The sequence below is a fragment of the Somniosus microcephalus genome, chromosome 1, assembly GCF_052327205.1.
Source record: "Somniosus microcephalus isolate GS21.2 chromosome 1, FLI_Smic_1.0, whole genome shotgun sequence".
In the NCBI taxonomy this organism is placed as follows: domain Eukaryota; kingdom Metazoa; phylum Chordata; class Chondrichthyes; order Squaliformes; family Somniosidae; genus Somniosus; species Somniosus microcephalus.
Window position 1 is genome coordinate 155,389,626 of NC_140987.1, and position 144,179 is coordinate 155,533,804.

The following is a 144,179-nucleotide window of genomic DNA, read 5'->3' on the forward strand; positions in this document are numbered from 1 at the left end:
ACATTTAGTCAAATGTCAGAAGCTAATGGAAAAACCAAAGCATCTTACATCCCCATTAATACAAATTAAGTTTTGCTATTTTGTTTTCAAGCAGTGCTAAAAGTCACATAATATGTATTAGCAAATCTATTTGTAGTAACACTATTGTCCAATGATTTGATAAACAGTGCATGAAATATTAGAACAACCATTTAACTCCATTGAAAGGTAAGCCCATTTTAACAAATGAAGAGTGTCTCTTTCATGCTATATTACACATGCCTCCCTACATTAAGCTAATGTTTTGCTGATTATAATTGATTTGTTTGCTACGGAGAGAATGCTGTCGTTATAACATATGTCTGCTACGAATATACAGCCACTGATCGACTGATAACTCAGAGAATAACAAGAGCTTCTTCAGGGATATATTTGCCTACAGGTAAAATCAGATATCAAGAGGATGAAAAGTATAGTTCTGTTATTTAAAATGAACATTTTCAATTAGAAGAAGAATTTGATCCAGTGATGGCTTCATTTGAGTATATTACAGGAGAGATTAGCAATGGCAATTTTATTAATGACTCGGTGTACAAAACAGTATTATTATTCATATAAAAACATAAAATGCTGGAAACACTCAACAGGTCAGGTAGCAGCTGTGAAGAGAGCAACAGGTAACGTTTCAATATTAACTCTGTTTCTCTCTCCACAGATGTTGCCTGACCTGCTGAGTGTTTCCAGCATTTTATGTTTTTATTTCAGATTTCCATCATCTGCGGTATTTTGCTTTTGTTTTAGTATTAATTACTCTATTTGATGAATAGTCGCATGATACAATATTGTAAACCCAAATTTGTCTACTAATATAATACAATTACAGCACAAAAGACAGGTAATGAGGATATTGTACACGGGAAAATATAGGTTATGAAAGCAAGCAGGACAAGCTGTAGATGAGACAGAAGGTTGTGGATTCAAATCCCACTTGTATTACTAGTATCCCTGCAGACATGATGGCCGCAATTTTACTAATGGAGGTGGGTTGAGTGCGGGTCCGCTGCTCAGAGGCTTTCCGACCCGCTCCCGGCTGCCGCCTCCCATCACTTAATATTTTGGCTTGTTTGGCCTCGTTACAGCCGACGTGCGGGTTCCTCCAGGCAATTGCTTGGAGGCTGTCAGTTTCTCGCGTCGGATGACGCGTTGTTTGGATGAAAATTTAAAGGGGCCATGTTCCCTTTGGGAAAAATGTTAATGGGATGGATTGGTGCTGCATTATATAGAAAGGGGAGTTTACAGCGTCTGTTCTGAACAAAATTTAATGAATTCAATTGCTGTTCATATTATTCCAGAAAGATATTTATGATTTTTTTTATATATCAATTTATTACCTGACTATGAAGTGAAAAAGATGCCAGGTTTGTTCCAATCATTGGCTTAGTAATATTAATGCTTTTTTCTCTTAAAGCTGCTGGCCCCTGTAGGAACGGCAGCCCCAATAACTAAGGCTGCACCCAAGTTCAATGAAGGTTCTGTCCATGCTCTTATTGAAGGATTTAGATTACGCCAGGAGCTTCTCTTCCCTGGAAACGGAAGGAGGAGGCCTCTGTAGGGGGTGGCATGTGCGCAGTCAGCTTCGCCCCTGACTGGCTTTTGAGTGGTTCGAATCGCTCCCACACCCCTGGGTTCTAGACACCGGACTTAGGTACAGGCGGCGATACAGAATTGGAGTAGACAACTGGTTTGGTGCAAGAAAACTGTATTTTTATTAAAAGGCACAATAAAATTACAACACTGAAAATTACTGCAATAGTTACAGGCTTACAAGAGTACACTTAATTAGGAATGGGGAACACACGGCACATTGAGGGAAAAATCACAGTAGTAATCCCCCTACCCTTGTCCCACCCCCCCAATATCTAACTAAATTGTGCTGTGAGGGGCCAGGGATTATGCTCACCAATAAGGGTTTCTGGACAGGTCGAATCCTGTCGATCAAGCCGGTTGCGGTTTTGGGGTTCGCTCCTTTTGTCCTTTGGGGCCTGCTGTTGTCACATGGCCCCAGGGCACGGCAGTGGAGTCGTCTGAGTAAAGTACCCTCTTTTCCTCCGTTAGAGATAGGGAGTAAAGCCTTTGTTGGGTACTTTACCTTTTAGAGTGGAAAACGTCGGGTTTTGTTCTTCTGGTGGTGATCTGGTCGCCGAAGTTTTGTTGCGGTTGGGGTTCGGTTGGCGGTCTTCGGTGTTGGCTTGGTCGCGGTGGCCTAGATCACTACCTGTGCAGTGGTAATGATCCGAAGGTATGGTTTAGCCGGCTCTTTGTTACCGCGGTGCTTGTGGTCGGTCTGCTTCTTGGAGTTTCGAGTATCTCTGTACCTGAGCGTGTGCCACCCAACGCTTCGTTGTGTTTCGAGTTACTCTGGGCCTGAGCGTGTGCCTGCTCATCCCCCCCCAACGCTTCTCCACACTGCCCTTCTCTGCTTTTCGTCGGCCCGCCTTCGTCTGCTCCAGCCCGCTTGCCTTAGTCTTAGTCTGCATCTTCTTCTACTCTGGTAACCGGTGGGCCTACAATTATACTATTTCAGAGGTTCGTTATCTGCGTGCCAAACCAGGGTTAGTTCTTTGTCCGATTTTTGGCGGGCTCGTTAAAGTGGTTATAGTTGTTCACCTTAACTGCTTTTTGGGTGGTTGCCCCGTTGCTAAATGCTCTTTAATGTCCTGGTGTTTGTTATTTATAAAGTGAATCTTCCTGGATCGGTAGCCAGTTTAAACTGTAAGCGATTATTTATGCAAATGTTTGATAGGTTCAAGATTAAGTCTTTCCTGAGTTGATTAAGAATGCGTATTCTGCATTGTCCACTTGTCTGGCTCTCAGAAATAACAAGTCTTTCACAGGCCCAGGCATGTCAGGGTTTTCAAAAGCCCTTTTGAATTGACCTGCCGTTTTTGCAGGGCCCTGCTTTCCAATCTTGCAGGCTTCTGCCATGAGGTCCAGAAGCCATTTTGTTTAGGGTTCCCTTGTGACTTTGTCCTTCAGAGTCCTTTTATTACTAACTTTGGGGAATGTGGGAATTTTGAGAACCCTACACCTCATCAGAAAACCAAGGCAGCTTGGCTGCAAATTGCTGAGGAGGTGAGCTCGAGGCCTGTGTGCAGACGCACATGGGTTCAGTGTGGAAAAAGGTTTAATTATCTGCTGAGATCACCTAAAGTGTGGTCTCTGTGTTCTGGGAAATGGAAGTTCAAGAGTGAGGCCTCAAGCTGATTTCTGTAGTGTATGTGCCTTTAAGAGCCCCATGTGTACTGTAATGCCGGTAATGGCCACTCGGGCTATATAAGCCTGTATATTGTGTTGTATCAGTTAGTTCCCCTCCAGACTTTGTTCAGTAAACACCTGTGAAACCAACTCCTGTCTTCAGTGTCTCTATCAACACACGGACACAACAGTGGTGACAAATTGGAAACGGACTTACCTGCAATTCGGCAGCACCTCAAGGACATCGATTCCTCTGGCGTCCAAGGTTGAAAAGAAGAAGAGAGAGCTGTGGTTTCACCAGCTAGCCAAGCTGGTGGTAGGTACTGCAGTGGTCCTTCTTGGGCATCGGGCTGGGGCTCCAGCGGCTGGCTCTGCAGCTAGGCCAAGCGGCGAAAGCGGAGGCAAGCAGTAGCAGACGGGGAGGGAGCACTCGGGAGACGGCCGGCGCTGCAAGCAGGTCGGCGTTCAGACCTAGAGAGAGAGTCCGGCAGGAACGAGTCTCCAACTGTAAATAAATAAATTAAAAGAACGGAAACCGCGGGAAACAGCGTTGTCATCGGCAGCAGCGGCGGGGAAGCGCGGGAAGCGCCATTTTTTTTCTAGGATGCCTAAGTCTGGCAATATTGATGCTTTTGATAACAAGATAGAGGATTGGACCACATATGTGGAAAGAGTGGAGGTATATTGCACCGAAAATGGAATAGAAGATGAAAAAAAAGCTTCAGTACTTCTAAATCTAATGGGCGCAAAGACATATAAGCTGTTACGAAACTTAATCACTCCAGCCGAACCGATGGACAAGAATTTTAAGGAGATTGTTGAAACCCTACAACGCCAATTCGGGGCAGGACTGGCAGATTCTCTACGAGACAAATTCGTCTGCGGTCTCCTAAATGAAGGAACACAGAAAAGGCTACTTTCTGAGAAAGGCTTTGACACGGGGTTTCGAGAGATGTTATTGCTGCGGCAGATCCACCCATGACCAGAGGGACCGCTGGTTCAAGGCCAAAGCATGCAGGCAATGTGGAAAGATGGGACACATTACAAGTGTATGCCGATCTGGAAACAAAAAATCCACTAACAGAAAAAAAATCAATAAGGAAAAGCACAGAAAGGTACAAATGATGACGGACAGCAGCTCCGAAGGCCAGAAGAGTGATAGCGACTCCGGAAACAAGAGACTAAGCTCTCTCAAATTACATAATGTAATTGCCAAAGAAGATTACCAGACCATTTGGGTTACCCTCACAATAGCAGGGTCCCCAGTTAAAATGGAGCTAGATACAGGATCAGCTCTGACCATCATAAATCGACGGGATTACGACCGGCTATTTCCGCATATACCTTTAAAAGACACATCCATTATCTTGAAAACATATACGGGGCAGAAAGTATACCCCAAAGGAAAAATAAGGGTGCCTGTTGTATACAACGGCAAGGAAATACCAAAGTTGTATTTATACGTTCTACAAGATGGTGGTCCACCGCTGTTGGGACGTGAATGGATCAGGAAAATACGTTTAGACTGGCACTCCATTCAGGCACTGCCGGTGACCAGTAAGGAAAAAAATGAAGATGACGTCATACCTGAACGATTAAAAGACATCTTGGCCAACGCCAAGGAAGTGTTTCAAGAGAAACTAGGAACCTTGAAAGGCATCACCGCCTCAATAAAAGTGGAAGATGCGGCAATTCCCAAGTTTTTTAAGGCAAGGCCGGTGCCATACGCAATTCGTCCAGCAGTCGAGGCAGAGCTGGAGAATTTGGAAAAGGCAGGCGTATTATCCAAAATAGATTGGAGCGAGTGGGCAACACCCATCGTCCCAGTCATGAAGAAAATGTTGAATAATGATAAATCTGAAGAACAGAGAAAAATTTGCATCTGTGGAGACTTCAAGGTGACTGTAAACCCGGTCCTTCACATGGTACAGTATCCTCTTCCGAGGATAGAAGATATTTTAGCCTCACTATCTGGAGGGAAACGTTTCACTGATTACTCCAGCCAAACCGAAGGCGAAGAGTTTTAACGAAATTGTTGCTGTCCTACAGGAACACCTAAACCCTGCACCGCTGTTGATAGCAGAAAGATTTAAATTCCACAGGAGAACTCAGCATAAAGATGAGAGCAATGCTGAGTACCTTACGGAACTACGCAAGCTATCAAAGCGCTGCCAGTTCGGAGCAGGACTGGCAGATACCCTACGGGACAAATTTGTCTGTGGACTCCTGAGTGAAGGAACACAGAAGAAGTTACTCTCAGAGAAAGAGCTGACGCTAGATAAGGCTTTCAGCGTGGCAGTATCGTACGAAGCAGCAGCCAGGGGAGCTGCGGAGATTAAACAAAAGCCACAGGAATACGGCACCCACGAAATGACACGGGGATTTGCAAAATGTTATTGCTGCGGCAAAACTAACCATGACCAGAAGGACTGCTGGTCCAAAGATAAAATATGCAGGCAATGCGGAAAGATGGGACACATTGCACGAGTTTGCAGGTCTGGGAAGAAGACCAGCGACAACAAAAAGGCTACTAAGGAACCGTACAAGAAAGTACAAAAGATGACGGACAGTAGTTCCGAAGACCAGGTGAGTGATAGTGAATCCGGGATCAGGAGACTAAGCTGTCTCAAACTTCACAATGTAATTGCAAAAGAGGTCCTTCACACAGTACAATATCCTCTTCCAAGGATAGAAGACATCTTCGCCTCACTGTCTGGAGGGAAGCGTTTTACAAAAATTGACCTAGCACAAGCATATTTGCAGATGGAGGTTGAAGAATCCTCTAGGAAGTATCTCACGATAAACACTCACAAAGGTCTTTACCAGTATCATCGATTGGTATTCGGAGTAGCATCGGCTCCGGCGATATGATAAAGAGCGATGGAACAAGTCCTGCAAGGGATTCCGGGGACTCAGTATTACTTGGACGACATCCTTGTGACAGGTGAAGATGACAGTGAACACCTTAACAACCTAGAACAGGCGCTCACTAGACTACGGGAACATGGGCTACGAGCCAACCGCCCCAAGTGCGAGTTTTTTAAGAAGCAGATATCGTATTGTGGCCACGTGATTGATGAAGAGGGGTTACATAAGTCCCCTGACAAAATTGAAGCGGTTGTTAAGGCCCCAGCGCCTGAAAATGTGTCGCAACTGAGGTCATTCCTTGGATTGGTGAATTACTACCATAAGTTTTTGCCGAATTTGTCAACAATTCTGCACCCACTGAATGCCCTGCTACGAACGGGAGTAGCATGGAAATGGAGCAATGACTGTAAGCAGGCCTTTCAGAAGAGTAAGGACTTAATCACTTCAAGAGAAGTATTGGCTCACTACAACCCAGCACTGCCGATCAGACTGGCGTGTGATGCGTCTCCCTACGGCATTGGGGCGGTACTGTCACATAAATTCCTTGATGGTTTAGAGAGGCCGATAGCTTTTGCGTCACGCTCGTTAACTTCTGCCGAGCGTAACTACGCCCAGATTGACAGAGAGGCCCTCAGCCTAGTGTGGGGAGTGAAGAAGTTCAATCACTACCTGCACGGTCAAAAATTTACTCTACTAACCGATCATCAACCTCTTGTCTCCATTTTCAACCCTCAGAAGGGCGTAGCGATAATGACAGCACAACGGCTGCAGAGGTGGTCCCTTTTCCTAGGGGCACACCAATATGACATCGAGTACAAAGGAACTAAACAGCATGGGCATGCTGATGGATTGTCACGCCTACCGTTGCCGACGGTGGAAGAAGAAGACCTTGCAGTGGATCCAATGGAGTTATTCCACTCGACCATAGTCGAATGTCTCCCTGTGACGAATGCAAACATAGAAAAGGAAACACGGAATGACCCGACACTATCACGGGTCTATGATTTAACGGTGAAGGGATGGCCAGCACATGGCGAACCACTGCTACCAGCATTCTCGCCGAGAAGCGAACAGCTGTCAGTGTGCAAAGGAACCTTGATGTGTGGGTCCAGAGTAGTAATTCCACCTAAGTTGACGGATAGAGTGCTCAATGAGCTTCATGAGGGTCATCTGGGTGGGGTAAAAATGAAGAACTTAGCCAGAGCGTTTGTGTGGTGGCCGGGAATCGATAGAGAAATCGAAGAGATGACCAAGAGCTGTGCAGGATGCCAGAAGGTCCAAAACGCCCCACCACAAGCTCCTCTGCATCCATGGGAGTGGCCCTCATCTCCATGGCAAAGGGTGCACATTGATTTTGCTGGTCCCTTCATGGACTCGATGTTTTTAATTGCGGTGGATGCACATTAAAAGTGGCCAGAGGTAATAAAAATGTCCTCAACCACCACGGAAAAAACTATCACAGTTTTACGAACCATATTCGCCAGGAATGGGCTACCTGAACAGATTTGCTCTGACAATGGACCACAGTTTGTGTCTGAAGAGTTCCGGAGGTTCTTAAAGAACAATGGTGTTAAGCATTACACATCTGCCCCATATCATCCAGCCACTAATGGATTGGCCGAGAGGTTTGTTCAAACATTCAAGAAGGCTATCAAGGCAATGTGTAATGAAGATATACCCCTACTACACAAGGTGGACAACTTCTTGTTTGCCTACCGGAATGCGACACATGCGGTTACCAACCAAACTCCAGCCATGATGTTCTTCAATTGAAGACTACGATGCCGCTTGGATTTGGTTAAGCCAAACGTCCGAAGAGATGTGGAGAACAGGCAGTTTCAGAATATGAATGAAAGGCCGACCAGGAGTTTTAAGATACGTCAACCAGTTTTGGCCCGGGACTACCGCACTGAGAAATGACAGCCAGGAACGATTTGTACATGGCAAGGACCTCTCATGTATACCGTGGACGTTGGAGAGAGCATTGTAAGACGCCATGCTGACCAGATTCTAGAGTCACTGGAAAACGTCAACTCCACACCTGGCAATGAAATCGACGTACCAATTGCTGCTACCGCAGAATCGGTGATATTGGAAGCAGATGAACCAAACAACGACATTGATCCCGACTCAACCTTGCCAGAAGAACCTGATACCCCAAAGAGGCGTTATCCAGACAGAATCAGGAAGCCTCCTCAAAGACTGAACTTATAATTGCTTAAACTTAACCAATGTATCTAGCAACCGTAATTGTGATTGTAATTAGTTATCATTTAGTTGTTAAATGAATGTTATGTACTGTTTATCTAAAAGGGGAGGAATTGTTGTGTATGTACCTTTAAGAGAATAACTGGTCTCAGACTGCAATACCGGCAGTGACTACCCCTGTATAAAAGGCGCTAGTGAGCCTCTGTAGTTCAGTTTCCCGATTGACTTCAATCAGTAAAGACTTGTTTTGTTCAACTCCTGCTGTCCGTGTCTCAATCATTCACGGACATAATAGATATACCATTAGGCGCTCCATCCCTCCCAGGTACCAGCTTGGACATTGGCACTCCGTGTGGGTTAAATAGTGAGCTAGAGGCGTCTGTACTTAGTGAAACACCCTGCACCAGTGGGCAACAGCAGCACATGATGGCAGAGACAGCACAGGATTGACCATGCCGGTGGGCGAGCCCCTCTCCTAGCTTTGCTGAAGACGGCAGAGATGAGGACTTCCAGAGCCCTGTCATGAGAAGAAAACTGCTCACCTCACACAGACAGCTGTATGAGGTATTGCAAGGCATGCTAAGGAGTTTCACCACTATCGCTGAGATTGTGAAGGAGTCTGCCCCAGACTCTGTTGTGTCATCTTGTATGGCATTGCCACTTTACAGTCTACCATGGATTGTGCAGTCACTTCCAGGCATGCTGCAATGGAACCCTCACATCAGGGCTCCCACAGATTGCTGGAAGTGATGAGCGCAGCACCAAAGGAGTGGCGCGATGGGAACAGTACGTGTTGACCTCTCTCAGGATGTCAGTACATCTGCACATTTACCAGCTCCCAACCAATACCAGCCATGGTGCCAGCAAGTTAGCTCCAGCAGCAACTGAGTTGTAGCAGACTACGGCTGGGCTCTCAAAGGCTTGAGCACCCAGAAATCATTGTCCCTGAGTGTCTCAAGGGTCCCCACATGAGGAACAGCAGCCTCCACCAGCTTTGTTCAGGCCACTAGGGCAGCACCTCAGAAAAGTAGTAGAGATAGGAAGCCTTTCTTAAGGAGAAGTACCATGGGTTGATCACCTGGATGAGAAATTAATGGAAGGCAATTATTATGTTTGGCATTAAACCGAGTGTAATTATTGCATTCAGGCATTAGTCTGAAATGTGGTTCTGAGTCTGCACAGTCAGAATCTCATTGATATAGAATTTGTCTGAATAGTTTAAATGTTCTTCAATGCAAGGTGAAGGGGATGGTGAAGAATGTGACTCGGACTGATATGCAGAGGGGCTCTGTGTAATTTCTTAGGGCAGTATGTGAGAAGCTCAGCAGAATTGTTCAACTATGAGCTGATCGCTGAGATCTCTGGCTGCAAGATGCTGATGTGGCCCTCCTTTCTCTGCTGCTTCCTCTCCTTCCACTAGGTCTTCTTCCACTGATGATTGCTGCTGCTGTTCTTCCTCCTCCAGAAGCAGGCCTCTCTGCAATGGAATGTTTTGCAAGTTGCATGACATTCTGTCAGGGGCATATTGCAGCCAGCCCCCTCAGTGGTGCAGACACCTAAACCTATGCTTAAGCATTCCTATAGTGTGTTCTATAAGGATCCTGGTTGGCCCTTGGCATTGATCATGTCTGTGCTACTCCTGTGTGGTGGGGTTGTGCAGGGGTGTCACCAGCCAGGTCTGCAGGGCTGGTCATGCTCCTCCCAGGGTGGAATAGTAGGGTGGTGGGAGAGGGGGGTGGATAGTGGAGTGTCTGAGAATAAAAGCATTGTGGCAGCTCCCTGGGTACTTTGCGCAGACCTGCATGATGTTCCTGTGATCAGCCACTATTTGTGCAGAGTTGAAAGAAAGATTTGAAAGAAAGACTTGGAATTATATAATGTCTTTCACGAACACCAGATGTCTCAAAGCGCTTTACGGCCAATGAAGTACTTTTGGAGCATAGTCACTTTTGTAATGTAGGAAATGTGGCAGCCAATTTGCACACAGCAAGCTCCCACAAACAGCAATGTGGTAATGACCAGATAATCTGTTTTTGTTATGTTGATTGTTATGTTGATTGAAGGATAAATATTGGCCAGGACACTGGGGATAACTCCTCTGCTCTTCTTCGAAATAGTGCCATGGGATCATTTATGTCCACTTGAGAGAGCAGACGGGGCCTCGGTTTAATGTCTCATCCGAAAGATGGCACCACCGACAGTGCAGCAATGGTGTGTTACCCTTTTCTGTCGATGAATGTTGCTGCTCTGCAGCTGCAGAACAATCTCCTAGTTCTACTCTCGGCCATGTTTGTGTCTGCGTTGCCAATTTTAGACCCAAAGTACCAGGCTAAATGAGAGGCAAGTGGAAGAACTAGAAGAAACTTTAGCTGAAATCTTCCATCGGCTTATAGTTTGACAGAAGATGAATGTAACAAATGTAATCTGCTTTCCAGAAAGTACATATATGATTCTGGAAGCAAAGTTCAGCAAGCTTAATGTCAACAGTGGAAAAATTCTACTCCATTTATAAGTGATGAAATCAGAAACCGTTTGTTGAGCAATAGGGCAATACGTTAAAGTCAATATGGGTTCAGGAAAGGCAGGTCATAGCTGATGAACTTTGTAGATGATAGTAATGCTGTTCAAAATCATATAAACTGACTTTCAAAATTTTTTTATACGTCAGTAGCAGAAGTAACAGCTGAAAGGACCCGGGGCAAATATAAAATTGGATAGAAAATTGGTTTGAGAAGCGAACGAAAGGGCAAGGAGATCTTATCAAGTTGGAATCGGTTAACTGAGTCTAGCAAAGGTCAGTCCAGGACCCCTTGTTATTCATAAAGGTTCTGGCCCGGATTTTGTAGTGGTAAACATAGAAATATAGAAGATAGGAGCAGGAGTAGGCCTTTCGGCCCCTCGAGCCTGCTCCGCCATTCAATGAGATCATGGCTGATCATCCAAATTCAGTACCCCGTTCCTGCCTTCTCCCCATATCCCTTGATCCCTTTAGCCTTAAGAAATATATCTAACTCCTTCTTGAATATATTTAATGAATTGGCCTCCACTGCCTTCTGTGGTAGAGAATTCCCCAGGTTCACCACTCTCTGGGTGAAGAAATTCCTCCTCATCTCAGTCCTAAATGGCTTACCCCTTATCCTTAGACTATGACCACTAGTTCTGGACTCCCCGGCCATCGGGATCATCCTTCCTGCATCTCGTCTGTCCAGGTCTGACAGAATTTTATAGGTTTCGATGAGATCCCCTTTCAATCTTCTAAACTCCAGTGAGTACAAGCCCAATCGACCCAATCTCTCCTCGTACGTCATTCCTGCCATCCCAGGTATTAGCCTGGTGAATCTTCACTGCACTCCTTCCATGGCAAGAACATCCTTCCTCAGATAAGGTGACCAAAACTGCACACAATACTCAAGGTGCGGTCTCACCAAGGCCCTGTACAACTGCAGCAAGACATCCTTGTTCCTGTACTCGAACCCTCTTGCTACAAAGGCCAACATACCATGTGCCTTCTTAACCGCCTGCTGCACCTGCATGCTTACCTTCAGCGACTGGTGCACAATAACACCCAGGTCTCTTTGCACTTCCCCTTCTCCCAATCTATTGCCATTCAAATAATAATCTGCCTTCCTGTTTTTGCCACCAAAGTGGATAACCTCACATTTATCCACATTATAGTGCATTTGCCATGTTTCTGCCCAATCACCCAACCTGTCCAAATCGTACTGGAGTTTCACAACATCCTCCTCACAGCATACCCTCCCACCCAGCTTTGTGTCATCTGCAAATTTGGAGATAATGCATCCAATTCCCTCATCCAGATCATTAATATATATTGTAAACAGCTGGGGTCCTAGGACCGATCCTTGCGGTACCCCAGTAGTCACTGCCTGCCACTCGGAAAACGACCCGTGTATTCCAACTCTTTGCTTTCTATCTGCCAACCAGTTCTCTATCCAAGTCAATACCTTGCCCGCAATCCCATGTGCCTTAACTTTACACGCTAATCTCTTATGCGGGACCTTATCGAAAGCCTTCTGAAAGTCCAAATACACCACATCCACTGGTTCTCCCTTATCTATTTTACCAGTTACATCCTCAAAAAATTCCAGTAGATTAGTCAAGCATGATTTACCTTTTGTAAATCCATGTTGACTTTGTCCAATCCTATCACTGCTTTCCAAGTGCTCTGCTATTACATCTTTTATAATGGACTCTAGCATTTTCCCCACTACCGATGTCAGGCTTACCGGTCTATAATTTCCCGCATTTTCTCCACCACCTTTTTTGAATAGCGGGGTAACATTAGCTACCCTCCAATCCATGGGTACTGTTCCAGAGTCTATCGAGTTCTGGAAGATGACCAGCAATGCATCTACTATCTCCAGGGCCACTTCCTTAAGTACCCTAGGATGTAGATTATCAGGCCCTGGGGATTTATCGGCTTTCAATCCCGTCAAATTCCCCAACACCATTTCTCTACAAATACTGATTTCTTTCAGTTCCTCCCCCTCATTAGTCCCTATGTTCTTCTCTAGGAAGTTATTTGTGTCCTCCTTTGTGAAGACAGAACCAAAATATGTATTTAATTGGTCTGCCATTTCTTTGTTCCCCATTATAAATTCCCCTGATTCTGACTGCAAGGGACCTACGCTTGACTTCACCAATCTTTTTCTCTTCACATATCTATAAAAGCTTTTACAGTCAGTTTTTATGTTCCCTGCAAGCTTACTTTCATAATCTATTTTCCCCCTCTTAATTAATCCCTTTGTCCTCCTTTGCTGAATCCTAAACTGTTCCCAATCCTCAGGTTTGCTGCTTTTATTGGCTAATTTATATGCCCTCTCTTTGGATCTTAAGTTATCCCTAATTTCTTTTGTTAGCCATGGTTGAGTCACCTTTTTTGATTTATTTTTATGCCAAACTGGGATAAACAAATTCTGTAGTTCATCCATGTGATCTTTGAATGTTTGCCATTGCCTATCCACCTGTCAGCAAACTGTCAGCGTTCACCGCTATTACCCCTCTGCAACTGACTGTAACGTCAGGATTAAGTGCATGAGCATCTAGACGTGGAAATCCTGAAGGTGCGGTCCGTCATTCCCTGTTCCACCACAGGCTGCGCTGTGGAATTCCCCCTAGTTGAACTGACGAAAACTGAAGCTTTTCTGATCTAAATACGATGTTAAACACCCCATTAAACATTAAGGCCAGGAAATTGGACCTGTTTGCGACGTCCATTAAGGCTGGTTTGGAAGAACAAATTGCGACCACCTCGCTTCTGCCCCCTTCTGGTGAGTCCCGTGGCAGCCGCCATTTTGAGCAGGATGTCAGCGTTGGTGTTGCCTGAACTCACTGCAGAAATGGAAATGAGGCCGTTTTTGACGTCGCCACCCCATTTAACGCTCTCTCCGAATCACAACCAGCTGACCATCCGTTCAGCAGCAGGAAGGTTCCCCACTAGTGCTATTTAAGGGGATTATCAACAACTTGCAGCTGGCTTGCTTTTTCATTTCCACTGGCTCTGTGTAAATTTGTGCAACCGTTTGGAGCATTCTAGAGTTGTTTAAAGTTGGTGAGGTGACAGGGAGTGGTGCAGCAAGTGGAGAAGGCCTTGCTTCTCATTTAAAAGGTTCTGCTCACACGACTTGCTCCCAGTCATGGAGGCTCTACTTGCAGTCCCCCTCGCTCTCAAGTATGACAGGGAGATGGAGCCGAGGCAGCGAAGAAGATAAGATGCTCACAGAGGGAGGAGAAGAAGGGGCAGGAGGGCTCTCAGCAAGAGGCCTTACCCACCTAGGGTCTGCCAAGAGCTCTTCTCCTACCTGCACTTAAGACAGGAGCATTGTATTCAGAGGCTGTTTCACCAAGGAGGTGGTCACACAACTCTGCCACGTTCTGCAACCAGACCTGCAGCCTCAGAGCAGGGTGACAACGGCACTGCCAGTGGCCCACAAGGTCACTGTGGCCCTCAATTTTTTCGCCAACGGATCCTTCCAGTCTGGAGTAGGTGACATAGCTAACATTTCCCATTTTGCTGTCCATCGCTGCATCCAGGAGGTCACAGCAGCTCTGTACTCCAGGAGAAGGGATATCATTGTCTTCTCTCTGAACAGAGAGAAGCAAGAGGAGTGTGAATGTGGCTTTGCCAGGGTATTAGGCTTCCCCATGGTGCAGGGCACCATCGAATGCACACACGTGGCTTTGCGGGTTCCGCATACCAATCCTGAGATACTCCGTAACAGCAAAGGCCACCACTCACTTAATATGCATTTACTGTGTGGTGAATGCCCGCTATCCTGGCAGAGGTCATGATGCCCTCATCCTTCGCCAGTCTGGTGTGACGGCAATCTTCCAGCCACCACATCAAACCTGAGGGTGGCTGCTCGGAGACAAGGGCTGTCCGCTCTACGCCTGGCTGATGACTTCCCGCCACATCCCCACCACTCGCAGCCAGCACTCATATAATGAGAGCCACGAGGAAGCTCATCAAGTAGACCATCGGGTGCTCAAGCAACAGTTCCATTGCCTTGACCATTCAGGATAAGCCTTCTAGTACACGCCTGAGCGGGTGTCCCATTTTGTGGTGGTCTGCTGCATGTTCTACACTTGGCCATCATAAGGGCGCAGCCTTTGCCACCATGGATTCCTGGGCCACCTCAGAGGATGAAGAGGTGGAGGCAGAAGGGAAGAGGCAGACAGCAGATCCCCGTAATGGACACGTTGTCTATGAGCACCTCATCAGAATCCAGTTCCCCTGAATGAATCCCCAGATCCCTGTTGCTCACCTCTTCCCCATCTTACCATCCCTCTATCACGGAACATCAGAGCTTCCTCCTGGGCACAAGCTGAAGTGAGACCCACCACAAAACAAACATTTCAAACATAATTGATAAATTTATCAAATCCAAATCAAACAACGTCAACTAATCACCCTTGTGCATTTCCTTAGTGTCTGTCTTTTGTGTTCCTTTGCATACTCTCATGCTCCTACACAGTGCTACCCCAGAGACTGCAGCATGGCTAGTGGAAGGCTGCTTAATTTCAGTGGGGGAGACTGCCGATGGCCTTGCCAGGACGACCTCGAGCAGCTCTGGGCCTAGAAGGCCCAGCTGTAGACTGCACCACCTCGGCATGGGCGGCAGCATTCTGGGCTGGCTGGATGACAGGCAGCAGCAAGGGCACTGGTGGAGTGGCAGTGGTGGGAGTAAAACTGCTGTCACCTTGAGAGAGGACAGCAGGGTCTTGCTCCACGGTGCCACTGCCACTCCACCAGGGTGACGCCTCAGCAATTCTAGTGATCTTTTGGGGGCATTTAGGGAAGAGTGACCATAATATGATAGAATTTTATATTGAGTTTGAATGTGATTTAGTTAAATCCGAAACTAGGGTCTTAAATCTAAACAAAGCAAACTATGTAGGTATGAGGGGTGAGTTGACTAAGGTAGATTGGGAAACTACATTAAAAGGTATGATGGTAGGCAAGCAATAGCTAGCATTTAAAGAATTAATACATAAGTTACAACAAATATACATTTCTTCAAGGTACAAAAACCCCACAGGAAAAGTGGTTCAACCGTGTCTAACAAGAGAAATTAAAGATAATATTAGATCAAAGGAAGAGGCTTATAATGTTGCCAAAAAGTGTAGTAAGCCTGAGGATTGGGAGGGTTTTAGAATTCAGTAAAGGAGGACCAAGAAATTGATAAGGAAAGAGAAAAAAGAATATGAGAGTAAATTAGCAGGAGAGACAAAAACAGATTGTAAACCTTTCTATAGGTATGTAAATAGGAAGAAATTAGTGAAAATAAATGTAGGCCCATTAGAGGCAGAGACAGGAGAAATTATAATGGGCAATAATGAAATGGCAGAGACATTAAACAAATACTTTTGTACCTATCTTCACGGTAGAAGACACAAAACACATTCCAGAATTAATGGGGAACCAAGGGTCGAGAGAGAATGAGGAACTTAAAGAAATCAATATAAGTAAAGACATAGTACTGGAGTAATTAATGGAACTAAGTGGTAACAAATCCCCTGGACCTGACAACCTGCAACCTGGGGTTTTAAAAGAGGTAGCTGCAGAGATAATGGATGCACTGGTATTAATCTTCCAGAATTCCCTAGATTCTAAAACAGTCCCAAAGGATTGGAAGGTAGCAAACATAACCCTGCTATTTAAGAAAGGAGGAAGAGAAAAATGCCAGAAGCTATTATTCGGGACTTGGTAACAGGGCGCTTAGAAAATCATAATAAGATTAGGCAGAGTCAACATGTTTTTTTGAAAGGGAAATCTTATTTGACAAATCTTTTAGAGTTTTTTGAAGATGTAAGTACAGTAGTAGGATGGATAAGGGGGAACCAGTGGAGGTAATGTATTTGGATTTTCAAAAAGCATTCGATAAGGTGCCACACAAGAGGTTATTACACAAAATTATGACTCATGGGATTGAGGGTAATATATTAGCATGGATTGAGGATTGGTTAATGGACAGAAAACAGAGAGTAGGAATAACAGGACTTTTTCGGGTTGGTCGGCTGTAACTAGCGGGGTACCGCAAGGATCAGTGCGTGGGCCTTAGCTATTTACAATCTATATTAATGAATTAGATGAAGGGACTGAATGTAACATATCCAAGTTTGCTGATGATACAAAGTTAGGTGGGAAAGTAAGCTGTAAGGAGGATGCAAGGAGGCTGCAGAGAGATATAGACAGGTTGACTGAGTGGGCAAGAACATGGCAATGTGGGGAAGAGTGAAGTTATCCAATTTGGTAGGAAAAAGAAGAAAGAAGAATATTTTTTGAATGGTGAGAGACTGGGAAATGTTTGCATTCAGAGGGACCTGGGTGTTCTTGTACATGAATCACAGAAAGTTAACATGCAGATACAGCAAGCAATTAGGAAAGCAAATGGTATGTCAATTTTTGTTACAAAGGGATTAGAGTATAAGAGTAAAGAAGTCTTACTACAATTATACAGGGCATTGGTGAGATCACACCTGGAGTACTGTGTACAGTTCTGGTCTCCTTACCTAAGGAAAAACATACTTGCCTTAGAGGGAGTACAACAAAGGTTCACTAGACTGGTTCCTGGGATGAGGGGATTGCCGTATGAGGAGAGATTGAGTAGACTAGGCCTATATAGACCAGGAGTGTCTTACCTCCTGACTCCCCAAAGCTTTTCCACCATCTACAAAGCACAAGTCAGGAGTGCAATGGAATACTCTCCACTTGCCTGGATAAGTGCAGCTCCAACAACACTCAAGAAGCTCGACACCATCCAGGACAAAGCAGCCCACTTGATTGGCACCCCATCCACCACCTTAAATATTCACTCCCTCCACCACCAACGCAATGTGCCTGCAGTGTGTACCATCTACAAGATGCACTGCAGCAACTCGCCAATGCTTCTTCAGCAGCACCGCCCAAACCCGCGACCTCTATCACCTAGAAGGACAAGGGCAGCAGACGCATGGGAACACCATCACCTGCAAGTTCCCCTCCAAGTCACAAACCATCCTGCCTTGGAAATATTCCTTCATCATCATTAGATCAAAATCCTGGAACTCCCTCTCTAACAGCACTGTGGGAGTACCTTCACCTCAAGGACTGCAGCAGTTCAAGAAGGCGGTTCACCACCACCTTCTCAAGGGCAATTAGGGATGGGCAATAAATGGTGGCCTTGACTTTGGCTAGGGTAAATAAAATTAGAGAGTTAAATGCGTGGCTCAAAGACTGGTGTGGGAGAAATGGGTTTTGCTTCCTGGGACACTGGCATCAGTATTGGGACAGGCGAGAGCTGTTCCGTTGGGACGGACTTCACTTGGCCAGTGCTGGGGCTAGAATCCTGGCGAATCGAATAACTAGGGCTGTAGAGAGGGCTTTAAACTAATTAGTGGGGGGGAGGTTTTAAGAGAGCGAAAAATAAAAATGACAGCGGAGAAGGCAATAGAGCAAGGTAGCAGTGGGGGAATTAAAAACCAGAGCATGTCAGGAAGGGACAGAATGTATAATGATAAAGGTGAAGTAGTAAAAGGGGTAAAAGCAGGAATGAATTGTCAGAAAATATATTTGAAAGTTCTTTATCTGAATGCATGCAGCATTCGTAACAAAATTGACGAGTTGACAGTGCAAATAACTACACATGGGTATGATCTGGTGGCCATTACGGAAACATGGCTGCAAGATAATCATGAATGGGAACTAAACATACAAGGGTATTTGACAATTAGGAAGGACAGACAGGAAGGAAAGGGAGGTGGGGTTGCTATGTTAATCAAGGATGGAATCACTGCAATAGTCAGAAATGATATTGGGTCAAAGGATCAGGATAGTGAAACAGTTTGGGTGGAGATAAGCAATAATAAGGGGAAAAAGTCACTAGTGGGCATAGTCTATAGGCCTCCTAACAGTTGCAAATCTGTTGGTCGGAGTATAAATCAGGAAATAATTGGGGCTTGTAATAAGGAAACAGCTATAATCATGGGGGATTTTAACTTTCATATTGGCTGGACTAATCAAATTGGGCATGGCAGCATTGAGGAAGAGTTAATAGAGTGTATTAGGGATGGGTTCCTTGAGCAGTATGTAACTGAATCAACCAGGGGGCAGGCAATCTTAGATCTGGTCCTGTGTAATGAGACAGGATTAATAAAAAATGTCCTAGTAAAGGATCCCCTTGGAATGAGTGACCATAATATGGTTGAATTCCAAATTCAGTTTGAGGGTGAGAGAGTTGGATCTCAAACCAGCGTACTAAGCTTAAATAAAGGAGACTATGAAGGTATGAGAGTAGAATTGACTAAAGTGGACTGGGAAAACAGATTAAAGTATAAGATGGTACAAGAGCAGTGGTTTACATTCAAGGAGATATTTCACATCTTTCAAGATAAATATATTCCACTGAGGAAAAAGGGGAGTAAAAGAAAAGACAGCCATCCGTGGCTTAGTAAAGAAATAAAGGATAGTATTCGCCTGAAAACAAGGGCATATAAATTAGCCAAATCTAGTGGGAGGATAGAAGATTGGGAAGCATTTAAAAGCCAGCAAACAATAACTAAAAGATTAATTAAGAAAGGGAAGATAGATTATGAAAGTAAACTAGCAAAAAATATAAAAACAGGTAGCAAGAGTTTCTACAGCTATATAAAAAGAAAAAGGGTGGCTAAAGTGAACGTTGGTCCCTTAGAGGATGGGACCGGGAAACTAGTGGTAGGGAACATGGAGATGGCAAAGACGCTGAACAAATATTTTGTATCAGTCTTTACAGTAGAGGACACTAAAAATATCCCAACACTGGACAAACAGGGGGCAAATGGGGGGGGGGGAGGAGCTAAACACGATTAAAATCACTAAGGAGATGGTACTCAGTAAAATAATGGGACTTAAGGCGGATAAATCCCCCGGACCTGATGGCCTACATCCTAGGGTCTTGAGAGAAGTGGCGGTAGGGATTGTGGATGCATTGGTAATCATTTTCCAGAACTCCCTGGACTCAGGAAAGGTCCCGGCAGATTGGAAAACTGCTAATGTAACACCCTTATTTAAGAAGGGAAGTAGGCAAAAAGCTGGAAACTATAGACCAGTTAGCCTAACATCTGTGGTTGGCAAAATGTTGGAGTCCATTATTAAGGAAACAGTAACAGAGCATTTGGATAAACATAATTTAATAGGACAGAGTCAGCATGGTTTTACGAAGGGGAAGTCGTGTTTGACAAATTTGCTCGAATTCTTTGAGGATGTAACATACAGGGTGGATAAAGGGGAACCAGTGGATGTAGTGTATTTGGACTTCCAAAAGGCATTTGACAAGGTTCCACACAAAAGATTACTGATCAAGTTAAAAAATCACGGGATTGGGGGTAATATACTGGCATGGGTGGAAGATTGGCTATCTAACAGAAAACAAAGAGTTGGGATAAATGGTTCATTCTCAGGCTGGCACTCAGTAACTAGTGGTGTTCCGCAGGGGTCAGTGCTGGGACCCCAACTCTTTACAATCTATATTAACGATTTGGAGGAAGGGACCGAGTGCAACATATCCAAGTTTGCTGACGATACAAAGATGGGAGGGAAAGCAGTGAGTGAGTGAGGAGGACATAAAAAACCTGCAAAAGGACATAGACAGGCTACGTGAGTGGGCAGAGATTTGGCAGATGCAATATAATGTTGGAAAGTGTGAGGTTATGCACTTTGGCAGAAAAAATCAAAGAGCAAGTTATTATCTAAATGGAGAGAAACTGCAAAGTGCTGCAGTACAAAGGGATCTGGGGGTCCTGGTGCATGAAACACAAAAAGTTAGTATGCAGGTGCAGCAGGTGATCAGGAAGGCCAATGGAATCTTGGCTTTTATTGCAAGGGGATTGGAGTATAAAAACAGGGAAGTCTTGCTGCAGTTATACAGGGTATTGGTGAGGCCACACCTGGAATACGGCGTGCAGTTTTGGTTTCCATATTTAAGAAAAGATATACTTGCACTCGAGGCAGTTCAGAGAAGGTTCACTCCGTTGAATCCAGAGATGAGGGGGTTGACGTATGAGGAAAGGTTGAGAAGGTTGGGACTCTACTCATTGGAGTTCAGAAGAATGAGAGGCGATCTTATCGAAACATATAAGATTGTGAGGGGGCTTGATCGGGTGGATGCGGTGAGGATGTTTCCACTGATGGGTGAGATTAGAACTAGGGGGCATAATCTTAGAATAAGGGGCTGCACTTTCAAAACTGAGATGAGGAGAAACTTCTCCACTCAGAGGGTAGTAAATCTATGGAATTTGCTACCCCAGGGAGCTGTGGAAGCTGCAACATTAAATACATTTTAAATGGAGATAGACATTTTCCTAGCAGATAAGGGAAGTTGGGGTTACGGGGAGAGGGCAGGGAAGTGGACGTGAGTCTAGATTCAGTTCAGCCATGATCCTATTGAATGGCGGAGCAGGCCCGAGGGGCCGTATGGCCTACTCCTGCTCCTATTTCTTATGTTCTTATGTTCTTATGTTCTTGACAGCGATGCCCACATCTCAGGAACGAAAAAAAAAATATTCCCTCGAGTTTAGAAGAATGAGAGGTGATGTAATTGAAACATATAAAATTCTTAAGGGGCTTGACAGGGTTAATGCTGAGAAAATGTTTCCCCTAACTGGGAAATCTAGAACACAGGGTCACAGTCTCAGAATAAGAGGTCAGCCATTTAGGACTGAGATGAGGAGAAATTTCTTCACTCACAGGGCTGTACATCTTTGGAATTCTCTACCACAGAGGGCTGTGGATGCTCAGTCGGTGAGTATAATCAAGACAGAGTTCGATAAATTTTTGGGAACTAAGGGAATTAAGGGGTATGGGGATAATGCAGGAGGATGGATTTGAGGTAGAAGATCAGCCATGATCTTGTTGAATGGCGGAGCAGATTCGAAGAGCCAAATGGCCTACTCCAGCTCCTATTACTTATGTTCTTATGACAGATTGCTGGAGTGCTGGGAGACCCTGAAAGCCCCTCTCCACATTCATAAACCCAGCGGTGATGGCTGCAGTCTGAGTATCCACTGTAGCACTGAGACATTGGGTCACTTTTGCCTGTGCTGCAATGGATGCTGCGACATCGCCCATCACACGCAGCATCATGGTTGGGTCCACAAGGTCTCTCATGGAGTTGCCCATCACTTCCATCCTGGAAATCATGGGCGCAAAACTCCATGCAGTGTTGTAGCCAGACTCCTCAACGCTCCTTGACAATGACAAGAGGCTCTCTGGAAGGCTTGACATTGCACCTAGCATTTGTGTGTGCAAGCCCATCACCCTTCTTCTGAAGGCCACCCCATACTCATACAGCAGATCTCATTCATGAACTCATCCTCTGGGGAGCTGGTGCCAGGGATACCCTTTCCTCCTGGCCTGGCTGCAGCCCAAACATGCCCGGTGACTCACCACATGCAGATTCCGCCTCTGTACTACCCTCTAAAGTCTGCGCAGTGCCATTTTCTGAGCTGGTGCCTGGGAGTGTCAGATTGAGTGATGGTGTGTTTTCCTCTCCTCTTTCACTGTCCTCCCTCACTTTGGGGACTGGCTGGGACCAGTTTGGAGTTCTTGGGTGTTTGAAAAGAGAAAGGCACAAGGGTCAGATTGTGGTGAGGAGAGGCGGGGAAGTAAGATATCCATGCATACACTGTATCGACTTGTATTGTGGGTTCAATGACGAGACATTTATGAAAGAAAATGTCTTTTAATCTAAAGTCTGTTCAACTCATTTTAACAGCATTACAGGAGACACCATGCCAGTGATCCATCTAAAAGTGAAACTAAAACTAAACTACTTGTCTCTGTCACATGCCCTCTGCTGGTCAGGCATAAGTAATCAATCAGGCAAACATGCTGGTAAGGCATCATAATCAAACAGGCAAATACCATCACTATTTGCTGATATCATTACATCTCCCTTTCTTAAAACAAAAGTATTTTATTTTTAACTAACAACATGTTTTCTTTGTATTAATCTGCATTTTAACTGTAACACTTAATGAACTTACATTATCATTATCATTATCAAGGTCTTTTAACCTTGCTTTGTGTGTTCACATGAAATATGTAAATATACTAGAACTTGAAGAAAGAATAAGATAACATTACTTCCTTCTATAACAATAGTCCTTAAATTTGCTCAATGAGTCTCTCAGGAGGCTTCACGTGTCTTGAGGATTTTCTGATTGATTGTCCTTGAATCTGAGTTGTTGCCTCAGATGATGGTTTCTCAGCTGTGTGATCAGGTTGTTCAACAGTATCAGTCTTTTGACTTGCTGTGCCTGGTCCCATGAGAAGATCTCGACAATTTCATCTCAGCACAGCACCCTCATCCATCTGAATGGTGTATGATCTAGGTTGAACTTCACTCAGGACAGTTCCCTTCTGAGTCCATATGTTTGTTTTGTCTTTGAACCTTACTTGGTCACCAGTGTGGAGTTCAGGTAGGTTTTGTGTTCCTCTGTCATAGTAGTACTTTTGTTATTCTTTCTGTTGTTCTTTGAACCCTCACTTTCTCCCCCTCTTTTGTTTTCAGGAGGTTCTCCGGGATGGGTAGGTTTGACCTTAGCCGACGTCCCATAAGGAGTTGGGCTGGTGACTTACCACACTCGAGCGGCGTTGTGCGGTCTACAAGCATGCTCTGGTAGAAGTCAGTTCCACCGTCTCTTGCCTTGTACATCAGTCTTTTCACTGTCTGGACCGATTTTTCCACTAGTCCATTGGACTGTGGAAAGTGAGGACTTGACGTTGTGTGGACAAAGTCCCACTCTTTGGCAAAGTGTCGGAAACTTGCATTGTAAAACTGGGGTCCGTTGTCTGTGAAGACCTCGCTTGCCACGCCATGTCTGGAGAATATGGCTTTCATATATGTTATCACAGCATCTGCAGTGGTGGTGTACATTCTACAAACCTCTGGATACAGGGAGTAATAGTCTGTGACTACAAGATAGTCCTTCCCTTGACATACGAATAGGTCAGCGCCTACCTTCTGGTAAGGTCTGTCTGGTGCTGGGTGTGGCTTTAGTGGTTCTACCAGATTGCTTGCTCGATCTTTCAGGCATATTGTGCAGTTTGACACCTCATTTGTCACATCTTGGTTGATTCGTGGCCAGTACATCACCTCTCGTGCTCTTTTCTTACACTTTTCGATTCCCAGATGTCCTCCATGGATCCTTTTTAGCATCTCTTTTCTCAGACTCTTTGGGATAACTATTTTACTTCCTTTGTAGATGATGTCTTCGACCACTGATAGTTCCGCCCTGCAGTTCCAGTACTCTGCCATGTCAGGTGAGCAGTCTTGCTTCATGTTGGGCCATCCATCCAAGATGCTTTTCCTCAGTCGTCTCATTGTTTCATCTTTGTTTGTCTCAGTCTTTATGAGCTCCATTTTTGCATCTGCGATGGGCAGTGCACTTGTGATCATGTCCATGTAGGCGTTCACTTTTTCATCCATTGTGGTGTTTGCGGGCTCACTTGGGTCAACAGCTCTGGACAACGTGTCTGCTGTATACATCAGCTTACCCGGTGTGTACGCAACATTCAGTGTATAGCGTTGCAGCCTGATCATCATTCTTTGTATTCTAAGCGGACAGCTATTTAGTGGCTTTTGGAACAATGCAATCAAGGGCTTATGGTCAGTCTCTACACTGATTGCTTGTCCTGCCACAAACTGGTGAAATCTTTCACAGGCGTATGTGATGCTGAGCAGCTCCTTTTCTATTTGAGCATATCGCGTCTCCGCGTCTGTCATTGAGCGCGATGCATACGCAATAGGTTGCCAGTCGTCATATTTTTGCAGAAGAACGGCACCGAGCCCACTCTGTGATGCATCTGATGATATCTTGATGGGTCTCCCTGGGTCATAAAACCTCAGAACTGGTTCCTCTGTGAGCAGTTTCTTTAGATCGCGCCATGACTTCTCATGCTCATGATTCCATTCCCATTCTATGTTCTTTTCAGTTAGTCTTCTCAGTGGCGCCATCTTTCTGAGAGGTTGGATATGAATTTACCCATGTAGTTGATCATTCCATTAAACCTCTGCACGTAGTTTTTGCATTGTGGCTTTGGCATATTCTCAATGGCGGACACCTTTCTGGGATCTGGTCTGATGCCCTCACTGCTAAGGATACCTCCCACGAATGTCAGTTCTGTCACCCCGAGCTGGCATTTCTCTCTATTCAGCTTCAGGTTTGTTTTCCTTGTTGCTTCCAGCACTTTTTTCAGTCTCTCTTCATGCTCAGTTCTCGTGGTTCCCCATACTATGATGTCATCCATTGATGTATCAACTCCCTTCAGGTACTCATAGATCATATGAATAGTTTTGTGATACACTTCAGGAGCTGAGTCAATGCCAAATGGTAACCTTAGGAATCTGTATCTGCCAAATGGACTGTTGAACGTGCACAGTCTTGAACTTGCCTCGTCCAGCTTCATCTGCCAAAATTCTGATGATGCATCTAACTTGCTGAAATACTTTGCATTTGCAAACTGTGACATGATTTCCTCACGTGTAGGAAGCTTGAAGTGCTCTCTCTTTATTGCTCTGTTTAGATCTCTTGGATCCAGGCAAATTCTGAGCTTTCCATTCTTTTTGTCCACAACGACGAGGGAACTCACCCACTCAGTTGGCTCATCTATCTTCTGAATCACATTCAGGCTTTCCATCCTGTCCAACTCTGCCTTCAGTTGCTTTTGAAGAGCAAATGGAACTTTTCTGCATGGATGTATGACCGTTGGCATACTTTTATCTACTCTGATCGTGTGTTCTCCTGGAATGCAGCCTAGACCCTTAAATAGGTCGTTGTACTCTTTCATGAGTTCATCATAGACTGTCTCTCCTTTGCTTTCCACAACGAGGACTCTCTTTACCAGGTTCAGTCTCTCACAGGCTTTTAAACCTAGTATGGCTTGCACATCCTTTGGCACCACGATTAATGCTAGCGTGTGCTCTCTGTCCTTGTGTGTTACTTTGACAATGCATCTTCCTTTCACTGGTATATCAGTACCTGAGTATCCTGTCACTTTCACTTTTATTCCATGTATCTTTGGTCTGGGTCTAATTTTCTTAAAATCAGTCTCTGATATCACATTAACTTGTGCTCCAGTATCCAATTTAAATGGAATGTGTATGTCATTCACTTTTAGTGTCAACATCCAGTCTCTTTTTTCTTCTTTGTTTTCAGACACAACATCTACATAGAACTCCTCTATCTCGCTTTCATCTACTGCATGGACCTTGCTTTGTTGCGCTTGGTTCTTGCAGCAATGGGCATAATGGTTGTTTTTCTTGCAACTATTGCATGTTTTACCATATGCTGGACACTTTCTTGGTGGATGCTGTGTACCGCATCGACTACATGACTTTCGATTGCCCCTTTCATTTTTGTTCGCTGGCCACGCCTCTTTTTCCACATTGGCGCTCTTTTTGTTAAACGGTTTGTGTCTGTTCTTACTCACTGCATCCACGTTGCAGCTACTGTCACTGAACAGCTCCTTTGCCTGCGACTTCACAGTCTCTGTAGCCCTACACAGTGCTATGGCTTTTCCCAGGTCTAGATTTTGCTCTCTTAGCAGTCTTTCCCTTAGACCATTATCTGGAATACCACACACCAGTCTGTCTTTTATCAGCGAGTCTGTCAGTCCCCCAAATTCACATGTTTTGCTTCAGTTTCTCAGTTCAGTCACATACTGATCAATAGTCTCACCCGTTTTCTGTACACATGTGAAAAATCTGTGCCTCTCAGACGTCACGTTACGTTTAGGTATGCAGTAGGCCTCAAACTGTTCCATTATTTTATCTAGCTTCATTTTGTCTCCATCAGCAGCGAATGTGAAGTTATTATACACCTCCAGCGCTTCATCACCCACGACATGTAAGAACAATGACGCTTTCATTTTATCACTTTTCTCGTCAGCTCCGATTACTGATAAATACAACTCCAAACGTTGTTTGAACCTTCTCCAATTTTCAGCCACATTACCTGTCAACTGAAGCTTCGCCGGTGGGTGTAAACCTTCCATTTTTTCACTTCGTTAGCTATTCTCCAATGGTAAGTAATGATGTTCTCTTTTGGCTTGCTAATATGTGGAGAGCTGATTTAACTTCAGATTTTTCCTCTTCATCTCTTTCAATCACTTCTGACACCATGTATCGACTTGTATTGTGGGTTCAATGATGAGACATTTATGAAAGAGAATGTCTTTTAATCTAAAGTCTGTTCAACTCATTTTAACAGCATTACAGGAGACACCATGCTAGTGATCCATCTAAAAGTGAAACTAAAACTAAACTGCTTGTCTCTGTCACATGCCCTCTGCTGGTCAGGCATAAGTAATCAATCAGGCAAACATGCTGGTAAGGCATCGTAATCAAACAGGCAAATACCATCACTACTTGCTGATATCATTACATACACCATCAGTAGTTTGTAAGTGAGAAGAGATTGTGGGATGAAGGGGAAGTGGGAAGTAAGAAGAAGGATTAGGTATGAGCATATCATTATCATCAGCGATGCTTTCAACTTCCCTGCTCACCACAGATTCTGTGACGGCTCCTCCAATGATCTCCAGCATGGCTTCCTCCAGCTCTGTCAGGCTCTGCAAACGGGCATCCCCTCCACCCATCTGCTGCTGCTCTAGGCAGATATGAACGACCTTTGCCTGCAAGAGAAAGGGAAGTGTGTCAGTGAGTGTGGTGCAATGTGTTTGGGTGATGTGCCTGCAATGGTTGAATAGCTGGTAGTGTGTGCAAGGTGTGAGATATGGGTGTGAGGCTTGTAGCAGTAGTAAGTGTGTGAGGATGAAGTGAAGCTATGAATGTAAGGTATGAGTGGTGATTGTTAGAGATTGTTGGTAGTTGAGTAATGGGGGTGTGGTGCATTGAGCACTGTGTGAGGTTTGTGGTGCACATGATGGGATGTGGCATTTGAAGATATATTCACTCACCTTGTGTGAGATCATTAAAATTTTTGTGGCACTGGATTCAGATCCTTGGGGCAATACATAGAAATATAGAAACATAGAAGAGCAGGAGTAGGCCATTCGGCCCCTCGAGCCTGCTCCGCCATTCAATGCGATCATGACTGATCATCCAAATTCAGTACCCTGTCCCTGCTTTCTCCCCATATCCCTTGATCCCCTTAGCCTTAAGAAATATATCTAACTCCTTCTTGAATATATTTAATGAATTGGCCTCAACTGCCTTCTGTGGTCGGGAATTCCACAGGTTCACCAACCTCTGGGTGAAGAAATTTCTCCTCATCTCAGTGCTAAATGGCTTACCCCTTATCCTTAGACTGTGACCCCTGTTCTGGACTCCCCCGCCATCGGGAACAGCCTTCCTGTATCTAGTCTGTCTAGTCCTGTTAGAATTTTATAAGTTTCAATGAGATCCCCTCTCATTCTTCTAAACTCTAGCGAATATAAGCCTAATCGACCCAATCTCTCTTCATATGTCATTCCTACCATCCCAGGTATCAGTCTAGTGAATCTTTGCTGCACTCCCTCCATGGCAAGAACATCCTTCCTTAGATAAGGCGACCAAAACTGCACACAATACTCAAGGTGTGGTCTCACCAAGGCCCTGTACAACTGCAGCAAGACATCCTTGCTCTTGTACTTGAATCCTCTCGCTATGAAGGCCAGCAGACCATTTGCCTTCTTAACCGCCTGATGCACCTGCATACTTACCTTCAGCGACTGGTGCACAAGGACACCCAGGTCTCGTTGCACTTTCCCTTTTCCCAATCTATTGCCGTTCAGATAATACAGGAAACTCCCTTTTTACCAGCACCTAAATAACCGGAAATCTCTCTTAACCAGCAAAATTCAGGAGTAGGTTCAGGTAAGTTTTATTTCATATTAGTGGCCGTGTAACCGGGGTTCCTGGATCTGTGGCTGTGTAACCAGGGTTCCTGCACCTGTTGCCATACAACAGGGATGCCTGGATCAGTGGCCGTGTATGGGGCTCTCGTACATTAGTAAGTATACCTCTCTGTAATCCAGACTTTTTGATCAACTGGCACCACGCCGGTCCCATCGGTGCCAGATAAAAAAGAGTTTCCTCTAATTTGCCTTCCTGTTTTTGCCACCAAAGTGGATAACCTCGCATTTATCCACATTATACAGCATCTGCCATGCATCTGCCCAATCGCGCAACCTGTCCAAATAGTACTGGAGTTTCTCTGTATCCTCCTCACAGCACACACGCCCACCCAGCTTTGTGTCGTCTGCAAACTTGGAGATAATACATCTAGTTCCCTCATCTAGATCATTAATATATATTGTGAATAACTGGGGTCCTAGCACCAAATCCAGCGGTACCCCACTAGTCACTGCATTCCACTCGGAAAAAGACCCGTTTATTCCAACTCTTTGCTTCCTGTCTGCCAACCAGTTTTCTATCCAAGTCAGTACCTTACCCCCAATCCCATGTGCTTTAACTTTGCACGCTAGTCTCTTATGCGGGACCTTATCGAAAGCCTTCTGAAAGCCTAAATACGCCACATCCACTGGTTCTCCCTTATCGATTCTGCCAGTTACATCCTCAAGAAATTCCAGTAGATTAGTCAAGCATGATTTAACTTTTGTAAATCCATGCTGACTTTGTCCGATCCTGTCACTGTTTTCCAAGTGCTCTGCTATTACATCTTTTATAATGGACTCTAGCATTTTCCCCACTACTGATGGCAGGCTTACCGGTCTTTAATTCCCTGTTTTCTCTCTACCACCTTTTTTAAATAGTGGGGTTACATCAGCTACACTCCAATCCATGGGAACTGTTCCAGAGTCTATAGAATTTTGGAAGATGACCAGCAATGCATCTACTATTTCTAGGGCCACTTCCTTAAATACCCTATGATGTAGATTATCAGGCCCTGGGCATTTATCGGCCTTCATTCCCATCAATTTCCCTAACACCATTTCCCTACAAATACTGATTTAATTCAGTTCCTCCTTCTCATTAGACCCTATGTTCCCCGACATCTCTGGGAGTTTATTTGTGTCCTCCTTTGTGAAGACAGAACCAAAGTACGTATTTAATTGGTCTGCCATGTCTTTGTTCCTCATTATAAATTCCCCTGATTCTGACTGCAAGGGACATACGCTTGACTTTACCAATCTTTTTCTCTTCACATATCTATAGAAGCTTTTACAGTCAGCTTTTATGTTCCCTGCAAGCATACTCTCATATTCTATTTCCCCCCTCTTAATTAATCCCTTTGTCCTCCTTTGCTGAATCCTAAACTGCTCCTAATCCTCAGGTTTGCTGCTTTTTCTGGCCAATTTATATGTCCTCTCCTTGGATCTTATGCTATCCCTAATTTCCCTTGTTAGCCAAATTTGTGTCACATTTTTTGTGTTATTTTTATGCCAAACAGCGATGAATAAATTCTGTAGTTCATCCATGCGATCTTTAAATGTTTGCCATTGCCAATTCACCGTCAACCCTTTAAGTAACATTCCCCAATCCATCCCAGCCAACTTGCACCACATACCATCATAGTTTCCTTTATATAAATTCAGTAACCAAGTCTCTGAATCAACTACTTCACTCTCCATCTTAATGAAGAATTCTATCATGTTATGATCGCTCCTCCCCAAGGGGCCTTGCACAACAAGATTGCTAATTAATCCTTTCTCATTACATAATACCCAGTCTAAGATGGCCCGATCTCTAGTTGGTTCCTCGACATATTGGTCCAGGAAACCATCCCATATACACACTAGGTATTCCTCTTCCACAGTATTTTTATTAATTTGGTTAGACCAATGTATATGTATATTAAAGGCACCCATGATAACTGCTGTGCCCTTATTGTACGCATCTCTAATTTCCCGTTTAATGCCATCCCCAACCTCAGCATTACTGTTTGAGGGTCTGTATACAACTCCCACTAACATTTTCTGCCCCTTGGTATTTCTCAGCTCTACCCATACAGATTCTACATCATCAGAGCTAATATCCTTCCTTAGTATTGTGTTAATCTCCTCTTTAACCAGCAATGCTACCCCACCGCCTTTTCCTTTTTGCCTGTCCTTCCTGAATATTGAATACCCTGGATGTTGAATTCCCAGCCTTGGTCACCCTGGAGCCATGTCTCCATAATCCCAATTAAATCATTTCTGTTTACATCTATTTGCACAGCTAATTCATCCACCTTATTATGAATACTCCTCGCATTGAGACACAAAGCCTTCAGGCTTGTTTTTTAACACTCTTAGACCTTTTAGAATTTTTGTTTACTGTGGCCGTGTTTGATTTACTCCCTTGATTTCTCTGACTTCCACTTTTGCTTTTCTCCTTGTCTGTTGCTTCTATCCTTGCTTCCCTTTCCTCTGTCTCCCTGTACATTTTCCCAAACCAATGCCATTTTACTTTAAACCCTCTCCAACAGCACTAGCAAACACTCCCCCTAGGACATCAGTCCCAGTCCTGCCCACATGCAAACCGTCCAGTTTGTACTGGTCCCACCTCCCCCAGAACCGGTTCCAATATCCCAGGAATTTGAATCCCTCCTCCTTGCACCATTCTTCTAGCCACATATACATCTGAAAAATCCTTCTATTTCTACTCTGACTAGCATGTGGCACTGGTACCAATCCTGACATTACTACCTTTGAGGTTCTAGTTTTTAATTTACCTCCTATCTCCCTATATTCAGCTTTTAGGACCTCATCCCAGTTTTTACCTATATCGTTGGTACCTATATGCACCATGACAACTGGCTGTTCACCATCCCCCTCCAGAATGCCCTGCAGCCGCTCCGAGACATCCTTGACCCTTGCACCAGGGAGGCAACATACCATCCTGGAGTCTCATTTGCAGCCGCAGAAATGCCTATCTATTCCCCTTGCAATAGAATCCCCTATCACTATAGCTCTCCCGCTCTTTTTCCTCCCGTCCCGTGCAGCAGAACCACCCATGGTGCCAGGAAGTTGGTTGGTGCTGCCTTCCCCCAATAAGCCATCCTCCCCAACAATATCCAAAGCGGTATATCTGTTTGAGAGGGGGATGGCCAAAGGGGACCCCTGCACTACCTGCCTGCGCCTACTACTCTGCCTGGCAGTCATCCATTCCCTTCCTGCCTGTGCAGCCTTTACCTGTGGTGTGACCAACTGATTAAACGTGATATTCACGACGTCCTCAGCATCGCGATTCTCCAGTATGTATCCATCCACAGCTCCAGTCCCACACTGCGGTCTGCCAGTAGCTGCAGCTGGATACACTTCCCGCACACATCACACTGAAGGCTCCAGTGATCTCCTCCCACAACCTTCTGCTGTTCTGCCTTGAAGGCCTCCTGTCCCCCTTTGGTTAGAGGACTGGACAGTTTCTTTGATTCCCCCAGGACCAAGGCCTCCAGTGCCGCATCAGAAAATCTCCTCGCCCGTTCTCTTGGCTGTTGGGCAATAGCTTTCTCCACAATGACAATGAGGTGCTTCTACAGAAAAGCACCTCTCCTTTAAGTACTGCAGAGAGCCTGGGCCAAACTTTATTGGCCAGTAGACTGCTAAGCCAATTAGCAGCACATTCAATGCTGAGGTCAGCGCTGCAATCATATAATAAGCAGGCAGCACAGATTTTGCATGCTACCTGCACCACTTTGAATGGGTGTGAGCACATAGCGTTTCACACTGCCCGTTTAAGGGCTTTATCCAATTTCTAGGCCTTTGCCTTGTTGGACTAGGTATAACTCAGGATTTAACGGCACATTGACTGCTGAATAACTGTTCTGGCCCTGACAAACAAATTCTATATTTGTGGAATGTTAATTTTCACTATTATGAAAGAAAATTGCTACATTTTTAAAATAATAACAAAATACATATTTTATTAAAGTTTGTTTATGCTTTTCAGCTTTTACCTTAACTCCCTGTATATGTCCCAATCTGTATTTCATTGTCTGTAAAATTTTTGAAAAGTGAATCGAATCAGTGCCTTTTAATTCCTGGTTTGCTGTCTTTGAGAATTCTTGAATGTGACTGGCTGCTTAGATAGCTTGATGACGTTGCTGCTGCATTGTGCTGGGGATACCCTTTTGACAGTGTTACAATCAATTTAACATCAAGAAAGCTTAAGTTTTCGTTACCGAGATCGTGAGATCTTTGTGGGCAATTTTCTTTGTGGTCAATGGCAATCGTCATTGCTTCGCCGCTGACAACAAATTCAGGACCTCTATGTACAACTGATAATGGGTTTTATGTTTGTGGAAAATAAACCTTAATACTGATGGATAGCAAAAATATAGACCAAAATGGTTAAGCAAGAAGCTTAAAGATACCACAACAGTAAAAACAAACATATTTCAGAAGGCTGGAAATTAAATTAATATACCTGTGTACCTAGATATTATTAAAAGTCTTGCATATGATGTACACTTGCTGGTGCTGATTTTCACTTTTGGGCAGCCAACTACCAGAGTGCAGAGGCCTTCCTCCCCATCAAGAGGGCAAGGAGACCCGAGCCATTGTGAGTTTGGGCATCATTTAAATTTCACAAACGAGCTTCAGCCCTCCTCATGTGTGGTTTGCTCATAGCCCCATCCTGCTGCTCCTCCTGTTGCTTCTCTTCCTCCATCTCCATCAACGTAGCCCCAAAATAACGGCGGCAACAGAAGCAATGCCACAGGAAAATCAATGCTGGAGCACTCAAAGACCTGCTAAGAAAGCCCTATTCAGCCTGCGCCTCACAACGAACCTGACGACTCCCAGTGATGCAGGGGCCTCGATTTTCACTGAGCCATGGAGTCGGGCTTGGAGGCATGCAGGGGATTAAAATTGCAAAAACTGGCGGGCAGGACCCCCCCGCCGCCTGGTTCCCGACTCCGAGCAATTTTAACTTGGGCGTGTCTGATGGTCCTGACTCCGTCCCGCATCCAACAGGCGGGACTGGTCTTTAGGGCCCTTAATTACTACTAAATGGCCTCTATAATCCTATTTTAATAGGCCCTTGCAACTTTAACCCTTTTCCCATGTAAAACACGCCTGGTGGGAACCACAAATGTGAAACCTGGCGGGAGCACTATTGGATTGCTGACTATCAACTGCAGGTCAACCATTAAAGAGGCGATTTGATCAGCCATCATTTGCAGGTGGCAGGACTTAGTGGTCTCAGGTCTGGGGCAACTTTTATAAGGCTTAACCACACCTGTGAAAGGTTGGAACCTCACAACCATCTCCAGTGTGGCCCCCTGGGAAACCCCTCTCGCCACCTTCACTCAGCGCTTCCTCAACGGAGGCATATATCAGAAGCATGGGAGCCATTTATTTCCTTCCCATCTGGGCATTAGAGGAGCTCAAGCAACAGCCGCAGCACCAGCAGAACCAGGAACAACAGCAGCACCAGCAACAGCAGCAGCAGCAGCAGGAGCGCCAGGCTGCTGCTCACCCACCTGAGGCTGCACAGGCCAGAAGGGGCCAGAGCCTGGAAGCCCGTCGGCGCAGGAGATACCCCGCAAACAGGGTCTACAGATGCAGGGTCACCTATCTCAACATGTCTGAGCAGCAGTGCCAAAGGTGACTCCGACTTTCGCGAGAGGTGGTGACTGACATCTGCGCAATGTGACAGCAAGACCTGCTGCACAGAGGTGCAGGTGAAAAGCATTACCAGTGGCTGTCAAAGTAACCACCGCACTCAACTTTTTTGCCTCAGGCTCATTCCAGGGATCAGCAGTAGACATCAGCGGCATCTCCCAGGTGGCCGCACACACTTGCGTCATGCAGGTAACCAATACCCTCTTTGCCCTCGCGCACAATCACATCCACTTCACCAAGGATCGAGCAAGTGTCACGGCGCGAGCAGTTGGATTAGCTCATCTGGCAGGCTTTCCAAGGGTGCAGGGCGTCGTTGACTGCACACATGTGGCCCTTAGGTCACCCCATCGCAATCCAGGTATTTTTGTCAACCGCAAGGTCTTCCACTCCTTCAACGTTCAGCTGGTGTGTGACCACAAGAAGGAGATTTTGCATGTTTTTGCCATGTACACTGGCAGTTGCCATGACTCCTTCATCCTGCGCCAGTCTAGTGTGCCTCTGCTATTCAGTCCGCCAGACCAAATTAACGGATGGCTACTTGGAGACAAGGGCTATTCCCTGAGGATGTGGCTGATGACGCTGTTGAGGAGGCCAACCAACGAAGCTGAGGAGCTCTACAACTCCAGCCACATTTCCACCAGATCCATTATCGAACAAACCATCGGTTTGCTGAAGATGCGCTTCACATGCCTGGATAGATCAGGTGGAGCCCTGCAGTACTCAGCAGCCAGGGTCTCCAGAATCATCGTGGTTTGCTGTGCACTTCACAACCTGGCACAGCATTGTGGCTTGCAGATTCTTGAGGACCAACTGGCTCCTCACATAGCCTCCTCAGATGAGGAGGAGGAGGAGAGCGAAAACGAACATCTTGCAGAGGCCCATCAACCAGCGGCAGCATTATGCGAGAACATTGCTGCCCGGGATGCAAGGAACACACTCATCCTGGCCAGATTTGCTTAGCAAAGTCAAGCAAACACTTTTGCCTCGCAGCTTCTTACCTGAGCATCGACAATGGCGAAGACCCTACGGATTCCTAGCTATTTGACCAGCATACTGACAACTGCAAGTAATCCTAAGCCCTCAATGTGAAAGTCCCATTCGCGAAATGACACACGCCACAACTACAGCAGTAGCCATCAGGTTTTTTATCAACATTATTAATCTGATGGCTTTTTCTAACAATACATAAAATTTCACCCAATTGACTACCCTTGTGACTGCTTGTGCTTTATCTTCCACTTACGCATGCTCCTACGTAGTGGTTCCCCTGTGGCTTCAGCAGATGTGGAGGCCCCTTGCTCACTTTCCTGCTGCTCCTGTCTCGACACCTTTGGCGGGTGTCCTCTGGAGTGGCGAGCCTGTGAGGGCTCGTCAACAGTCTGCTGCTCCTGCGGCTGTGCAGGGGTTGAGACATCTATCTCACTTGGGTGTGAACTCCGCTGGGGCTCTGACCGAGGGCTCTGCAGTGGCATGGAAGTGTGAGTGCTTGGAGAGGAACCCCCACTTCCTTGAGGTCTGCCGCCAACCTCCCTCTCATGGGACAGCTCCCCTTCCGCGCCTGCAAGTGGCTGAAGTGCACTTTACTGCACATCAGGGGGGCCATGGGGACCCGTATCTGCAATGGCAGTCCTACTCAGAAGGACTTCCATGAAGGTCTGGTTTCTCTGTTCAATAGATGCCCATCGCTCCTCAAAAGATGTCATTCTATTCTGAACAATGACCATGTTTTCCATACCCTGGCGACTAAGCTCCTCCGTGGCCGTAGCCCTCCTCTCCTCTACCGTAGCCATCCTCTCCTGTACGGTAGCCAGCCTTACCATGGAGGTAGCAATCATTTCCACGGAGGTAGCCATCCTTTCCGTGTTGATGTGTTCATGCGCCATTGACTCCACAAAGGCTCTGCTCATGTTCGCTGTGGACTCCTCCATTCGCTCCACACTTGCAGCGACCCTAGAGACAAAACCTGCCAGAGACTCCTGCATCTGTCCTGGAGTTCCATCACCTTTGAACTTATGATGGACCCAGCGGCAGAGGATCGACATGCTGCTGAGCCGAGCTGGCAGACTCCTGCGCCCTCCGACTAGGACTCTCCACTGCTGTCCCTGTCTCCACAATCTGCTGATCCTCACTTGTGAGCTGTGATACACCAGGTGACAACACTACTCTATGTCCCGAAGGTCCCACCGAGGTGTGAGTGTCTGCGCTGGAGCTGGGTGCGCTGAATTCTGCTGATGCTGCACCCTCAGAGGTTGCAGCTTCCTCCGAGGAGTCTGGCTGCTCAGCCTTTACTTCCTGGCTAGGGGGGACAGATGCTTGTGATGGTCCTGTGGGGGAGTAAAGGAAAGAGTCAGAGATGTGATGCAAAGGCTACATGCACATAGCTCTTTGCAGATGCTCGTAAGTCCATCTGTTACAGCTTCACAATCATTATCAACGACTCATGCAATGTCAAAGAGAGAGAGGGGAAACTTTTCTGTCACCAGCTTGCTGTGTTGCACCCGTCTGTCCGTCCCCCATGCGCGAATCATCCTCAATGCCCATGATTTCCAGGACAGCCTCCTCCCAGCGGGTCAGGTGGGCTATTGAGGGTGGCCCTCCTCCTGTCCTGGCTCGCTCTCTCTTGTTGTGAGCTCTCTTTTCCTGCAATAAGGGAGACAAGTGGAAGTTGAGTGAGAATGAAGGAGTGAGTGTAGAGATTGCATAGCATAGATACTTAGAAGGAGACAAAGATGGAGTGAGGTTGCAAGACCAAGGGCCCTCCCTGTGTGTTGTCAGTTGTGTTCAAAGCATCAGAGTGATAGAGTGTGAGGGCAGCATAGTCGAATAGTTGTGTGAATGTGAGCATAGGGAGAGAAGGAATGGGTAAGGGTGCATGGATGTCAGTGTCAAGTGGGATGTGGAGGAAGAGATTGCTAAAGCTGAGTGCTGGTGAAGAAAGGCAGTGGGGATCAGATTGAGGGTGATGGGAAATTCATACTCACTTTTCCAGTGCGCTGAAGGTCATGAAATCTTTTCCTGCAATGTATCTAGGTTCTGCGGGTGACTCCCAAGGAGTTGACCTCCTCAGCCACCGGCATCCACACAGCCTTGGCCTGAGTGGGAGGCCTCTTCCTCCCTGATGAAGGGAAAAGGACCTCCCTGTTGGCCCTAGCCCCATCCACCAATGCCTGCAGTGCCGCCTTGTCAAAACGAGGAGCTGCTCTTGCCCTCCTGCTTGTCATCTTTCCTGCAGGTCCCCCTGACACCAAAGGGAGGAAGCTTGGAAGCCTGCAGAAGAAGTAACGCTTGCTGTGGACCTTAAATGCAGCAGTAATGATGACGTCATCAGAGGGGACTTTCAGTCATGAAAAACCCCTTTGCAAAGGCTTCCCACATATTGGAAATCAATGGTCAATTGAGTTAAAATTGCATCAATCTCCCACATCCATTTAGATTCGTGTGGGGAAGATGAAATTCGGATAACACGACAACAGCCCGCACCTGAGTTTAAATCGAGCCCACAGAGTGTCTACAGCACCTGGTCTGCACTAAAAGGGCTGGATTTTGATTGAGGACGCGTGTAGGAGGCGGGACTACAATTTTTGGGGTTGTAGTCCCGCCTCCATCGAGTTGTGGCCAACCCACACGATTTTCACTTGATTGACCTTGTTGAGCCCGCCCAGCGGGCTCAGCAGGCCAATTAAGGGCCACGCAGCAATAGGTGATGTCACAGCTTTTGACAGATGAAATATCAACGTTTCACAGCTATTTGAAGCTGTCAAACAATGACAATCTGTACTCCAAGTTAATTCCTTCCTCTCAGGCTGATTTAGAGATCTCTCCAGAACAGAAAGCTGAATGCTGCAACTTTTGACAGCTCGCGGCCATTCTGCTTTCTGTGCCGGTGAGATGAGGGACTCCCGAAACCTGAAGGAAGGAAGGCTGTAAAGGTAAGTAAATGTAAATAAAACTTCTTTAAACACTTTACACACACCAAACACACTCACCTCTGAACTCATGCACCCATCACTCACCAGAACACCAGACAACTCGAACCCTCCATGCCCTTCAGCCCGACGGTCCACCTCACTAACTTGGCATGGTTTGAAGCCGTCGGGAATCCGACACTTCAGCAATAAAAATAGGGATTAGGCTAAAAACTGCCTGTTAACTACCTATTAACAGGCAGTTAATTGGCACTAATCCCCTTCCCGCCTCGGGGAGGCGGGTCCCAGCACAGGTAGGGTATCCACCTCCTTTGAAACTGGCATGGAGGCGGGTTGGGGGCGGGGTGGGTTCGTGCCACCTGATTCCGAGGTTTTAACCCCCCACATGCCTCCAATCCCGCCTCCACGGCCCAATGAAAATTCTGCCCAAGGTCTCCATAATCAACACCTGTGAAGAGACGCTTGATCACTCGACCAGGAAACACCAAGACTGGTTCGACGAGAACGACCAGGAGATCCAGGAACTATTAAGCCGCAAGCGCAAGGCATTCCTGATCTGGAAACAGCAACAGAACTCGAGAGCAAGAAAGCAGCTCTACAGACACCTGAAGGCCGAGGCCCAACAAAAAACTCGCGACCGAAAGAACAGATGGTGGGTGCAGAAAGCACAGAAGATCCAGCAGCTAGCCAACAACCATGATGTGCGTGGATTCTTTAGCGCAGCCAAGACCACCTACGGCCCAAGCACCCATGGTTCTACCCCACTGCGGGCCAAGAACGGAGAGGTACTCATCAAGGACAGGGAGGTAGTCAGTGCCCGCTGGAAGGAGCACTTCAAAAATCTCCTTAACTGAGACTCTGTCTTTGACACGAGTGTCCTCAACTCCATCCCGCAGCATGCTACCCACAACCACCTCAGCATAACCCCAGCCCGGCATGAGGTTGAAAGGGCCATCCAACAACTGAAGAACAACAATGTCTCAGGAGCAGATGCAATCCCTGCCGAGGAGCTAAAACATGACGGGGAAGCACTATTGGTGTGAATACATGAACTCATTTCTCTTATTTGGAAGGAGGAGAGCATGCCAGGGGATCTCAGAGATGGCGTAATCATGACCATCTTCAAGAAAGGTGAGAAGTCCGATTGCAGTAATTACAGAGGAGTCTCCCTGCTGTTTGCCACAGGGAAAGTGATCGCAAGAATCCTCCTCAATCACCTTCTCCCAGTGGCTGAACAGCTCCGCCCAGAGTCGCAATGCAGATTCCGCCCACTAATAGGCACAATGGACATGATCTTCACCACACGTCAATGACACAAGAATTGCAGTGAACAGCACCAACTGCTGTACATGGCCTTCTTTGACCTCACAAAGGCCTTCGACACCGTCAACCATGAGGGATTATGGAGTGTCCTCCTCAAATTCGTCTGCCCTCAAACGTTTGTCACCATCCTCCTCCTGCTTCACGACGACATGCAAGCCGTGATCCTGACCAATGGATCCACCACAGACCCTATTCACGTACGGACCGGAGTCAAGCAAGGCTGTGCTATCGCACCAACACTCTTCTCGATCTTGAGCGCCACTGGCAGAGCCATCGTCACCCTGGTCTGAGGCTGCAAGTCTGGTTCCAAGAGGTGGCAGATTTCTGTGATCACCTTCTTGGTGAAGCGGAACCATTGAACACACTGCTCCTGGCTTAGGTGCAGAAGTGTTCCTTGAAGATCCTAGATGGGTAAGGCCTCCTGCTGAGAGTCCCCCTTCCCCTCCTCCTCCTCCCTCTGCGAGCAATTTGTCTTTTTTGCTGTCAATGTTCCATCTCTCTGTCATGTTGCAGTTTGAGGCGAACTGCAACCTCTAGAAAGGATGACAAGACACAGAAAGCCTACATTTCTATGTCAGACGGGTCCTTTAAAATGGCACATGAGAAACAGGTGGGCCTGGGAACAGGGAACAATCCCTGCTCCAGAACAGGTAGGCCCACAGGTCACCCAATATTGGTCCTCGGGCCCCATTTCCATTAGACCAGCATACTGCAGACACCTGCTGGGCATCCCCAGGTGGCTCATCGGCAAAGAGGATCTCAATTTCAGGCCACTGCTCTGCCAGCAGCTGCCCTCAGGTAGCTTCTGTGAAACAGGAGGAAGCGATCGGGAGGGAAGGGGCAACTGGGTGAAGGAAGTGATCGGGAGTGGAGAGAAGCAATCAGGAGGGAGAGGGGCAATTGGAAGATGGAAGGGGGGCCAAGCGAGGTCTAGCAATGGTCTTCGGCACTGCAGTGGACCTGGGAGGAGCACTCCTGCTCCTCCCGACTCCACATTCAGGTAAGTATTTTTTTTTAAACTTACCTTTTTGTTGGCGACCTCCAGCGATCCATTTAAGGACCACTTGTTAGGCTGCATGCAGAAGATGATTTCCTAAATGAGGTGGCCAGGGGCAGACTGCGTTCAGGACAGCGAAACATTTTGCAAATTGGGCCATGAACAGGCATTAGGCTCCCTATTTGAAAATGGAATGGGGCTAATGCCTGTTTCAGGTGTGTGACCTGGATGCCTCTTTTACTGCCTTTACTAGTATGGCGGGCAGTGCTATTTCAGCATGTAATGAGCACTTGCACCCTGCCTACTATATTGTATGATATATTTTGTGCCTGAAAAATGGCACGGATGCCATTGAATTTCTAGGCCGTATTGTTTTGCAGTCACTCACCTGCAGCTGGCACTGACCCACTGATCTTGGCAATTTCCACAGCCATTTGCTTTCCTTGGAGCTCGATAGCCTGGTTTTCAAAGTCTGTTAGGGAGCCCCCCGCAAAACCCCATTCACCTTTGGCCTCCATCTCCAGGCAGTTTTTTCTGGAACAATGTTGAAAGCTACAGGTGAAAGTAAGGATCTGAAGGAAATTACCAATTAGTGGCTGATGTAAGCAGAAGGACAAGTGCCAGTAGGGCCCTGTAGTTTGAGATGTTGGAATTGCAAGGGGGCCCCATTCAAGAAGGGCCTGTGAGGGACATTCCAAACACTGGTTTCAGGTTTAGTCCTGTGTGCAGAGGAGTTGCACTCCTGCTCCACCAATGCATATTAAATAAGCTGACATCAAAGGTTTGGGCAGCATCAGCAGCACAAGTTACCAGCAGACATTCCAAGCAGCTGGCGTGATGGGCGCGCAAACTGCAACTAAAGTTTCGGACTGCCACCTGTCCAAGAAATTCAGATGGTATCCATACTGTAAATGTCTGTCACTGATAGATCATTCGCTTCTTCATATTCTATTTAATAAATTTGCCTCATGCTTCATACTTTAAGCGAGGCCATTGAAACAATTTACAAACATGATGACATTTTAGGTATGTCGGAGAAACCCTTTGCATATATGTAGGCACTTCTGTGTCTTGAGCCTTCGACACCGTCAACTGTGAGGGATTATGGAGTGTCCTCCTCAAATTCGGCTCCCCTCAAAAGTTTGTCACCATCCTCCGCCTACTTCACAACACCATGCAAGCTGTGATTCTGACCAACAGATCCACCACAGACCAAATTCACGTACGGACCGGGGTCAAGCAAGGCTGTGTCATCGCACCAACACTCTTCTCAATCTTCCTGGCTGCAATGCTCCATCTCACCATCAGTAAGCTCCCTGCTGGAGTGGAGCTAGCCTACAGAACAAACGAGAAACTGTTCAACCTCCGTCGCCTCCAGTCCAGGTCAAAGGCCGTCCCATCCTCTGTCATCGAATTACAGTATGCAGGCGACGCTTGCGTCTGCGCACACTCTGAGGTCGAACTCCAAACCATCATCAACATCTTCACCGAATCGTAGAGAGCATGGGCCTTACACTAAACATCTGTAAGACAAAGGTCCTCTACCAACCTGCCCCCGCCACACAGTACTGCTCCCCAATTATCAAAATCCATGACGAGGCCTTGGACAACGTGGACCACTTTCCATACCTCGGGAGCCTACTGTCAACAAGGGCAGACATCGATGGCGAAGTCCAGCACCGCATTCAGTGTGCCAGTGCAGCCTTCAGTCGCCTGAGGAATAGAGTATTTGAAGACCAGGACCTCAAACCCAGCATCAAGCTCATGGTCTACAGAGCAGTAGTGATACCCGCCCTCCTGTATGCTTCAGAGACATGGACCATGTACAGCAGGCATCCCAAAGCACTGGAGAGATACCACCAATGCTGTCTCCGCAAGATCCTGCAAATCCATTGGCAGGATAGGCGCACCAACATCAGTGTTCTCACTCAGGCCAACATCCCCAGCATTGAAACTTTGACGATGCTCGATCAGCTCCGATGGATGGGTCACATCGTCCGCATGCCTGATACGAGACTCTCAAAACAAGCGCTCTACTCGGAGCTTCAACATGGCAAGAGAGCCCCAGGTGGGGAGAGGAAATGCTTCAAGGGCACCCTCAAAGCCTCCTTGAAAAAATGCAACATTCCCACCGACACCTGGGAATCCCTGGCCCATGTAGGGGGTGGTGGGTGTGGCGCGTGTGTAAGAATTCGCAATAATTTACAGTTCTGAAGATCAATTTTTTTGATTAAAGAATCCCTGGGCGTTGTGCTTTTAAATTTCCAGGGATAAAAATGGCTGTCACCACATGGCCGAAGACAAAGGACAATGCTTTGTTTACAAAGCAATTGAATGCTATTAGCATTTGTTTGTATATCGAGTGGATACATCTAAACTGCAGAAGAGACTTTTGTACCTTGAATGGGAAATGTTTAAGAATTGAATGGGTTTTTTAATCACCCAGCACTGGACAATAGGGCTGTTGCATTCTCTTTTGTTTCAGCCCAGGGAGCTCCGGAAGACACATTAACCCAGTTTAACCACTTTGAGTTAGCCAATCACAGCTTTCTCTTGTGTATTGGACCCTTTGGGCGGGGAATTTTGCACACAGCCCTTGCAGGGCAGAATGGCAGGACCTGACCAGGTATAAAGATAGCTGCTGAGAAGCTATCGCACTCTTTACTTCCTGGGACCATAGGTGAGCCTCTCTCTCTCTCTCTCTCTCTCTCTCTCACGTCGCTGGACCACATGTGAGCAGAGTTTCTGACTCCTCAGCAAAGCAACCGAGTTAAGGAGTTTGGGGGATGGTAATTTAAGGGGATATTGCTAAGATTGTTTAACCAACATTGTAGTCACTTACCCCTCATTTTTGCCGTCTGCCTTACCCCATTTTAAGCAATTTTACTGTAATTACTGTGTTCGTGTGGGATAGTTTGATATTTTGATTATAGTTTCTTTTAGTTAATAAAACTTGATTTTTCTCTCATCCAAACTACGTGTCTGTTTTAATATTAATAATTATAAGCCCTGCAGTCAGAACTGGAAGGTGGGGTAGCGATTCGAAACCGCTGTTTTAAAATTGGTTTTATTGGAATTGGTCTGAGTGCAGGCAAAGGCTGCAAGACCAGGAAAATTACTTTAAACCAGTTTAAAGAAGCCCCAAACCCTTACACGTGCGCCCAGTCAGTTATGCCCCTGACTGTTGGTGAGCGGTTCGAATCGCTCCCACGCCCCTGGGTTCTAGACACCGGACTTAGGTACAGGCGGCGATACAGAAAGACTCGAGTAGACAGGTGGTTTGGATGTAAGAATACCAAGATTTTATTAAAACAGAAATTAACACAGTCTTATGAGAAAATTACTACAGGAGACTTTGGTTTATCTGGAGGTTGTATGTCCGGAAACCTCGATCTACCGGCCGAAATCAGGAGCTGTTTTGTTAGGTTTTTTTTCTTCTCGTGGCTTTTTTTTCAACCGTCAGGCTCTGGAAAGTCTCTCTGAAGCTGTTGCTAAGCTACAGAGACGCTTCCAAGATACGGGCCGACTGTTTAGAAGTTGTTGCGAAGCAACAGTGTTTGTTGTCAGATACGGAGATGAAAACCTCCGTATGCTTCAACAGTTATCGCACCTAATGGCCTGGTGTATTGTTATTAATGCATTCTAATCGGCCTGGCCAGCCTTGATGGCTTCCATAAGCTGTTTCCGATTATTTATGCATACAACTTGATGGCCTCAAATATAGGCCTAACTGGTTTTGATCTGTCTACGATCTGGCTTAATGCATATTCAATGTTTGCTTTCTGTTTTACAAAACACAAAGTCCTATTTCACAGAAACTGCATTTTAGGTTTCGATTTCCTCAAAAGCTGCTTGTGCTGCCACAGAGACCAAGCTTTTAAAATCTTTCAGGCTTTTGGTCACGAGGTGTGGACGCCATCTTTTGGGTACCCTTTTTAAAATGTCCATGCAGGGTCCCTTTTGTTAATAACCTTGGGGGAATGTGGGAATTTTCCGAATCTTATACCCAAGACCACACAAAGTGGAGGAGAAGCATCCGGGAAGGCGGCAAATACCTCCAGCCTCTTCGCCGGGAGTAAGTGAAAGCCAAGCACAAACAGCGGAAGGAGCGCACGTCAACCCAAGCATCCCACTCACCTGCTCCTTCAACCATCGTCTGCCCCACCTGTGACAGAGACTGTAGGTCCCACATTGGACTCATCAGTCACCTGAGAACTCATTTTTAGTGTGGAAGCAAGTCATCCTCAGTTCCGAGGGACTGCCTAAGAAGAAGAACGATATGTACGCACGTCTGTGTCCATGATCAACAATTGTCGGTGACAAAACTTTTAGTACATTAGTAAATACTTGAATGAAACCTACAATAGCCAAATTTTTTGTATTATTGTAGCCTGGCGAAATGGAGCAGCACAGGACACGAACTTTCGTTTTTGGGGTTTTTTATTCTGTATTAATAACTTGGGTCTAGGTTTAGGATGAAATTGTAAATACATAAAACACAGTCAACAAAATACGGCAGTGGCTTGCCCAACTCTCCTCAGAGCACACCCCCCACGCTGCATCTAGAAAATGGAGGCTGTGAAGAAAGGGGAGGTTCCTTTGGCATCACATGGCCCTTCCCATAAACCTTTTCTCCTTTTTTCAAATTCTAAAGGGGAAAATGAACCGCGCCATCTAGTGGACTTAAATATTCACTGCATTTTCCCACTTGGCTACATTCTCCCCTGCTTTAAAGTCAACGTCCTCGGTGACTTAGCACCCGTTTTTCACTTCTTTTACAGCTTCTCGAAAAAATGCAGTACCCAGACTCGATAAAACATGAGAGAACACCTCAGGACTGAGTGAGACTGCATTACAGGCTGACTGAGGCAAATGGTATGGGTTAGGGTTTACCCCAGCATTGGCTCTTTTAGTTCTGCGAGGAGCCGGAATGGGTACCTCAACCTCAGTCCCACACTCAGAAGGATCTGAATGCTCTGGCTCAGAAACAGCCTCTGATTCCTGTACATCTTGGGCGTTACCAACAGGATCATTGTTTACTTTTTCCTCCTGAGTTAACTCTGGATAGGTGACTTCCTCTACCACAACAAACTCAGTATCAGAGGGCTCTGGCAACGATTCTGTCAAAAGAGTGACAGGGGGTACGGTGACAGGGGACTTGGTTCTCGTCCGCCTAGGCTCAGGGACAGGGGTAACACATGGCCTAAGATTAACTCTATGGACCCTTTTTAAAGGACCGCCCTCTACAGGCTCAACTGCATGTGTAGTACCCTGTACCTCCACCACTCTGTACACAGTAGGACCCCAAGCATCCTGAATTTTGTTCCTACCCAAAGGCCTGTGTCGTAAGTATACCAACTGACCCACCTCAATGGTTGGACAGTACACTTTGTCTTTGTTAAGTTCAATTCTTTGAGCTGATTTCTTTTCAGTGTACTCTCTTGCCCTTGCATGTGCCTCCTTCAAACGCTCTTGGTGGACAACCAACCACTCATGTTTCTTGTCTAACACTTGCTCCTGACCTAATAAAGCATCTACAGGAAGGTGTGGATGAACCCCGAAAAGCAGATAGTACGGTGAGTAGCCAGTCGTAGCATGGGGTGTTACATTGTAGGCATACACCAACTCAGATAAGTGCTCAGGCCAGCGGCGCTTCTTTTCTGGAGGCAGTGTACGCAAAAGATCATGTAAAGATCTGTTGAATCTCTCACATTGAGCATTTCCTTCTGGGTGGTGTGGGGTAGTGCGGGTTTTCTTTACACCATAAAGCTTACACAGCTCGGCAATGATTTCACTCTCAAAATTTCGACCTCTGTCTGAATGCAATCTTTCTGGGACCCCATACTTCATGAACCACTCTTTGAGAAGGACTTTTGCCGTGGTATCAGCCTTTTGGTCCCGAGTAGGGAAGGCTTGTGTGAATTTAGTGAAAACATCGGTCACCACTAACACATTCTCACGACCATCGGAGGCCGGTTCCAGCATGGTGAAATCTACAGCAACTACTTCAAGGGGCCGGGAGGCTAGAAATGATTTCATAGGGGCATGTATCTTGGGGTGGGGCATTTTTGTCAAAACACACCTCTCGCATTTCTTGACCCACTGTTCCACATCCCCATACATCCCAACCCAAAAACATCTCTGTCTCAAAAGGTTCTGTGTGCGCTCTATTCCCTGATGGCCCATACGATCATGCACACCTTCAAGCACGACTTCTTTCAAACAAGAGGGCAGTAGTAGCTGGTGACACTCACCAACATGGACATCCTCGATTACACGGTACAACAAACCATCTTGCTCACAAATACGGGGCCACTGCTTTAACGTGGATAATACTAGCTTGGATAACTGCGACCTCTCCTTGTAAGTTGGCCTTCGCTGCTCACCCCAAAACTTCCTAAACACGCTGAGGGTGGGGTCTGTGTCTTGAAACTTACGTAGTTCCTCTTTAGAGTAACCGGGAAGTGTTGGTGTGTTACCCTGCAACTCACTACGCTCAGTACTTTCTTCTGCGTCCGAAACACGGATCTGTCTGACTTTACAGCATTTGACTCCTGCTGTCCCTAAGTCTGGTCCTAGAGCTGTTCCCTTGTGAGTGACATTACATATGGCCACACAACCATCATAGTCTGCATCCCCACTGTCTGACTCGGGCTCCCCTGCTAACGGCTGCCTAGAGAGGGCATCTGCTGCTGCATTACAGCGGCCTGGGCGGTACTTGACGTCCAAGTCAAAAACAGCTAACTGAGCCACCCATCTTTGCTCAACAGCACCTAACTTAGCTGTAGAAAGGTGACACAGGGGGTTGTTATCTGTTATGACAGTGAACTTGGAACCTAGAAGGTAACCTCGAAATTTCTCTGAAACAGCCCATTTGAGGGCGAGGAGCTCTAGTTTCATACTGCTGTAGTTTCTGTCATTTCTTTCAGCATTACGGAGCCTCCTACTGGCATATGCTATCACTCTCTTCCTATCTCCCTGCTGCTGGTGGAGGATGGCACCTAATCCTAGGTTACTGGCATTCGTCTCTACAATAAAAGGCTGAGTGAAATCTGCGTAACCTAACACTGGAGCACTGATCAGCTTTTCTTTCAGCTGTTCGAAAGCAGCTTGGCACGCAGCTGTCCATGAACCTTCAAACAACCGTTTTGCTTTTGCTGGGCTGTCTTCCCTAAGGCATGCATTGACTACGTCATGGAGAGGGCCAGCTCGTTTAGAAAAATCCTCAATGAACCTCCTGTAATAACTACAGAAACCAAGAAATGACCTCAGATCTTTGACTGTACTGGGGACCGGCCACTTCTTTACGGCGGCAATTTTCTCTGGATCTGTCCCTATACCCTCCCCTGAAATTTGATGCCCAAGGAACCTGACTTCCTGCTGCAGGAAGTGACACTTTTCAAGCTTTACTTTCAACCCTGTCTCTTTCAGCCGTCTTAGAGCTGTCTCAAGCCTCTCTAAATGGTCCGGGAAGGTCTGAGAGAACACAAGGATGTCATCTAAATACACTAATAGGATGTGGAACACTAAGTCGCTCATAGTCGCTTGCATAAGTCGTTGAAAAGTCGCAGGTCCATTACAGACACCAAAAGGCATTCTGAGGTACTCAAAAAGGCCAAAAGGAGTTGTAAAAGCAGTCTTAGGCCTGTCACTTTCACGAACAGCAACCTGGTGGTACCCACTTGCAAGATCAATGGTCGAGAAGAACTTTGCACCATGAAGGGCATCAAAACTCTCGTCAATGCGGGGCAAAGGAAATGCGTCACGTCTGGTTTTTGAGTTTAGTTTCCTAAAGTCAACACATAGTCGTATGTCTCCATCAGTCTTACGAACTACCACTATGGGTGAAGCGTATGAACTATTGCTCTCCTGGATGACACGCTTTCTTAAAAGCTTAGTGATGTGGTCCCTCACCTCTTTGTACAGTGTAGGTGGGATACGACGGTATGGCTCTGTAACTGGTGTGTCATCTACCAAGTTAATCTCATGCTCAACTTTATCAGTGTAGCCTAGGTCCTCATCCTTAAAAGCAAATACTTCCGAATACCTGGCTAAAAGTGCACCTAACTCTGCTTGTTGGCCCTGTGTGCCACCAATGTGTAGTTTGTCCAAAAGCAACTGAATGTCTTGGTCTGTCATCTGTCCTTCTTTTCTGCCAACAGTTACTTCCTCTGTGTCAGCAGAGATGCGTTGAAATCGCACCTCACAGGAGTCCTTGTCTACACACTCTGCCTGAGTCGGAATACCGAGCCTGGTCCTGGGGCTTAACCACACATCCTCCTCAGAGAAATTTACCACCTGCACTGGAAATAAATGTCCCTTTGATTCAACTAGAGTGGGGACAACTACCAGGCCACCTGGCAATGGTGTGTTACCTGGCTCCAACAGCATTTTAGTGCTGCCACCTGACTGAGTTTTAAGTCCCTTTACGTAGACTGTAGCTATGGAAGACGCAGGCACATGTACAGCACCCCTACCAGCTACACGGACAGAAGATGACTTTGGAGTCATGTTACACTGTTGTACTTGCTGAAATGCTTCCCTCCAATCTGAATCCAACTTTCCCCCTAGAGTAGTGTCAAACTCAGCATGAACTAGTTGTCTGCATCGGCTGATGATGTTCATACCAATAAGACCTGGTGCTGCAGGCTGTGACTGCTGATGCTCTTTGACTACCAGGAAACCACATTCGGGTAAGGTTATGCCCATAGTTTCAACGTCTAACTCAAGGTAGCCCAAGTAGGGAATGTCCAACCCGTTGGCGGCAGTGATCTTAAGCCACCCGGTTGTAGGCAGCATATCCTCATCCCTCCCAAGTAAGTGCTCTCTGAAAAAAACTTCAGTAATAGTGCTGACTTGGCTCCCGGTATCCAGTAAACAGTTAGCAGTAACCCCCCCAATCTTGAGATCTACTACTGGACATTTACCTACTGCACGGTCAAGAAATCTGTCACGAATACCAGTACTGTTCTGAGAGCCTGCAGGTTTTCCTCGCATTGCCCGGCTCATGGCAATCGAGGGAGTTAGTTTTCCTGCACCCCAGCCAGCAGTGGTGGATGTGTTTGCTACCTCGTGCTTCTGAGGACACTGTTTGGCAATGTGCCCCGCCCCGTTACACTTAAAGCAAATAGGCTGACCTTCATCAGTGAACTTTGGCTTGGCTCTAGGTTTCCCAACCTTGTCGTTACCCGTGTTTTCCTTCTGTAGAGCAAGACCCCGTACTGCCTCTGTTAGTTCCCCGATAGCTTTACCCTGTTCCGCCACCACTTTAAGAACATCCTGTAAAGTGACAGCCTGGCTGCCTGGTACCCCAATGGCAGAACACTGAAGATCCCTCCCCGTACTGTCACACACTACATTCTTGCTCTTTGCAACTTTAGTGCTACAGGGCTGGTCTTCTAAGGACCATAAGACAGCTTCCTCACGTACATTGAACAGGGTAGACTGGGGGTTGTCTCGTACAAACTTGCGCAACTCTCTCCGGAGCGAGGGATCTCTAACACCATCAACAAATCTGTTTCTGACAACCCGTTTTGTGTCCGGCACAGCATCAGGTGATTGCTTTACCAAAGTTCTAATAATCTGAGAGAGTGCATGTGAGTATTCTCGGAAATCTTCACCCTCTTCTTGCTTGCGTCCATAGAAAGTTTCTAACAGCTGGGACTCACTGCGTTTTTCGGTGAAAGCCCCCCTTAGGTAACTGAACAGGTCACTGGGCTGCTTAGACTCTCCACCCAACCGTAACCTAATTTCCTGTAGGGCTGCCCCCCTCAACAAAGATCGAATGAAATCTACCTGCTCTGCAGGAGTCTGATCTCTAGCTCGTAGTACACTTTCAACCTCTTCAATGAACTCATCAACTGAACGACTATCTTTGGATACCTCACCACTGAATGGTTGGATCTGACGCTCTCTGGGTACATACACATATGACTTGGTTGCCCCATTACCTAGAGTGGCAATAATTGCCATTGCTTGGTCATGGTTTTTTTTCAACTCTGAAATCTGTGCCTTGAGTTCATCTATCTGGTTGCCCTCACCCACACTAGAGGTATTGTCCTCACCATCCGAATTGTGAGCTCCACCCGCCTCCTCAGGAGGGTCTAACATTTTGACTCAGTTCACAAGTCCCTGACAGTCACTGAATGGGATGGCCGCTGCGACGATTCTTCTCCAATGGTGTCCCTCCTCGGTGCCTTGATGGGTCCTCTCCCAGATTGGTCCTGGCGCCCTCTGGATCCCGTCTGTCTGGTCTGGTCCTCCTTAGCAACCCCAGGCAGCACTCTCCGTCCGTCTCCAGGTCCACTTGGCACCACACCGCTCTTCCCCCACTGCCGTATTTTATGTAACTTTCCCAAACCTGAGAAACTCCAAGCTAACAGACCCCACTCCTGGTACCAAAATGTGTAGCCTGGCGAAATGGAGCAGCACAGGACACGAACTTTCGTTTTTGGGGTTTTTTATTCTGTATTAATAACTTGGGTCTAGGTTTAGGATGAAATTGTAAATACATAAAACACAGTCGACAAAATACGGCAGTGGCTTGCCCAACTCTCCTCAGAGCACACCCCCCACGCTGCATCTAGAAAATGGAGGCTGTGAAGAAAGGGGAGGTTCCTTTGGCATCACATGGCCCTTCCCATAAACCTTTTCTCCTTTTTTCAAATTCTAAAGGGGAAAATGAACCGCGCCATCTAGTGGACTTAAATATTCACTGCATTTTCCCACTTGGCTACATTATAATCAGTGCTGCAATGTAACCTCACTTTGTCAATTCCTCTCCTCCATTTTTATTAAGTTTTATGCCCCTCCATTATTCCGGGTGTCCTCATTTACTCCAACGCTACTCCATACCTAGTCCCTGTGAAGTCAATGAAAATGGCATAGATTAACTCGACCTCAAGGCTTCTACTAACTTCTTTTGGAGAAGTGCCTCACTTTCTCTTGACATCTCTCCCTAATGACCTACAGGAGATTAGAAACTTGCCATGGAAATGTACCCAATCAGTCATTGCTGCTATATCTTGGTATGGTGTGGAGATGCCGGATTTGGACTGGGGTGGACAAATGTAAGAAGTCACACAACACCAGGTTATAGTCCAACAGCTTTATTTGAAATCACAAGCTTTCGGAGCGCTGCTTCTTCGTCAGGTGCTGTGATTTCAAATAAAGCTGTTGGACTATAACCTGGTGTTGTGTGACTTCTTACATTTATCTTGGTATAAAAATGCACTGCAGCACCCATGTAGTGTCAGCTGTGGCTCAGTTGGTAACACTCTCGCCTCTGAGTCAGAAGGTTGTGGGTTGTGTCCTACTCCACGAGCACAAAAATCTAGGCTGACACTCCAGCGCAGTAATGAGGGATTGCTGCACTGTCGGACGTGCTGTTTTTGGATGAGATGTTAACCATCTCTCTCTGCTCTCTCAGGTGGATGTAAAAAAATCCCATGGCACTATTTCAAAGAAGAGCAGGGGAGTTATCCAATGTGTCCTGGCCAATATTTATCCCTCAATCAGTATCACTAAAACAGATTATCTGCTCATTGCTGTTTGTGGGAGCATGCTGTGTGTAAATTGGCTGCCATGTTTCCTACATTATAACAGTGACTACACTTCAAAAAGTACTTTATTGACTGTAAAGTGCTTTGGGATGTCCTGAGGTTGTGAAAGGCGCTATATAAATGCAAGTCTTTCTTTCTTGTAGCTCTACTAAGAATTCAATAATCTTATAATAATTATATATTTGTCACAGTGGCTCATTATTTTTATGACTACAACATTGAAAATTAGGTCTGGAATATCAATATTTGCTATTGTTATATTCAACTTGTCCCTCCCAAATTACTTCAGTTTTTACTCTTTATTCCCTGGAATCTGAAATAAATCATCAGCTTTGTAATTTATATATATATTTTTAACTAGTTTATGGGATCTGGGCGTCACTGGCAAGGCCAGCATTTATTGCCCATCCGTAATTACCCATGAGAAGGTGGTGGTGAGCTGCCTTCTTGAACCGCTGCAGTCCGTGTGGCGAAGGTACTCCCACACAGTGCTGTTAGGGAGGGAGTTCCAGTATTTTGACCCAGCGACGATGAAGGATCAGCAATATACTTCTAAGTCAGGATTGTATGTGACTTGGAGGGGAACTTGGAGGTGGTGGTGTTCCCATGCGCCTGCTGACTTGTCCTTCTAGGTGGAAGAGGTCACGGGTTTGGGAGGTGCTGCCGAAGAAGCCTTGGCGAGTTGCTGCAGTGCATCTTGTAGATGGTGCACACTGCAGCCACAGTAGTGGAGGGAGTGAATGTTTCAGGTGGTGGATGGGGTGCCAATCAAATGGGCTGCTTTGTTCTGGATGGTGTTGAGCTTCTTGAGTGTTGTTGGAGCTGCACTCATCCAGGCAAGTGGAGAATATTCCATCACACTCCTGACTTGTGCCTTGTAGATGGTGGAAAGGCTTTAGGGAGTCAGGGGGTGAGACACTTGTTAGATCCGTGGTTCAGTGGATAAATAATTACACGGATGCTGTACATAAACAAATAACAGGTCTTTACTGGAGGAAGGTCATCGCTAGACTGGAGTAAAGATGGCATGCGCACAGCTTATATACCGGTGTGGTTATTGCCGGTATTACAGTATACAGGAGCTGTAAAAAAGTAGTTCTGGCTTAAAGCACATACACTACAATTCCACCCTTTTTAGATTAATAATACCCCCTTAATATTCAAATAACAATTACATTTTTACATGTACATTCAATAACAAAAGTCCATTTATAGATTCAGTCTTTGGGGCGGCTTCCTGACCCTTTCGGGATAGCACCTTTCCGGAGGTTCTTGTTCTTGGTGCAGAGGCGATTCTGACCCCTTTTCATCGGGTAGTTCTTCGGGTTCCACTGCTACTGGGTCTGAAGTAGATGCTACAGGTATGTTGGGTTCATCCCCAGGTACTCGAGCCTTCCTGTGACGCTAAGATCTGATCGACGTGGCGTCTCACAATGTTCTCCTCGACATCCACTGTGTACATTAATGGCCCCTGCCTTGTACGTATTGTTCTGGGTTGCCACTTCTCTGTTCGATAGTCACGGGCCAAGACTGGTTGCCCTACATTGAAGCTCCTTGTCGGCTTCTCGTTGATGTGCTGGAATTGTTTGTCCTCAACATTTCTTCGCACATTTGGTCTGAGCAAGTCCAGACGAGATCTCAACCTTCGGTTAAAGAACATCATGGCCGGGGTCTGGTTGGTAACTGCATGTGTCGTGTTTAGGAAGGCTAATAAGAAATTGTCCATCTTATGCTGTAGTGGAATATCCTCGTCGCACATGGCCTTTATCGCCTTCTTAAAGGTTTGTACGAACCTCTCAGCCAATCCATTGGTTGCTGGATGATACGGGGCGGATGTGTAATACCTTACCCCATTCCTTTCCATGAATTTTTAGAACTCGTCGGACACAAACTGTGGTCCATTATCAGAGCAGATCTGCTCTGGCAAACCGTTTCTGGCAAATATGGTCCGTAGGACTGCAATCGTTTTCTCTGCAGTGGTTGAAGACATCTTTATCACCTCAGGCCACTTTGAATGAGCATCCACTGCTATTAAGAACATTGAGTCCATGAATGGACTAGCGAAATCAATGTGCACCCGTTGCCATGGAGAGGAGGGCCACTCCCATGGGTGTAGAGGGGCATGTGGTGGTGCATTTTGGACCTTCTGGCATCCTAAGCAGCTCTTAGTTAGGTCTTCGATTTGTTGATCGATTCCCAGCCACCGCACATAAGCCCTAGCAAGGCTTTTCATTTTCACTCCCCCCAGATGACCTACATGTAGCTCATTTAGCACTCTCTCCCTTAACTTGGGTGGAATCACCACTCTGGATCCACACATCACTGTCCCCTGGCATACTGACAGCTGTTCTCTTCTGGATGAGAATGCTGGCAACAGTGAGTCGCCATGTGTTGGCCATCCCCTCACCGTCAATTCATATACCAGTGACAGCATCGGATCATTGCTGGTCTCCTTCTCTATATCCGCGTTTGTTACTGGCAATCGTTCAATTATCGACGAATAAAATATCTCGATAGGGTCCACTGCTGGTGCTTCCTCCACCGTAGGCAGTGGCAGGTGCGATAGCCCATCAGCGTTCCCATGCTGTTTCGTGCCTTTATATTCTATTTCATATTGATTCGCCCCTAGAAACAGGGACCATCTTTGTAACCGCTGTGCAGTCATTACTGGCACGCCCTTCTTAGGATTAAAGATGGAGACAAGTGGTTGGTGGTCAGTCAGCAAAGTGAATTTCTGCCCATGCAGATAATGGTTGAATTTTTTTACTCCCCATACTAGGCTGAGGGCCTCCCTGTCAATCTGGGCGTAGTTGCGCTCGGCTGAGGTTAGTGACCGAGACGCAAAGGCTACTGGCCTCTCCAACCCATCTGGGAATTTGTGCGACAGCACTGCTCCAATGCCGTAGGGTGATGCATCACATGCCAAACGAATTGGTAGTGCTGGGTTGAAATGGGCCAACACCTCTTTTGATGTGATCAATTCTTTACACTTCTGGAAAGCTCGTCTACGTTCGTCATCCCACTTCCATGGTACCCCTGCTTGCAGTAGGGTGTTCAGCGGGTGTAATACCGTAGACAAATTTGGTAAGAACTTGTGGTAATAGTTTACCAGCCCGAGGAACGACCTCAGTTGTGACACATTTTCCGGTGCTGGAGCCTTGACTACTGCCTCAATCTTTTCAGGGGACTTATGTAACCCCTCTTCATCGATGACGTGGCCGCAATACGAGATCTGTCTCTGGAAAAACTCGCACTTGTGGCGATTAGCTCGTAGCCCATATTCCTTTAATCTGGCGAGCACCTTCTCCAAGTTAGCGAGTTGATCACCGTCATTTTCGCTCGTGACCAAGATGTCGTCCAAATAACACTGGGTCCCTGGAATCCCTTGCAGGACCTGATTCATCGCCCTTTGCCAGATAGCTGGAGCCGAGGCTACTCCAAACACCAGCCGGTTGTATTGATAGAGACCTTTATGGGTGTTGATCGTAAGGTAATGTTTCGAAGCTTCTTCTACCTCCATTTGCAGGTACACCTGGGCTAGATCAATTTTGGTGAAGCGTTTACCACCAGATAGCGAAGCAAAAATATCCTCAATTCGTGGAAGCGGATATTGCACCATGTGAAGGACTGGGTTCACTGTCACCTTAAAATCCCCACAGATGCGGACCTTCTTTGGTTCCTGTGGTAAACCACTGTTTGTATTCCACTGTGTACATGTCTGTACATGCCTCGGCTGACTCCTCCCACGAGTCCAGGTATAAAGGTGACTGCTCCACAGTCCCTCTGTATTCTGGACTGGTCGACCACTCGAGGCACACCTTCATTCTCTTGTTAATAAAAGCCTGTTAGTTACTCGCTTAACCTCAGTCTTTTGAGTAATTGATAGCGCATCAGTTCCCCAGGCGTATTACTCAACGACCTCTTCATTACAGGAACGATGGGTGTAGCCCACTTGCTCCAGTCCACTTTGGACAGTACTCCTGAACGTTCCAACCTTTCCAGCTCTGCTTCAACCGCAGGTCTGATCGCATAAGGCTCTGGTCTGGCCTTCAGAAACTTTGGGCTTGCATTATCCTCTATTTGAATTGTTGCTGTTATTCCTTTTAGTGTTCCTAGTCCCTCCTGGAACACTTCTTTTGCGTCAGTTAGCATTTTTGACAGTCGTCCAGGTGTAACGTCGTCATCCTTTTTGGCCTCCACCTTCAGTGCCTGTATGGAATGCCAATCTAAATGTATCTTCCGGATCCATTCACGTCCTAGCAGTGGTGGTCCTCCATTTGGCAATACATATATATCCATTTTAGGTATGTCCTGACCTTTATATGTCACTTTCACCCTTATTTTTCCTTTGGGGTAGACTTTTTGCCCCAGAACAGAACAGAACAGAAATCCCACAGTGCAGGTAGAGGCCATTTCGGCCCATCTAGCCTGCACCGACACATATCCCACCCAATCCCCGTAACCACTACACCAACACATATTCCACCCTATCCCCGTAACCCCACGTATTTAATCCCCCTAACACTAAGGGTCAATTTATCATAGCCAATCAACCTAACCCGCACATCTTTGGACTGTGGGAGGAAACCGGAGCACCCGGAGGAAACCCACGCAAACACGGGGAGAATGTGCAAACTCCACACAGACAGTCACCCGAGGCTGGATTCGAACCCGGGTCCCTGGCGCTGTGAGGCAACAGTGCTAACCACTATGCCCCCGTATACGTCTTCAAGACAATCTCTGTAGCTTTCTAGGGTATGTGTGAAAATAGCCGCTTGTAGTCTCTTTGATTTATGACTGTTAGAGCTGACCCTGTTTCCAATTCCATTTCCACTTGGACTCCGTCTATCTTGAGTGTAACCCAGATCGTCTGGTGATCCTCCATTTCTGTTACATTATGTAGTTTCAGACAACCCAGCTCCTTGCTTCCGGAATCTGTGTCACTTTTCTGTTCATCTGAACCACTGTCCATCACCTGGTGTACCTTTTTGTACTTCTCCTGTGGAGATTTCTTACTGCTGGTTTTCTTCCCAGACCTGCAGACTCTTGCTATGTGTCCTGCTTTGCCACACTGTCTGCACAGTTGGTCCTTGAACCAACAATCTTCCTGGTCATGTGTTGTTCTGCCGCAGCGATAGCACTTCCCTGTTCCATAGGTCATTTCATTGGTGCCGTATTCTTGCGGTCTCCGTTGTATCTCTGCAGCGCCCCTTGCAGCTGCTTCGTATGATACTGCCATATTGAAAGCTTTGTCCAGCGTAAGGTCCTTTTCTGATAGAAGCCGTTTCTGGGTTCCTTCACTTTGTAGACCACACACAAACTTGTCCCTTAACGTGTCTGCTAGACCCGCTCCAAACTGGCAGTATTTTGATAGCTTGCGCAGTTCCGTTAGGTACTCAGCATTGCTTTCGTCTTTGTGTTGGTTCCTTTTATGGAACTTAAATCGTTCTGCTATCAGCAGCGGTGTGGGGTTTAAGTGGTCCTGTAGGATTTCTACTATGCTTTCAAAATTCTTGTTTACCGGCTTCTCTGGGGTTATTAGATTTCGCAGTAACCCATAAGTTTTTGCACCCATGGAATTTAACAGAACCAGTGCTTTATTAGCATCTGGCACTTCATTCGCCCTGCAGTACACCTCAATACGTTCCACATATGTCGCACAATCTTCGACTTCATTGTCGAACGTAGAGATACTGCCACTCTTCGGCATCCTTGGTTGTGCGTTAACTATCCCCAATGGCGCCTCCCGCGTTTCCCCTTCTTCTCCGCTGGCACAAAATGGCATCTCCCGTGCTTTCCTTCCTTCCTGCGCTTGCCCGTCTTCTCCGCTGCGGCTTCGCAAAATGGCGTCTTCCGCGCTCTTCCTTCTTCTCCGCAGCTTAATGGCGCCTCCCGCGCTCTCCCTGCTTCTCCGCGGCTCAATGGCGTCTCCCCTTGCTTCGCCCCGCGGACCCTGATCAGCCCGTGATCCCTGGCTGTGCTCTGCGCGTTCTTCTCTTGATATTTGTCGACGCCGCTCAGTCTAGAACCCGGCTGTTTCTTACCCTCTCTCTCTCCGGTTTGCAGTATTTTTCCTCGACGCCACTCAGTGATCAACCCCCGGCTGTGCCCTGCTCTCTTCACCCTCTTTCTTACCCCGTCAACGCTGCCCGGCTCTCTCTCTCTGCCGGCGGTCGGCTCCAGCCACCGCTGCTCGGGAAGGGTCTGCTCTGGACCTGTCGTCGGTCTCTTACTGCTCATTGTGGCTGGGGAACCAAGCCCGGCTCTCCACAGCCTCCCCAGCGAAGTTGGATCTCTGCCTGACTGCTGGGCGGTTGCTCGCGGTCGACGCCCGTGTTCCTGGACTCGACTATTTTTTTTTTTATGTTGCAGGTAGATTCGCATCAACACTCGTCGCCACTGTTAGATCCGTAGTTCAGTGGATAAATAATTACACGGATGCTGTACGTAAACAAATAACAGGTCTTTACTGGAGGAGGGTCATCTCTAGACTGGGGTACAGAGGCATGCGCACAGCTTATATACCGGTGTGGTTACTGCCGGTACTACTGTATACAGGAGCTGTAAAAAAGTAGTTCTGACTTAAAGCACCTACACTACAACACTCGCTGCAGAATACCTAGCCTCTGACCTGCTCTTGTTGCCACAGTATTTATGCGGCTGGTTCAGTTAAGTTTCTGGTCAATGGTGACCCCCCAGGATGTTGATGTTGGGGGATTCAGCGATGGTAATGCTGTTGAATGTCAAGGGGCAGTGGTTAGACTCTCGTTTGTTGGAAATAGTCATTGCCTGGCACTTCTGTGGCACGAATGCTACCTGCCAGTTATCAGCCCAAGCCTGAACGTTGTCCAGGTCTTGTTGCATGCGGGCATTGACTGCTTCATTATCTGAGGAGTTGTGAATGGCACTGAACTCTGTGCAGTCATCAGCGAACATCCCCATTTTACCCCAAATGTTTCCATTTTTGCCTTGAAGTTGGTCTTTTTTATTATTGGTACATGCATTTATATTAAATTTCTTTACCTGCTATTTTAATGGAGAAGCTAACCCATTTAAAATATCATATTTATCAAACACTTTGGGCAGCAATTTAGAATGCTATTTTGCACCATAGCTTCAACCTATGTATACGCACTTATTGCTGAGAATATTCTCAGCTTTGGGCATAATTCAGATTAATGGCTACAATTCTGGCAAAAGTACGCAGAGAAGTAATTTAAATCTATAAATCACCCAAATTGAATTACATATACAGACACACAAAAGGGTGATTGTGCATCTGCAAACTACGTGATAGAAAACTCAGGCCCTCACACTCACACTTAAACTAGGCTTTAACAAACCTGCCAACTCTTCAAATGCAGCCATGGGCATAGATTTTATTACTTTGCAACACGGTAAAGATAAGTTTAATGAAAAACAATTGCAGCAGACAGATGGCATTCCAGGGAACACCTCTTAATTATGAAGGGATGGGACAGAGTAGACATGAACAGACTGGGGTTGAATTTCCACAGGGTTTCTCCTGATAATCTGCCATAACGTTGGCAGAAGATCTGCAGAAACCCTGGAAAAACAGCGTAAACAGCATTTATGCTATTTCTGCGGCTCTTCCACCAAAGCACACTATCATGGAATTGGCCCTTCCATTCAATTGCAGTTTAAGGCACATTACAAACTGAAAGGTTATAAGGTGCACAAAATGGGAGAGGGTCACCATTTTTCAGCCCCAGCCTATTCCTTCTGCTTCCATGCAAAACAGAAGATTTCTCCAACAATGTTATTCCTTCACTGTTGTTGATTTGTAGCAACAAATTAAATAATCAGTCTCACTATCATAAAAAGAAAACTTTGATCTGGGGCCAGAGATCTCCGGCCTAGCAGTGCCTGCCATAACTCTGGAGTCTGGTGGAAGGGCACCCAATCAGACTGAACACCTCCATTCAGTCCGCAAGCATGATCCTGAGCTTCCGGTCACTTTAATTATCCATCCTGCTCCCACTCTGAACTTGGCCTACGACACTGTTCCAACACAAGCTCAAGGAACAGTACCTCATGTTTCTACTAGGCACTTTACAGCCTTCTGGCCTTAACATTGAGTTTAACAGCTTTAGGTCTTAACCATCACTCCCATTTTCTCTTGGTCATTCTGGGCGCAATTTTGCCAGCCCTGGGGAGGTGGGTATGGAGGCAGGACTGCTGGGAAAATGGCAGAACCTGGGGGCGGATGCCCACCCCGCCCCAGCCCACCTCCATGCCATCATCCCAGGAGGCGGGTAGCCGACCCGCGCAGGGTCCTGTCTCCTCGAGGCGGGAAGGGGATTACAGCCACTTAACTGCCTGTTAACAGGTAGTTAACAGGCAGTTAAGAGGAGTCTCCCCGTTTTTCCAACAGAGGCACAGGCTTCCCGACGTCAGGAAACCCCGCCAGGATCACCGAGGCGAGCAGTGGGTCTGCGGAGTGCAAAAGTGCGCTGTGAAGGTAAGTGATGGGTGCAAGTGTGGAGAGGTAAGTATGTGAGGTGAGTGAAAAGTGATAGAAAATGTTTACTTACCTTTGTTTCTTCCTGCAGCCTTCAACAGCTGGGAATGCGGAGAGTCTCATATCTCACCGGCAGAGATGACAGATGACTGCTGCATTCTCCGATGCAACAACCATCTAATTTCTGCTAAAGAAAGAGGTTTGATGCGTCTTGAATACAAGGACTCTTCAAACAACATAGAATGTCAGTGTTTGACAGCTTCACAGAGCGTTCAAATGATGACAATTTGACAGATGAAACGTCATATGCTGACGTTCTCTGTAACCGGCTTCCCCTTAATTGGCCTACTAAGGTGGGCATAACATAGAAACATAGAAACATAGAAGATAGGAGCAGGAGTAGGCCATTCGGCCCCTCGAGCCTGCTCCGCCATTTAATGAGATCATGGCTGATCATCCAAATTCAGTACCCTGTCCCTGCTTTCTCCCCATATCCCTTGATCTCTTTAGCCTTAAGAAATATATCTAACTCCTTCTTGAATATATTTAATGAATTGGCCTCAACTGCCTTTTATGGTAGAGAATGCCACAGGTTCACCACTCTCTGGGTGAAGAAATTCCGCCTCATCTCTGTCCTAAATTGCTTACCCCTTATCTTTAGACTGTGACCCCTGGTTCTGGACTCCCTCGCCATCGGGAACATCCTTCCTGCATCTAGTCTGTCTAGTCCTGTTAGAATTTTATAAGTTTCAATGAGATCCCCTCTCATTCTTCTAAACTCCAGCGAAAATAAGCCCAATCGACCCAATCTCTCCTCATACGTCATTCCTGCCATCCCAGGTATCAATCTGGTGAATCTTCGCTGGACTCCCTCCATGGCAAGAACATCCTTCCTCTGATAAGGCGACCAAAACTGCACACAATACTCAAGGTGTGGTCTCACCAAGGCCCTGTACAACTGCAGTAAGACATCCTTGCTCCTGTACTGGAGGAGGGCTAATTTTAAGGAGTTGAAAAGGGTTCTGGCCCACAAAACAAATATTCCAAACATAATTTATAAATGAATACATAACAAAGTCAACTAATCACCCTTGTGCATTCCCTTAATATCTGCCTTTTGTGTTCCTTTGCCTATCCTAGTGCTCCTGTAACAAGGTCAATCAAGGGAAAATAGTGTGGGTTGGCCACAAGTCGATGGAGGCAGGACAACGGCCCAACAAGCAGCAGTCCCACCTCTAACGCGCCCCCATTGGCAAAATCACCCCCTCTGTAACCATTTACACCTCCTCTGGACCCATTTTCTATCTCTATGCCTGCCCCATTGTCACCTTGTTTTGCCTTGCACCGTCATTCCTTTTGGCACTTAATCACTCCTGCCCTCCATCTGATCACAGACCATTCCCTTTTGGACATTCCCTGTCCTCGCCGCCCTGCCCCACCACCTGCCAGCCTTTCCCTGGCTCTGTACTTGCTTAAAAGCTGTTCATCTTTAAGTTCAATTATCCTAATATAGACTGGGAAAATAGCAGTGTAAAGGTCAAAGAGGGGAGGAATTCCCGAAATGTGTGAAAGAGAACTTTCTTGATCAGTATATTTCCAGCCCAATGAGGAAGGAAGCAGTGCTGGGTCTAGTTCTGGGGAAGGTATTAGAAAATCTGAGTTCAGTGATCACAAGTTTAGAGTAGTTATAGAAAAGAACATAAGAACATAAGAACATAAGAAATAGGAGCAGGAGTAGGCCAATCGGCCCCTCGAGCCTGCTCCGCCATTCAATAAGATCATGGCTGATTTGATCCTAACCGCCAATCTCTATCACAGAACTATCTCCTGAATCTAACAGAATTAGACACACAAAATAGGAGCAGGATCAGGCTACACGGCCCCTGGGCCCGCTCCGCTACCCACAGGGCCATGACCGATCCGAACCTAGACTCATGTCCAAATTCCTGCCCGTTCCCCGTAACCCTTAATTCCCTTTACTGCTAGGAAACTTTCTATTTCTGTTTTAAATTTATGTAATGATGTAGCTTCTACAGCTTTTTGGGGCAGCATATTCCATGGACCTACCACCCTCTGAGTGAAGTAGTTCCTCCTCACCTCAGTTTTGAAAGAGCAGCCCCTTATTCTAAGACTATGCCCCCTAGTTTTAGTTTCACCCATCATCGGGAACATCCTCCCCGCATCCACCCGATCCAACCCCTTCACAATCTTATATGTTTCAATAAGATCGCCTCTCATTCTTCTGAACTCCAATGAGTAGAGTCCCAATCCACTCAACCTCTCCTCATATGTCCATCCCCTCATCCCCGGGATTAACCGAGTGAACCTTCTTTGTACTGACTCGAGAGCAAGTATGTCTTTTCTTAAGTATGGACACCAAAACTGTATGCAATAGTCCAGGTGCGGTCTCACCAATACCTTGTACAACTGAAGCAATACCTCCCTATTTTTATATTCTATCCCCCTAGCAATGAAAGCCAACATTCCATTGGCCTTCTTAATCACTTGCTGTACCTGCATACTAACCTTTTGAGCTTCGTGTACCAGGACTCCCAGATCCCTTTGTACTTCAGTACTTTCAAGTTTCTTGCCATTAAGATAATAACTTGCTCTACGATTTTTCCTGCCAAAGTGCATAACCTCACACTTTCCAGTATTGTATTCCATCTGCCAAATCACTGCCCACTTACTTAGCCTGCCTATGTCCCCTTGCAGGTTTTTTATGTCCTCCTCACTCACTACTTTCCCTCCCATCTTAGTATCATCTGCAAACTTTGATATGTTACGCTCGGTCCCCTCCTCCAAATCGTTAATATAGATTGTAAAGAGTTGGGGACCCAGCACTGACCCCTGCGGAACTCCACTAGTTACTGATTGCCAGTCTGAGAATGAACCATTTATCCCAACTCTCTGCCTTCTGTTAGATAGCCAATCCTCTATCCATGCCAGAATATTACCCCCAATCCTGTGATTTTTTATCTTAAGCAATAATCTTTTGTGCGGCACCTTGTCAAATGCCTTTTGGAAGTCTAAATACACTACGTCCACTGGTTCCCCTTTATCCATCCTATATGTTACTTCCTCAAAGAACTCCAGCAAATTTGTCAAACATGACTTCCCCTTCATAAAACCATGCTGACTTTGTCCTATTAAATGATGATTATCCAAATGTCCTGTTACTGTCTCCTTAATAATGGACTCCAAAATTTTACCTACCACAGATGTTAGGCTAACCGGTCTATAGTTTCCAGCCTTCTGTCTACTGCCCTTTTTAAATAAAGGTGTTACATTTGCAGTTTTCCAGTCTGCCGGGACCTTTGCTGAGTCCAGGGAGTTTTGGAAAATTATTACCAATGCATCCACAATCCCTACCGTCACTTCCCTCAAGACCCTAGCATGTAAGCCATCAGGTCCAGGTGATTTTTCCGCCTTCAGTCGCATTATTTTACCGAGTACCACTTCCTTAGTGATTTTGATCGTGTTTAGCTCCTCCCCCCCTTTAGCCCCCTGTTTGTCCAGTGTTGGGATATTCTTAGTGTCCTCTACTGTAAAGACTGATACAAAATATTCATTCAGTGTTTTTGCCATCTCCATGTTTCCCACCATTCATTTCCCGGTCTCATCCTCTAAGGGACCAACATTTACTTTAGCCACCCTTTTTCTTTTTATATAACTGTAAAAACTCTTACCATCTGTTTTTATATTTTTTGCTAATTTACTTTCATAATCTATCTTCCCTTTCTTAATCAATCTTTTTGTTATTTTTTGCTGTCTTTTAAAGTTTTCCCAATCCTCTATCCTCCCACTAGATTTGGCTACCTTATATGCCCTTGTTTTTAGTTGAATACTATCCTTAATTTCTTTACTTAGCCACGGATGGCTGTCTTTTCTTTTACACCCTTTTCTTCTCAGTGGAATATATATTTTTTGGAAGTTGTAAAATAACTCCTTAAATGTACACCACTGATCATGTATCGTCTTACCCTTTTATCTATTTTCCCAATCCACTCGACTCAATTCCACTCTCATGCCTTCATAGTTTCCTTTATTCAAGCTTAGCACGCTTGTTTGAGATCCAACCTTCTCACCCTCTAATTGAATATGGAATTCAACCATGTTATGGTCACTCATTCCAAGGGGATCCTTTACTAGGACATTTTTAATTAATCCTGTCTCGTTACACAGGACCAGATCTAAGGTTGCTTGCCCCCTGGTCGGTTCAGTTACATACTGCTCAAGAAACCCATCCCTAATACACTCAATGAACTCATCCTCAAGGCAGCCCTGCCCAATTTGATTTGTCCAATTAATATGATAGTTAAAATCCCCCATAATTATAGATGTTCCCTTATTACAAGCCTCAACTATTTCCTGATTGATACTCCGTCCAACAGAGTTGCAACTGTTCGGAGGCCTATAGACTACGCCCACTAGTGTTTTTTTCCCCTTATTATTCCTTACCTCCACCCAAACTGTTTCATTATCCTGATCTTTTGACCCAATATAATTTCTCTGTATTACAGTGATTCCTTCCTTTATTAACATAGCCACCCCACCTCCCCTTCGTTCCTGCCTGTCCTCCCTGATCGTTAAATAACCTGGTATGTTTAATTCCCAAGCATTGTCACCCTGCAGCCATGTTTCTGTAATGGCCACAAGATCATACCCATATGTAGTTATTTGTGCCATTAACTCGTCTATTTTGTTACGAATGCTACGTGCATTCAGATAGAGAACTTTCAAATATGTTTTGTGACACTTAGTTCCTGCTTTTGCCCTTTTTATTACTTTACCTTTTACTCCATACCTTCTACCCCTTCCTGACACGCTCTGGTTTTTAATTTCCCCACTGCTACCTAAGTCTATGACCTTCGCTGTTGTCATTTTTATTATTTGCTCTCTAGGAACCTCCCCCCCACTAGCTAGTTTAAAGCCCTCTCCACAGCCCTAGTTATATGATCCGCCAGGACTCTAGTCCCAGCACTGGCCAAGTGAAGCCCGTCCCAACGGAACAGCTCCCTCCTGCCCCAGTACTGGTGCCAGTGTCCCAGGAAGCAAAACCCATTTCTCCCACACCAGTCTTTGAGCCACGCATTTAACTCTCTAATTTTATTTGTCCTAGCCAAATTCGCTCATGGCTCAGGTAATAATCCAGAGATTATTACCCTTGAGTTTCTGTTTTTTAATTTGACCCCTAGCTGCTCATACTCCTTTAACAGAACCAGCTTCCTAGTCCTATCTACGTCGTTTGCACCAACATGGACCACGACAACTGGATCCATCACCTCCCACTGCAAGTTTCTTTCCAGCCCAGAGGAGATGTACTTAGCCCTGGCACCGGGTAGGCAACACAGCATTCGGGACTCTCGCTCTCGGCTGGAGAGAACTCTATATATCCCCCTAATAATACTATCCCCTACCACTACAACATTTCTATTTACTCCCCCCTCTTGAATGGCCCCCCGTTCCACGGTGCTGTGGCCAGGTTGCTCATCCTCCCTGCAGTCCCTGCTCCTGTCCCCACAGGGAGTAAGAACGTCGAACCTGTTGGACAAGAGCAAGGGCTGCGGCTCCTCCAGCTCTACCTCCTGGATCCCCGTACCTGCCTCACTCGTAGTCACACCGTCCTGTCCCTGACCATGGGCTACATCTGAATTAACTTCATAGGTGTGACCACCTCCTGATACACAGAGTCCAGGTACTTCTCCCCCTCCCTGATGTGTCACAGTGTCTGAAGCTCAGACTCCAGCTCATCAACACGGAGCTGGAGTTCGTGTAAGGACATAGAAAAATCAAATGTTAAAATATTCATATGGCTGATGAGTTGAAAAGGGTTCTGGCCCACAAAACAAATATTCCAAACCTAATTTATAAATGAATACATAAAAAAGTCAACCAATCACCCTTGTGCATTCCCTTAATATCTGTCTTTCATGTTCCTTTACCTATCCTAGTGCTCCTACGAGGTGCTACCCCAGTGGTTGCAGCATGGCAGGTTGAAGGCTGCTGACTTTCCATGGGGGTGACTGCAGATGGCCTTGCAAGATGACCTCGAGCAGCTCTGGGCCTAGAAGGCCCAGCTGTAGGCTCCACCACCTCGGCATGTGTGGCAGCAGTCTGGGCTGGCTGGCTGACATGCAGCAGCAAGGGCACTGGCATAGTGGCAGGGGTGGGAGTAGGAATGCTGTCATCCTGACAGAGTACAGCAGGTTCCTGCTCCACGGAGCCACTGCCACTCCCCCAGGGTGAGTGCATAACTGTAGAAAACTCCAAGCAGTTGCACAAACTTACACAGAGAATGTAGAAATCAAAACATAAGTGATCTGCAAGTTGTTGATGATCCCTTTAAATACTGCTGGTGGGGGGGATCCCTCATGCAGCTGAATGCACATACAGCTGTGCGTGATTTGGAGAGGGTGTGCAGTTGAGTGGCGATGTCCAAAATAGCGGGTCATGCATCAACTCAATGTTGCATTTTGATTGATGTTACAATGTGACTGATTAGCATTTTTCTGGTGAACACATGCAACAGCCGTCCTTTCCAAAATGGCAGCCATCACTGACCTTGCCATAAGTGAGCGGAAGCGAGGCAGTCGCCATTTTTTTGCCAAAACCAGCCTTAACAGGTGACGCTAATGTGCTGATTTTTGTGGCCATAGAGATTAAAATGCCTTGCCCAATCAAACTGCCAGTGCAACCACAGCACTGGTTATTTACCGAGTAAAGTTCTCTACTGTTCTTAAAAACCTAAACTTTAATACCGGGAACTACAGGGATCCCAGGGGACAGGGAAGCGAGCAGGTGAGTGGCGGTGCACGGTGTGTTATTATCTCTTTATATATAGATTTTACTTCAGTCTTTCCCTGAAAAATAAATAAACTCTCTCCCCCCCACTCGCTCTCACTCTCTCTCCCCCCCAGTCTCTCTCGATCTCTCTCTCTCCCCCCACTCGCTCTCTCTCTCCCCCCACCACTCGCTCTCGCTCTCTCTCCCCCCACTCGCGCTCTCTCTCCCCCCCACTCGTGCTCTCTCTTCCCCCAGTCGCTCTCTCTCTTCCCCCCAGTCGCGCTCTCTCTCTTCCCCCCAGTCGCTCTCTCTCTTCCCCCCCAGTCGCTCTCTCTCTTCCCCCCCAGTCGCTCTCTCTCTTCCCCCCCAGTCGCTCTCTCTCTTCCCCCCCAGTCGCTCTCTCTCTTCCCCCCCAGTCGCTCTCTCTCTTCCCCCCCAGTCGCTCTCTCTCTTCCCCCCGAGTCGCTCTCTCTCTTCCACCCCCAGTCGCTCTCTCTCTTCCACCCCCAGTCGCTCTCTCTATTCCCCCCCCAGTTGCTCTCTCTATTCCCCCCCAGTCGCTCTCTCTCTTCCCCCCCAGTCGCTCTCTCTATTCCCCCCCCAGTCGCTCTCTCTCTTCCCCCCCCCAGTCGCTCTCTCTTCCCCCCCCAGTCGCTCTCTCTTCCCATTAGCCGTTGACCAATCGGGGGAGTTTTGTTGTTGAGAGAAACAGTGAGTTGAATTGCAAACCTCATTAGCCGTTGACCAATCAGGGGAGTTTTGTTGTTGTTGAGAGAAACAGTGAGTTGAATTGCAAACCTCATTAGCCGTTGACCAATCAGGGGAGTTTTGTTGTTGTTGAGAGAAACAGTGAGTTGAATTGCAAACCTCATTAGCCGTTGACCAATCAGGGGAGTGTCATAGTCGTGTTTACTTTTAAAAAATGTTCAAAAAACAGACTAAATCCGCTGATTAGCTGTTGACCAATCCTAACGCTCATTAGTGGGCGGGGCCTGGGTTAGATATAGAGTAAATCTGCCAATGCATTGTCCAATCAAACTGCCAGTGCAACCACAGCACTGGTTATTTACCGAGTAAAGCCCTCTACTGTTCTTAAAAACCTAAACTTTAATACCGGGAACTACAGGGATCCCAGGGGACAGGGAAGCGAGCAGGTGAGTGGCGGTGCACGGTGTGTTATTATCTCTTTATATATAGATTTTACTTCAGTCTTTCCCTGAAAAAATAAATAAACTCTCTCCCTCCCACTCGCTCTCGCTCTCTCTCCCCCCCAGTCTCGCTCGCTCTCTCTCTCCCCCCACTTGCTCTCTCTCTCCCCCCACCACTCGCTCTCGCTCTCTCTCCCCCCCACTCGCGCTCTCTCTCCCCCCCACTCGCGCTCTCTCTTCCCCCCAGTCGCTCTCTCTCTTCCCTCCCAGTCGCTCTCTCTCTTCCCTCCCAGTCGCTCTCTCTCTTCCCCCCCAGTCGCTCTCTCTCTTCCCCCCCAGTCGCTCTCTCTCTTCCCCCCCCAGTCGCTCTCTCTCTTCCCCCCCAGTCACTCTCTCTCTTCCACCCCCAGTCTCTCTCTCTCTTCCCCCCCCAGTCGCTCTCTCTATTCCCCCCCAGTCGCTCTCTCTATTTCCCCCCCAGTCGCTCTCTCTTCCCCCCCCCACTCGCGCTCTCTCTCCCCCCCACTTGCTCTCGCTCTCTCTCTCCCCCCAGTCTCTCTCGCTCTCTCTCTCCTCCCACTCACTCTCTCTCTCCCCCCACCACTCACCCTCTCTCCCCCCAGTCGCTCTCTCTCTTCCCCCCCAGTCGCTCTATCTCTTCCCCCCCAGTCGCTCTCTCTTCACCCGCAGTCGCTCACTCTTCCCCCCCAGTCGCTCTCTCTTCCCCCCCGTCGCTCTCTCTTACCCCCCAGTCGCTCTCTCTTCCCCCCCCAGTCGCTCACTCTTCCCCCCCAGTCGCTCTCTCTTCCCCCCCACTCGCGCTCTCTCTCCCCCCCCACTTGCTCTCGCTCTCTCTCTCCCCCCCAGTCTCTCTCGCTCTCTCTCTCCCCCCACTCACTCTCTCTCTCCCCCCACCACTCGCCCTCTCTCCCCCCCAGTCGCTCTCTCTCTCGGTGTGTTATTATCTCTTTATATATAGATTTTACTTCAGTCTTTCCCTGAAAAAATAAATAAACTCTCTCCCCCCCACTCGCTCTCGCTCTCTCTCTCCCCCCCAGTCTCTCTCGCTCTCTCTCTCCCCCCACTCACTCTCTCTCTCTCCCCACCACTCGCTCTCGCTCTCTCCCCCCCCACTCGCGCTCTCCCCCCCACTCGCGCTCTCCCCGCCCCTCGCGCTCTCTCTCCCCCCCACTCGCGCTCTCTCTCCCCCCAACTCGCGCTCTCCGATAATAGCTCATTATTTCTCTCGGGGCTTTATCTTTTAAAAATAAAAATTTCGGGTGTTGTAGTTAAGAGTTATGTTTATTTTTTGAAAAACTTTTTAAATAGATTATTTAAAAAAAAGTTTCGGCGGTGCACGGTGTGTTATTATCTCTTTATATATAGATTTTACTTCAGTCTTTCCCTGAAAAAATAAATAAACTCTCCGTTAATAGCTCATTATTTCTCTTGGGGCTTTATCTTTTAAAAATAAAAATTTCGGGTGTTGTAGTTAAGAGTTATGTTTATTTTTTGAAAAACTTTTTAAATAGATTATTTTAATTTTTTTTTCGTAGGCCTGACAGCAGGAAAGATTCAATCGGTGGACTAAAGCCGGCACCACGAGAGGCTCCACCCGGGAGCACTTTCCGACAAAGACGCCGCAGTTTTCATTCGGAGGCCGACGAGGGGGAGAACGTTTAAAGGATTTTTCGCTGCTTTCATTACCGATTTTTAAATATTTTACTTCATTTTTTTCCTAAAAATATAAATAAACTCTCTGTTAATAGCTCCTTTATTTCTCTCGGGGTTTAATCATCTGTGCAGTTGAGTGGCGATGTCCAAAATAGCGGGTCATGCATCAACTCAATGTTGCATTATGATTGATGTTACATTGTTACTGATTAGCATTTTTCTGGTGAACACATGCAACAGCCGTCCTTTCCAAAATGGCAGCCATCACTGACCTCGCCATAAGTGAGCGGAAGCGAGGCAGTCGCCATTTTTTTGCCAAAACCAGCCTTAACAGGTGACGCTAATGTGCTGATTTTTGTGGCCATAGAGATTAAAATAAAGCAAATAAAAGAAAAGTATGCTGCCAATGTAGCAATAAAGGAGGAGGTAGTAGTGATATTAGGTAGGATGAAGTAGATAAAGAGAAGGGCCTAAAAATTTGGTTGCATGGTGCCTCCCGTTAGCGCTAACAGGGCGCAAAGCAACTAGCACCCGGTCGCAGAGCTGCCAATGCCTCCCTTGAAATTCAGTGGGAGGTTAGCGGCGGCGATAACCATTAGCGTCCTGCGGCACTGCGCCGCCGGTGATGACATCATCGCCATGCACAGCACCCCGCTCACACCCCGGCTGCGATTTTTGCTAGCGCCCCCTGACTTACCGCCAGATGCTATGTCCAACAGGGTCAGGGGGGCCTACCTGCGGCCGGGGCAGCGCAAATTAAAGGGAAGGTGCCGGCAGCCATTTTTGTTGCTGGCCGCCTGCCAACACCTGCCCCCTCTGCCGTCCCCGGCCTCCTCTGAAGCCCCCCCGCAAAGTGCCAGCTGCGCTCCGTGAGCCCAGCACTTCTCTTGAGTGCCCGGCTCTTTTGCCAGCACTCCAATCCCTGGTGGCCCAGCTGGGCCCTGGTCGTACTGCGCTAGGTCCCTCCCCTTTAAGAAGGGGATGAAGGCCTGCAGTACCGCAGCATGACGTGCCGCAGAGCATGGCGCTGCGGCATGTAACGCCATGATATTCACTTGCAGCGCCCCATGAAGGAGGCGGGGCGCTTCCAGTAGCATCCCACCTCCCTCTTGGGGTGCTACTGATGAATTTCGACTGCAGGGGCACTAATTTTTTTGTGGCACTAAAAGTAGTGAAGTTATCGCCCCAAAGGGGGCGCGACTCAATTTTTCCCCCAAGGTACTTTAAAGGTTGGCAGCGCTCAAAGTAGAAAAATCACCCGGTTCGGATAGAATTCATCCTTGGTTGCTGAAGGAAGTAATGGTGGAAATTGCAGAGGCACTGGCCACAATCTTCTAATCCTCCTTAGATATGGGAATCGTGTCAGTGGATTGAAGGATTGCAAAAGTTAACCTCCGTTCAAAAAAGGGGAGAGAGTTAAATCCAGTTAAGACGGGCCAATCAGTCTAACATCGGTGGTGGGGAGACATTGGGCAGGATTTTCATTGGGCCATGGAGGCGGGATTGGAGACGTGTGGGGGGTTAAAATCCTGAAATCGGGGGACACAAACCCATCCCGCCCCCAACCTGCCTCCATGCCAGTTTCAAAGGAGGCGGGTACCCGCCCCGCACTGGAACCTGCCTCCATGCCAGTTTCAAAGGAGGCGGGTACCTGCCCCGTACTGGGACCCACCTCGAGGCGGGAAGGGGATTAATGCCAATTAACTGCCTGTTAACGGGTAGTTAACAGGCAGATTTTAGCCTAATCCCTATTTTTAATGTTGAGGTGTGGGATTCCTGACGGCTCCAAAACACGGCAAGTTAGGGGAGGCGGACCGTCGGGTTGAAGGGCTTGGAGGGGTCGAGATGTCCGGTGTTCAGGTGAGTGATGGGTGCATGAGTACAAATGTAAGTCTGTTTGGTGCGTGTAAAGTGTTTAAAGCAGTTTTACATACCTTTACTTACCTTTACAGCCTTCCTTCCTTCAGGTCTCAGGAGTCCCTCATCTCACCGGCGCAGAAAGCAGAATGGCTGCAAGCTGTCAAAATCTGCAGCATTCAGCTTTCTGCTCCAGGGAGATCTCTAAATCATCCTGAGAGGAAGGAATTAACTTAGAATACAGATTGTCAGTGTTTGACAGCTTCAAACAGCTGTGAAATGTTAATATTTCATCTGTCAAAAGGTCTTGACAGATGAAATTTCAATCTGTGATGTCACCTGTTGCTGGGTGGCCCTTAATTGGCCTGTTGAGCCCGCCCAGCGGGCTCAACGAGGTCAATCAAGTCAAAATCGCATGGGATGGCTAGAACTCGATGGAGGCGGGACTACAACCCCGAAAGTTGTAGTCCCGCCTCCTACCCGACTCCTCAATGAAAATCCAGCCCATTAATGCAGGACAAAATTAATTGGCTATTGGAAAAATATGGGTCAATAAATGAAAGCCAGCATGGATTTGTTAAAGGCAAATCGTGTGTGGTTAACTTGATTGAGTTCTTTGCTGAAGTAATGGAGAGGGTGGATGAGGGTAGTACGGTTAATGGTGTGTATATGGACTTTCAAAAGGCATTTGAGAAAGTACCACACAATAGATTTGTTTGCAAAATTGAAGCCCAGGGCATGAAATGGACAATGACTGCGTGGATACGGAATTGGCTAAGGGACAGAAAACAGAGTGTAGTGGCGAATGGTTGTTTAATTAGACTGAAAGGACTTGTGCTGTGGTGTCCCCCAAGGGTCGATGTTGGTACCACTGCTCTTTTTGATATTTATTACTGACCTGGACTTGGTTATACAGGGTATAATTTCAATGTAGTAAACAGTGAGGGGGATAGTAACAGATTTCATGAGGACATAGACAGACTGATGAAACAGGCAGACACATGACAAATGAAATTTAATGCAGAGAAGTGTGAAATGATTCATTTTGGTAGGAAGAATGAGGATAGGCAATATAAACTAATTAGTACAATTTTAAAGGTTGTGCAAAAATAGAGCGACCTGGGGGTTGTGGTAAACCACTGTTTGTATTCCACTGTGTACATGCCTGGACATGCCTCGGCTGACTCCTCCCACAAGTCCTAGTATAAAGGTGACTGCTCCCCAGCCCCTTTGTATTCTGGACCGGTCGACCACTCGAGGCAGACCTTCATTCTTTTGTTAATAAAAGCCTTTAGTTACTCTCTTAACTCTCAGTCTTTTATGAGTAATTGATAGCGCATCAATTTTATTAACAAAAGAATGAAGGTCTGCCTCGAGTGGTCGACCGGTCCAGAATACAAAGGGGCTGGGGAGCAGTCACCTTTATACTAGGACTTGTGGGAGGAGTCAGCCGAGGCATGTCCAGGCATGTACACAGTGGAATACAAACAGTGGTTTACCACAGGGGTATATGTTAACAAGTCTTTGAAGGTGGCAGGACAAGTTGAGAAAGCTGTTAAAAGGCATACAGGATGCTTGGCTTCATAAATAGGGGCATAGGGCTCGATTTTGCCAGGCCCGAGGAGGCAGGATTGGAGGCATATGAGGTGTTAAAATCACAAAAACTGGCGGGCGGGCCCGATCCCACCTCCATCCCGCCTCCGACCAATTTTCCCACATATGAGTTTTCTGACCCCATCTCCATCCCGCCTCCAAGAGGCGGGATAGGCCCTTAAGGCCTTTAAGGCTAAAGGGATCAAGGGATATGGGGAGAAGGCAGGGACAGGGTACTGAATTTGGATGATCAGCCATGATCTCATTGAATGGCGGAGCAGGCTCGAAGGGCCGAATAGCCTACTCCTACTCCTATCTTCTATGTTTCTATGTTTCTATGTAACAACCAGTTAAGTGCATCTATAATCCCATTTTGAAAGGCCTTTCTGATTTTAACAGTTTTTGCACGTGCTGCGCGCCTCCTATGAAACACGCCAGTGAAACCTGGTGGCAGCACAAGTGGATTACGTACTAACAGCTGCAGCTCCACCATTAAAAAGGAGTTTTCACCAATCATCATTTGCAGGTGGCAGAACTTTGTTGTCTCAGGTTTGGGGAACTTTTAACAGGCCTCCTCATTGTTGTGGAAGTTTGGAGCTGACACCCATCTCCAGTGTGACTTCCTGGGAAACCCCTCTCCCCATCTTGAATGAGCACTTCCTCAACTGAGGTAGATACCAGAAGAATGGGAACCATTTATTACCTTTCCTCCTGGACATCAGATTCGGACGAAGACCAACTGTGGCAGCAGCAGAACTATGAACAACAGCAGCACCAACTGCAGGAGCAACAGCAGGAGCTCCAAGCTGCTTCTCACCCACCTGAAGCTGCACAGGCCAGAAGGTGTCAGCGCATGGAAATCCGTCGGCGCAGGAGATACCCCCCAAGCAGGGTCTACAGACAGAGGATCTGCTACCTCAACATGACTGAGCAGCAGTGCCAAAGGCGGCTCAGACTTTCGTGAGAGGTAGTGGGTGACATGTGCACAATGCTGCAGCAAGACCTGGAGCCCAGAGGAGCAGGTGGACACCCCTTATCAGTGGCTGTCAAAGTCACCACCGCACTCAACATTTTTGCTTCAGGCTCATTCCAGGGATCAGCAGCAGACATCAGCGGCATCGCCCAGGCGGCCGCACACACTTGCATCACACAGGTAACCGATGCCCTCTTTGCCATCGCGCACAATCACATCCATTTCTCCAAGGATCAAGCCAGTGTAATGCGCATTCGGTTGGGTTTGACAATCTGGCAGGCTTTCCAAGGGTGCAGGGCATTGTTGACTGCACACATATGGCCCTTAAGGCACCCCATCACAATCCAGGTATTTTTGTCAACCGCAAGGGCTTCCACTCCCTCAACGTACAGCTGGTGTGTGACAACAAGAAGGACATTCTGCATGTTTGTGCCAAGTACCCTGGCAGTTGCCATGACTCCTTCATCCTGCGCCAGTCTAGTGTGCCTCCGCTCTTCAGTCCGCCAGACCAACTTAACAGATGGCTACTTGGAGACAAGGGCTATCCCCTGAAGACATGGCTAATGACGCCGTTGAGGAGCCTATCCAACGAAGCTGAGGAGCGCTCCAACTCCAGCCACATTTCCACCAGATCCATAATCGAACAAACCATCGACTTGCTGAAGATGCGCTTCAGATGCCTGGATAGATCAGGTGGAGCCCTGCAGTACTCAGCAGCCAGGGTCTCCAGAATCGTCGTGGTTTGCTGTGCACTTCACAGCATGGCGCAGCATCGTGGCTTGCAGATGCCTGAAGAACAAGTGGCTCATCACATAGACTCCTCAGATGAGGAGGAGGAGGTTGAGGAGGAGGAGGAGGAGAGCGACAATGACCAGCTTGCAGAGGCGCATCAACCAGCACCAGCAGCATGCGAGCACATTGCTGGCCGGGATGCAAGGCACGCACTCATCTTGGCCAGATTTGCTTAGCCTAGCCAATCAAGCACTTTTGCCTCGCAGCTTCTTACCAGAGCATCGACAATGGCCAAGAACCTACGGTTCCTACCACTCTGAACACCATACTGACAATTGGAAGTCATCCTAAGCCCTCAATGTGGAAGCCCCATTAGCGATATGACACACGCCACAACTGCAATAGTTGACATCAGTATTTTTAATGACAATAACCAACTGATGGCTTTTCAACATTAAACATAATGGCCTAGAAATTCAGTTGGTTGCGCCAGCCGGTAACGCCATAAGAGGGGTATATTTCCAGCGCTAGGCACTTAGCGCCCGGGCGCAGACCGATCTGCGCCAACGCCCAAATTCAGTTGACATTTAGCGCCGGCGCAAAGTGTTTGCGCCCGCTCAGCTGCGCGCGCAGCTTATGACGTCATTTCGTCGTGCAACGCTGTTTGTGCGCCCCAAACCGGAAATTCAGTGGCGCCCGCCCAATGTGGGCGTGGCGCTGCTAAGAACTGTGAAGTGGAACGCAACAGAGGCCCTGCGGGCCTCGGGGAGCGCTAATTAAAGGGCACTTACACTGACCTATAAAGCCCAGCCATTTTGCTGCAATGACTTTACTGCTTTGGATTTCTGGACAGAGACCAAGGGACAGAGCTTACTGATTTGGGACAACATAGGAGAGGTATTTTTGGCTTCTGGCCAGTGCTTTGACATTTGATTCATTTGATTTCACTGTTTTCAACTTTATTATGGGGGCTGTATGGGGGTTCAACCCTCAGTTGCAGCATTATGTGCGAAGGGCTCGCAGACGCTGTGAGAGAGGGCCAGCCATGCCTAGACGCAGAGGGGCCATCAGGCGTCGGCAACGTAGGCCTTACCCACTCAGGCAATACCGGTAGCAGGTGTCCTATCTCACCATGACTGCGGCGCATTGTGTTAAGAGGCTGCGCTTCAGAAGGGAGGTGGTTGCAGAGATCTGCCAGCTGCTTCACAGAGATCTGCGTCCACAGCTGATGTGCAGGGCGTCTCTCTCGGTGGAAGTGAAGGTCACGGTGGCTCTGAACTTTTATGCAAGTGGCTCCTTCCAAGCCGCTGCTGGGGACATAGCGAAAATCTCCCAGTTCGCCACACATCGCTGCATCCGGCAGGTCACCGATGCACTTTTCGCGAGGAGACACCAATTCATCTCCTTCCCCATGACCCGACAGAGGCAGGAGCAGTGTGCAGTCAGATTTGCCAGGATCGCGCGCTTCCCCATGGTGCAGGGCGCGATTGACTGCACGCATGTGGCTATGCGGGCATCTATCCACAATGCCGAGGATTACCGCAACCGGAAGGGCTACCATTCCCTAAATGTACAGCTGGTGTGTGACCACAGGCAGCGCATCCTAGCTGTCAATGCCCGCTTCCCAGGAAGCAGCCACGATGCATTTATCCTGCGCCAGGCTACTGTGGCTGACATGTTCGAGGCACAGCCTCCACCAAGGGGATGGCTTATCGGGGACAAGGGCTACCCTTTGTGTACATGGCTCATGACCCCGTTCCGCGCGCCCAGGACCCCAGCGGAGGAGGCATACAACGAAAGCCATCAAGCCACAAGGAACATCATAGAGCAAACGATAGGCGTCCTCAAGCAACGGTTCCGCTGCCTGGATCGTTCCGGCGGATCTCTACAGTATTCGCCGGATAGAGTCTCCCAGTTCGTCGTCGTGTGCTGCATGCTGCACAACCTGGCTATCCGCAGGACTCAGGCACTGCCACCTGACATTGCACCACCACCTCAGGAGGACGAGCAGGAGGACCATGAGGAGGAGGAGGAGGAGGAGTACCAGCCCAGGAGGGAGCCACAAGGTCCAAGGGCCGTCCGCCGGGGGCTTATTGATCGACACTTCTAGGCCCCCTGTCAGGGAATGGGCTGTGGCAATGAACGCACCTGAAGGCAGCCGCACCGCAAGCCCTCAGCCGGTTAACGCAACAACCACTTGAAACCTGAGACGTGGACATGCTGAATAAATAAAAAGCTTTATTTCACAAACTCAGGGCCCTTCCCACATGAAACAGAAAAACAGACAAGACCCCCAAAAAACAGTCAAAAACATCTGTCACTCCCAAAACCTGGGGAGGACTAACAAAACTTGCCCATCCAAATGGCCTTCATCATCGGCCTTACAAAAATAAGCCCCCCCCTCCACAACACAAACACCCCCCTAAAAACAAAAAATGCCTTGATCCTCGGCCTTACCAAAATAATGCCCCCCCAGAACACAAGCCCCCCAATATAAAAAAAACCGCTATCACCACACTCTAATGGGTGTGCCGAGAGGGCGAGTCCTTAGACAGGCTTCTCTGGCCCCTGCCCGACCTGCTGCTCCGCCTCAACCTGGGCCCTGCGCGTGTGGCAAGGCTGGGGGAAGGCTCATGAGGGCCACAATGCGTGTCGGCAGATGCCCTTGGGGGTCGGCCTAGATGAGGCCCGGCCCGGGAGGGGCCGGCTGCTGACTGCTGCAGCTGTGGCTGGCCAGCATCAGTCTCAGCAGCAGCTCGTCGCACCTTGGCTGGGGGAGTGGCAGTGTCGGCTGCACCAATGGGGGCAAGCTGGCTGATGGCAGGCGCGCGCTGCTCGCCAGAGACACTGGCACTCGGCCGGGCTGGCAGTGCAGCAAGCGCAGCAATCTGGTGGAGGCCAGACCGCTGTGCTGCAGCAGGGCGGCGGGTGCCCTGGCGATGCTTCCGCGCCACAGCGAGTGTGGCAGAAGTGAGTGCCCGAACTGCCCTGGTATGTGCCCGCATCAGCTCTGCCAGTGTCTGGACGGCACCACTCATCTCGCGAGTCGCGTCCTGGGCTGCCGCGAGTTGCTGGACACCCCTGTCGTGCGCTGCCGCGAGTTGTTCGACCCCCCTGGCCTGTGATTCCCCGAAAGCGACCACACTATGAGCCAGGGACTCAATGGCCTGAGGCATCTGTTGCACAACCCCCATGAACTCCTGGTGGCGCCGCTCAGACGCCGCCGACATCTCATCGAGGAGGCGCACCTCCTGGGCGAGGACCGTCTCCGGACTGGAGGGCGGACTCTCCCTCTGGGGAGAAGGCCGCCGAGCTGGCCGACCCTTCCCGCGTGCCTCGAGCCCACTGGACCCAGGATCTGCCCTCCCCTGCAACACCTCCCCCCTCTGGGGAGAAGGCCGGCGTGCTGCCGGACCTTTCCCGCGTGCCTCGAGCCCACTGGGCCCAGGATCTGCCCTCCCCTGCAACACTTCCCCCTGGCTCTCCTGCAGGCCAGACGTCTCCCCTCCATTGCCATCCCCTGGCGCGGATGAGGGTTCCCCCGATGTGCCGCCTTCCTCCTGGTCCTCGTCGTCCTCCTCCTCCAAGGGCCTGGCACTCTGAGCTTCAGGGACCACCTCCTCCTCCTCACCAGCTGAAAGCAGGAAGGCACAAGATTAGCTTTAGAGTGAGGACAGGGCGTCAGCGAGGGAGGCCTGAGTGGTGGCATTATGCGCATTTGTCGGTCAGTGCGAAAGGATGTAGATCTGAAGCGCAAGGGCAACGACAGAGGTCCAACCGGTCATGTCCTTACCAGTGGGTCCCAGTACAGGGTCCGCATCTCCGATCGCAACAGGGCCAGTCACCCGGGCACGCATGAGTCGAGCCACGCTCTCCTCCAGCTCACTGAGCGGCTGGTACTGGGGACGGCCTCCCCCGGTGGCAGACTGGCTCCTCAAATTCCGCGCCAGCTTGGCCTGCAAGAGAAAGGACGGCCTCTAAGTACAGTGTGGTGCCCTGTTGCTGTGTGCACTGCCTCCCATGGTCGAATAGCTTGGCCAGTGTGGTGCCCTGTTGCTGTGTGCACTGCCTCCCATGGTCGAATAGCTTGGCCAGTGTGGTGCCCTGTTGCTGTGTGCACTGCCTCCCATGGTCGAATAGCTTGGCCAGTGTGGTAAGTGCAGAAAGTGCTATTGATGATCATGCCAGTGCCATTGCTGCGGGAGGAGGGCTGCCCATTAGTCCTTTGAGGTCCCTTTGCCCATAATGTGAGGTGCACATGCAAGGATGAGGAGGACACTGGAAAGGGTACTCACCTTCACCATCCGAGTGAGGTCGTTGTACTTCTTGCGGCATTGGTCCGCACTCCTGGGGACATCACAGGTGGATGACACCCTGCGGGCGATTTTCCTCCAGGCTTTCCTGTACTGGCTCCTGGGAGCCTTCTTGCCACTGTCCGGGCACAAGATCTCTCTTTTGTTTTCGACACCATTAATCAGCACCCTCAGAGCATGCTCTGAGAAGCGCTGCGCTCGTTCACGGGCCCTCTCCATGGCTCCAGGCGCTATTTTGGCCCACCAGCAGTGTTGAGGCCTAGCTGCAGGGCTCCAGTATGCAGGGCGTGGCAGCAGTCAAAGTCGACCCTTCCCCCTTTAAGAGCTGGCCGGCGTCAGGGTGTCTGCTGTCAATCAAAACATGACCGCACCTGCGCTGCGCCCGGCCTCGGCGTTATCAGGCCGCATCGCCGGCTTAGCGCCTGAAGAGAGCATTGCAACGCCAGTTTCAGCGCTCAGCCAAACTCTTGGCCAACTCTACTGAATTTCGGCGATGTGGCCTACACTTTCCGGCGGGCGCTAACTTTAGCGAACGCCCGACTTTAGCGCCCCAAAAGTGTCCAGACTGAATTTCTAGGCCAACATTTCACCCAACTGACTACCCTTGTGACTACTTGTGCATTATCTTCCTCTTACGCATGCTCCTACGTGGTGCTTCCCCTGTGGCTTCAGCAGATTTGGAGGCCCCTTGCTCACTTTTTGCTGCTCTTGCCTCGACACCTTTGGCGGGCGTCCTCTGGGGTTGCGAACCTGTGAGGGCTCGGCAGCAGTCTGCGCTCCTGCGGCTGTGCAGGGGTTGAGACGCCGATCTCAGTGGGTGGGGACTCTGGTGGGGCTCTGACCGAGGGCTCTGCAGTGGCATGGTCGTGTGAGCGCTTGGAGAGGAGCCCCCACTTCCTTGTTGTATGCCACCAACATCCCTCTCATGGGTCAGCCCCACTTCAGAGCTAGCAAATGGCTTGACAGCACCTTGCTGCAATTCAGGGGGGCCATGAGGACCCGTTTCTGTACTGGAAGTCCTACTGCCGAGGACTTGCCTGAAGATCTGGTTTGTTTGCTCAAGAGCTGACCATCGCTCATCAAGAGATGTCAGTCTATTCTGAACAATGACCATGTTTTCCATACCCTGGCGACTAAGCTCCTCCATGGACATAGCCATCCTCTCCTCTACCATAGCCATCCTCTCCTCTACGGTAGCCAGCCTTACCGTGGAGGTAGCCATCCTTTCCACGGAGGTTGAGATCCTTTCCGTGGTGATGCGTTCATGCGCCAACGCCTCCACAAAGGCTTTGCTCATGTTAGCGATGGACTCCTCCATTCGCTCCACACTCGCAGTGACCCTGGAGCCAACACCTGCCAGAGACTCCTGCACCTCTTCCTGGAGTTCCAGCACCGCTCTTCTTCTGGATGGACCCGGAGGCAGAGGGTCGACAAGCAGCTGAGCCAAGCTGGCAGAGTCCTACACCCTCCGACTAGGACTCTCCACTGCTGTCCCTGTCTCCATCATCTGCTGATGCTCATTTGTGAGCTGTGACACACCAGGTGACAACACCACTCTATGTCCCGAAGGTACCACCGAGGTGTGAGTGTCTGCGCTGGTGCTGGGTGCGCTGAATTCTGCTGATGCTGCATCCTCAGAGGTTGCAGCTTCCTCTGAAGAGTCTGGAGGCTCAGGCTCTTCCTCCTGGATAGTGGGGATGGGGGCTTTCGATGGTCCTGTGGGGGAGTAAAGGAAAGAGTCAGAAATGTGAGGCCAAGGTTATATGCACGTTGAATATTGCAGATGATCAAAAGTCAATCTGTTAGAGCATCCGAATCATTATCAGTGACTCATGCAATGTCAATGAGAGAGATGATAAACTATTCTGTCACCAGCTTGCTCTGATGCACCCATCTGTCCGTCCCCCACTTGCGCATCCTCTTCCACTCCCACGATCTCCAGGGCCGCCTCCTCCGCAGTGGTGAGCTGTGTAGCGTATGTAACCGTCTACCTTTAAGAGACTATGGCCTAGAAATTCACTAGCCTTAGCGCCGCTTTTGAGGCGCTAGAGGGACTAGCGCCAGAGTTATGGCCAGTTCAAAAATTCCCTGGGGCCCTAAAGCGGCGTTGCACCGGTAGCGCTGCGCCGGCACCGATGTCGTCATCGGTGTGCGCAGCGTCCCGGTTGCCATGCCGACAGGCCCCAGCGCCGAAATTCAGTTGCGGCCGCCTCGCCCGTGGCAGCCGCAACTAAGACTCTGGCAACAGAGTCCAACATGTGTTTGCGCCGGCGCATTAAAGGCCCCGCGGCGGCCGGCCGCTTTCCCGCCGGCCGCCTGCCCGCAGCTCCCTCCCCGGACTTCTCCCCCCCCCCCCCGGAACAGATGCAAGCCCGGCACTTGTCCGAGGTGCCGGGCTCATTTTTGAAGAGATTTGCGCGGGCCGCGGCCGGGTGCAGGCAGCTCCTCCTTAACGGAAGGAGGAGGCCTGCACTTCCCGAGCCTGCCGCACCGCAGCGGGCGCCGCAGCGCCGGAATAGCACCGCAATGCGGCGCGTTGCGCCAGTTTTCAGGCGCTAAAACCCTTCAGTAGCGCCGGCAGCCGTTTGGGCGCGGCGCTACTGAATTTTTGGCGCGCGCAAAGGGACTTAGCGCCGGCGCTAACTTCCGGCGCTAAAGCCCTGGCGCAGCGCAAACTCAATTTCTAGGCCTATGTATGTAACCGTTCACCTTTAAGAGAACTATTTTAGGTGTGGCACTACTTGTTTGGCTTCTGTATACGGTAATACCGACGGTGACCACACCGGTATATAAGTGCTGTGGCATGACTTATTGGGCAGATTCGCCCTGACCTTCAAATAGTAAAGTCCTGTTGTATGTTACTCCTGAAGTCTGTGTCGTAATTAACTGCACAACCCACAGACTTTACAGTGGCGACGAGTCCGATCGTACCCTGCGGCAACAATAATTTCAAAGCAACGAAAGAGCGTCGAAAAGAGGCAACCGCCCTCGTCATTAGGCTGGGAGAAAACTCAAGGCTGCAGCAATAGAAAGGAGGAAGACTTTAGCAACAAAAACTTCCATCAGCAACAGGCACTGACTGTCCCTTCTGCCACGGTGACTGTGAGTAAGGGAAAGTGAAAAGAATAGCCGGAGGATAAGGGCTGGGCACTCGACCACGGTCGAGGGGGAAAAGGAGCCGGACAAAAAGTCGGGTCCAACGGCGTCGTGAGAGACCGCGACCGGCGGGAAAAGCCGGGTGGTGACCGAAGCCACGAAGCGCTGCGACCGGGAGCGTAGGCGCGGGAAGAGAGAAACTCAGCCGCAGCCGGGGAGAGAAGCACCGGACTGCGAGAGGGCTGGGAGGCGCGATTGGGGTCCGAGCGAGCGGGAGAGGCAGAGCCGACCAAGAGAGACTGCGCGAGAGCCAGTCCAGCGGCTGAACTGTCCTCCGTCAACGGGGTGTAACCAGCGCCGGTAGAGCCGAGCGAGCGGGAGAGAGGCAGAGCCGAGCAAGGGGAACTGTGCAAGAGCCAGTCCAGCGGCTGAACTGTCCTCCGTCAACGGGGTGTACCCAGCGACGGTAGAGCCGAGCGAGCGGGAGAGAGGCAGAGCCGAGCAAGGGGAACTGTGCGAGAGCCAGCCCAGCGGCTGAACCTGTTCGCCGTCAACGGGGTACCCAGAGCCGGTCGCCCTGCCATAAAATTTTTAAAAAAGGGAAAGCCTTGAAGCCGACGCGCAAGCTGTGAACCTGAAAGCCAGCGGCCGTCGCCCGTGGGGAAAGTGTACCCCTCCCACCAGGGAAGAAACGCGGGAAGCTGCCATTAGGCGGGGAAGAAGACAGAAGCGGGAAACCGCCATTGAAGTGGGCGGGGAGAGAAGATAAGAGCGGGAAACCGCCATTTTCGCGGGAAAACCGCCATCTTAGAAAAAAAAAAGAAATAATAATTTAAAGAAATACTTGTGTTGTTCCCAAAGAGAGGAAGATGCCTAAACGTGGTAACATCAACGATTTTAATTCCGAAGTAGAAGACTGGGCCACGTACGTGGAACGCATTGAGATCTATTGTGAGGCCAATAAAATAGAAGAAGATGACAAAGCTATAACCTTGCTGAACTCGATGGGCGCAAAGACATACGGGCTCTTGAAGCATCTACTAGCACCAGCTAAACCGGCGGATCAGACTTTCGATGATATTGTGGCTGTCCTGAAGGACCACTTGAACCCTACACCATTGATGTTGGCTGAACGATTCAAATTCTATGCGAGAACGCAACGGAAAGACGAAAGCAACGCGGAATACTTGGTTGAACTGCGGAGGCTAGCGAAAGACTGTCAGTTTAGGGACAACCTGGAAGAGGCACTGAGAGACAAATTCGTGTGCAGAATGTTGAAGGAAGAAACACAAAAACGACTGCTTGAAGAGAACGATCTTCCACTTGATAAGGCTGTCCTTATCGCAGCATCAAGCGAAGCCGCAGTGAAAGGAACTGCGGAAATGCAGCTAAAGGCAGCGGCACTCAGGGTACAACAAATTACTTCGGGTACAACGAAATGCTATCGTTGTGGAAAGACAACACACGACCAGAACCAATGCTGGTTTAAAAACCAAGAATGTAGGAAATGTGGCAAGCTTGGTCACATAGCTAAGGTATGCCGGTCAGGGAAGAAGACCAACAATAATGAGTCACCACAAAAGTGGTACAGAAAGGTACATGAGGTGACTAGGAAGAGTCCGGAGGAACAGAAGTCGGACTCACACTCCAACTGCAAAGGACTGGGTAGTTTGAGAGTTCACAATGTGAGTAATGAAGCTGACCGACAAACTATCTGGATCACACTACAGATTGCAAAAGTCCAAGTGAAAATGGAAGTGGACACCGGATCGGCGCTGACGGTCATGAATAAGCATGACTATAAAAAGTTATTCAAGCATATTCCACTACGGGATACGGAGCTAGTACTACAGACATACATGGGGCACAAAGTATTCCCCATCGGAAAGATAGAAGTCAAGGTGAGATACAAGGATAAAGATTACCAAAGGATGGACCTGTATGTGTTGCCTGAGGGAGGTCCACCACTTCTGGGACGGGAGTGGATCCGGAAAATAAAGATAGACTGGCATTCACTAAACACCATGACGGTGGATTCCGGAAAGGAAGATGTCAAACCTGAACGGTTGTCCAGAATATTGGACGAAGCTAAAGAGGTATTCCAGCAAGGACTGGGAACACTGCGAGGAATTAAAGCAAAGGTTAAGATTGCAGAACATGCAAGCCCAAAATTTTTCAAAGCCAGATCGGTACCTTATGCGATACGACCAGCTGTGGAGGCAGAACTGGAAGAACTTGAACGATCAGGGGTACTGTCAAAAGTGGACTGGAGTGAGTGGGCCACGCCCATTGTTCCCGTCATGAAGTCTTCACCAAGTAATAAGCCAGGGGGACCGGGGAAGGTCCGCATCTGCGGAGACTTCAAGATCACAGTGAATCCGGTGCTTCACACGGTACAATACCCGCTTCCGCGGATTGACGATATCTTTGCTTCGTTGGCTGGAGGGAAACACTTCACCAAGATAGACCTGGCTCAGGCATACTTACAAATGGAAGTCGAGGAAGAGTCACGCCAGTACCTCACCATCAACACACACAGAGGATTGTATCGTTATAATAGACTGGTTTTTGGGGTAGCTTCGGCTCCAGCAATTTGGCAGAGGGCCATGGAGCAGGTATTACAAGGAATTCCAAGCACGCAGTGCTACTTAGACGATATCCTAATTACGGGAGAAGACGAGGAAGAACACCTCACAAATTTGAAACTGGTGCTCACCAGGTTGAAGGAATATGGCCTTCGAGTTAATCGCAAGAAGTGTGAGTTTTTCCAAAAACGGATCTCGTACTGCGGTCATGTCATTGACCGAGAGGGGCTGCACAAGTCACCTGACAAGATAGAAGCTGTCGTGAAGGCCCCCGCTCCAGAAAACGTATCACAGTTAAGATCATTCTTGGGGTTGATTAATTATTATCACAAGTTTCTGCCAAATCTATCCACGGTGCTGCATCCGCTGAATGCTCTGTTGTGGAAAGAAATACCATGGAAGTGGAGTGAGGAATGTAAAAAGGCTTTTCGCAGAAGCAAGGAGTTGATTACCTCTGAAGAAGTGTTGGCTCATTTCAACCCAACGTTACCTCTTCGTCTAGCTTGTGATGCTTCCCCCTATGGAATTGGAGCAGTACTTTCACACAAGTTACCAAATGGCTCGGAAAGGCCAGTGGCATTCGCGTCCCGATCATTGACCTCCGCGGAGCGAAATTATGCTCAAATAGATAGGGAGGCCCTCAGCCTTGTGTGGGGCGTGAAGAAATTCAATCATTACCTGCAAGGTAAGAAGTTCACATTACTGACAGACCACCAGCCGTTGGTGTCCATATTCAACCCAAACAAGGCCGTTTCCACCATGACAGCACAAAGGTTACAAAGGTGGTCCGTGTTACTTGGGGCACACCAATATGACATCGAATACAAAAGGTCCAAACAGCATGGAAATGCTGATGGTTTATCGCGCTTGCCATTGCCGATAGTAGAAGAAGCGACTACATTGGACCCGGTAGAGATGTTCCACTCATCCATAGTGGAGTGTCTACCAATAACAAATTCGATGATCGAAAACGAAACAAGAAATGACCCGACTCTTTCACGAGTCTATGATTTAACGGTGGAGGGATGGCCAGCACAGGGCGAACCAACACTGCAAGCATTTTCACAGAGGAAAGAATAGCTGTCAGTGTGTAGAGGAACCCTGATGTGTGGATCTAGAGTGGTGATTCCACCCAAACTTCAAAAGAAGGTGTTAAAGGAGCTGCACGAGGGACATCTGGGTGGAGTGAAGATGAAGAACCTAGCAAGAGCGTTTGTATGGTGGCCAGGCATCGATGTAGACATCGAAGAAATCACTAAGAACTGCCTAGGATGTCAGAAGGTTCAGAACGCGCCACCACAGGCTCCGCTGCATCCATGGGAGTGGCCCTCATCTCCTTGGCAAAGGGTACACATCGACTTTGCTGGTCCATTTATGGACTCAATGTTCCTAATAGCGGTGGATGCACACTCCAAGTGGCCGGAGGTAATAAAGATGACCACCACCACCACGGAAAAAACCATCACAGTGTTAAGGACTATGTTTGCTAGGAATGGCCTGCCGGAACAGATCTGTTCTGATAATGGACCGCAATTTGTGTCCGAAGAATTCAAGAAATTCTTAAAGAGCAATGGGGTTAAGCACTACACGTCAGCCCCATACCATCCCGCCTCCAATGGATTGGCTGAAAGGTTTGTCCAGACCTTCAAGAAGGCCATCAAGGCCATGGGTAATGAAGACATTCATTTACAACATAAGGTGGATAGCTTCTTGTTGGCGTACAGGAATGCAACACATGCGGTCACAAATCAAACTCCCGCCATGATGTTTTTTAATAGACGACTAAGATGCCGGCTGGATTTGCTCAAGCCAAACGTCAGAAGGAACATAGAGAACCGGCAATTCCAGGGCATGAATGAAAGGGCCACTAGATCTTTTCAGATAAGTCAACAAGTTTTGGCCCGGGACTACCGTACCGAGAAATGGCAGCCTGGAACTATTAGAAAAAGGCTAGGGCCGTTGATGTATATGGTGGATCTTGGGAACAGTATAATAAGGCGCCATGTCTACCAGATCATAGGGTCAGCCACAACTGGCCAACCTACTTCACCACCTTATCCGGTTACTGTTGAAACCGAGATACCCAGAACACCTACCTCCGATCTGGTAATACTGGAATCAGAGGAACCTGACACTGTCTTTCAAGCCGAATCGACTTTGTCAGAAGCACCTACTACCCCGCCAGGAATGACGACACCACTGAGGCGTTATCCGGACAGAGTCCGGAAACCTCCAGAGAGACTGAATCTGTGAACTGTCTTGCATAAAGTTGTATATATGTTATAATGTATGTTTAATGGGAAATACGTATGTTGTAAGCTAAAAAGGGAGGATTGTAGTGTATGTAACCGTCTACCTTTAAGAGACTATGTATGTAACCGTTCACCTTTAAGAGAACTATTTTAGGTGTGGCACTACTTGTTTGGCTTCTGTATACGGTAATACCGACAGTGACCACACCGGTATATAAGTGCTGTGGCATGACTTATTGGGCAGATTCGCCCTGACCTTCGAATAGTAAAGTCCTGTTGTATGTTACTCCTGAAGTCTGTGTCGTAATTAACTGCACAACCCACAGACTTTACAAGCTGGGCTACTGAGGGTGGCCCTCCTCCTGTCCTCGCTCTTTCCCTCTTATTGTGAGCTCTCTTTTCCTGCAATGAGGGAGACAAGTGGAGTTTGAGTGAGAATGAAGGAGTGAGTGCAGAGAATCCATATCATTGATGGTTAGAAGGAGACAAAGATGGAGTGAGGTGGCAAGACCAAGGGCGCTTCCTGTGTGTTGTAAGTTGTTTTCATGGCATCACGGCGATAGGGAGTGTGAGGGCTGCATAGTCGAATAGTTAGATTAGTGTGACCATAGAGAGAGAGGGAATGGGTAAGGGTGCAGGGATGTCAGTGTCAAGTGAGATGTGGAGGAAGGGGTTGTCAAAGCTGAGTGCTGGTGAGGAGAGGCAATGGGGATCAGATTGAGTATGATGGGAAAGTCATACTCAGTTTTCCAGTGCGCAGAAGGTCATGAAACCTCTTCCTGCACTGCAGCTAGTTTCTGCGGCACATAGACAAAGAGTTGACCTTCTGGGCCACTTGCATCCACACAGCTTTCGTCTGCTGGGGAGGCTTCTTCCTCCCTGACGAAGGGAAGAGCACCTCCTTATTTCCTCTTGCTCCCTCCACCAGAGCTTGCAGGGCAGTGTCATCGAACCTTGGTGCAGACTTTGGCCTACTGCTGGACATATTGGCTGGAGGAATCTATCACAGCAAAGGGCATAAGATTTGCAGTCTGCAGAAGAAGCAATGCTGCTTGCAGGCCTTAAATCCAGCAGCACTGATGACATAATCGGAGGCGACTTTCAGGATGGAAAGGCTAAGTGAGCCAGGGGTTCCCACACGCTGGAAATCAATTGCCCAATTAGGGGAAAATCGCATATTTTCCCACATCAAATTGGAGTCGGGTAACTAACACGAAAAGCGGCTGATACGCCCCCAGCCCGCACCAATGGCAAAATCGAGCCCATAGAGTACAAAAACAAGGAAGTTATCCTAAACCTTTATAAAACACTGGTTAGGCCCCAACTGGAGTATTGTGGCCAATTCTGGGCACCAGACTTTAGGAAGGATGTCACGGCCTTAGAGAGGGTGCAGAGGAGATTTACTGGAATGGTACCAGGGATAAAAGACTTTAGTTATGTGGCGAGACGAGAGTAACTGGGGTTATTCTCCATTGAGCAAAGAAGGTTAAAGGGAGATTTGTTAGAGGTGTTCAAAATCTTGAAGTGTTTTGATAGAGTAAATAAGGAGAAACTATTTCTAGTGGTAAAAGGTCAGTAACCAAAGGACACAAATTTAAAGTGATTGTCAAAAGAACCAGAGGCAACATGCAAAAACATTTGATCTGGAATGCACTACCTGATAGAGTGGTCGAAGCAGACTCAATAATAACTTTCAAAAGGGAATTGCATAAATACTTGAAATGGGGGAAAATTTTACAGGAGTATTTTACAGGATGGGCAGAATGGACTCCTTCTGTGTTGTATCATTCTATGATTCTATGAACATCTTCCATTTCTGATGAAAAGTCATCGACCTGAAGCATCATTGGGGCGATTTTGTTAATGGGGGCGCGTTGGAGGCGGGACTGCTGCTTAATGGGTCAATGTCCAGCCTCCAACGATTTGTTGCCTACCCATGCTATTTTCCCTTGATTGACCTTGTTAAGCCTGCCCAGTGGGCTTAGCAGGCCAATTAAGGGAAAGCTGGTTGCAGAGAACATCAACGTATGGCGTTTCGTCTGACAACATTTTCAGACAGATGAATTGTCACCGTTTGACAGCTCTGTGAAGCTGTCAAACAGTGACATTCTCTGTAGTTTGATGAGCTCTTGAATTCAAGACCTCATCAAACATCTTTCTTTTGCAGAAATGAGATGGTTGTTGCATTGGAGAATGCAACGATCATCTGTCATCTTCAACAGATACTCACTTCTCCACTCTTGCACCCATCACTTAACTTCACAGCACACTTTTGCACCCGCCCACACCCCCCGACCCAGACCCAGTACTCGCCTCACTGACCTGGCGGGTTTTGGAGCCTTCAGGAAGCCCGCACTTGTGAGGGCAAAAAAGGGATAATCCTATTTTCTGCCTGTTAACAGGCAGTTAATAGTCTTTAATCCCTTTCCGCCTCCAAGGAGACGGGACCCGACGTGGGACGGCTACCCAACTCCTGGCAAGATGCCATGGAGGCGGATTGGGCATCCGCCCCCAAATTCTGCCATTTTCCCAGCAATTCCGCCTCCATATCCGTCTGCCCAGGGCTGGGACAAATTGCCCCCTTTCTGTTTCTCTCTCCACAGATGATGCCTGACCTGCTGAATGTCTCCAACATTTTCTGTTTTTATTCCAAATTGGAAACTATGGGAATTTTCTTCTCAAAATGTTCTACTGCATGTCATGGCCTTTATGAAGGGGAACAAGGGTATCACTCCTCTGCTCTACTTCCTGTAACAGCTGTTCAATTGCCTCGTCATCAAAGCAGGGTGGCGCAATGTGACTAGTCATCTTTACTGATGAATTGCATAGTGTTTTTATTCATTCCTACCATGAAATATTGTTCCTCTGAGTGCCAATGTAGCAATTATCTTTGTGCAAAAAATTCACTCCAGGATGTTTGCCTGCAAGTTGTAGGCTCACACACGGCTCCCCCAGGCTCAGGCTTTTCCGTTCTCTCCCAAGGCCTCAAGATGCTTCCTTTAAACAGCATCAGGACCTGTGTCCACATGACTGTGCTCAAAAAGGGGCCTTAGTGCCTGCCCACATAACACCCACAACAAACAAATTATCGGGAACAGCGATGTGACGTCCTGTTGCATCACTGTTCCGGGTCATTGCTCTAATGTTGTGGTCATTTCTGCAGACTTCAGGTAAATGGGCCCTTGCTAGTTCTGACCAATTGTGACATCTGTAGCTTTGAGGTTAGATAAAGGAGAAGGAACCATTTGATCAAGATATCACCAAACCCATCTTTTTACCATCACTTAAAAGAACTACCATTCTACTCTATTAAATGCTTTTTCAGCAATACTGATAACCTGTTTTGCTGTTGTGCCACAATAGCAATGTTTCACAAACAGTGGGCATTATTTCATGATTGCTACCTGTACCTAAAGCTTGTTTGATCAAAAATGAATTCATTTTATAGCAATAAATTCTAAATTTTGATTGGAGTTAATCAAATGTACAAAGGAAAAGCTCATCAGCATATTACAAATTAGAAATTGATTTACTTTTTTAACTTATTGTCCCATCCACCTTCATCACCTTGTTGCAGTAAATCAATTTGAATTTCCTCCTGGTGTTTTTTTCTGATGGCCTTCCATTAGGCTCAGCACAAATCATCCTCTTGAGAAATTTTACTTGGGGTTGGATTGTTTATGCAATGGTTGACTGGGTTTTCCATCCGTCTAAACATGTCTGGTTTTAAGCCATTTATAGGAATCCTTTAAGTATTTTATTTGGTAATTATGCAGCTTGGTGCTTTAATACTGTATTAATTTACTACGTGAATTTATTGGCATGTCTTGTTCTTAGCTGTCTCAGATCTTATTGCAGTTTCTTGTCTGTATACACTTGACCTAATTATGTAATTTAGCAGCCATGCACAGAAGCCTTATGTCATTTTTTAGCCATTTAAAGCTGTTTTGTATATGTCAAGCATTTTCTAATCTTATTTGACATTTGAATTTTGTTCCGGTCTGCTGCTGATAAAACTCTTTTGTAGAAAATATTTTACATTTAGCTTATTAAAATCATCATTGCTAACATTTTTATTTGTTCCCAACTGTTTTATAAGTCTTCAGTATATCCTAGAAATGACAGCAGCTGATATTAGAGGACAAATGCTTATCCTGTTTTATGGCAATTCCTTTTACCTACTTCAATGGAGGTGTGAATTTATTTAAAATAAATCGCTTAATGCCTCTGTGAAAATTGCAGAGGACTGTTATACAAATCTGTTAAGTGTTCTTCCATTAATATTGCCAACAGTCGCTTGGAGACTATAGTGTCAGTACCCACAGTTTTGGAATTTGCATGTTTTGATTTTAAGTGGTGAACTTTGTGTCTGAGCGTACACCCAGCTTCCTGCAATTGTCAAGTGCTACTTTAATTATTTAAAGGATTAAGCAGAAATCTCGAGTGTGGGCCTGAAGTTCTGGGAGTCCCACTCAATCAGTGCAAGTGCAGTGGAGTAGAACTCCCAGCTGCTCATATTGATAACCGCTAAACTTGTCCCAAGTTGCATAGACCAGGTCAATAGTATGATCGGGACGGGTGGCTCATGCCTGTAAGGGTGCATCAAAGGTATTTGCACCGATGCACTGACAAAATGTGGTGCGGCCCATAGCAATTCTACGAAGGGACCCCCAAGGACTTTCCCAGGCTAAGGAAACAAAAGTGGAATGCTCTTCAACTCCAACTCTAACATTTTTAAAAAAGTGATCAAACCTCCTCAGGGAGTGATTACTTTAGTCCGAGCAAGGTCTAGGGACTTTTTCAAAAAATTGCACTAGCTCTTATTTGGCTAGATTTCCATTGAGGCCTTCTATTGGTGTAATTCCCAGGGTAGTGGATTTTCTTTGCTGGGTGTGGGAGTGGGTGTGGAGTGGGGATGTGCAAGCAGATTTACTCTTTCCCACCCGCCAAAATTCAAGGTGAAACTTAGGTCAGGATAAATTCTTAGCAGAACCAGGTTCTGTTCCAAATACTTGGTCCCCCCAAGACAGAAGTCTCCTTTATCTCACTTCCACATCCCAGGAGTTTCAGCCTTAACTGCTGCAGCAAAACGGAACATTACAGAGAGCACATTCCTAGATTTATAGCTGAAGCCGTTTAGGTTATGCTTAAGAAACGAGGCAAAGGGGGGCTGTGATATGTGACACTCCAGAGTCATTCCAAATGCCTGGCAGCAAACATCAGAGGGAATCCTATCTGAAAAACCCAAAGGAACTGGCTGCAAATGAGGAAGAAGAAGGCACAATTGAGGAAAACTGTCAAGGAGGTTATCGTACAGTTTCCTATATGAAGTAATTGCCCTAAGTATGAATTTCACAGTGTTGCCTCCTAACCCATTACTCTTTCACTACTATCCATTGCAAAACAGTCAGACAACTTCGCAGCTCTTGGAATCCTTACCGTGCATAGCTATACTGCAGCAGGGCACGCATTCAAACAAACTTACAACTGAAACTCTTGTCACAGACATTTTAAAGGAACTTCACACATCAAATCGTTCGAACAGAACATAGGTGTGTAATGCTTTTTCATTTTCTTATATATCAAATAGACTGCAGCATGGCACTTGGATGACACTGTGGGTTAAAAATTCGATTTCGTAGCACCCATTTTTTTGGCGCTACAGTGCTGTTTTGTGCGGTAAATGGAGTCTGCGCCGTGCATGCACATTACTGGTGAGTGCCGCACTGAGCTTAGTGAGGACAGTAGGGCAGACATTAGGAACGTGTACCGGAAGTATGCAGAGTGCACAGATCATGACATAATTGACGCCAGTGCTGCCATTTTTGTCCTCACGCTGGAGCTAACGCCCTGTGTTAACCTCACACAGTTGAACATCAGCAAGGACCCCTACTAGCGATATTTAAAGGGATCAGCAACCACTGTAAAGTTAGTTGCTGATTGATTTCTACTAGTTTTGTGTAAGTTTGTGGAACTGTTTTGCGCTTTCTAGAATTGTTTATAATTGGTGAGGTGACAGGAAGTGGTGCTGCAAGTGGAGAAGGCCTTGGTTCTGACTTCAAGCGTTCTGGTCAGACCACTTGTTCCCAGTCATGGGCAATGTTCTCTTTAAACTGTGAGGCTGCACAGCGCTCTGGACCTCCCATGCAGCCAGCCCGCCGGCTTTTCAATGGGAAAAACCGTGCCTTCGTGGTATTTTGAATGGGCCATGCAGCCTCTTAAAGGGGCCGTGCACCCAAAAAAAATTAACGGTAACATTGGTCATGGGTGCTCTAGTTGTCATCCCCCTTGGCTTGCAGCATAACAGGGAGCTGGAGCAGAGGCAGTGAAGAAGAGGACAAGCTGCTCACAGAGGGAGGAGGCTGAGGGGGAGAAGGGCTCTCAGCAGGAGGCCTTACCCACCTCTGGTCTTCCGAGAGCAATTCTCTTATCTCAGTCTGAGCCAGGAACAGTGTGTGAGGTGTCTGTGTTTTATGAAGGAGGTGCTCACAGAACTCTGCCACCTCTTGCAACCAGACCTGTAGTTTCACACCAGGCCAAGGGCAGCGCTGTCAGTGGTTGTGAAGGTGACCGTGGCTCTGAAATTCTTTGCATCGGGATCCTTCCAGGCTGGAGCAGACAACATCTGCAGCATCTCCGCTGCTGTATAAGAGAGGTGACAGATTCTCTTTAAGCCAGGATAGGGGATTTCATTTTCTTCTCTCTGACCAGAGAGATGCAGGCGGAGCATGCACATGGCTTTGCCAGGATAGCGGACTACCCATAGCGCCACTGACAGCACGCATGTGGCTTTGCAGGCACTGCATCTATATGCTGAGATGCACCGCAACTGCAAAGGTCTCCACTCGCTGAATGTGCAGTTGGTGTGCGACCATGCTCAGCATATATTGATGGTGAATGCCCGGTATCCTGGTAGCAGTCATGATGCTTTTATTCTGCACCAGTCCACTGTTCCCTCAGTATTTGAGCCACCACGTCAAACCGAGGCTGGCTGCTGGATGACAAGGGCTATCCCTTGACCACCTGGCTCATGACTCCGCTCCACAACCCAACCACACGTGGCCAGCATGCGTACAATGAGAGCTATGCTACCACATGAAACATCATAGATCAGAACATTGGGGTGCTGAAGCAATGATTCCACTGCCTTGACCACTCTGGAGGAGCGCTGCAGTACTCACCAGAGCGTGTTTCAACATTTGTCATGGTCTGCTGCATGCTCCACAACCTTGCCATCATGAGGGCACAGCCCTCGCCACCAGACAAACGGTGACCAGCTGAGGAGGAGGAAGAGGTGGAGGAGGAAGTGGAAGAGGAGGAAGAGGAAGCAGAAGAGGAGGAAGCAGAAGAGAGGAAGCAACTCAGGCAGCCCCTTTCTGCCTGGGCTGTCCGTGATAGACTCATTCGACTGTGATTCCAGTGAACGCAACCCCAATTCCACATAGTCCCACACCTTACCATGCCTCTGTTACTGACCGTTACAGCTTCCTCTTGCCCATAATACTGAAATGTAATCCACCACAAAACAAACATTCCAAATCAACTTTATACATTACTTTATCCAATATTACATAACAAAAGTTAACTAATCAAATTTGTGCATTTCCCTAGTGCCTGTCTTGCGTGTGCCTTTGCCTGTCCTAGTGCTCCTACGAAGTGTTACCCCATGGCTGGTGGAAGGCTGCTGACTTTCAGTGGGGAGACTGCAGATAGCCTGGCAGGATGACCTCAAGCAGCTCTGGGCTGAGAAGGCCCAGCTGTAGACTGTACCACCTCGGCATGGGCGGCAGCAGTCTGGGCTGGCTGGCTGAAAGGAAACAGCAAGGGCACTGGTGGTGTGGCAGCGGTGGGAGCACAAATGCTGTAATCCTGAGATAGGACAGCAGGATCGTGCTCCACAGAGCCACTGCCAGTCCCCCAGGGCGGCTCCTCAGCATTCCATTAATCTGTTGGAGGACAGATTGCTGGACTGCTGTGAGACCCCGCAAGCCCCTTTCAACACTGGTAAACCCAGCTACAATGGCAGCAGTCTGAGCTTGTGTGGCATCAAGCTGAGCCTGCATGACAGAAGTCTAGGCTTCCACTGCAGCACTCAGATGTTGGGCTGTTTCCACCTGTGCTGCAATGGAAGCTGAGACAGCTGCCATCAGATGCTGCATCATAGTCGGGTCCACAAGTGCGGAAATGGAGTTGGCCATCACTTCTATGTTGGATATCATGGGCTCCAAGTTCTCCAAAAAGCCCCGTGCAAGGTTGGTGTCGGACTCCTCCATGCTCATTGACATTGCACGCAGGCTTTCTGGCAGGCCTGCCAAGGCAACAAACATTTCAGTGTGTATACCCATCAGCTTTCTTCTGTTGGCCACCCCATTGCAGTCCTCATTTGAGTCCTGTGCAGCTGAACTCGTGTGCGACCTTGCCTTCCAGGGAGCTGGCACCTGTGCATGCTTACAACATCTGCAGCTTATAAGTCAGAAGAGATAGGGAGAAGGAGGGAGAAGTGGGATGTGAGAAAGAGGATTAGGTATGAGGATACCAGCATCTTGGATAGCTTCAGCCCGCTACTGGCCACAGCCTCAGTGATTGTTGTCCCAAGATTGGCCAGCACCGTGTCCTCCAGGGGGGTGAGATTTTGCAGGTGTGCCTGTGTCCCTTCGGGTAGCCCCTGCTGGCTCCGATTGTGAGCCACCTTTTCTGCAAGAGAAACAGTGGTGTATCAGTGAGTATAGTACAATGTGTTTGGGTGGTGCACCTGTCATTGTTGAATAGCTGACAGTGTGTGCAAGCTGTAAGATGTGGGTGAGTCTTGCAGCAGCAAAAAGTGTGTGAGGGTGAGGTGAAGCTATAAATATGAGGTATGAGTTGTGTTTGGTAGAGATTGTTGGTAGGTGAGTGATGGGGGTATGGTGCATTGAGCAGTGTGTGAGACTAGTGGTACAGATGGTGGGATATGGCATTTGAAGATGAATTCACTGACCTTGACCACTCAAGTGACATCATTAAACTTTTTCATGCACTGCAACCAGTTCCTTCGGATGACACTGCTGACATTCACCACAACAGCTGTCTGCTCCCATTGGACTTTACACTGTGGCCTAGAGGGCAAAGTGGAAATAGGACCTCTCTCCTCCTTTCCATCTTCTGCGCCAGGGCCTCCAGTTCTGCACCAGAGGACCTTGGTGCACGCTCTCTCTCGGGTTGTGACATTTGCACTGTCTCCTCCAGCCAGTTGCATAAGCTGCTGCAGACAGGATGTACCTCCCCTTTAAAAGGAGCAGACTGCCTTTAAAAAGTGCAGGCTAGCTTTAATTGGTGCTAGCCTCGCACGAACCTGGGCCCCTGCTGAGCGGTCAGCCACTCAGCAGCGCGTTCAGTGCTGGGCTGAATGCTGCAATCATTATAATTAGCAGGCAGTACAAATGTCGTGTGCTGCCTGCATTTCTTTCAATGGATACGGGGCGATCGCGCATCGCGCCCATTTTCAGGTGTAATCTAATTCTTAGACCTTTATGTTCTCCTGGAACTTGTAACATTTTAACACATAGCACCTTTCATGACCTCAGACGACCAAAAGCACTTTACAGCCAATTGATTAATTTTTGAAGTGTAGTGACTATTGTAATGTAGGGAAATACAGCAGCCAATTTGCACACAGCAAGGACCCACAAAGAGCAATGAAATACTGACCAGATAATCATAGTGATGTTGCTTTTCAGACCTGAAACAGTCGGCATGCTCCCAGTGCACAGCAGAGGCCAGAGGCTCACCCGAAACTAAGCCTCAGGCCTCATCTTAATAATGGTGGTGAGCTGTGGGCTACTGTCATGCTCCAGAGGCAGCTTGCTGGTCACCATGGAACCAATTTGAGTCGGCTGCATTGCCAGCAACTGCCCTCAAGTAAGACCTGGCAGGCAGGGAGGAGAATGGGGGGAGGGGGGGCTAGCATGTCCCATAGCAGTGCTGTGAAGCTGAGAGTAGAGTTCCATCAGTTACTTTGTCAAAGGCTTTCTAGACGTCCAGATCCACCACATCTTAAGGATTACCGTAGTTCATTTAATAGGTCACCTCTTCAACAAAGTAGTATGGCTTTCATGATGGATGATCGAGCCAATTTCTAATTAGATTTGGACAGCTTAAAAACTGGTGGTGTTAAAACTGTGCTGATTTTTATTCTATCCAGCAGATATGAGTAGATGAGTAGATTCCTAAAAAATAATCCAAACTCTGGTTTAGTGCCCAAATTCCATATTCCTGCCTAATAGAAAATAGGTGGAGATTCTAACAATGTTTGCTGGACCCACACATGCAGTTTTATCTGAGGAATAAGTTATTCCAACTTCAGTTAAATCATACGGAGTGGTCATTGAGGGGGTAGGGATCTGTTTTAATGAATATCCTAAGAATAAAAATATCAACTTGATTAAATTATTCAATGATCGAAACAAAACTTAATCGCCCAATAAAAGCTCGAAAGTTATTAATCTGAATAAAAACTGCTCAGGCACCTACCAAAGATAATGCATATCTTCAATTCAGTAATAATAGCCTCAAATCCTCATAGCAAAACGACAGCAAATGAAACATAATTGACAAAAAGATAATTTGGCCACTGTCCAGTCACACAGTATCCCAAAGGGAACAGGGACTGTTGGTAACCAGCCAGGATCGTAAAGAGGAGTGCATTACACAACCCCTTAATGGAACATTGTTCCATACAAACAACTTAAAAGTGTGCCAGATTAATCAGTCCACTAATACAAAAGCAAAATACTGCGGATGCTGGAAATCTGGAATGAAAACAGAAAATGCTGGAAATACTCAGCAGGTCAGGTTGCATCTGTGGTGACAGAAACAGAGTTAATGTTTCAGGTCGATGACCTGCTGACGAAAGTTCATCGACCTGAAACTTTAACTCTGTTTCTCTCTCCACAGATGCTGCCTGACCTGCTGAGTATTTCCAGCGTTTTCTGTTTTTAATCAGTCCGCATTTCTGACCACAAAAACATAGGCGGTAATTGTCGCAGTCTTTGTCAGGACCTCGAGAGCGGTAGCAGAATCCATTCGAGGTCTAGAACAATTAGATTAGAGTCTTTCTCCTGCCAAGGCAGCATCAACCTGGGAAGCCTAAGTACTCAGAGAAATAAATAGTGACATTTTTATTCTAATTAAATAGTTAATGGCAGCACTAGAGGCTGGAAAAATCAAAAATTGTTGATACAGATGGAAATTTGCAGGATACAGCATTTGGTCTGCAACTCCACAGCACTGAATCATTTCTTTAATATTGTAAATCAATCGAGCTGTAACCAGAACACTTTTTTTGTCTTTGGATCATTTACACACCAGCTTTAGCGAAGCAGTGGAGCGGGGGCGGGGTGGGGAGGAGATCCTGGGGAGGGGGCGAGAATGGGCAGGTAGTGGGCTAGAAGATTTTTGTGGATCCAGGAGAAGCATGAATGTACCTCCTGGCCTCACAAAAGTAATTAAATAAAACAATTTTTTTTCCCGAACGGCCTCCTTCTATTATGAACAGTTGGATAATTCGCCCAATCCTGTGTACAACTGGGAGAAACATGCTCCGCCCATTGAAATTGCGGTAGGACCCCATTTTGCATATTTAAAGAGCTTCCTGCCTGGTTTGGGCAGGATTTCTGGGTGCCCAAAGTGCATACAAGATTTTCCTCTGCGGGTCGCCCATTTTTCAGATGGTACCTGGCAGTTGAAAATCTTCTCCTCCCAACACCCCGCAGAAACCTCTGTACACAATCGTACCAAAGATAAATAAATCAACAGAGGCGGGTGGGCATCATTGTAGTCAGAACTATTTCAGGGCTTGATGCAGCTCCGTAGTCCATAATAAAAACCAGAGATCCTGATGAATATTGCTGAGTTGGAGAGGAGTTCATCAAATTTCAATTGAATTGAAATGACAACTGTTTGTATCCACCTGCAGTTTTAACCTGCAGCCATTATATGTTGGGACTAGAGGTGCTAAGTTGAATTTTAGTTCAAATATAGTTGATAAAATCCGTCTGTATCTTAGAGTCTTGAGCTTCAGTTGGATACGTCCATCTACCTGAAACGCTACAGGCCCTACTGTTGCATACTTCCACTTCTGGGTGTCTTAAGATAATTGAGATTGAACAGTGAAGCTGGTCAACTAAATATGTTGCCCACTGAAGTCTTAATATATTTTGCAAGTATTGGAGGATCAGGCCACTATCCTGATGCAGTATTGATTGAATACAGTATCACTAATTATGATTCACAAGGACAGAAAAGCTTCACTGTTAGAGATAGACTACATATACTCATAAAAGACAAGCTAGGAGCAAGATTGAAGGGCAGAGGTTAGAAGAAGTGAATCATCTGTTCCAAAGGAATTAACTGACAAAAATAAATAAGGTCAGTTTGAAATGAAAGGAGAGATAAGTAAATAAATAATAAGATGAGGGGTGGAGAGAAAAACAGATAAAAAAAGGAAGGAAGAAATAGAGAAAAAGTGGATATAAAAATAAATGAAAGTAATTAGATTCACATCAACATTTGACATCTGCAAACAAAACATAATTTTCAGAATATGCTTTGGGCAGAGGAAGGATAGGTTAAAAATCACAATTTTTCAACTGAAAAATGCTGAATATTTTGAATGCTCTTTAACTTTGGGTTTTAATTTACTCTGTACATGAATACATGTGCCATTTGAATATTAACACTAGTAAGTGATTTGGCAATAATTGAACAGGCATTGCTCGTGCCTGGAATTGGGTGGGCAGGGGGTGCAGTGCATCTGTTGCAAGTGAATTGGGCAGCACGTAATATTATTGCTGCCTGATCATTAGCAGCATGCAGGCGTGCAACCAGCACAACCCGCGTTAATCATTGGCTGTACACCTGTCATGGGGAGACTCAGATAACGGGTGTCTATGATGCCACTTAAGGACAGCTAGCATCTCTTAAAGGAGAATAAAAACATAAAATGCTGGAAACACTCAGCAGGTCAGGCAGCATCGGTGGACTGTTTAACCTTCTCTTAAAGTGGAGTTGTACTTTGGCTGCAGACTCCAGGGGAATACTCCTGGAAGAAGGAGTAAGGCTGAAGCAAGTACTGAGAGGACATCAAGATTTTCCAATGCTGCTTTGGAAGCCATGGTGCAGGCAGTGGACAGGAGAAAGAAATAAAGAAAGACAGAAAGACTTGCTTTTCAATAGCGCCTTTCATGGCCTCAGGACATTCCAAAGTGCTTTACAGCCAAGGAGGAAGGACATCCTCTTCATCCCCCCACTCCCCACCTCGGGGGCAGGAAGCTCTCCAGGCATCTACTCCACCATCAGGGGAAAGAAATTGCAGAGCATACGTATTCTGGAGCATTGCACTCAGGATATAGCTGCAATGCTAGAAGAACTACAATGATCTCACTAGAGCTGCAAGGTAAGAATACTGCTCTCTTAGGCTGTGATTTTGCCAGTGCTCAGAGGACGGGTTTGGAGGCGGGTCCGGAGTTAAAATCAAAATGATTGACGGCAGGTTATGAACCCGCCGCCATCCCACCTCCACGCAACTTTACAAAGTAACAATGGAAAATGCTGGAAATACTCAGCAGGCCAGGCAGCATCCGTGGCGAGAGAAACAGAGTTAACGTTTCAGGTCTGGGACCCTTCATCAGAACTGGAAAAAGCTGGAAATATAACAGATATTATGCAGGTGCAGAGACTGTGGGGGGGGGGGTGGGTTTAGGAGGGGAGAAAGGAATTGAAAGAACATGCGGTGAAAATGTTGCAAATGGGAATGGCAAAATCAGACTGCATGAAAAATGGGGGCAGGGATTATTATCTGAAATTGTTGAACTCTATGTTGAGTCCGGCAGGCTGTAAAGTGCCTAATCGAAAGATGAGGTGCTGTTCCTCGAGCTTACGTTGAGCTTCATTGGAACAGTGTAATAGGCCAAGAACAGAGAGATCAGAGTGGGAGTGAAGTGGAGAATTAAAGTGACAGGCGACCGGAAGCTCAGGGTCATCCTTACGGACTGAACGGAGGTGTTCCGCAAAGCGGTCGGCCAATCTGCGTTTGGTCTCCCCAATGTAGAGGAGACCGCATTGTGAGCAGTGAATACAGTATATTAAATTGCAAGAAGTACAAGTAAATCACCTTCACTGGAAGGGGTGTTTGGGGCCCTAGACAGTGGGAAGGGAGGAGGTAAAAGGGCATGTGTTGCATCTTCTGCGCTTGCACGGGAAGGTGCCAGGTGAAGGAGAAGGGCTGTTGGGGGTAAGATTGAGGAGTGGACCAGGGTGTCGCGGGGGGAGCGGTCCCTTCGGAATGCTGAAAGGGGAGGTGAGGGGAAGATGTGTTTGGCTGTGGGATCACGTTGGAGGTGGCGGAAATGGCGGAGGATGATCCGTTGAATTTGGAGGCTGCAGGGGTGAAAGGTGAGGACAAGGGGAACCTTATCGTGGTTCTGGGAGGGAGGGGAAGGGGTGAGAGCAGAAGTGCGGGAAATAGAATGGACGCGGTCAAGGGCCGTGTCAACCACAGTAGAGGGGAATCCTCGGTTGAGGAAAAAGGAAAACATGTCGGAAGCACTGGTATGGAAGGTGGCATCGTCAGAACAGATGCGGCGGAGACGGCGAAACTGGGAGAATGGAATAGAGTCCTTACAGGAAGAATAACTAAAAGATTAATTAAGAAAGGGAAGATACATTATGAAAGTAAACTAGCAAAAAATATAAAAACAGATAGCAAGAGTTTCTACAGTTATATAAAAAGAAAATGGGTGACTAAAGTGAATGTTGGTCCTTTAGAGGACGAGACCGGGAAATTAGTGGTGGGGAACGTGGAGATGGCAAAAACGCTGAACAAATATTTTGTATCAGTCTTTACAGTAGAGGACACTAAAAATATCCCAACACTGGACAAACAGGGGGCTATAGGGGGGGAGGAATTAAACACGATTAAAATCGCTAAGGAGGTGGTACTAGGTAAGATAATGGGACTAAAGGCGGATAAATCCCCTGGACCTGATGGCTTACATCCTAGGGTCTTGAGAGAAGTAATGGTAGGGATTGTGGATGCATTAGTGGTAATTTTCCAAAACTCCCTGGATTCAGGAAAGGTCCCAGCAGATTGGAAAACTGCTAATGTAATGCCCTTATTTAAAAAGGGAAGTAGACAAAAGGCTGGAAACTATAGACCAGTTAGCCTAACATCTGTGGGTGGTAAAATGTTGGAGTCCATTATTAAGGAAGCAGTAACAGGACATTTGGATATGCATAATTTAATCAGACAGAGTCAGAAACATAGAAACATAGAAGATAGGGGCAGGAGTAGGCCATTCGGCCCTTCGAGCCTGCTCCGCCATTCAATGAGATCCTGGCTGATCATCCAAACTCAGTGCCCTGTCCCTGCCTTCTCCCCATATCCCTTGATCCCTTTAGCCTTAAGAAATATATCTAACTCTTTCTTGAATATACTTAATGAACTGGCCTCCACCGCCCTCTGTGGCAGAGAATTCCACAGGTTCACCACTCTCTGGGTGAAGAAATTCCTCCTCATTTCAGTCCTAAATGGCTTACCCCTTATCCTTAGACTATGACCCCTGGTTCTGGACTCCCCGGCCATCAGAAACATCCTTCCTGCATCTAGTCTGTCCAGGCCTGACAGAATTTTATAGGTTTCGATGAGATCCCCTCTCAATCTTCTAAACTCCAGTGAGTATAAGCCCAATCGACACAATCTCTCCTCATACGTCATTCCTGCCATCCCAGGTATCAGCCTGGTGAATCTTCGCTGCACTCCTTCTCCCAATCTATTGCCATTCAAATAATAATCTGCCTTCCTGTTTTTGCCACCAAAATGGATAACCTCACATTTATCCACATTAAAGTGCATTTGCCATGTTTCTGCCCAATCACCCAACCTGTCCAAATCGTACTGGAGTTTCACGACATCCTCCTCACAGCTTACCCTCCCACCCAGCTTTGTGTCGTCTGCAAATTTGGAGATATTACATCCAATTCCCTCGTCCAGATCATTAATATATATTGTGAACAGCTGGGGTCCTAGGCCCAATCCTTGCGGTACCCCACTAGTCACTGCCTGCCACTCGGAAAATGACCCGTTTATTCCAACTCTTTGCTTTCTGTCCGCCAACCAGTTCTCTATCCAAGTCAATACCTTGCCCCCAATCCCATGTGCCTTAATTTTGCACGCTAATCTCTTATGCGGGACCTTATCGAAAGCCTTCTGAAAGTCCAAATACACCACATCCACTGGTTCTCCCTTATCTATTTTACCAGTTACATCCTCAAAAAAATCCAGTAGATTAGTCAAGCATGATTTACCTTTTGTAAATCCATGTTGACTTTGTCCGATCCAGTCACTGCTTTCCAAGTGCTCTGCTATTACATCTTTTATAATGGACGCTAGCATTTTCCCCACTACCGATGTCAAGCTTACCGGTCTATATTTCCCCGCCTTTTCTCTACCACCTTTTTTGAATAGTGGGGTAACATTAGCTACCCGCCAATCCATGGGTACCGTTCCAGAGTCTATCGAGTTCTGGAAGATGACCAGGTTTTTATGAAGGGGAAGTCATGTTTGACAAATTTGCTTGAATTCTTTGAGGACGTAACAAACAGGGTGGATAAAGGCGAACCAGTGGATGTGGTGTATTTGGACTTCCAAAAGGTATTTGACAAGGTGCCACACAAAAGATTACTGCACAAGATAAAAAAATCACAGGATTGGGGTAATATACTGGCATGGGTGGAAGATTGGCTATCTAACAGAAAACAGAGAGTTGGGATAAATGGTTCATTCTCGGGTTGGCAATCAGTAACTAGTGGTGTTCCGCAGGGGTCAGTGCTGGGACCCCAACTCTTTACAATCTATATTAACGATTTGGAGGAAGGGACCGAGTGCAACGTATCCAAGTTTGCCGACGATACAAAAATGGGAGGGAAAGCAGTGAGTGAGGAGGACATAAAAAACCTGCAAAAGGACATAGACAGGCTAAGTGAGTGGGCAGAAATTTGGTAGATGGAATATAATGTTGGAAAGTGTGAGGTTATGCACTTTGGCAGAACAAATCAAAGAGCAAGTTATTATCTAAATGGAAAGAAACTGCAAAGTGCTACAGTACAAAGGGATCTGGGGGTCCTGGTGCATGAAACACAGAAGGTTAGTATGCAGGTACAGCAGGTGATCAGGAAGGCCAATGGAATCTTGGCTTTTATTGCAAGGGGGATGGAGTATAAAAGCAGGGAAGTCTTGCGTCAGTTATACAGGGTACTGGTGAGGCCACACCTGGAATACTGTGTACAGTTTTGGTTTCCATATTTAAGAAAAGATATACTTGCTCTCGAGGCAGCTCAGAGAAGGTTCACTCGGTTGATTCCGGAGATGAGGGGATTGACTTATGAGGAAAGGTTGAGTAGGTTGGGCCTCTACTCATTGGAATTCAGAAGAATGAGAGGCGATCTTATCGAAACATATAAGATTGTGAGGGGGCTTGATCGGGTCGATGCAGTGAGGATGTTTCCACTGATGGGTGAGACTAGAACTAGGGGGCATAATCTTAGAATAAGGGGCTGCCGTTTCAAAACTGAGATGAGGAGAAACTTCTTCACTCAGAGGGTAGTAAATCTATGGAATTTGCTACCTCAGAGAGCTGTGGAAGCTGCGACATTAAATAAATTTAAAACGGAGATAGACAGTTTCCTAGCTGATAAGGGAATTAGGGGTTACAGGGAGCGGGCAGGGAAGTGGACGTGAGTCTAGGTTCGGATCAGCCATGATCCTATTGAATGGCGGTACAGGCCCAAGGGGCCATATGGCCTACTCCTGCTCCTACTTCTTATGTTCTTATGTTCTTATGAAGTGGGGTGGGAGGAAGTGTAGTCCAGGGAGCTGTGGGAGTCGGTGGGCTTGTAGCGGATGTTTGTCGAAAGCCGATCGCCAGAAATGGAGACGGAGAAGTCAAGGAAGGGAAGGGAAGAGTCGGAGATGGACCATGTGAAGGTGAGGGAAGGGTGGAAATTGGAAGTAAAGTGAATGAACTTATCTAGTTCAGGGCGAGAGCAGGAAACGGCACCAATACAGTCATCGATGTACCGGAAAAAGAGGTGAGGGAGGGGACCTGAATAGGATTGGAACAAAGAATGTTCCACATATCCCACAAAAAGGCAGGCATAGCTAGGGCCCATGCAGGTTCCCATAGCTACACCTTTAATTTGGAGGAAGTGAGTGGAGTCAAAGGAGAAGTTGTTCAATGTGAGAACAAGTTCAGCCAGGCGGAGGAGGGTGGTGCTGGATGGGGACTGGTTGGGCCTCTGTTCAAGGAAGAAACGAAGCGCCCGAAGGCTCTCCTGGTGGGGGATGGAAGTGTAGAGGGATTAGACGTCCATGGTGCAAAGGAGACGGTTGGGGCCAGAAAACTAGAAACTGTTAACGTGACGGAGGGCGTCGGAAGAGTCGCGAATGTAGGTGGGAAGAGACTGGACAAGGGGAGAAAAAAACTTTACAAAGTGTCGGGTCTGCGAGTTCAGATCAGACCTGACACCAAGCGGCGGGGGAGCCACTTAAGGCAATTAACAGCTTGTTATCTGCCTAGATAATCCTATTTTAAGAGGCTCTTCTCATTTTGCAATATTTTCAGAGTGTTCCACATTGTGCGCCAAACACGTCAGCTGATTGTGTCAGGTTCAGTAATTAGCTGAATACTTGACAGCTGCTCCTGCAGCATAAAAGCAGACCTGTAACATGAGTTCACTTGCAGATGCCAGAACTTTCTGTTTTGATGTTTTGGAACACATTTTGCAGGTCTATTGAGCTTGTAAGTGTTTAAACTGAGATCCATGTGTGCTGTGACTTCCTTGGAAAATCCTCTCCCCACATTGATTGAGCGCTTATAACATCTAGTCCTCAACTACGATATATACCAGCGGGATGAGAATCATTTATAGCCTCTCATCCTGGTCCTCAGAATCAAATGAAGAGCAGCCATGGCAGCAGCAGAACCAGGCACCACAGCAGCAGCAACAACAGGAGCGCCAACCTTCTCCTCACCCACCTGATGCTGTACAGGGCAGAGGGCGTCAGCACAGGGCTGCACCTCGCCGCAGGAGATACCCCCAACACTGGGTTTACAGGCCGAGGATGAGCTTCCTCAACATGACTGAGCAGCAGTGCCAAAGGAGGCTGAGACTTTCGCGAGATGTAGTCGCTGACATCTGCACAATGCTGCACCAACACCTGCAGCCCAGAGAAGTGGGTGGACATTTCTTACCAGTGGCTGTTAAAGTCACCACCGCCTTCAACTTCTTTGCTTCAGGGTCCTTCCAGGGATCCGCAGAGACATCAGCGGCATCTCCCAGTTGGCCACACACAGTTGCATCACGCAGGTTACCGATGCCCTCTTTGCCAAGTTGCACAATTACATCCACTTCTCCATGGATGAAGCAAGTGTAACTGTGTGTGCGGTTGGCTTTGCAAATATAGCAAGCTTCCCAAGGGTGCAGGGTGTCGTAGACTGCACACATGTGGCCATTAAGGCACCCCATCACAACCCAGATGTATTTGTCAACCGCAAGGGCTTCTGCTCCCTTAACGTCCAGCTGGTGTGTAACCACAGGAAGAACATTATGCATGTTTGCACCAAGTTCCCTGGTAGTTGCCATGACTCGTTCATCCTGCGGCAGTCCACTGTGCCTCAGCTGTTCAATCCGCCAACCCAACTTTCTGGATGGCTACTTGGAGACGAGGGCTATCCCATGAAGACGTGGCTAATGACACCGATGAGGAGGCCATCAAACGAAGCTGAGGAGCGGTACAATGTGAGCTATATTTCCACCAGAAGCACCATAGAGCAAACCATCAGCTTGCTCAAAATGCGATTCAGCTGCCTGGACAGATCTGGTGGAGCCCTACAGTATGCACCAGCCAGGGTTTCCAGAATCATCGTGGTATGCTGTGCCCTGCACAACATCGCACAGCAGCGTGGCTTAGCACTGCCTGAGGAACAAGTGGCTCAGTGCACAGCTTCCTCGGAAGAGGGGGAGGAGGAGGAAGAGGAGGAGGAGGAGGCAGCAGATGAGGAAGACCTTACGGAGATGGATGTGCCAATGCTAGCACATTCCTGCCTGTGAAGCAAGGGATAAACTAATCCATACCAGATTCGCAGAAAACACATGTGGCTGGCACATTGAAATGAGTGTCTGCCCGACCTTCCTAACACACAATACAGCATCTGTACAATAAACTGTGGTTTTTCTATCACTTTCACCACCATCATTACAGATGAAAGGCACCCTGACCCCTCACTGTGCAACTTCCATTTCTGAGCACACATATGTAAGAAATCACACAACACCAGGTTATAGTCCAACAGCTTTATTTGAAATCACAAGCTTTTGGAGTACTGCTCCTTCGTCAGGTGAAGTGGAGAGATGCATAAAAACACAGCTTATATAGTCAGAGAATAATGTCAGATGTTTACAGGTAATCTTTCTAACTGCCATTTATCACACCTCGGCAGAGAGATAATCACAGCAATCAAAGGTGCAAATGGTGTCCATTGGAGGGAAACTGAACCTTCTTGCGCCCTCTCACTCCCTCCACAAGAGCATGGAGGGAGTCATCATCAAATCGGGGAGATTTGGCTCTTGCAGCAGTCATCTCGCTAACAGTAACACTGAGAAGCATCAGAAAGTGAATAAAACACAAAGGCTGCATGCGCCCCTTAAATGCTGCTGAATTGAAGGCGTCAGCAGAGGCGAGCAGCAGACCCGAACCCACTGATTGGGCTGGGTAACACGCACGGCGGGCTTGATAAGCCCAGTTAAGTCAAAATTCTTAACGCAGTGCGGCTGAAACCGGCAGCGGGACCGGAACCTGCCGAGCAGTGAACCCGACACAAACCCGCCTCCGATGGCAAAATCGGGGCCTTACTATCTGCTCACAGCTGTAACATGTACAGCATAGTTAAACCTAACATTTGAAACACTCACAAGACTCCCTTCCCCCACTTCCCTTCACTCTCCTACAATCACCGCACCAGACTTCACCACACCTTCTTCTCATAGTTAGACACTCACCACTATTACAACCCTCACATGCCCACATCTCACACATTGACTATCAGTTATTCCACCATGACAGCCACATTCTCCAAACACCTCATAAGACTCTCACTGACACATTCCCTTCTTTCGTGCAGATGGCATGCTGGCACCAGGGAGGAAGGGCCCACCTGTAAACCCTCCCTTACCTCAAAGAAAGCATGCTTGCCATCGTGCACAGGGGCAAAGTTGAGGTCATGGCCACTGGCAACGCTGTAGGTTTCTTTCTACCTAATTCTCTTTGTCCCTACTGACTTCTCTCTCACTCCACATACTCTGCTTAACAATTTGCAGTTGCTTTCACCACCAACTTCTCCCTTTCCACTCTCAATTCACACCACAAGCTAACCATTGTCCCTCTCTTTCATTTCAGGTGCTGAAGACATGGAAGCCCCTGTGTCAGTGGAGTGTTAGGGTTATGGTTAGGATTAGGTTTCAGAGAGGAGGCGAGCATTCAGGAGGATGCACCATCAGTCGATCTGACTCTCTCAACCACCAGCACAGATACTGAAGCTACACAGACTTTAGAGGCTAGGTTAGAGGAGGTGTCTATTGGTGAAGCACGTGATTACTGGACTAGGCCATTAACTTTTGCCAATGTTGCTAAACATGTTCCTGGCAGTAAATATTGCTAATGCATGTTAATACACAGGTCTGGTGTTAACATATTTCTTGCTTAGCTACATATTAACCAGCAATTATCAGGGGATGTGCAAATTTAATCAAGATTTATTTCAGTCCCACACAGCTAATTTCTTCCATATAAAGCTTGTATTAAAAGCTGGCAATGTTCACTGCTTAGTGAGAACAGCAGGAAATTAATAGGCTAAAGAAAGAGTCATTGCTGCATTAGTGTCAACTACATCAATACTAGAAACTTTGGAGGAGGAGGAACAGCAACATCTGGAGACCTGGCACCAGGAGATATAAGATCATAGGAAGTGAACCTTCAGAAGTCAGTACTACCCAATGCAGTGAGTACTGCTAATGTATCACCTCCATGGACCTCTATGAAGAACATTGCGTAAAGAGGCTGTGCCTTGACAAGTGTACATTTTGAGACATGTTTTCTGGTGGAGCACAAACATGGCTTTGAATCATTGCACAAACTAGGGGGGAATTTTAACCTTTATTGCTGGGCAAAAAACAGGCAATAGCAAACAGATAGCCCAATTTAGACATTGCCTAATTTTATTTTCTCAGTGCATTGGGGGACAGAGAGCCAGTGTAGGTCAGTGAGGATGGGGTGATGGGCATGTAAAACTTAGTGCGGGACAGGATATTGGCAATAGAGCTTTGGACAAGTTAGAGTCTAAGGCCTAGAAATTCAGTTGGCTGCGCCAGCCGTTAGCGCCTTAGGAAGAGTAGATGTCGGGCGCTAGGCGGGTTGCGCCCGGGCGCAGCGCGAACTGCGCCTCGCCCCAACTTCAGTAGAGATTTAGCGCCAGCGCAAAGTCTTTGCGCGCGCTCAGCTGCGCGCGCAGATCATGACGTAATTTCCTCGTGCAACGCCCTTTGTGCGCCCCCAACCGGAACTTCAGTCGCGCTGCCCCATTGTGCGCCTGGCGCCCCTAGCGACTGTGAAGTGGAACGGTGCTCAGCCGATGCGGGGCGCGTGGGGCGCAAATTAAAGGGCACTCATCCTGCAATATAAAAGGCTGCCATTTTGCAGCACGCCTTCTTGTGAAACGGATCTTTGGAGAGAGACCAAGGTAGATCACTTTCTGCTTTGGCCCAACACTCGGACAGGTACTTCTAGGCTTCAGGCCACAGCTTTCAAAAAGTTTTTGCCTTCTTTGACATCTCATTGTTTGCCAGCATATTATGGGGGCTGCAATGGGTGTCAACGCAGGCTTTCTCAATTACATCCAAAGGGCTCACAGACGCCGTGAGAGAGTGGCAGCCCTGGTTAGACGGAGAGGGGGCAACAGGCATCGGCAAAGGAGGCCTTACCCACCCAGGGTATACCGCCAGCAGTTCTCCTATCTCCAGATGTCTGAGGAGCAGTGTGTTCGGAGGCTGCGATTCAGAAGGGAGGTGGTCACAGAGATCTGCCAGCTGCTTGCCGTTGATCTGCAGCCACAGCTGAGGAGCAGGACGTCTCTGTCGGTGGCAGTGAAGGTGACGGTGGCTCTCAACTTTTATGCCACCGGCTCCTTCCAATCCGCTACTGGGAACATTGCCAACATCTCCCAGTTCGCCGTGCATTGCTGCATCCGCCAGGTGACCAATGCCCTTTTCAAAAGGAGACGTCAGTTCATCTCCTTCTCCATGGCCCTTGACAAGCAGCAACAGCGTGCAATGGGCTTTGCAGCATTCGCGGGCTTCCCCATGGTGCAGGGCGCCATTGACTGCATGCATGTGGCTTTGCGGGCACCTCTGGAGAATGCCGAGGATTACCGCAACCGGAAGGGCTACCATTCGCTGAACGTACAGCTGGTGTGTGACCACAGGCAGCTCATCCTAGCTGTCAATGCCCGCTTTCCAGGCAGCAGCCACGATGCCTTCATCCTGCGACAGACTTCTGTGGCAGACATGTTCCAGGCACAGCCTCGCCCACGAGGATGGCTTATCGGGGACAAAGGCTATCCTTTGTGTACTTGGCTGATGACCCCGCTCCGTGCGCCCAGCACCCCTGCTGAAGAGCGATACAACGAGAGCCATCAAGCGACCAGGAACATCATCGAACAAACAATCGGCGTCCTGAAGCAACGGTTCCGCTGTCTCGATCGTTCCGGTGGAGTCCTGCAGTGTTCTCCGGAGCGAGTCTCCCATTTCGTGGTCGTTTGCTGCATGCTGCACAACCTGGCTATCCGCAGGACTCAACCACTGCCACCACAGATTGGAGGACCACCTCAGGAGGAGGAGCAGGAGGAGGAGGAGGAGGACCAGCACAGGAGGGAGGCACAAAGTGCAAGGGCTGCCCGTCGCCGGCTTATTGAACGTCGGTTCTCGGCCCCCTCTCAGGGACTGGCTTGTGCCAATGTCAGCAGATGAATGTAGCCGCTCCACAAGCCCTCAGCCGAGCAGGGCAACCAGGACTTAACCAAAAAACCATGCACACTGCAATTTAACAACAAAAATTTATTGAACACCTCTGCCCGTCCCACATTACATGCTCATGTGGAGAAGCACCCTCCAAAAACACAAAACTACCAGTCTCGGCCTTACAAAAAGAAAGAAGGACACCAGTCTCGGCCTTACACAAATAAAGAAAGACACCAGTCTCGGCCTTACACAAAAAAAGATAGACACCAGTCTCGGCCTTCATATATCAAAAAACACAACAGCCTCGGCCTTCATATATAAAAAAACCTTCTCGGCCTCATATATAAAAAAAACACATGGCCACCCCTCTACTTTTTCTCCTGCGAGGGTGATCCACCTCGCTTCCGCGAGTGGCCCCTTCCTGCCCTGCAGCTCCTCCTCAATGGGACCCCAGCGGCTGCAGCAAGGCTGGGGGAAGGCTGCTGAGGGGCAGATGGCGAGACGGCAGATGCCCTTGGGGGTCGGGCTGCACCAGCTCTGGCCTTGGAGTGGCCGGCTGCTGACTGCTCCAACTCTGGCTGGGCGGCAGCAGTGTGTCCAGCAGCTCCTGGCAGCTGCAATGGCGGAGTGGCAGTGTCGGCTGCAGGAATGGTGGCAACCTGGCAGATCGCAGGTGCTCGCTGGTCGCCTGACACATTGGCACTCGCACGGGCCAGCACTGCAGCATGCGCAGCAAACAGCTGAAGGACAGACTGCTGGGCTGCTGCTGCGCGGCAAGTGCCCTGGCGATGCCTGGCTGATCCAGCGAGGGTGGCAGCAGTTAGTGCCCGTGTGGCCCTGGTCTGTGTCCGCATCACACCAGCCAGTGAATGGACGGCACGACTGAGCACTTGGCTAGAAGCCGACTGTGCTGCCGCGAAGTCCTGCAGACTCCTGGCCTGTGCTGCCGCGATGTCCTGCAGACTGCTGGCCTGTGCTGCATTGATGTCGTGCAGACTCCTGGCCTGTGCTGCATTGAACTGTTCCAGACTCCTGGCCCGTGCTGCACTGAATTGTTGCAGACTCCTGGCCTGTGCTGCCCCGAATTCCTGGACACTCCTTGCCAGTGACTCTATGGAGTCAGGCATCCTTCCCACTGCAGCCATGAGCTCAGTGTGCCTGCGCTCAGCCTGGATGGCCATTTCCTCTAGGAGGCGCACCTCCTCTGCGCTGACCGTCGCAGGACTGGAGGCCGCACTCACCCTCTGGGGAGAAGTCCGCCGAGCTTCTCCACCCCTCCCGCGTTGCTGCAGGTCGCTGGGCCCCGGAGCTTCACTCTCCGCCGACCCTTCCCCCCGGCTCCCCTCCAGGGAAGACGTGTCCCCTACATCGCCATGGGCTGGCACGGCTGAGGGTGGCACTGATGGGCCGGCTTCCTCTTCCTCCTCCTCGTCTTCCGAAGGGCTGACAGTGGCAGCTTGAGGGCCCGCCTCCTCACCTGGCGATTCACCATCTGAAAGCAGGAAGGCACAAGAGTAGCTTTAGAGTGAGGACAGGGCGGCAGCGAGGGAGGCATGAGTGGTGCCATTCACCGCATTGGTCGGACAGTGGCAAAAGATGCTGATCTGATGCGCAAGTGGAACGAGAGAGGTCCAAAAGGTGATGCCCTTACCATTGGTGCCCAGAACAGGGTCGGCATCTCCAGTGGCGACGGGGCCAATCAGCCGGCCTCCCATAATGCGCTCCACACGCTGGTCGAGGTCGGAGAGCTCTTTGATGTCAGGACGGCCTCCCCCGGTCTCAGTGTGGTTGCGCCGGTTGTGCGCAACCTTGGCCTGCAAGAGAAAGGATGGCCTCTAAGTACAGTGTGTAGCCCTGATCTTGTCTGCACTGCCTCCCATGGTCGAATAGCTTGGACAGTGTGTAGCCCTGATCTTGTCTGCAATGCCTCCCATGGTCGAATAGCTTGGACAGTGTGTAGCCCTGATCTTGTCTGCAATGCCTCCCATGGTCGAATAGCTTGGACAGTGTGTAGCCCTGATCTTGTCTGCAATGCCTCCCATGGTCGAATAGCTTGGACAGTGTGTAGCCCTGATCTTATCTGCAATGCCTCCCATGGTCGAATAGCTTGGACAGTGTGTAGCCCTGATCTTGTCTGCAATGCCTCCCATGGTCGAATAGCTTGGACAGTGTGTAAAGTGCTGAATGTGCAATTGATTTTCATGCCAGGCCCATAGCTGCTGGATTAGGGCTGGCCATTAGGGCTTTCAGGTCCCTTTGCCCATAATGTGAGGTGCACATGCAAGGATGAGGAGGACACTGGAAAGGGTACTCACCCTGACAATCCGAGTGAGGTCGTTGAACTTCTTCCGGCACTGTACAGGAGTCCTGGCAACCACGCTGTTGGAAGACACCCTGTTGGACACCTCCCTCCAGGCTTTCCGGTAGGCGCTGGGCAGCGGCCTCTTGCCACCTTCTGGGTACAAAACATGGCGCCTGCGCTCCACTGCGCCAACCAGCAGCCTCAGGTCACCATCACTGAAGTGCTGCGCTCTCTCCCTGGCCTTCTCCATAGTCCTGGGCGTTGTACAGGTGAAGCTGAAGTGGTCAGGCCTAGGTTGAGGGCTTCAGTGTGCAGGGCGTGGCAGGCAAACAAATACACCCTCCCCCTTTAAGAGATGACCGGCGCCAGAGCGTCTGCCGTCAATCAAGAACTCGCCGCACCTGCGCTGCGCCCGGCCTCGGGGGTATCGCTCAGCACCGCCGGCTTAGCGCCTAAAGATAGTCGTGCATTGCCTGTTTTTGCGCAGCAGCAACCTCTTGGGGCAATGCGACTGAATATCGGCGAACGGGGCGCGACTTTGCGCCGGGCGCAAACTTTAGCGGCCGCCCGACTTTACCGCCCCAAAAGTGGCTATACTGAATTTCTAGGCCTATGGATGGTGAAGGATGGAAGTCAAAAAGGAGAGAGTCTGCAGGTGGCAAAAGTATGAATAATGGTTTCACCGGTGGAGGTGTTTAGCAGACAATGTTGAGGAGATAAAAGCAAGTGGTCATAGCAATGGATAGGATGTGGGGTTTACAGATCAGTTCAGGGACAAACAGGACGTCAATGTTATAGACAGTCTGGTTCAGCCTGTGAAAGCAGCTGGGGGGCAGGGGGGCTTGGGTCAAAAGAGCAAATTTGTGGCGGAGGCCAAAGACGATGGCTTTAGTCTTCCCGATATTTAACTGCAGCAAGCTGTGACTCATCCAAGATGATGTCTGACAAGCAGTCTGGCAGTGCAGAGGCAGCTGATGAGTCAAAAGAAATATTGGACAGGTAGAGCTGGGTATAATCAATGTCCACCTGAAAGCTGACCCCGTGCCAACAGAAAGTGCAGTCAAGGCGCAGCATGTAGATAAGGAAAATGAGGAGGCCAAGGATGGAAATTTGGGGGAATCTGCAACTGATGTATGGGAAGAGAAGCCATTGCTGGACATGCACTGGCTAAATTCAGAAACATCTAAGGGCAGGTAATGAAGGAGGATGGCATAGTCAACTGTATTTAATGCTGCAGAAAAGTCAATGAAGACGAGGAGGGATATGTACCATGGTCACAGTTATAGAGAAGCTGGACTGGAAGGGTTCAAACAATGAGTTTCGGGAGAGATGGGCACAGAGCTGGGAGGCAGCAACACATATGATGACATTAGTGAGGAAAGGGAGGTTGGAGAGGTTCGATGGGCTAAAATTGGCCGGGAGGCCCTCCAGAAACATGCTGAGAAAGGAACTGGAGCAGATAGCCATTGCTGTCAATGCTAGCAGTGTAGCCCCGAGGACCTGGATACAGTGCAGAAAGAAGTTTAATGACCTCACATGAGTGGTAAAGGTCAGTGAATTCAGCTTCAAATGCCATATCCCACAATCTGCACCACTAGACTCATATACTGCTCAATTCACCACACCCCATTACTCACCTACCAACAATCTCTATCAATCATGACTCAAACCATATACTCACATGCTCCATCTTACTCTCACACACTTACGACTGCTGCAACCCTTACACCCACATCTCACAGCTTGCACACACTGTCAGCTATTCAACCATGACAGTCACATCAGCCAAACACAGTGAACCACACTCACTGATGCACTTTCCTCTCTCTTGCAGAACAAGGTGAAACACAATCATAGGCAGTGGCAGCTAACTGGAGGGGATCAGGCTTTCATATCCTGACCCCGCTTGAGGAGACGATGCTAACCATAATTGGAATGGCTGTGACTGAGGCCATAGCCAGCGGCAGCGCTGAAATAATTGAAAATGATGGTATGCTCAAACCTAATCTTCCTTCTCACATCCCACTTCCCCCTCATCCCACAATCTCTTCTGACTTAAAAGCTGCAGATGGTGTAAGCATGCACCTCTTGCTTTCCCCCTTTCCCTCACAGCAACATTACCCTTGTACCTTTCTCCTTTTAGATAGCCAAGAACTGCAACCTGGCCAGGCAGTAGTGCAAGAGGAAGAGGAAGAGGAGAGTGATGATGAAGAAGAAACATGGTTACTCGATCTGAGAGTCTCAGCCACCAGCTCAGATATTGGCACTGTGAGGACTTTCGAGAATAGCTTAGAGGCGGGATCTGCACATGGTGAGTTATCGGCACAAGTGGGCTGCAGCCATGGCAGGGGGAAAGGATAGTGCAGGTGCCAGCTCCCCGGAGGGTGAGGTCACATGCGAGTTCTGCTGCACTGGACTCAGATGAGGACTTCGATGGGGTGGCCTACAGAACAAAGCTGATGGGAATGCACAATGAAATGCTTGATACATTGGCAGGCCTGCCAGAAAGCCTGAATGCAATGCCATGGAGCATGGAGGAGTCCAGCTCCAACTTTGCACAGGGCTTTGCTCAGAGCTTGGAGCCCATCCTTTCCAGAATGGAAGGGGGGGAGGCAGTTTCAATAGCGCACTTGTGGACCCAATCATCATGCAGCATCTGATGGCCGATGTCTCAGCTTTCACTGCAGCACAGGAAGAAGCCACCCAATGTCTGGGTGCAGAAATGAAAGCTCAGATTGAAGTCCCGAGGTGGTGCAGTCCACAGCCGGGCCTACTAGGCCCAGAGCTGCTTGAGGTTATCCTGTAAGGCCATCTGCAGTCTCCTCCACTGAAAGTCAGCAGCCTTTCACCAGCCACACTACAACCACTGAGGTAGCACTGCTTAGGAGCACTAGGACATGCAAAGGCACACTGAAGACAGGCACTAGAATCAACAAGGCTGATTAGTTGACTTCTGAATGAAATATTGTAATGGTTTGATTCATAAAATTGGTTTAGAATGTTGGTTTAGTAGCTTTGTGGCTAAGAGGACACTGTGAAGGTCAGTAACAGAGGGAAGGGAAGGTGTAGGACTATTGTTGAATGAGGAATTGGGGTTGCGTTCACTGGTACTGCAGTTGGATAAGTTGATCACGGACAGCCTGGGCAGAAAGGGGCTGTCTGAGTTGCCACCTCCCTTCCGTTTCCTCCTCCTCCGACTCCTTCTCCTCCTTCTCCTCAGCTGGTCGCCATATGCCCAGGGCAGGGGCAGTGCTCTCATGATGGCAAGGTTGTGGAGCTGTAGCAAACCACAATGAATCTTGAGATGTGGTATGGTGAGTACTGCAGGGCTCCTCCAGAGCGATCCATGCAGCAGAAGCATTGTTTAAGGACATCAATGGTCTGCCCTATTACATTCCATATGGCAGCATGGCTCTCATTGTATTCATGCTACCCACGTGTGCGTGGGTTGCGCAACGGAGTCGTGAGCCAGGTGGTCAAAGGATAGCCCTTGTCGCCCAGTAGCCCCCCTCTGGTTTGTCATGGTGTCTCAAATGCTGATGGTACAGCGGACTGCTGCAGAATGAAGGCAACATGTCTGCTGCAGGATACCAAGCATTGACCTGCATGATATGCTGAGTATGTTCGCACACCAGCTGGACACTGAGGGAGTGGAATTCCTTCTGGTTGCGCTACATCTTTGAATTGAGATACGGCGCCCGCAAAGTGACGTGTGCAGTCAATGGCGCCTTGCACCATGGGGAAGCTTGGTATCCTGGCAAAGCCATGTGCTCGCTCTGGCTGATTCTGTCTGGCAAGAGAGAATGAAATGTATTCAGTTCTCCATGCATACAATGCCTCACTCACCTGCCTAATAGAGGAGTGGAGGGTGAACTGGGAGATGTTACAGATGTCGCCTGCTCCAGCCTGGAAGGAGCCCGACATGAAGAGGTTCAAGGCCACGGTCACTTTTACAGTCACTGGCAATGCCGCCCTTGCACTGGACTGAGGCTGCAGGTCTGCCAGCAGCAGGTGGCAGATTTCAGTGAACACCTCCTTAGTAAAACGGAGATGTTGCACGCACTGTTCCTCGCTGAGTTGAGGTAGGAGAAATGCTCTTTGAAGACTCTGTGTCATTGACCCCCATCCTGCTAAGAGTCCTTCTGCCCCCCCCCTCGCTCTGCTTCTTCTAGCAGCTTGCCCTGCTCTGTGTCGCCTCTGCTCATTCTCATATCATGCTGCAGGTCAAGCGGAATACAAACTTCTGCCTCCATGTCTGGGAGCAACTGGTCTGAGCAGACCCCTTGCAAGTCAGTACCGAGTCCCCTTGAGCATGTGGCACACCACTCGTTGTAGACTTTAGGCAACTTTAAATAAGTCTAGAAAGCACCAAACACATCTATAAATCAGCAACAGCCAGTCGAAATCAATCAACAACTAACCGTTCACCCAGCACCCCTGTGCTCGCTGACCTACACTGACGACCATGTGTGCGGGAAGTGTATCCAGCTGCAGCTACTGACAGACCGCACTGCGGCGCTGGAGCTGCAAATGGATACATACTGGGGCATTTGCGATGCTGAGGACATCGTGGATAGCACGTTTAGGGAGTTGGTCACACGGCAGGTAAAGGCTGCACAGGCAGGAAGGGAATGGGTGACCACCAAGCAGAGTAGTAGGCGCAGGCAGGTAGTGCAGGGGTCCCCTCTGGACAAACCCTTTCAAACAGATATACCACTTTGGATATTGTTGGGGGAGATGGCTCATCAGGGGAAGGCAGCAGCAGCCAACTTCCTGGCACAATGGGTGGTCCTGCTTCACAGGACAGGAGGAAAAAGAGCGGGAGAGCAATAGTGATAGGGGATTCTATTGTAAGGGGAATAGATAGGCGTTTCTGCGGCTGCAAATGTGACTCCAGGATGGTATGTTGGCTCCCTGGTGCAAGGGGCAAGGATGTCTTGCAGGACATTTTGGAGGGGGATGGTGAACATCCAGTTTTCGTGGTGCATATAGGTACCAATGATATAGGTAAAAAAATGGGATGAGGTCCTAAAAGCTGAATATAGGGAGTTAGGAGGTAAATTTAAAAATAGGACCTCAAAGGTAGTAATCTCAGGGTTGCTACCAGTGCTACGTGCTAGTCAGAGTAGAAATAGAAGGATATTTCAGATGAATATGTGGCTAGATGAATGGTGCAAGGGGGAGGGATTCAAATTCCTGGGACATTGGAACAAGTTCTGGAGGAGGTGATACCAGTACAAACTGGACAGTTTGCACCTGGGCGGGATCAGAACCGATGTCCTAGGGGCAGTGTTTGTTAGTGCTGTTGGGGAGGGTCTAAACTAAAATGGCAGGGGGTTGGGAACCTGTGCAGGCAGACAGAGGAAAGGGAAGCAAGGATAGAAGCAAAAGACAGGAAGGAAAAAAGCAAAAGTGGAAGGCAGAGAAATCAAGGGTGTAAATCAAACAGGGCCACAGTAAATAATAATTCTAAAAGGACTAAGAGTGTTAAAAAATCAAGCCTGAAGGCTTTGTGTCTTAATGCGAGGAGCATTCGCAAAAAGGTGGATGAATTAGCTGCGCAAATAGATGTAAACGGTCATGATATAATTGGGATTACGGAGACATGGCTCCAGGGTGACCAAGACTGGGAATTTAATATCCAGGGATATTCAATATTCAGGAAGGACAGGAAAAAAGGAAAAGGAGGTGGGGTAGCTTTGCTGGTTAAAGTGGAGATTAACACAATAGTAAGGAAGGATACTAGCTCTGATGATGTGGAATCCGTGTGGGCAGAGCTGAGGAATACCAAGGGCAGAAAACGTTAGTGGGAGTTGTATACAGACCCCAAACAGTAATGCTGAGTTTGGGGATGGCAGTAAACAGGAAATTAGAGATGTGTGCAATAAGGTCACAGCAGTTATCATGGGTGACTTTAATTTACATATAGATTGGGCTAACCAAATTAGTAACAATACTGTGGAGGAGGAATTCCTAGAGTGTATACGGGATGGTTTCCTGGACCAATATGTCGAGGAACCAACTGGAGATCAGGCCATCTTAGACTGGGTATTATGTAATGAGAAAGGATTAATTAGCAATCTTGTTGTGCAAGGCCCCTTGGGGAGGAGCGATCATAATATGATAGAATTCTTCATTAAAATGGAGAGTGAAATAGTTGACTCAAAGACTAGGGTCCTGAATTTAAATAAAGGAAACTATGACGGGATGAGGCACGAGTTGGCTAGGATGGATTGGGGAACATTACTTAAAGGGTTGCTGGTGGATAGGCAATGGCAAACATTTAAAGATCGCATGGATGAACTGCAGAATTTGTTCATCCCTGTTTGGCATAAAAATGAAACAAGAAAGGTGACTCAACTGTGGCTAACAAGGGAAATTAGCGATAGCATAAGATCCAAGGAGAGGACATATAATTTGGCCAGAAAAAGCAGCAAACCTGATGATTGGGAGCAGTTTAGGATTCAGCAATGGAGGACAAAGGGATTAATTAAGAGGGGAAAATAGATTATGAGAGTAAGCTTGCAGGGAACATAAAAACTGACTGTAAAAGCTTCTATAGATATGTGAAGAGTAAAAGATTGGTGAAGTCAAGCATAGATCCCTTGCAGTCAGAATCAGGGGAAGTTATAATGGGGAACAAAGAAATGGCTGACCAATTAAATACATACTTTGGTTCTGTCTTCACAAAGGAGGACACAAATAACCTCCCAGAGATGTCGGGGAACATAGGGTATAATGAGAGGGAGGAATTGAATGAAATCAGTATTTGTAGGGAAATGGTGTTAGGGAAATTGACGGGATTGAAGGCCGACAAATCCCCAGGACCTAATAATCGACACCCTAGGGTACTTAAGGAAGCGGCCCTAGAAATAGTAGATGCATTGCTGGACATCTTCCAAAATTCTATAGACTCTGGAACAGTTCCCATGGATTGGAGGATAGCTAATGTAAACCCACTATTTAAAATGGGTGCTCGAGAGAAAACAGATAATTATAGACCGGTAAGCCTGACATCAGTAGTGGGGAAAATGATAGAGTCCATTATAAAAGATATAATAGCAGAGCACTTGGAAAACAGTGACAGGATCGGACAAAGTCAACATGGATTTACGAAAGGTAAATCATGCTTGACGAATCTACTGGAATTTTTTGAGGATGTAACTGATAGAATAGATAAGGGAGAACCAGTGGGTGTGGTGTATTTGAACTTTCAGAAGGCTTTCAATAAGGTCCTGCATAAGAGATTAGCGTACAAAGTTAAAGCACATGGGATTGGGGGTAAGGTACTGTCAGAACTGGACAGACTAGATGCAGGAAGTGTAGTGTCCGTGTGTAGATAAAGACACTGAAGACAGGAGTTGGTTCCTAGGTATTTACTAAGCAAGTCTGGGGGGGGGTTTCTAAAGGATATAGCCCAAGTGGCAATTACCGGCATTACGCACACCTGGGGCTCTTAAAGGCACATACACCATAATTGCTCTTAAAGGCACATACACCATAATTCCTCCCCTTCTAGCTAACTAGTACATCATATTTTAAGTAATTATTAATTACATGTTATATGCAAAATAATATACATTGCTGTATTAATTAATTATAAGTTAGTCTCTCAGGAGGCTTCCTGACTCGGTCCGGATAACGCCTCGGGGGTGTAGTAGTTTCTGGTGGTGTAGTAGGTTCTTCTGGCAAGGCTGATTCGGCTTCAAGGCCAGTGTCGGGTTCATCGGGCTCCAGTATCACCGGATCGGAGGTAGATATGGGTATCTCTACTTCATCGTTAGATGTATAGAGTGGTGGTGTAGGTTGTCCCTTTTTGGATGACTTGATGATTTGGTCAGCATGGCGCCTTATTATGCTGTCTCCGATGTCCACGGTATACATCAGTGGTCCTAATCATGTGCAGATAGTTCCAGGCTGCCATTTCTCGGTACGGTAGTCCCGGGCCAAAACCGGTTGGCCTATCTGGAAGGCCCTAGTTGGCCTTTCATTCATGCCCTGAAACTGCCGGTTCTCCACGTCCCTTCGGATGTTGGGCTTGACCAAATCCAGCCGGCATCTTAGGTTTCTATTGTAGAACATCATGGCGGGAGTTTGGTTAGTAACCATATGCGTTGCATTCCTATATGCAAATAAGAAGTTATCCACCTTGTGCTGAAGTTTTATGTCTTCATTACCCATGGCCTTGATGGCCTTCTTGAAGGTCTGGACAAACCTTTCAGCCAATTCATTGGTGGCGGGATGGTATGGGGCGGACGTGTAGTGCTTTACCCCATTGTTCTTTAAGAACTTTCTGAATTCTTCGGACACAAATTGCGGTCCATTATCAGAACATATCTGCTCCGGCAGCCCATTCCTGGCAAATATGGTCCTTAATACTGTGATGGTTTTTTCCGTGGTGGTGGAGGACATCTTTATTACCTCCGGCCACTTGGAGTGTGCATCAACTGCGATTAAGAACATTGAGTCCATAAATGGACCAGCAAAGTCGATGTGCACCCTTTGCCAGGGAGATGAGGGCCACTCCCATGGATGTAGAGGGGCCTGTGGCAGAGCATTTTGGACCTTCTGGCATCCTAGGCAGCTCTTGGTCATGTCTTCGATGTCTCCATCGATACCTGGCCACCATACAAACGCCCTAGCTAGGTTCTTCATTTTCACTCCACCCAGATGCCCCTCGTGAAGCTCCTTTAGCACTTTATCCTGGAGTTTGGGTGGAATCACCACTCTGGATCCACACATCAAGGTTCCTCGGCACACTGACAGCTGTTCTCTTCTTTGCGAGAATGCTGGCAACAGTGGTTCGCCATGTGCTGGCCATCCCTTCACTGTTAAATCGTAGACCCGTGAGAGAGTAGGGTCATTTCTTGTCTCCCTTTCAATGGCAGAATTTGTCACCGGCAGACATTCCACTATGGTAGAGTGGAATATCTCTACTGGGTCTACTGTAGGTGCCTCTTCTATCGTTGGCAACGGTAGGCGTGATAAACCGTCAGCATTCCCATGCTGTTTTGACCCTTTGTATTCAATGTTGTATTGGTGTGCCCCTAGAAAAAGGGACCACCTCTGCAGTCTTTGTGCCGTCATAATGGGGACACCTCTTTTTTAGGGTTGAATATGGAGATGAGGGGTTGATGGTCAGTCAGCAAGGTAAATTTTTGTCCGTGTAGGTAATGGTTGAATTTCTTCACTCCCCATACCAGGCTGAGTGCTTCCCTGTCTATCTGGGCATAGTTACGCTCAGCTGAGTTCAATGAGCGTGACGCAAAAGCTATCGGCCGTTCCGAGCCATCAGGGAATCTATGGGACAATACCGCTCCTATGCCGTAAGGGGATGCATCGCATGCCAGTCTGATTAGTAGTGATGGGTTGTAATGAGCCAAAATTTTCTCGGATGTGATTAAGTCTTTACATTTATGGAAGGCACGTTTACAGTCTTCGTTCCATTTCCAAATCACTCCTGTCTGTAGAAGATCATTAAGAGGGTGTAGAATAGTTGATAAGTTCGGTAAAAATTTATGATAGTAATTTATTAATCCCAGGAATGACCTTAATTGTGAAACATTTTCAGGTGCTGGGGCTTTTATAACTGCTTCAATTTTTTCAGGTGACTTATGCAACCCTTTCTTATTAATTATGTGGCCACAATATGATATCTGATTTTGGAAAAATTCGCACTTGGGGCGATTTACTCGTAGGCCCCGTTCTTTCAGCCTAGTGAGCACCTGCTCCAAATTGGCAAGGTGCTCGTTGTCATTTTCTCCTGTTATAAGGATGTCGTCTAGGTAGCATTGAGTCCCCGGAATCCCTTGCAGGACTTGCTCCATAGCTCTTTGCCAGATAGCTGGAGCTGATGCTATTCCAAAAACCAGTCGATTGTACTGGTGCAGGCCTTTGTGTGTGTTTATTGTGAGATACTTTTTAGAGGTCTCCTCAACCTCCATCTGTAGATATGCCTGTGCCAAGTCAATTTTTGTGAAACGTTTCCCTCCGGATAGTGAGGCGAAAATATCTTCTATCCTCGGAAGAGGATACTGTACCGTGTGAAGGACCGAGTTTACAGTCACCTTAAAGTTCCCACAGATGCGAATTTTTTTCTGTTCCTCAGAGTTATTTTTCAATGTTTTTTTCATGTCTGGAACGATGGGTGTTGCCCATTCGCTCCAATCTATTTTGGATAATACGCCTGCCTTTTCCAAATTCTTCAGCTCTGCCTCGACTGCCGGACGTATTGCGTATTTTGGAATTGCTGTATCTTCCACTTTTATTGAGGCGGTGATGCCTTTCAAGGTTCCTAGTTTCTCTTCAAACACTTCTTTGGCGTTGGCCAAGATGTCTTTTAATCGTTCAGGTATGATGTCATCATTGTTTTTTCCCTTACTGGTCACCGTCAGTGCCTGAATGGAGTGCCAGTCTAAACGTATCTTCCTTATCCATTCACGTCCCAACAACGGTGGACCACCATCTTGTAGAATGTATAAATACAACTTTTGTATTTCTTTGCCGTTGTATACCACAGGCACCCTTATTTTTCCTTTGGGGTAGACTTTCTGCCCCGTATATGTTTTTAAGATAATGGATGTGTCTTTTAGAGGTATATGCGAAAATAGCCTCTCGTAATCTCGTCGATTTATTACGGTTAGAGCTGATCCTGTATCTAGCTCCATTTTAACTGGGGACCCTGCTATTGTGAGGGTAACCCAAATGGTTTGGTAATCCTCTTTGGCAAGTACATTATGTAATTTGAGACAGCTTAGTCTCTTGTTTCTGGAGTCGCTATCGCTATTCTGGTCTTCGGAGCTATTGTCCGTCATCATTTGTACCTTCCTGTACTTTTCTTTATTGATTTTTTGTTTTCTGTCAGTGGATTTATTTTGTCCAGATTGGCATACCCGTGCAATGTGTCCAATCTTACCACATTGCCTGCATGCTTTGCCCTTGAACCAGCAGTCCCTCTGGTTATGGGTGGATCTGCCACAGCGATAACATCTTCCGAACTCCTGTGTCATTTTATGGGTGCCGAAGTCCTGTGTCTCTTGTTGTATCTCTGCAGCTCCTTTTGTTGCTGCTTCGTATGATACAGCCATACTGAAAGCTTTGTCCAATGTTAAATCTTTTTCAGAAAGCAGTCTTTTTTGTGTTCCTTCACTTAAGAGACCGCAAACAAATTTGTCTCGAAGATAATCCGATAGTCCTGCTCCGAATTGGCAGTACTTTGATAGCTTTCTTAATTCGGTTAGGTAATCAGCGTTACTTTCATTCTTGTGTTGATTTCTCTTGAAGAACTTGAATCGTTCCGCTATCAGCAGCGGTGTTGGGTTTAAATGTTCCTGCAGGGTATCAACAATTTCTTTAAAAGTCTTGTCCTTTGGTTTGGCTGGAGTGATTAAATTTCGTAACAGCCCGTATGTCTTCGCGCCCATTAAGTTCAGAAGTACTGAAGTTTTTTTTCATCTGTTATTCCATTTGCAGTGCAATAAACCTCTACTCTTTCCACGTATGTGGTCCAATCTTCTATTTCGCCATCAAAAGCCTCAATATTACCAGATTTAGGCATTTCAGAAAAGATATGGCGCTTCCCGCGCTTTTTTTTTTTCTCTCTGTAGCAACGATATGGCGCTTCCCGCGCTTTCCCGCCGCTGCTACCGATAACAACGCTGTTTTACTGTGGTTTCCGTTTATTCACTGTTGGAGACTCGTTCCCGACGGAGGTCTAAATGCTGACCTGCTTGCCGCGCCGGCCGTCTCTCGAGTGCACCCTCCCAGTCCGTTATTGCTTGCCTCCGATTTCGCTGCCTGTCTCAGCTGTAGAGCCCGCCGCTGGAGCTCCAGCCTGACGCCCAGGAAGGATTAGCACAGTACCTGTCACCAGCTTGGCCAGCTGGTGAAACCACAGTTTCTCTTACTTCCTTGAGTCTTCTGGACGCTGGAGGAATCGATGTCCTTGAGGTGCTGCCGAATTGCAGGTAAGTCCGTTTCCACTTCGTCGCCACTGTAGTGTCCGTGTGTAGATAAAGACACTGAAGACAGGAGTTGGTTCATAGGTATTTACTAAGCAAGTCTGGGGGGGGGTTTCTAAAGGATATACACAATACACAGGCTTATATAACCCAAGTGGCAATTACCGGCATTACGCACACCTGGGGCTCTTAAAGGCACATACACCATAATTGCTCTTAAAGGCACATACACCACAGGAAGGATGTTCCCGATGGTCGGGGAGTCCAGAACCAGGGGTCACAGTCTAAGGATAAGGGGTAGGCCATTTAGGACAGAAATGAGGAGGAATTTCTTCACCCAGAAAGTGGTGAACCTGTGGAATTCTCTACCACAGAAGGCAGTAGAGGCCAATACATTAAATATATTCAAGAAAGAGTTAGATATATTTCTTAAGGCTAAAGGGATCAAGGGGTATGGGGAGAAAGCAGGGACCAAGTACTGAATTTGGATGATCAGCCATGATTGCATTGAACAGCGGAGCAGGCTCGAGGGGCCGAATGGCCTACTCCTGCTCCTATCTTCTATGTTTCTATGTTTCTATGTCTTGGATAGAGAACTGGTTGGCAGACAGAAAGCAAAGAGTTGGAATAAACTGGCCTTTTTTCCGAGTGGCAGGCAGTGACTAGTTGGGTACCGCAGGGATCGGTGCTAGGACCCCAGCTATTCACAATATATATAAATGATGATCTAGATGAGGGAACTAGATGTAATGGCCCAGAAATTCGGGTCGGGGGCTCCCCGCGGGTGCAAGCCCCCGACCTGCACTTACCTTGCGCGCCGGCCATTGAGCTGTTGGCCCCCGTGGAATTCCGATCTTGGGCCTGCACCAGTTGCCGGCGCGCAGCGCTTGCGTATCCCAGGGGCGCAGTTAGTAAGATGCGGCCCCTGGGGTCACATGGGCCATGGGGAGCCAATCGGAGCAGGGAATGCTCCATTCATAAGATTGACAGGAAGAGATGTCAAAACGTATAAATACTACGGGCCCCAAAACATTACTAAATCTTCAAATAATTTTTTTTTTATATCACATTTTTTAAATAAACTATAAATTACATGAAATAACTATTTTAAACAATAATTTAATTTTTGAAAAAAATAATTCTATTTTCTAACGGGGCTAAAAATAAACTTACCTTTCTTTAAAGTATTTAAAAATAATAAACCTGTGGAAAAATTGTTTTAATTTTAATTAATTCACCACTTACCTTATAAAAAGCAGGCCTTACGCAGTAGTATTGTGTTTTATTCAGCCTTTTAATAACATTTGGTTTTCTTGCACCAAACCACTTGTCTACTCGATTTTCTGTATCGCCGCCTGTACCTAAGTCCGGTGTCTAGAACCCAGGGGGTGTGGAGCGATTCGAACCACTCAGAGACAGTCAGGGGCAGAGCTGACTGGGCACATGCCACACACCAAACCTCCTACAGAAATGGCGACCATGGCAGGACACCGGCAACAGGGGTGCGATACATGGTTCGGATGAGCAAACCATGATGGTGGAAAGGATTTCTGATTATGTGTTTAGCAAGGTGAATATCACAAAGAAGTGGATCAACACTCTGTTAAAGGCTGGGCGTCCGGTAGATGCCGCAGCTAAATGGACAGAAGGGAAGGAGCACAAGAAATCCCTAGAGAAGGCAGTCTGGCTGATGTGCTTTAAAAAGCAGGTCCAGCTTCTGGACAGGCTCGTTGCAGCACAGGCAGCCGAGTTAAAGGAGTCAGCCCTGGAGATCCAGGACAAGGCTCTAGCAGGGGAGAAGTTATTGGTAGCATTGCAGGCCCTGAATCAGGAAAGGGTACATTTAATGGGAGAACATAAGGCCAGGTTGGAATACCTACAGTGCCAAGTCACCGAAGTCAAGGGTAACGAGTTGAGGTTGCGGGAAAAGAACGCCCGCCTAGCAAAACAAGTAAGGGAACAGGAGGAGAAAGTAAAAGAGGTAAAGGCAGCTTACAAGTTAGCGAGCGAACAAGGGTTTGAAGATGCAGATCATGGCCCCTGCAAGGAACAGATAGAATATCTGAGCTTGGCCCTGAGGAAGGCAAAAGGCATGGTGTACCTCATAAGCCCGAAGGCAGGCCAGGTGGATTTTATAGGGAACGAGGGGAGTACGATTCAAACATCACTGGTCGTGCCCAGGGACAACCCGGTTGAGGAACAGGAGGTCTCATGACCACCACCCGTAGTGCCAGGTTTCAGCGAGGTCTGGCAGCAGGGGGGGGCGGAGTCAGGGGTGGGAGCGAAGGTGGAACAACCCCCGCCAGAGAGGCCAGAGCCGGGACCGATGTGCCCGGCCCGGCATCGGAGGTTCGGCCCACCCGTCAATGGCGACGACGAGGGACCCCTCCAAAACCAGTTCGTATTACCGTATAGCACCCAACAGCTTAGGGCTATGGTGAGCCATATCCCAAAGCTCTCCGAAAAGGGGGACCCCTCGATCCACTTCAGGGAAGTAGAGCAGGCAGCCAGCGTCAACGACTGCGATGGTGCTGAGCAGGCCAAAATGCTGCTATTCTCCCTGGAAAGTAGGCTCCTCCAATCCCTCTCTGACGAGTGTAAGAAGGGGCAGTGCGGGTATGAGGAGCTCAGGGATGAGGTTCTGGAGGCCATGGGGATGAATGAGAGAAGTCCTTTCTCCCGTGTGGAGAAGACCGTCCCGCTCACAGGGGAAACCCCGCAGGCTTTCGCGGACAGGTTATGGGCAGTGTACCGGAGTGTCTGTCTGGGGACACCTAACCGGGCATTCCTAAACGGGGATCCCCTGGCCCATTGGCTCCGTTGCCTGGTGCAAACAGCTTGCCACAGGTCCGGGCCAAGGCGGAAGTCTAGTTCGACCCCAAGAATCCCCAGACCACCAAACTTACGGTGATCAGACAGTTGACCCTAGCCTATAAGAACGGTAGGGGAACCGATGCACACCCACCTAAGGGGAAGGTGCATGAGGTAAAATCCGGACAGGGTAGGAAGGAGTGGCATCAGGAAGGGAATAACCCTTCTAGCACTAAGATGAATTGCTACAGGTGTGGGAAGGATGGCCACTGGAGGAAGGAGTGCAAAAACCCTTGGAAAGATAACAAGGAAAAGAATTCCACAGCCCCAGCCCAAAAGGCAGAGGCAGGAATCCCTCCCGCTGCAGTCGAGTCATTTTTGGACACCATGAGGTCCTTATTGACTGGCCAGGGGAGAGTAGCAGCCGCTACTGGTGCTCTGACCCCATCAGCCCCATCCAACCCACAGCCCTGACTAGAACCAGCACAGCCTGTCGACTTGTGTCCCCTTGAAAACGATGAGGGGAGCAGGCCCTGTGTTAAGATGCGGGTGGAGACGGTGCAGAGGAGATATTCAGTGGATACTGGAGCTTCCAGTACGGTGGTCCATTCGGAAGACCCGACCAATCCACCCAGGTCTAACAAGGTCCCATTTAGCCTAATGGGATTTACAGGGAACGAGCAGGCTGGGGGAATGGCCAAACCTTTGGCCATAGATTTGGGATCCCTCCCTACCACTTGGGAGGGTAACCAAAGGACCAACGAGGTGGCCGAGCAGAGGGCTAGGGAAGGAGAGCCTTGGGACCCCTATCGCACAGGTCCGGTAGCCGCAGTCTGGGACAAGGGAGGCACACAGGGGGTAGCTTTGGCCCCGGACCTAAAGCAGGTCCAAGCCCAAGATCCTGTCTGCAAGGCCGTCCCGGTAAGGAAAGAGAATGGGGAATCCATAGAAGGCCCGTTCAGGGCAGTGGACGAGACTTTTAAACAGGCTGCCAGTTATATTAATCAGTGTAAACTGTTTAAACCCGAGAAGAAAGAGCAGTCAGTTGGGGTAAGGTCTGAGGATAGAAAACCTCAGCCTGTAGAGGGAACAAGTTCACAGACTGCACAGGCAGGCGCGGTGGCTTGTTTAAGGGGAGAGGCCATCCCGCCCACCGATTGGGACACTCCCCCACTCTTCTGGGATCCAGATGAGGAGGGACCCGAGGGCGAAGACCCCGCTCCTGACCCAGGTTTAGAGAAGGAGGGACCCGAGGGCGAAGACCCCGCCCCAGACTCAGGTTTGGGACCTGGGAGCGGAGACTCTCAGCCTGCAGCAACAGGCTGCGAAGAGTTACCTGCCCCTAGCCCAGGTTCGGGAGAGGTAAAGCCTGAGGAAGAAGATCCCCGGCCAGCGGCAGTGGTAAGCCCACAGACTGCACCGGAGGGACAGCGGTTCAGGTTAAAGGCCCACCAGCCAAGAAAACCCCACCCGCCAATGTCCCTAGAAGGTCCCCACGGACGCCCCAGCCAAGGAAACCATGGTCACCAGCTCCTCATATTAAAGGGACAGCCTCCCGAGTTAGGGGTAAGTCCAAGGACAGAGGTCCCCAGTCAGCAGCCACAGGCTGGGAGGGACCGAAAGTGCAGGACAGTGTGGCCACGCTGAAGGGAGTGGTGTGCCGCAGCCCAAACAGGGATTAGGCTGGCCGCCCGTAGACGGGCGGCGGATGTATATAGTTTAGGTAATTTAAGTTCAGGTATTTTTAAGTTTGGGTGTTTAGTGTAAGTTTAAACAAGGTGATGGGTAGTTTTAAATAAGTAGTGATCTGTTAAGAGTGTGTGTATTTGAGTCGAGGTCGCGAGACCCGACTATGCTTCACCCAAGCCAGAGAATCTCCTCGGGATGTGGTTATATGTTCTTGTAACTTTTGCAGAAAGATTTTCAGGATGATGGGGGTCGTAATCCTACTCGCCCTGATAGGACTGAGCATTGGAAAGTGAGGTGCCGTGGAGGAATCCCACATCTATGGGTGCTCAGGAGAAAGAGCACCTATAGTAACCGATGGAAATGGCGAAGGAGACGTGGAGGAGACCGCCGTCTACGTCCACGAGGGAAGGTGGCCAGGGTGGCTGGGGCCCAATTCCTCTCAGTACTCCAGCCAGACCGGGTTCACGTACGGGGAGGCCTCCCTCCTGTGCCCCAGGGAACAGGTCGTTACCACAAGGGTTAGCATCACCGTAGGGAAACGTGTATGTTTAACATGCAAGGGACAGATTCCTTTGGATAGGTGGTGGTGGCTCAGAAAGCTGAGCAAGGATATGAGAAACCCTGCAGTCGAGTGGGAACGGTTGGGGAACAATACCCACCGGATGATTACAGGGACTCACGGGGGATTAAGTGTGTGCTGGGACAAGTGGTGGGAACCGGGTCAAGGGATTTATGTCTGTATGTGGTGGTCAGAGAGGGTCTGCCCCACAGGCATATCCATCATTTTCCACCGGCAGTGGCAAGACGCCAGGGAGGGGATGAAGTGGGATACCAGCCTGAAGGTGTATGCGGTCCCATACTCCCCGATCCCAGTCAATGCCACTGAGCTTGTGACCCGCCCCCGAAAGCCCCTGCCCACGACTCAGGCAGCAAGGACACACAGCGAAGGGTGTCCCGCCACCACCAAGGGACCAGGGAATGGGCTGGTACTAGTGCCTACGGATCAGGTGCTGTACCAGGGGGTACACTATGCGGTAGCCTCCATGATTTTAAACCTCACCGAGGTACACTTACCGGAGTGGTGCCCCAAAGAGACAGAGCAGCTATACCAGTCCCTATTAAAGGACATGTTCAGGAAATTTTACGAGTTCGATTTCGCCAATGTCGACAATACCGAACTGTACACCACACCCCATGAGTTTTTGGGTAATGCGGGGAGGCAAAGAAGGGGAGCATGGAATGATGTTTTTACTGCATTTAACACTGGGTCCTCTGTCATCAACAGTTTAGATGACATAGAATTGCAGACCCAGATAAACAGTTTAAAAATTCAGTTAAAGAAAATCCTAATGGATGAGAACAAAGTAGTGGGTTCAGAGCTATATGAGGACCAGGCCATGGCGGTCCATTTAAAAGAAATTATAGCCGAGCTGGAGAAGCACGTAAAGACCGTGAATGCCCTCATAAGGGAGGACAGAAATGCTTCGGATCAAGCTGCGCAGAATGTGGTGTGCGTGCTGTACGGGGCGTGGTTGCTGGGCGAGGGCCGCAATAATCTGGAGGATTTAAAACAGGGTTTAGTCCCCTCCTGGATCAGCAACAAGCACCTCACAGCCCTCCATCCATTTGAGAATGCATTAAGCCCGTGCCAACTCCGGCTAGCTTCTGAGGCCTACCCAGTCCCAATGGATTGTGGACAGTCCAACCACACGATCATGGTTATGGTAGTTAGGATGCCGGTCATGGGTAGGACAGCCCGACCCGCACTGGTATACAGGGTTGAGAACATTGGAGTCATTCAAGGGGGTGCACACTTTCGTTTCACAGTGGTCCCACCTTATGTCATAAAGTGGGAGCACGCTATGACAGGTGCTGAGCTCTCGGGGTGCCAGAGCCGGGGAGCACACATAATACTGTGTCCCCAGCACTTGAATGCCTATTCAAAACCACAGTGCGGGTTCAGAGATGCTGGCGCACAACCTATAAATTGTACCATGGAGGCAATGGCACAAGGCCATGTTCCCCTACAGGTAGCATATATAGGAGGTAGGACATATTGTGTCACCACAGGAGCGCCCCACTACCAGCATGGACAGCATAGCTGGTGTCCGGTAAGTGACAGCAGTTTCTGCTTTAAACCCGAGGCAGAAGTTCAAGTGGCCCAGGAACGAATTGTCCCCATTCCTGAACCCTCCACTGTTCATCTCACTGTAAAGGAGAATTTCACCAATCTACAAAAGTATGTAGCGTATTTCGGCTACGAAATTCCCCCTCTCCCAGAACACCTTACCAAAATACTCAAAGCAGTTATAGTTTCACAGAAACATTTTTACACTCTGGAGCAGACAACAGTAGAGATAGGGGCCAAGATATTGGACATTGTAATTCCACCCTGGTGGAACATTTTTGAGAATTTAGAGGTCCCTTTGTGGATCAGACTGGCTTCCCACATTCTCGTGGTTTGCCAGTTGGGGATAGTATTGTACCTAGTGTGCACTCAGTGCAAGGGAAAAGGTCAAATACTAGGATTCTGAAACCAAAGGACCTGGAAGGAACATTATGTTAAGGTGGAGGGAGATACACCTGTTTGAATTTGTTGTTTGTATGCTTGAATTTGTTGTTTGTATTATTGATTAAAGATTATTGTTTTTTTGTGTTTTGTTGTTTTTAATAAAAAATTTCAATGTGTTGTTTGTAATAAAGATGATGTGTACCAAGTGGTGCAGGGGTGTTGGACCCCTCCATGCTTGGATGTGTGTAAATGACTGTAATTATTCTATGTATGCTTATGTACACTACATTTTACAGAATGGGAAATGCATTTGTCGTGGGTATCTTAGATGGCTAATTGCAGGGGAAGATTGACTGTGGAGGGTTGGAAATTTTGCTCACCTTATCAGGATGATACTTAAAGCAAGTTTAGTATCAACGGGGGGAGTGTAGGGTTCTCAAAATTCCCACATTCCTCAAAAGTTATGGATAAAGGGACCCTGCATGGACAAGTTGCTAAAGAGGGGTACCCAAAATGGCTTCTGCAACCTCGTGACCAAAGGTACAGGATTTTAAAAGCAAGGCCCTGCAAACAGGCAGGCACTTTTTCAATAGCCTGAAATGAAACTTAAAATGCATGAATCAGTGAAGAGACTTTTTGGAGCCAGACAGCTAAAGCAAACACAGAATATGCATTTCATTCACCTTGAAACAGATCAAGTTAAAATGGGCCTAAATCAAGGCCATTAGGTTTCTGCATATTTAATCGGTAACAGCTCACAGGTGGCTGCCAAGTCAGGAAACCCAATTAAGTTTCATAAATAACAAACAGCCAGGACATCGAAACCATTAAACACGGGGACAACCATTCCAGAAGTCGTTAAAGTAAATGGCTGTAATCATTTTAAATGACCCCGCCAAAAGTTAGACAAAGGACTGACCTGATTTGGCACGCAGATAAGGAATGAAGAATCGGGTATAATTGTAGGCCCATCAGTAGTGATCGGTAGCGTAGCGCTCTTGCTCTGGCCGCTTATCGTTTGGCATTTGGCCTGCTGCCTCTCGCTCTCGTGCCCTGGCCTCGTGGCGGGCTCTCTTCTCGCTCCCCGCGCCACTCAACACCAAGGACGCCCATTATTACACCGATGGCCCAACGCGGGAGGAGAACGAGACCCAAGTTCAAGACCACACAGGATGCACAGGCCACAAACGGGCAGACGAGATGAGACGAGACGAAGAATACAGTAAACCGATAAAGGCAGGGAAGGGCAGCGGAAAGACGTGTTGGGGGACAAACGCCTAGTTATAAGCTGGCGTTTGGTGAATAAGTTGGTGTAACATGCATGGACAGTAAAACCCCAATTTAAGAATATGCTGGTGTTCGAAGAATGGGTAGCAAAATCGAGACAAACGGCCTAGTTATAAGCTGGCGTTTGTTACATGGACAGTAATAGCCCAGTTGAAGAATAAGCTGGTGTTCGAAGCTTGGGTAGGAAAATCATTAAACGGTAAAGACCGCCAACCGACCCCCGACCGCAGCAATACCGTCGGCGACAGCCCAAAGAAGTAGAAGGCCCATCATGACGAAGTACTCGATGAAGACGTTAATGGAGAAAAAGGGAGGGTGCCTCGCACAAACAACTTCAGCGCCGCACCCTGTGACCACATGGCGACGAGATACCCCAAAGGACAGAAAGAGCGAACCTCAAAACCCCACCATCTAAAGCAACAGGTTTCGAATTGGTGAGCATGAATTCCTGGCCCCTCATAGCTTAATCCAGTTAGGTATAGGGGGTGGGATAAGTGTTAGATCCGTGATTCTGAGAGTATGATGTTTTTCAATAACCACACGGATGCTGTAACTTAACAATCAACAGGTATTTACGGGAGTAGGGTAGTCTCAAGACTGGGGTACAGAGGCATGCTCAAGGCTTATATACAGGTGTGGTCACTGCCGGTACTACAGTATACAGGAGCTGTAAAAGTAGTTCTCTCTTAAAGGTACATACACTACAATTCCTCCCCTTTTAGATTAGTAGTACCCATAATATTCAAATAACAATTAACACTTTAACATGTACATTAAACAATAGTCCATTTATAGATTCAGTCTTTGGGGTGGCTTCCTGATCCTTTCGGGATAGCGCCTTTCCTGAGGTTCTTGTTCTTGGTGCGGAGGCGATTCTGGCCCCTTTTCATCGGTTAGTTCATCGGGTTCCACTGCTACTGGTTCGGAGGTAGATGCTACCGGTATGTCGGGTTCATCCCCAGGTACGCCAGACATGGGGTTGACTCATTCCTGTGACGCTAAGATCTGATCGACGTGGCATCTCACAATGTTCTCCCCGACATCCACTGTGTACATTAATGGCCCCTGCCGTGTGCATATCGTTCCGGGTTGCCATTTCTCTGTTCGGTAGTCACGGGCCAAGACTGGTTGTCCTACATTGAAGCTCCTTGTCAGCTTCTCATTGATGTGCTGGAATTGTTTATCCTCAACATTTCTTCGCACATTTGGTATAAGCAAGTCCAGACGAGATCACAACCTTCGGTTAAAGAACATCATGGCCGGGGTCTGGTTGGTAACTGCATGTGTCGCGTTTCGGTAGGCTAATAAGAAAATGTCCACCTTATGCTGTAGTGGAATTTCATCATCGCACATGGCCTTTATCGCCTTCTTAAAGGTTTGTACGAACCTCTCAGCCAATCCATTTGTGGCTGGATGATATGGGCCGGATGTGTAATGCCTTACCCCATTCCTTCTCATAAATTTCCAAAACTCTTCGGACACAAACTGTGGTCCGTTATCAGAGCAAATCTGCTCTGGCAAGCCGTTTCTGGCAAATATGGTCCGTAGGACTGCAATCGTTTTCTCTGTAGTGGTTGAGGACATTTTTATCACCTCAGGCCACTTCAAATCAGCATCCACTGCTATTAAGAACACTGAGTCCATGAATGGACCAGCGAAATCAATATGCACCCGATGCCATGGAGAGGAGGGCCACTGCCATGGGTGTAGAGGGGCATGTGGTGGTGCATTTTGGACCTTCTGGCATCCTGAGTAGCTCTTGGTTAGGTCTTCGATTTGTTGATCGATTCCTGGCCACCACACATAAGCCCTAGCAAGGCTTTTCATTTTCACTCCCCCCAGATGACCTTCATGTAGCTCATTTAGCACTCTCTCCCTTAACTTGGTTGGAATCATCACTCTGGATCCACACTTCACTGTCCCCTGGCATACTGACAGCTGTTCTCTTCTGGATGAGAATGCTGGCAACAGTGAGTCACCATGTGTTGGCCATCCCCTCACCGTCAAATCATATACCCGAGACAGCGTTGGATCATTGCGGGTCTCCTTCTCTATATCCGCGTTCATTACTGGCAATCGTTCAATTATTGACGAATAAAATATCTCGATAGGGTCCACTGCTGGTGCTTCCTCCACAGTAGGCAGTGGCAGGTGCGATAGCCCATCAGCGTTTCCATGCTGTTTCGTGCCTTTATATTCTATTTCATATTGATTCGCCCCTAGAAACAGGGACCATCTTTGTAACCGTTGTGCAGTCATCACTGGAACGCCCTTCTTAGGATTAAAGATGGAGACAAGTGGTTGGTGGTCAGTCAGCAAGGTGAACTTCTGCCCATGCAGATAGTGGTTGAATTTTTTTACTCCCCATACTAGGCTGAGGGCCTCCATGTCAATCTGGGCAAAGTTGCGCTCGGCTGAGGTTAGTGACCGAGACGCAAAGGCTACTGGCCTCTCCAACCCGTCTGGGAATTTGTGTGACAGCACCGCTCCAATGCCATAGGGTGATGCATCACATGCCAAACGAATTGGTAGTGCTGGGTTGAAATGGGCCAACACCTCTTTTGATGTGATCAATTCTTTACACTTCTGGAAAGCTCGTCTACGTTCGTCATTCCACTTCCATGGTACCCCTGTTTGCAGTAGGGTGTTCAGTGGGTGTAATACCATGGACAAATTTGTTAAGAACTTATGGTAGTAGTTCACCAGCCCAAGGAACGACCTCAGTTGTGACACATTTTCCGGTGCTGGTGCCTTGACTACTGCTTCAATCTTTTCAGGGGACTTATGTAACCCCTCTTCATCGATGACGTGGCCACAATACGAGATCTGCTTCTGGAAAAACTCGCACTTGTGGCGATTAGCTCGCAGCCCATATTCCTTTAATCTGGTGAGCACCTTCTCCAGGTTGGCGAGGTGATCACTGTCATTTTCGCCCGTGACCAGGATATCGTCCAAATAACACTGGGTCCCTGGAATCCCTTGCAGGACTTGATCCATCACCCTTTGCCAAATAGCCGGAGCGGATGCTACCCCAAACACCAGCCGGTTGTATTGATAAAGACCTTTATGAGTGTTAATCGTAAGGTATTGTTTCGAGGCTTCTTCTACCTCCATTTGCAAGTACGCCTGGGCTAGATCAATTTTGGTGAAGCGTTTACCTCCAGATAGCGAGGCAAAAATATTCTCAATTCGTGGAAGCGGATATTGTACCGTGTGAAGGACTGGGTTCACTGTCACCTTAAAATCCTCACAGATGCGGACCTTCTTTGGTTCCCCAGGCGTATTACTCAACGACCTCTTCATTACAGGAACGATGGGTGTAGCCCACTCGCTCCAGTCCACTTTGGACAGTACTCCTGAACGGTCCAACCCTTCCAGCTCTGCTTCGATAGCTGGTCTGATCGCATAAGGCACTGGTCTGACCGTAAGAAGCTTTGGGCTTGCATTTTCCTCTATTTTAATCATTGCTGTTATGCCTTTTAGTGTTCCGAGTCCCTCCTGGAACACTTCTTTAGCGTCAGTTAGCATTTTTGTCAGTCGTCCAGGTGTGACGTCGTCATCCTTTTTGGCCTCAACCTTCAGTGCCTGTATGGAATGCCAATCTAATTGTATCTTCCGGATCCATTCACGTCCTAGCAGTGGTGGTCCTCCATCTGGCAATACATATATATCCATTTTAGGTATTTCCTGGCCTTTATATATCACTTTCACCCTTATTTTTCCTTTGGGGTAGACTTTTTGCCCCGTGTACGTCTTCAAGACAATCTCTGTAGCTTTCAAGGGTATATGTGAAAATAGCTGCTTGTAGTTCCTTTGGTTTATGACTGTTAGGGCTGATCCTGTGTCCAATTCCATTTTCACTTGGACTCCGTCTATCTTGAGTGTAACCCAGATAGTCTGGTGATCCTCCATTTTGGTTACCTTATGTATGTAGCCAAGTGGGAAAATGCAGTGAATATTTAAGTCCACTAGATGGCGCGGTTCATTTTCCCCTTTAGAATTTGAAAAAAGGAGAAAAGGGTTATGGGAAGGGCCATGTGATGCCAAAGGAACCTCCCCTTTCTTCACAGCCTCCATTTTCTAGATCCAGTGTGGGGGGTGTGCTCTGAGGAGAGTTGGGGTGAATATGACTTTTGAAATGAACTTAGTCTGCGTAAAGTACAACTAAAACAGCATTTAGTGCAGCCAGACATAGTTTTAAAGTGATATTGTTTCCCAAATCACTCGATATCACGGGGATGCTTGTAGATTGTCCCACCATGTGCTGGTGTTAACCTTTGTTAAAATTGTTGTTGAGTCCTTGGGGCTACGTTTCGAACGAGTTTAATACTTTCTGTTTGCTTGTAAGAGGTGACAAGTGATAACGGGACATACGAATGTATGGTATGATATGTTTTGTTTTGTATAATGATTGTTAGTTAATTAACTGCCTTCACCTGTGGTTTGCCTCATGTTCTGTTTTGCAGCAAGCCACTGCCGTATTTTGTCGACTGTGTTTTATGTATTTACAATTTCATCCTAAACCTAGACCCAAGTTATTAATACAGAATAAAAAACCCCAAAAACGAAAGTTCGTGTCCTGTGCTGCTCCATTTCGCCAGGCTACACATTTTGGTACCAGGAGTGGGGTCTGTTAGCTTGGAGTTTCTCAGGTTTGGGAAAGTTACATAAAATACGGCAGTGGGGGAAGAGCGGTGTGGTGCCAAGTGGACCTGGAGACGGACGGAGAGTGCTGCCTGGGGTTGCTAAGGAGGACCAGACCAGACAGACGGGATCCAGAGGGCGCCAGGACCAATCTGGGAGAGGACCCATCAAGGCACCGAGGAGGGACACCATTGGAGAAGAATCGTCACAGCGGCCATCCCATTCAGTGACTGTCAGGGACTTGTGAACTGAGTCAAAATGTTAGACCCTCCTGAGGAGGCGGGTGGAGCTCACAATTCGGATGGTGAGGACAATACCTCTAGTGTGGGTGAGGGCAACCAGATAGATGAACTCAAGGCACAGATTTCAGAGTTGAAAAAAAACCATGACCAAGCAATGGCAATTATTGCCACTCTAGGTAATGGGGCAACCAAGTCATATGTGTATGTACCCAGAGAGCGTCAGATCCAACCATTCAGTGGTGAGGTATCCAAAGATAGTCGTTCAGTTGATGAGTTCATTGAAGAGGTTGAAAGTGTACTACGAGCTAGAGATCAGACTCCTGCAGAGCAGGTAGATTTCATTCGATCTTTGTTGAGGCGGGCAGCCCTACAGGAAATTATGTTACGGTTGGGTGGAGAGTCTAAGCAGCCCAGTGACCTGTTCAGTTACCTAAGGGGGGCTTTCACCGAAAAACGCAGTGAGTCCCAGCTGTTAGAAACTTTCTATGGACGCAAGCAAGAAGAGGGTGAAGATTTCCGAGAATACTCACATGCACTCTCTCAGATTATTAGAACTTTGGTAAAGCAATCACCTGATGCTGTGCCGGACACAAAACGGGTTGTCAGAAACAGATTTGTTGATGGTGTTAGAGATCCCTCACTCCGGAGAGAGTTGCGCAAGTTTGTACGAGACAACCCCCAGTCTACCCTGTTCGATGTACGTGAGGAAGCTGTCTTATGGTCCTTAGAAGACCAGCCCTGTAGCACTAAAGTTGCAAAGAGCAAGAATGTAGTGTGTGACAGTACGGGGAGGGATCTTCAGTGTTCTGCCACTGGGGTACCAGGCAGCCAGGCTGTCACTTTACAGGATGTTCTTAAAGTGGTGGCGGAACAGGGTAAAGCTATCGGGGAACTAACAGAGGCAGTACGGGGTCTTGCTCTACAGAAGGAAAACACGGGTAATGACAAGGTTGGGAAACCTAGAGCCAAGCCAAAGTTCACTGATGAAGGTCAGCCTATTTGCTTTAAGTGTAACGGGGCGGGGCACATTGCCAAACAGTGTCCTCAGAAGCACGAGGTAGCAAACACATCCACCACTGCTGGCTGGGGTGCAGGAAAACTAACTCCCTCGATTGCCATGAGCCGGGCAATGCGAGGAAAACCTGCAGGCTCTCAGAACAGTACTGGTATTCGTGACAGATTTCTTGACCATGCAGTAGGTAAATGTCCAGTAGTAGATCTCAAGATTGGGGGGGTTGCTGCTAACTGTTTACTGGATACCGGGAGCCAAGTCAGCACTATTACTGAAGTTTTTTTCAGAGAGCACTTACTTGGGAGGGATGAGGATATGCTGCCTACAACCGGGTGGCTTAAGATCACTGCCGCCAACGGGTTGGACATTCCCTACTTGGGCTACCTTGAGTTAGACGTTGAAACTATGGGCATAACCTTACCCGAATGTGGTTTCCTGGTAGTCAAAGAGCATCAGCAGTCACAGCCTGCAGCACCAGGTCTTATTGGTATGAACATCATCAGCCGATGCAGACAACTAGTTCATGCTGAGTTTGACACTACTCTAGGGGGAAAGTTGGATTCAGATTGGAGGGAAGCATTTCAGCAAGTACAACAGTGTAACATCACTCCAAAGTCATCTTCTGTCCATGTAGCTGGTAGGGGTGCTGTACATGTGCCTGCGTCTTCCATAGCTACAGTCTATGTAAAGGGACTTAAAACTCAGTCAGGTGGCAGCACTAAAATGCTGTTGGAGCCAGGTAACACACCATTGCCAGGTGGCCTGGTAGTTGTCCCCACTCTAGTTGAATCAAAGGGACATTTATTTCCAGTGCAGGTGGTAAATTTCTCTGAGGAGGATGTGTGGTTAAGCCCCAGGACCAGGCTTGGTATTCCGACTCAGGCAGAGTGTGTAGACAAGGACTCCTGTGAGGTGCGATTTCAACGCATCTCCGCTGACACAGAGGAAGTAACTGTTGGCAGAAAAGAAGGACAGATGACAGACCAAGACATTCAGTTGCTTTTGGACAAACTACACATAGGTGGCACACAGGGCCAACAAGCAGAGTTAGGTGCACTTTTAGCCAGGTATTCGGAAGTATTTGCTTTTAAGGATGAGGACCTAGGCTACACTGATAAAGTTGAGCATGAGATTAACTTGGTAGATGACGCACCAGTTACAGAGCCATACCGTCGTATCCCACCTACACTGTACAAAGAGGTGAGGGACCACATCACTAAGCTTTTAAGAAAGCGTGTCATCCAGGAGAGCAATAGTTCATACGCTTCACCCATAGTGGTAGTTCGTAAGACTGATGGAGACATACGACTATGTGTTGACTTTAGGAAACTAAACTCAAAAACCAGACGTGACGCATTTCCTTTGCCCCGCATTGACGAGAGTTTTGATGCCCTTCATGGTGCAAAGTTCTTCTCGACCATTGATCTTGCAAGTGGGTACCACCAGGTTGCTGTTCGTGAAAGTGACAGGCCTAAGACTGCTTTTACAACTCCTTTTGGCCTTTTTGAGTACCTCAGAATGCCTTTTGGTGTCTGTAATGGACCTGCGACTTTTCAATGACTTATGCAAGCGACTATGAGCGACTTAGTGTTCCACATCCTATTAGTGTATTTAGATGACATCCTTGTGTTCTCTCAGACCTTCCCGGACCATTTAGAGAGGCTTGAGACAGCTCTAAGACGACTGAAAGAGACAGGGTTGAAAGTAAAGCTTGAAAAGTGTCACTTCCTGCAGCAGGAAGTCAGGTTCCTTGGGCATCAAATTTCAGGGGAGGGTATAGGGACAGATCCAGAGAAAATTGCCGCCGTAAAGAAGTGGCCGGTCCCCAGTACAGTCAAAGATCTGAAGTCATTTCTTGGTTTCTGTAGTTATTACAGGAGGTTCATTGAGGATTTTTCTAAACGAGCTGACCCTCTCCATGACGTAGTCAATGCATGCCTTAGGGAAGACAGCCCAGCAAAAGCAAAACGGTTGTTTGAAGGTTCATGGACAGCTGCGTGCCAAGCTGCTTTCGAACAGCTGAAAGAAAAGCTGATCAGTGCTCCAGTGTTAGGTTACGCAGATTTCACTCAGCCTTTTATTGTAGAGACGGATGCCAGTAACCTAGGATTAGGTGCCATCCTCCACCAGCAGCAGGGAGATAGGAAGAGAGTGATAGCATATGCCAGTAGGAGGCTCCGTAATGCTGAAAGAAATGACAGAAACTACAGCAGTATGAAACTAGAGCTCCTCGCCCTCAAATGGGCTGTTTCAGAGAAATTTCGAGGCTACCTTCTAGGTTCCAAGTTCACTGTCATAACAGATAACAACCCCCTGTGTCACCTTTCTACAGCTAAGTTATGTGCTGTTGAGCAAAGATGGGTGGCTCAGTTAGCTGTTTTTGACTTTGACGTCAAGTACCGCCCAGGCCGCTGTAATGCAGCAGCAGATGCCCTCTCTAGGCAGCCGTTAGCAGGGGAGCCCGAGTCAGACAGTGGGGATGCAGACTATGATGGTTGTGTGGCCATATGTAATGTCACTCACAAGGGAACAGCTCTAGGACCAGACTTAGGGACAGCAGGAGTCAAGTGCTGTAAAGTCAGACAGATCCGTGTTTCGGACGCAGAAGAAAGTACTGAGCGTAGTGAGTTGCAGGGTAACACACCAACACTTCCCGGTTACTCTAAAGAGGAACTACGTAAGTTTCAAGACACAGACCCCACCCTCAGCGTGTTTAGGAAGTTTTGGGGTGAGCAGCGAAGGCCAACTTACAAGGAGAGGTCGCAGTTATCCAAGCTAGTATTATCCACGTTAAAGCAGTGGCCCCGTATTTGTGAGCAAGATGGTTTGTTGTACCGTGTAATCGAGGATGTCCATGTTGGTGAGTGTCACCAGCTACTACTGCCCTCTTGTTTGAAAGAAGTCGTGCTTGAAGGTATGCATGATCGTATGGGCCATCAGGGAATAGAGCGCACACAGAACCTTTTGAGACAGAGATGTTTTTGGGTTGGGATGTATGGGGATGTGGAACAGTGGGTCAAGAAATGCGAGAGGTGTGTTTTGACAAAAATGCCCCACCCCAAGATACATGCCCCTATGAAATCATTTCTAGCCTCCCGGCCCCTTGAAGTAGTTGCTGTAGATTTCACCATGCTGGAACCGGCCTCCGATGGTCGTGAGAATGTGTTAGTGGTGACCGATGTTTTCACTAAATTCACACAAGCCTTCCCTACTCGGGACCAAAAGGCTGATACCACGGCAAAAGTCCTTCTCAAAGAGTGGTTCATGAAGTATGGGGTCCCAGAAAGATTGCATTCAGACAGAGGTCGAAATTTTGAGAGTGAAATCATTGCCGAGCTGTGTAAGCTTTATGGTGTAAAGAAAACCCGCACTACCCCACACCACCCAGAAGGAAATGCTCAATGTGAGAGATTCAACAGATCTTTACATGATCTTTTGCGTACACTGCCTCCAGCAAAGAAGCGCCGCTGGCCTGAGCACTTATCTGAGTTGGTGTATGCCTACAATGTAACACCCCATGCTACGACTGGCTACTCACCGTACTATCTGCTTTTCGGGGTTCATCCACACCTTCCTGTAGATGCTTTATTAGGTCAGGAGCAAGTGTTAGACAAGAAACATGAGTGGTTGGTTGTCCACCAAGAGCGTTTGAAGGAGGCACATGCAAGGGCAAGAGAGTACACTGAAAAGAAATCAGCTCAAAGAATTGAACTTAACAAAGACAAAGTGTACTGTCCAACCATTGAGGTGGGTCAGTTGGTATACTTACGACACATGCCTTTGGGTAGGAACAAAATTCAGGATGCTTGGGGTCCTACTGTGTACAGAGTGGTGGAGGTACAGGGTACTACACATGCAGTTGAGCCTGTAGAGGGCGGTCCTTTAAAAAGGGTCCATAGAGTTAATCTTAGGCCATGTGTTACCCCTGTCCCTGAGCCTAGGCGGACGAGAACCAAGTCC